The following is a 136,424-nucleotide window of genomic DNA, read 5'->3' as shown; positions in this document are numbered from 1 at the left end:
TTCCTTTCATTTTGTTTTCTTTCTATTTTTCCCTCTTGAAACTTTAAAAAGTAAATTATGAGAATGTCCTCAAATAATGTCTAATTGTCACTTTCAGCCATGCAAGTTTTTGCTAGTAACTAAGGATGTTTAATAGTCATATAAGAAAAGTTTCTAACCATTTTAAGGATGTTTGGTTCTAAAGTAGGAATGACAATGAAAACATAAACCTGCTGGTAAACTTGAAAATGGACATGTGGTGGTTGATTATTGGTTACTAAAAAGGCTGGCTGACCATTAAATAAGTTACGAACCGAAGGTATTAGACCAGGAGTAGTGGGGCGTTTTGCCCACCCAAAACGCTCGGGAACACAACCTCCAAGATGCTTTGGGTTGAATTTGGTGATTTTTCAGCGCTGTGTGGGAAGCGCCACATTTGGGGGGTTGGGGGGTTGATGTGATTGGTGGGTTTTTATTTGTATTTTTTCTTGATAATAATAATAATAAGGTAATGATTGGTTAGGATTACATTCATCCCTATGGTGACGTGATGCCACATGACGCAAAACGCCTTCAAAGAGGCTCCATCCACTACACACGGTCTTAGCATTGACATTTCTTTAATATCAAGTGTGATAATAGACATTCTTGAGATTTTCCGTCCATTTAACAAAATAGGAATGTATATATGCTTTACATGATGAAAACGATTGTACGCGTGTTTAGTTGGAGCTACACACATTGACAGATGCGTAGGTTTGACAATCCACCACACTTTAGCTATAAACAACAAAAATAATTGTATAATTGTTTTTTGTAAAATAAGAAATTATCACTTATCTCATTCTACAAAACACGTTATGGAAGTATATATATATTATGGATATACATTAGTTTCGAAGCATTTTTTAAAATTAATTACGTAGTAGTATTTATCTTTAGTTTTGTTGGTATGCCATTTGGTGTTTTCTTGCATGCATGTGATTGATGAAGCCAATGACCCACTTCTATTTCTTATAAAGGGCATCCAAGAATCTAGGGGTCAAGAAGAGGATATGATCCACATGTTTGATTAATGATCATAAATATAAATAAATAATAAATTAATTAATCAAAGTACTTTAATATAAATGTGTTGTATCTAATAAATAGCATAGACAATTATAGACTAACGACAGATAGACGGGCAACAAGTTGCGCCGCTACCTCCTTCTGAATAGCAAATCTTACCCTACTAAACACAACGTCCCCCTTAGCACGAGTGGAGTTACTGCTGACCACATGCTGAACCCGCTTAAGGAACTGAACCGCGTCAGGGCCGAGAGCGCCAAAGGTGTCAAAAGCAAACGGTACGAACACGTGCTGATTCTCAAGACAAGCTTTCTCATGCTTAGCTACTTTACCCGCCTCTGCCTTGTTTATCGCATGACCCACCACAAACCCGTGGTCCCGTAGCCCAACGAGGGGGGACACACCTGTCAAATCAACGCACGCGTGCTTACCTCCTTCCCATCCAAAAACAAGAATGTCAGCGGGTCGTAGGGTTGATCTCCCATCTAAAGGGTCGGTCAAGAAGTTCACTGGGGCTTCCTTTTTTGTCGAGATCCCGGCCCGCTTAAGGACGTCGTAAAGCACATCTCGAACTAGATCATGTCGATATTTAAAGCCCGGTAATTCTGCAACGGTCTGCATGCTCCCCAAAAGAATCCAAACACGCCTTCCGACATACGAGACACGGGTCATCAACCGGGAAAAGGGGTACCATCAGTCGGTATTTGAGGATAGCCCGATATTCCACTGCCGACATACGTTTCCCTAAACCTTCAATGGGAACAACTGACAGGAAATCCTGAGCATGAGGGGCAGGTAAACACTCAAACACAGCTCGCTGCCGCGGGGACAAAGTGAACTTCTCTTCAACTGTCTTGACGATTTCACCATATAAGGCATTCGCCAAAATTTTCTGGGCTTTAGGAGGGGCGGTGTCTTTAATGTAGAAACCGCCAAGATCAAGATCAGGAAGAGAACTATGCAGGGTATCCAACGCACCCTTATAATCAGAGTCAAGCAACCCACCCCACACTCCCGAAGGATGTGGTCTTGAAGAACCCAAGATTGGGCCCTTGAAGCCACAAAAGCGTAGGAAGAGGCATCCTCAGCCGAGCCAATCCCAAGACCCCCAAAACGGGTTGGGAGGGAAGCTAACCTCCATTGGAGGTCCCCAAACAAGGCACCCCCACAAATAGGGCTGTTCACGAGCCGAGCCGAACTGAGCGAAGGCTTGCTCGTTGCTTGGCTCGTTGACAAACCGAACCGAACCGAACGGCTGAAATTCGAACAGAGCGAAAACCGAAACGAGCCAAAATCGAATCGAGCATTTTTCGATCAAACATCGAGCGATTTCGAGCATTATTTATTTCTTTTTCATTTTAAAATTTTCAATAAGAAACAAATTTGAAGGTTGTAAATAATACATTTTATAAATAAATTAGTAGTTTTTAGACAAACGTGTAATAAATTGTAATTTTTTATAAAAAAATAAGTTTGAAATGTGATATAATGATAATTTAAATAGACTCCTAGTATTCTAAAAACTTGAAGCGAACAAATAAAACTATAAAATTGACGGAATATGAAAAATTTAAAGAAGTAAAAATAATTGTAAGCTTATATTTATGTGTTTTGTCTATATATTTATATATTTATTCATATATAATTATATATAAGATAAATAAAAAATATTCGAGCCAAACCGAACCGAGCAGACCTTTGCTCGTTGTTTGGCTCGTTTACAAACCGAACCGAGCAGAGCGGCTCGTTTTCAATCGAGTGAAAAAACGAGCGAGCATTTTCATAGCAATTTTCGAGTGAGCGGCGAGCGAGTTCGAGCGACGAGCGGTTTGGACGGCCCTACCCACAAACCACAATGTCCTCGATCGCTTTCCGAAGACCCGTGTCAAAAACAGAGACGGCTCCTCCGACATAGGGAGGCTGACACGTCCTAAGTCCAAACCGTAGTTTAGCGACCCCCATGCACGAACGAAGTAGGAGGAGTTCGCTTTGAGGGTCACGAAGGCCTTTGAGGCATTCCATCAGCTCAACCGCACGTTTTGCTTTTTTGAGGGCCAAACCACTAATAAACTCCCCGTTTCTACTGACAGCACCACTGAAAAGTTTCACACCATGCACCAGCCTACCAATCTCCCGCGGAAATAAACCCTCTTGAGTCTTCACCCCGTCACATGTAGGCCAAAAAACTTCAGTTTTTTTGATGTTGAGAAGGAGACCCAAAGAGGGGCCCTCCACTCTAATGATGTCTAAAGCCTTGGCAACCTGAGTAGCATCTCCAATAAGGGTCCCATCATCTAGGTACCAGGCGTGAAAAAGAAGCTTACATCGATCTCTGATCCGGTGGACAAGGGGGTGTAAAACAAGGGCAAACAGGAGAGGCCTCAAGGGATCCCCTTGCTGAACCCTTGTGGAAGACCAAATATTATCATTTCTCACATAAAGCCTAGCTGGCTGCCCGTATAAAAAATCAACCCAAGCGGAGATGGATGGACACATTTTCCTTACATCATTTAAAAGAGCAGTTCTATCCACAAGGTTAAAGGCATTCGAGAAATCGATGGTAAGCATAGCCAACGACCCGTCCCGGTGGTGCGCATTTACAAACCTATTCGCACTATGAAGAACTGCCTCAACCCCGTTTGGAACCCCAACCCCAAACTGAAATTCGCCAAGATATTTGGCCATATCCTTCCCCACCCCCTTCATAGCCACCTTGGAGACTACTCTCCTCCAGATCGAACCCACTTCAATAGGTCTAATCCCATTATCGGGCTTGAGAAGAGGCGTAAGGGGAGCAGATGCAACGAACTCCGCCAAACTCCTTGGGCACCCACCCCTCAAACATAAGTTAACCATAGTTGCAGTCGCCCTGAGCAGACTAGCCGCGATCACGGACCCTTCCCCACAAAGGGCGTCCAAAAGGTGTTGAGCCTCAAACCATCTCTCCGACATGACGTCCCTTTAGGGAAGGATTTGATACACACTGGTACACTGTCAGTCTCTACTACAATGGGAGGCTCTGCTGGTAAGAAAGCGGGCATGATAGGGGGAGGCATACACAGGTGTTTATCCTCAAGAGCCTTCAAAGTTTTCTTATCAAGTGGTGCGACCCCAGAAGAACATAGAACCTTAACTGCAACGGTAAAATGACCATCGGCAACCTTACGTAAACACTGCTTGACGTTAGAACCCGAATCCTCGCTTTTTTTATCAGACCCTTTCTTAAAACCGTTTGGGCCCTTCATCGCAGGTTGAGCAAACAAAGAATGAATGGGAGTGCCAAACCCCTCACGGTCACCCCATTGGGCCAGCGCCCGCTGTATACTGAGGCGTTGACCGGTTTTCCTGTTGCCCGACCTCTTATCCTAGCGGCTGACTAGCGTAAACACACGCAACGTACACCGAGGTAAAAGTAACAGTCGAATCCATGCATCAACCGAATCAAGCATAGCCACCACGTTATCCAAAGCTGTGGTCAAGTCTTGGGCAAACTCCATGCGACAACTAAATGGGATGCTCTTAACAGTTTTAATAGGAAGAGAAAAAACCCGGTCAAGAAGAGCAACATCCACACATACCTCTCCAGACGAGGAAGCCCCCATTGTGACACACGGTCTAGGGACTCCCACAATAAAATCCTCCTCATCCCCTTCCCTTGGCATAAACTGAATAACCCGATCTTCATGGTGATACGCCCGACGGTAGGAATGAAGACGCATGCACTCCCAACACAACCATTGTTCAGACAACCTAAGTGCTTCGCAAACAGAGGTAAAAAGATAAGGGTCTTCAGCAATAGCATGCCTCAAAGTATATTTTCTATCATCCGAACCAAAATGGTGACTTTTAATATGAGGCATAAGCCTTCGGATCCCCTTAGACCCAGCAACACCATCGGGACAACAATGGAACCCCTTAAAGGGGCAAAACCAAAAACCATTAGACATGGCCTAAAAAACACCGAATTGTGAACAACTTCAACCAAGACATTTAGGCAATGTCTCCATCTCAAAACGAGAAGGAAAAAAAAGAAAGAAAAGAAACAATAGCTAACACCCGACGGTTCAAAAGCTTTTTAAACCCAAGCTCATTGAAAAACTTACACCGAGCATTTCATCGAACACCTTATGGGCGCGGCGCTACAGAAACTGACACAACTGAGCAGATGGAAAGAAGTGCAGACATGACGGATGGACTTAATTAAAGTTTTCTAAAGGTTAAGCAGAAAACTAATGAACTTAATTTTATTTTTCACATGACTTCTCTAATTTTATCTTAAGTCTTTGCTATTTGATTGATAAACTTAAGTGGACTCTCTTTTCGTTTTTTTTTTTCAACTAATAAAAACAAGTGAGTTTTCCAAATAGTTATTTTTTTGTCTATTTTTTCTGAGTGGATTTTTGATATAACGAACTAGGATAAGCTAAGAAAAGAAGAACACACAACTATTTGCATTCAAAAAAGAGGATATAATCAACTAGGTACAACTTACACTACATTTTTATCAACGAAAGCGAATAAGTAAGAATAGAAGCAAAAATGAGTTCTTTTCTTCTATCTTTGCCTGAGAAGTAAAAACATTATATTCCGAGTACACCAAAGACCTACCACACATGAATAAAATTTCTCTTGTTGCTCATAACCGAAGGTGTATCAATCCAAATCAAGGAAAAAAAATACAACGGAGGCATAAAGACATAATTTACCTTAACTTTAGAAATTAAAAAGTAAACTCTCATAAAATAAATAACTAATAACAAAAGAAAATTATATAGATCAAAAATCAAATTTACTTGTGATAAAAACGACAACAAAAAGCCCATATCATATCAAATTCAAATATACATGCATGTTCATTAGACCAATAGACCATACAGAAATGAGTTGTGGCTATGGGTCCATTATATTGGTAAAGTAGGGGGTCGAGTGCAATTAATTAAAGAAATATAAAAGAGAGAGGATGTTGGTGTGTTTCATAATTATGTGACTTTTAGACCACATGACTCGTTTAATTATGACCAAAACCACGTTATTTACCCTCAACATCATGCTTTCGGTCTTCATGGATGTCTACTTATGAAACTATCATGGATGTTTAATAGTTTTATATCTTGATTTAATTGTAAATGTTTGATAAAAAGTTCCTAATGTTTTAAAGGAATGGAAATTGTTTTGATAAGAGTAATAAAAGTGGTAAGATGTTTGGTTGGTAAATTTATGTAAGAAGTTAAAATGTAAAAAAAGTTCGACCCTAATAAATGGAAGCGGGTTTAGAAAGCAGCCATCCCTAGGGAGTCTTGATGTAGTTGAACAAAGAGGGCTAAACACGGGCTGTGAGAAAGATTGACGGTTTATGTGTTTCGACTTTTTTAAATTGTCCATCCTGTTTTAGATGGTTCTAACGAAGATCAATTGTGCCAGTGTTTGTTTCTTATTGGGATCGGTGGATGGTGGTGTAGTGTCATTTGTCTTTGACTTTATTAGGTTTCATCTTGAACGAATGGTGTGTGATTCTTGACATTCGTCGATCGATTCATGGTTCACGGTCTTCTTGTTCTCCGGTTGATTGGTTTATGGGTTTAGGGAGTGTTTGAGATTCCATATTTTTACATCCTTATAACTTATTTTTAGGATAAGTTATAAGTTAGAGCATTCCCATCTCCGATTCCCCTCCACCGTCTCTAAATCTAAAATTACACTAAAAAACACTATATTTTCTATCTCCCTTTTAAAAAATGAATACTTTTTTTATATATTTATTATTACATTTTCTCTCTTTTTCACTCACAATCACTATCAAAAAAATATTTAAAAACTTATAGGGTTCTACAAGTACTTTTCAAATATACATAAAATCATTGCATATTCTCTCTCATCTACTTAAAGCACCCTAAACCATTCATTAAATTATAAAAACTCCACTTCCAAAATTTAATGGTTAAAATGTTAATGCTCATACAATATATTGTAACTTATCAGCTTATCATCACACATTTAAAACAATCACAAACACCTTAATAACTCTCCGATAACTTATAAGTTGGTTAAAGCAAGCAATCCCAAACACCCCCTTAGATTGGAGTTGGAATCGAGGTTATACAAAGGTTCTTCTTCAATCATATGTCGTCTTCTTCATCGGACACAGTACTCATTGTAATGTTCTAAGGCTATGTGTAGTGGAGAGGCTACAAAATGGACGTTTTCTGATATGTGGCGTCCAATTAGCAAATGGTGGGTTTTTGTTTTATGGGTGTAATGGTGGTGTAGCCCATATACACGCACAACAATAAAAATAATTATATTTCAAACCAAATCAGGCGACAAATAACAGTCGCCCCTCCACCATATCGCCCCTATTATCACCCGGGGGGGGGGGGGGGGTGTTTCTCAAATTTGTAGCCCTCGCCCCCTTTTTGTAGCCCCATTACGCATAGTTGAACATGTAGGGTGTCGGAGGGTTGATGGTACTTTGTAATGTTCAAACGCTCCAGCACTAACATGATGGAAAGTTAATGTTAAATCTCAAGATGGTAATCTGCAACAATCGGTGACTTGAACACGACGGTTTGAACAAACTGTTCGACTCTTTCTTTTTATTAAAGTGGAAAAACAACGACTACTACTTGAAACAAAGAACTAATGGGTTTATATATAGGTACCCTTACATTTAGTCTTCTACTCAAACTCAAACTAGAAATAAGAATATAACTCAAATTTAAAACAAGATACTGGATAAACAAAACAATTAAAAATAATCTGATAATGATAATAATTAATTTAATTATTATCTTCATCTCCACCAAGCCACCCCATGAGATCGTAACCGAACCGCCCTATATTATCGAGTGTTGTTTACGTTTCACACTCCCTCTCAACACTCGACTTCTTCATTCCAATGCCATCACGAAACTTGATCAACTTTACTCCGGTCAACGGTTTAGTAAACATATCCGCTACCTGATCTTCTGTATCTACATGCTTCAGATCGATCTCACCTTTCAACACTTTCTCCCGTATAAAATGATAATGCTCTTCGATATGTTTAGTACGCGCATAAAAGGTCGGGTTCTCTGATAAAGCTATAGCAGGCATGTTATCACAATATATTGTCACTTTTTGATCAACTTCTTGGTTAAGCTCTTGCATTAGTTGTCTTAACCACACACACTCTTGAGCTGCCATTGCGGCTGCTCGATACTCCGCTTCGGTAGTAGATAGTGACACAGTAGGTTTCCGTTTACTACACCATGACACCACACCCGATCCTACCATAAACACATAACCCGTTGTCGACCTTCGGGTATCCCGGTCTCGCGCATAATCTGCATCACAGTAACCAACCAACTCAGCCCGAGACTCCCTCTCAAACTTTATTCCATGTTTTGGTGTTGCCTTCAAATATCGTAGTACTCGTCTAACCGCCTCCAAGTGCGGCTTCCTCGGGTCTTGCATGAAGCGACTTAGAACACCAACCGCATACGAGATATCGGGCCGTGTTAGTGTCAAATAAATTAAACTTCCCACTACCTTTCGGTACATAGTAGGATCTTGTAATTCTTTGCCTTCGGTTGACCGAAACTGATCGCTTAGCTCCATCGGATTCATTGCCGGTTTGCAACATTCTAAACCATATTTCACTAACATATCAACAATGTACTTATGTTGATGTAACAACAATCCAGTAGCTCTATACTCCAACTCTAATCCAAGAAAATATTTTAATTTCCCAAGATCTTTCATCTTGAATCTAGTACATAAATTTTCTTTAAGTTGTTTGATTTCTTCTAGCATATCTTCAGTGATAATTAGATCATCAACATATACCAACACAACTGCCACTTTTTCGCCTTTAATTCTAACAAATAAACTTGTATCTGCTGTTGTTGGTGTGAACCCATTATGCTCTAGGAACTCTCCTATTTTTCCGAACCAAGCCCGAGGAGACTGCTTTAATCCATACAGAGCTTTCTTTAGTTTACACACATACCCAGGTCGTCTCGAGCACACGAACCCTTCCGGTTGATCCATATAAATTACGTGATCTAAATCTCCGTATAAGAAAGCATTACTCACATCCATTTGCCACAAACTCCACTTCTTAATTGCTGCAATGGCTAGAATTACCCGGACTGTTGTGAGTTTAACTACTGGACTGAACGTTTCTTCATAGTCGACACCGTACTGTTGCGAGAAACCTCTCGCGACCAATCGGGATTTATATCTATCGATTGAGCCATCGGTCTTTCGTTTAATTTTATGTACCCATTTACATGAAATCGGCTTTGTATCTCTTGGTTTCAGTACAAGCTCCCAAGTTTGGTTCTTTAATAAGGCATCTACTTCTTCTTTCATGGCGATTTGCCACGTCGGTTCTTTACTTGCCTGACCAAAACTTTCTGGTTCAGTTTCTTCTTCAGTTTGTGCAACAACCACATTTGCATACCGCAAATTCGGTTTTCGAGTTCGGTTTGATCTTCTGGCTCCATCTATTTCGTGTGCATCCTTGCCCGTCTCAGTTCTTAACGGTTGTGCACTGTTGACACCGGTTTCCCAAGGGTTATTCCTTGGCAGTGAGTTACTCAGGTCCGTTTCTTCTTCATCTTCCATCACAGTGTCAACCCCGTCAAACTTTAACACGGTATATGATTCTAATTCATCTTTTAGTTCGTTTGAATCAGGCAATGATTCTTGGTTTATTGACCACCAAGCCGACGCCTCATCGAAAATTACATGTCTTGACACGTAACACTTCCTTGTCGAAGGATCACAACACTTCCAACCTTTTCGTTCGTTATCGTATCCAACAAAAATACACCGAGTTGCTTTCTTCTCCATTTTATGTCTCAAATGACTCGGTATAAAGACATAACATACACAGCCAAACACACAAAAATAACTAACATTCGGCTTCTGATTAAACAACTTTTCAAATGGCGATACATAATGCATATTTTGTTGTGGGAGACGGTTACTTACATACGCTGCCGTCTTCATTGCTTCAGCCTAAAACGCCCCGGCACGTTTTTGCTATGTATCATACTTCCTGAAACTCCTGAAGATATCGGTTGTTGCGTTCCGAAACACCATTTTGCTGCGGGGTATTTGAACATGTGAGTTGTCTCTTGATCTTGAATTCTTTAAGATAGTTGTTAAACTCTCTTGATGTGTATTCTCCTCCATTATCCGATCTTAAACATTGAATCGAATTCTTGACATCTCGTTCTGACTCGTACTTAAATTCCTTAAACTTTGTGAACGCCTCTGATTTCTCTTTCAGAAAGTATACCCACAAGTACCTAGAAAAATCATATATAAATGTTATCATGTATTTCATACCTGATAACGAAGCCTGCTTAACGGGCCCGAACACCTCCGAATGCACCAATTCTAGTGGCATTGATGATTTGTGATTCGAGCTTTCACATGGTTGCTAAGTGGCCTTGCCATATTGGCATCCTCCACACAATACATCTTTATGTATACTTAACTTTGGCAACCCGACCGCTAGGCTTCTATTCATCATTATTTCGAGTCGATCATATCCCACATAACTTTACCTTTGATGCCACAGATCTGGATTTTGATTCGATTTCGTCTTTTCAACATAGGCCGTTCCGGCCGATAAAACATATACCGTTTCAGCCCTTCTTCCTTGTACTACGGGTTTAGGCGAAGTTTCAAACTTGTCATAAATTTTTACATGATTCGGTCCAAATAAAACGTACCTCCCTGATGCGGTAATTTGAGGTACTGATAAGAGATTCTTCTTCATCCCCGGTACATGAAACACATTATTTAACATCAGTTCTTGCTTTCCTTCCGGGCACAATCGTGTATCGCCTACATGAGCAATATTATGACGGGAATTGTCGGCGATCACCACAACTTGGTTTCCTTCATACTTCACCGTGTTCTTCAATTGACTCTTCTCACCCGTCATGTGGTTCGAACATCCCGAATCAACAATCCACTCAACCTTTTCCTTGTTTTTATCAACGGTTGTAGCATTATGGGCCAACACGGTTTCAACAGTAGCACAATTTGCTTCAACATCCCATGCAACTTCTTCTTGGGCAGCCGCAACATTACCCTCTTCAGTCGAGGGTGACCTGCAATATTTTGCCATGTGACCTCGTTGTCCGCACTTATGGCAATTAAACGGGAACTGTTTCCATGGCTTCTTGTTTCGCTTATCAGAACCCCGATCATTCGATTCCTTTTCTTGACTATGATTCGGTTTTCGCCACTCTTGTCTCTTGGCCCGTTCGCCATAATTCTTCTGACGAGACCATTTGTTTGTCCGGAATTTACCTTTACCACGATCAGCATAAAGAGCCGTGTCCTCGACTTTTGCCGAACTTTCAATAGACGTATTTGCCATCTGCTTGGCTAAGGACTCCTGCCCTGCCAGCAGGTTTTCAAACTCAACTAGGGATGGTTGAGTTGGCCACCCTTGGATGGCTGCAACAAACGTCCGGTACTCAGGTTTTAAACCGTTTATGATGATTCGCTTCATTCTCGGTTCCCCGATTCTTGCCTCCGGATCCAACTCCCCGATTTCTCTACACAAGGTTTTCACCTTATGAAAATATTGCTGTATCGTCAATTCTTTTTGGCTTACGGACAACAATTCATTCTCAAGAAGTTGCAATTTTGCATCATTCTTCTTGGAAAACAAAGCTACCAAGGCATCCCATGCCTGTTTAGGTGTTTGAAGGTCTCGTATGTGTTCTAACAACTCCTCTTCAATCGTAGTCTTGAGAACGTAAAACGCCTTACCCGCCTTGATTCTCCACTTTCCGATTGCCCCTTTCACATCGTTTCTAGGTAGGACGGTATCCGAACCATTAACAACTTCCCATAGATCTTGTCCTTGTAGATACGACATCATACAGGTAGACCATGTGTTGTAGTTCGTCTGATTAAGTTTCCTTATCCCCGGTAACCTGAAGATTTGCCATAGTATCTCCCAATCGAACCGTAGTCTTCTTCTAATCTGCTACTACTCCGATTGCTTCTTCCGGACCTGAACGGATTCTGCTACGAGCCCTTAAACGTGGCTCTGATACCACTTGTTAAATCTCAAGATGGTAATCTGCAACAATCGGTGACTTGAACACGAGGGTTTGAACAAACTGTTCGACTCTTTCTTTTTATTAAACTGGAAAAACAACGACTACTACTTAAAACAAAGAACTAATGGGTTTATATATAGGTACCCTTACATTTAGTCTCCTACTCAAACTCAAACTAGAAATCAGAATATAACTCAAATTTAAAACAAGATACTGGATCAACAAAACAATTAAAAATAATCTGATAATGATAATAATTAATTTAATTATTATCTTGATCTCCACCAAGCCACCCCATGAAATCGTAACCGAACCGCCCTATATTATCGAGTGTTGTTTACGGTTTACAGTTAACACATTTGATTAATCAGTGACTTAATGGAAAGTTAAACTCTTTGGATGGGTCTTTGGGTAAGGGGTTGTCTATGAAGAATGAGAGGGGTTAAATAAGTAAATTAACTTGAATTAAGAGGCACGTTTGAGAGGCATGATGCAAGCAACTCTAATGGGCAATTATGTCAAGTAATTTACCGAAAATCAATGCAAAATGAGCTTATTATTATTATTTTTGTTGTTTTTAGAATGACAACTTTCTTGTATTTAGGCTGTTGCAATCTCCAAATTGAGAGAGTTTCAATGCTCCACTCTGGCCAGACTATGTTGTCTTAACCGGGCTCACGCTGGCTTCAGAGTTTGGCTTGGACATTCTACCAGAAAACCATACAATCGGCTACCACTTGACAGTCGTTGTGCCGCCACAAGAGCAGGACTCTCTGGCGTAACACACGGTGGGACGAAAATCTGGGTTAGCTCGGCATCCGAACTGACAACCTTCTCCAAGGCCTAGCTCAAATCCTTCATTATCAATATTCATCCAAAATGACACAAATGAGAATCGAACTTGGGTGTCCACTAGAGAACTCAAGCTTTCCTACCACTAGGTCACAAGTGAGAGATTGTTAAATGAGCTTAATTGGTTGGTTAAAGCAAATTAAAGTTAGAAATGATGATTTACCTATATATGTTTGTTAGATTGTTTTTTACAGTGATTCATCCCTACACCCATATGTCATTTGAACCGGCTTAAATATGAATCGAACATGCATCCCCACATAGGGTGGACAAGCCTTTACCACTAAACCAAATTCTCAGCACATATCAGTTGTAGTGAAATCACATGCACTTGTACCCATATATATTGATTTCCCATATAAACATAAGTGCATTAGCAATAGGCTTTAAATCCCGAGGTCCGATTTGACGTGGCAGTGACGAACTCTATCTTCACGGACTAACCTGCGTTGTGGGAGTAAAGTCTGGTTCCAAAGTTTGCAGTGCCAAACAAGTCCCGGACAAAGGTGGCCCCCACAACGCCTCCTTTATAATAAAAAAGAAAAATAATATAAATCTAACGACTACTTGTAATAGATCATTTTCATCGGCCAACTTTGGCTACCGAAAAACGAGTTGATGCCATAACTTTGGTCTCGGTGTGTTTTTGGTGTGTTAATACAAGTGGTGCCGCAACAAAATTGTGAGATTACCTTATTTTCATTGTATAGAATTCGGTCATTCTAGTGCAGAAACACAATAATCCCTTGATTAGCAAAGTGTGTAGTTTGAAGAAAAATAACTGCAACAATCTCAAATTCTAGGGTTATAACAACTAAAATTTTGAGTTTTTGTTTGGATTTTAAGATAACCCAGGAGTTAATGCCATAATTTTGGTCCATGTGCCTTTTATTTTAAAAATATATATTCTAATAATATTTAAATATAAAGTTATTTCATTAAATATAAAATTTAATTTATTTTAGGAGTTAGTGTTGTGAAAGAAAGTAAGAGCTTTTAGAAAAGTTTAGGATGACAATTTGTTGTTAAAGATCCTTTACAATGAATCGTGTTTTTTTGATAGATCTATCCTTAGAAAAAGGTGAAGTCCATAGTTAGTTCTCAGCCACTCATCAATCATCACTCAACTCAAGATCATCAAACAAAGAAACAACAGATGCAACGGAACAAGAGGCCAAACGAGGGGTTTTTCTTAGCCGCCACCACCACCACCAGCAGTCCCCCATCATGTAGCTTCTCGCTTTTGGATAATCGGATTTTTAAAGTTTTATATAAAAAGTGAACAATGGTGTTCGTTTATATTCGTTTGTTTAAAATCTAAACGAACAAAACCAAGCATAGGTAAAGTGTAAACAAACATAAACGAACATAAATGCAAACAGTTAAAGGAACATAGATTAACAAATATAAAACCTTTAAATAGATGACTTATTCAAATAATATTTAATTATTTTATATTAATACATAAACGAATGTTGGTGAACATAAATGAACGAACAGAACATGTCTTCTTGTTTGTTCTTTTAACTAAACGAACAAATTTTTTTGTTCATGTCCGTTCGTTTATTTAATAAACAAACATAAACATACTTCCCGCCGAACGTTCGATTCGTTTACAGGCCTACCGGTTGCACATTTGTAAGTAAGCGCGCTCTGCGCGTACAGACATTGGGTACGCGTTTGATGTTCACTACTTACGTGTGTACTGCTGCATTACACACATACCGTTATTGGGTAAACGACTGGTGTAGCGTTACGTGCATACCAACACCGTTACGCGTTTGATACCGCATTATGCACCTACGAAAACCGGGTGGGTTGTGCGTCTCACGGTGCATAGTTAGGCTAGTGAGTCAAATTGCTAGGCATAGACTTATATTTTCATGTTCAATGCTTACTGTACTCTGTTTATTTGTTCTTAAACTTCAAGTTCAATTCTGTTGAGTGATCATGACAGCTTCATCATCGTCTGCAGGTGGTTCTAGTTCCACTGTGTTCCCTTCTTTTCGGTCGTTGACTTACGACGTGTTCTTAAGTTTTCGTGGCAAAGATACCCGCAAGATTTTTGTGGACCATCTCTACACGTATCTTGTACAGCTCGGAATTCACACTTATAGGGACGATAAAACACTTCACAAGGGAGAATGTATTCATCCGTCTCTTATGAAGGCCATTGCAGAATCTCAAATTGCCGTCATTGTTTTCTCGGAAAATTATGGTGATTCTTCATCATGTTTGCGAGAACTTGAATATATTATGAAATGCAAGGATGAGGGAAAGCTAATTGTTATTCCCATATTCTATGGTGTGGTTCCTGCGGACGTTAGAGAGCAGACCGGGAAGTTTGGCGAAGGATTCGCCAAACAAGTGAAGGAAAACTCCGTCGACATTGAATCGTGTAGAAAAGCATTGGAGGCCGCGGGTTTGATTTCCGGGTTGAAACCCAAGCACATGGCTAGCGGGTAAATTTCTTGTTTGTATTTTAGACTTCATTTCTTGTTCTTAAAACATTTGTACTCTGTTATGATTTTCAACGAGCTATGCTATAGAAAGGCCACCTGTCGTATCATACGAACCTTATTTAGTAGTACGAGTCATATGATGTCAAATCAATTATACACACCAAGTATATCACATCATATGGGCCGTATGATAGGGAAAAAACGGTATATGGCCCATACGGCCCAGGCCCATATGGCCATTTCGCCCTGTTATACGGCCCATATGATCATTTTTCCGTGTCAGACGACCGTATGGGACATACATGATACAACAATAGCATGTAAGTGGTGTTTATTTAGCTATGCACTTTTTCAACACGCCTGACCAAACTAAAGTTTTACGGATAAATACACCAAATAAGAGCTATTCATGTACCACACTATATATATATATATATATTATCCTCACCTTACATAAATCTCCTGGATGTTAATATCTTTTTGTGGACTTAACTTTTGTGGATATATATTTTTAAATATTCTAAAATATCATCCTGGATGTTAATATTATCCCTCTTGTAGAGTTGTAGTGAAATCATACTTGTTCCTCTAGACATAATTAAGGGGGTGTTTCAGATTCCTTATTTCAACCTCCTTATAACTTTTGGTAATAAGTTATAAGTTACAAAAGTGTAACTTATGACTTCTCCCCTCACAACTTTTAACTTCTCCCTTAAGCAATCCCAACACACCCCCTAAATAGCATATATGCCTGTTTAACTGAGCACTTCGTGTAACATCCTACTTTCGGTTATTATAATAAAAATAAATTTCGTTATTTCATAGTGGGTCGTTATCGGTTTAGATAAATAGAATACGAGTTGGACCAGTGCTGGGTAAATGAATATGTGTTATGGACTTGGGTTAGGAAAGAAAGAAGGAAAGACCATGGGCTTAAGCCCATGATCCATAAATATATAAACCCTTAATATCCATTTAATCCTCATTCACACATATTCCATACACCACCCAAAACACACACTTAAGATTTCTCTCTAGTTCCTCCTTATCTCTAGCCGAAATCAAGAAGGAAACCGAGCACCGACCCGAGGTAACGATAGTTTAATATTGTATGAGCTTAACCCGTTAGATAAAGTTGCGAAACGACGAGCCGACACCGTTAAACCGTTTAAATCACGAGATCCGGGTGGAATCGGGTATAAACCGAATCTATGATGAGCTTAGGGATCACCCTAGCTCAGATCTGGATCGAACGGGGCGAAAAACGGTGAAAAACGAGTTAAAAATCGTTTTTCCGGTGAGTTCGCGTTTTTCCGGCGGCTTTCCGGCAATGACGGCGCTGGAAAGGCGGCGCCGGAAAAGTAATACGAGGTTAAGGGTATGTCAGGGAATGTTTTGACATTCCCTGACCTAACCCTAGTTCGCTAACGGAATTTAGCGAATTAAGGGTGATTCGTTAAGTAGATTCGTTGAGGAAAGATAACGAACTAGCCTTAGTTCGTGTCCTGATTCGTTAAGGAAAAGATAACGAATTAACCCCCCCCCATTCGTTATAGCCATTCGTTAAAGGAGATAACGAATTAGAAGGTCCAATTCGTTACTTGAACTGATTCGCTATGTGGACTGGTTCGTACAAGGACGGATTCGTCAGAGGTCCAGTTCGCTAGAGGGTTCAGTTCGTTACAAATGACCAGTTCGCTAAGATAAGTCAATTCGTTAAAGACTGAATAACGAACTAGAAAGTTTAATAAAATGACAGACAGTCCCTGGACTTAGAAAAAGAATGAATTAATTACAATTCACCCCTTGAACTTTTGAGTTAGCAAATTAATTAATGATTCGAAATTATAATGGAAAATGTGTTACGACAGTTAATGGAAATAAAATTTTTCCAAGCTCGACCCCAGCCAGGGGCTCTGCCCCTTGGACCCTGCTAGGGGCTGCCGCCCCTAGACCCCGCTGCCAGGGGCGCTGCCCCCGGGTCTCGTTGTGGGTAGTAGCTAAGACTAGAAAGATGATATGAGTAGTGATAGTTAATTGATACATGTAAATATTATACAGTTATCCGTGCACAGCTCAAGAAGGGAATAACGATTAACGGAGAGCGTAACAGGATCCAGGTGAGTTTCTAGCCCCAATTATGTGTCATGTTTTCGGGGCTGTGTGCATACTCAATATGTTTGTTAATACGCTTATCCTAAGAGATAAGTGTATGCCTTATGTGAATAATGTGAAATGTATGAATGATTGCTTGATGGTACGTGAACGATCTTCGGATATTGCACGTACTGTGAGGTTGTAACGCTATGTATAAGGTAAGTATGATACGTATGCTTATGTGTATGAACGTGATAAAGTTAATAAAAGAAGGAAAGGATGGTTGTATGGTTGTATGGCTACGAAAAGGGTACCGAGCCCTAATAATACTCGAGGTATGATGTATGGTTGTATGGTAACGAAGAGGGAATCGAACCCTACTAATATTCGAGAACTAGGGAACCGAACCCTACTAATATTCGAGGAAAGAGAGTACCGAGCCCTAATAATACTCGAGGAAGGAGGGTACCGAGCCCTAATAATACTCGAGGAATGTAGGGCGTAATACTCTTTATAACGTAAGATATGAAAGTAAGTTAGTACAAAAGAAAGTATGAAAGTATGAATGAAAGAATATAAGTTTGTGTGTATTGTATAATGTATGATTAACTAGAACTCACTCAGCGTAGCTGACTTTTAGTATGCACGCATGTGAGTAGGATGAGGCAGCTCGCTTGAGGAGACACGTGGCACTGAATAAGAGGCTGGCATCGGAAGACTCAAGACGTTTAAGTTTAATGTTTGTTTATTTTGAAAGACAAGATGACGCTTTAAGACAAATGTGTTTTGTTATGAAATGTTTTATGAAAGCTTTTATATTCCACGAATGTTTTAATTAACTCTGATATTTAGAACTGCGTTTATGAGTAAATCCAACACGAAAGTAGGGCTACCGGTTACGGGGCCTTACACTTCGCTCCTAATGGCCCTTTGTTGCTCTTCTTAGAGGCACTGCCATACCGTGATAGTTATGTGTCTTAGATTGCATATATTTCTGGAATGCAGGAAACACCATTATCGGTAATGAAATGGTACATGTTCAAATGGTCCAGCCTAAAAACAATAGACTTAACCAAAGTGAATAGATTTATATTTAGGCTTTTTCAGTTATTTGTATGATAAAACCATCTACTGATTTAATTTTCAAGTGAGGAGCTACAAACACTACTATTTTTGCTTCTTTTTTTTAAAATTTTTTTTTATAACTTAGAGCCTCTACCACCTTTTTTTATCTAAACTTTTGGTTGGAATTTAGAGCTTTTATCCTCGTTTATCAGCGCCGCGCATGACAAACATGACCAGACACAACATATTTCATATTATATACGGACAATAGTTAATTCTTTCCCTTTTAATTGTCAATTTTATTTTCATTCTTTTTTACTAAATGTTTGTGTAGCGAAATCTCCGGAAATAGTATGGAATGCTTGTAAAAGGATCTCAGAGTGGGCTGTCTCCTGATGAGTTTATACAAGAAATTGCTTTCCATAACAAAACTTATAAAATAATGCATTTATGTTCTCCATGGATCGGTCCTTATATATCACTGATGCTAGTTATCCTTATATATCCATTGTATAGGCATGAATCGGTTGTCACCAGCGAAATAGCTAACACAATTTTTCATGGTTTGCGGCTCACTTCAAGTGCTAATGAAGGTCCTGTTGGAATTGATACTCGCATGCAAGATTTTGAATCATGTTTAAAAGTTGGGTCAAGTGATGTACGCATGGTCGGAATATGGGGGCTTGGGGGTGGTGGTAAGACTACTATTGCATCTTACGTTTATAAGGAAATATCTGAAAATTTTGATGGTTGTTCCTTTGTTCGAAATATTCGAGAGGCATCTAATAAGTATGGATTGGAGAAATTACAAGAAAAAGTTCTTTTTGATATCTTGAAAATAAAAGTGACAACATGGTCTGTTGAAGAAGGAATGTTAATGATAAGAAGTAGGTTTCGGCACAAGAAAGTTTTAATTGTTCTTGATGATGTGGCGTGCCATGAACACCAAGACGCGTTAGCAGGATCTCATGACTGGTTTGGCGAGGGAAGCCTAATAATAATCACAACTACAGATATACACTTGCTAAATGCTCATAAAGTAGATGCAACATACAATATATCCTTATTAGATGACAAAGAGGCTCTCCAGCTTTTTCATAGGCATACACAGTGTTCTAGGCCGGAAGAAGATCATGAGAAACTGTCTGGCCTTTCCCAAAATGTGGTTTCATATGCTAAAGGTCTTCCTTTAGCACTTAAAGTTTTGGGTCTATTTCTATGCGACAAAGATGCGTGTGAGTGGTCAAGTGCCTTGACTAGGTTAGTAGATATCCCGGGTGAAGATTTTGTGAAAAGGCTCAAAATTAGCTACGATAGCCTTAAACCGGTGGAGCAAGAGTTGTTCCTTGACATTGCATGTATCTTTCGTCATTGGCCGAAATTAGACGAGGCAATGATGATACTTGATGCATGTGGTTTTTACCCGGTTGTAGGGGTAAAGGTGTTATTACAAAAGGCTCTCATAAGTATTAGAGATGGAATGCTTGACATGCATGATGTCATACAAGAAATGGGATACCACATCGTAAGAGGGAAATATACTAACAATCCTGAAAAATTAAGCAGAGTTTGGCAATATGAGGATATTGTAAACATGTGTACTTCAAGTGCAACACTGGTAAAGGTTTAGTTTGCTTTATAAGCTCCACACACACATAGGAGTGGGATCATCTTCGAGTTCTCGAAGAAACTCGTTTAACAATTTTCTTTTCAATACGTATTTTATGCAGGTTACCTTACCAGAAACTAAGTTTTTTTTTACACGAATCGACTATTGAAATAGATGTAACGAGCTGTAACAATACAATGTGTATCGTGAAAATTTACGTAATGTAACAACTCATTATGCCTATTTCAATAGTCATGGATTCATGCATTTTAATTTTAAAAAATGTATATTCTAGTAAATGGAACCAAGAAATAATACATATGAAAGAAAAAAATTGTTAAATGAAGTTCTTTCGAGGAGTTCTCAAATTACACACACATACACCTAGATTTATTCTTATGCTTCTCAATTATCTAGCCCATATATATGGGATTAAGAGAATACTCCTCTTAAATAGAAAAATTTGAAAACTCTTAGGGGGTGTTTGGTAGAGGGATTTGATTGGGGAGAAATGGAATTAGAAATATTTCTTTTGTTTGTTTTCCACTTTTTATTTCTATTTCTCTTTCTATTTCTCTAAAACTAGAGAATTCCATTTCTCTTTAAAACAAAGAGAAATCCATTTCTCAGCAGCCTCCTCATAGCATGTCACCACCTCGTCTCCGGCCACCACCTCGTCTCCGGCCACCACCCCGTCTCCAAGTCTGCAACCGCCACCTCGTCTCCAAGTCTGCAACCACCACCCCGTCTCCGCCGTTCGCAGTGGTGAACACAGATATGGTAACCGGTTGTAGGTTGCAGGTGGTACGGGTGAATGGAGATTAGGGTTTCAAGTGGTGGTTCGTGGTAGGTTAGGGTTTTCAGATGGTCGGGTGATTGTGGTCGCAGGTGGGTGACAGTGGTGGTGGAAATCGGCGGTGGTCGCAGGTGGCTTCTGATTATCATCATCATCATCGCCACCACAACCACCACCACAAAATCTCCAAAGAGGCAGTGATGACAGATCTGAGCCTCCTTTTTCTATATCTTATGTTCCAAAAATTTGAATCTTTTTAATTTCTTGTGTACTGTGGTTGAAGAAGGGGATTTGGTGGCGGCAGCCGGTGGTGGTGGGCTGTGGTTGAAGAAAGGGCTGTGGTGGTGGTGCTGGTGGTGTGGGGCTGTGGTGGTGGGGCTGGTGGTGGTGGTGGGGCTGTGGTGGTGGTGCTGTGGTGGTGGTGCTGGTGGTGGTGGGGCTGCGGTGGTGAGTGGTGTCAGATTGGGTGGAGGTGGGGTTGGGTATGGAAGAGTTCTCTGTTTATTTTCTCGTGTACCAAATAAGAGAAATGATTCTCATTCTCCATACCAATTCTCTTTCTCTACAATTCCATTTCCATTTATATTTTCTATCCTTTTCCATTCTCTGTACCAAACACCCCCTTAAAGAATTATTTGTAACTTTTTTAAGAAAATATTTTATAATTTTTTTTCCTTTCATTCTTCTTATATGTTAGTATTGTTAAAAAAAAGAAGAAAAATAACTCGTCGGTATAGTGTATATGTGTAATAGTGTGTATTGTATATATGTGAGAGTGTTGTATTGCACATAATACAAAACTATTGTACATATTTGATACACACTATTGTATATATATGCAAATATAAGACTGTTGCACATATCGAATACACACTATTGCATATATATGTAATACTAAGACTAATACACATATGCACTACATCACTTTTATTTATTCTTTTATATTTTCATATATAATACAACACTATTGCACATATATAATACACACAATTGCACATATGCAATAAAAAAAGGTCGATGTCATAGTCACATAAATCGCTGAGACACCCACGATTTTCGTATTGGTACGTGATGTACCCAATCGGAATTCGTCATCGTTCCGGTCACCGGAGAAATCGCGTTCCCAATTTCCGGTACGTTCGATCCAATTAAACCTTAATTCATGATTCAATTTCTGATGGCCGTCGCTCCAATTGATGATGAATTCGCGAATCACTCTGAAAATCACCCCTAATTCGCGATTTGCGATTCAATTAAACCCTAATTCGCGTTTTTTATTTGGGCGGGAATATTGGAACGGCGCTCCAACCCAATCAGCAACTGGGTCTCTTCGATTTCCTACACCAATTAAAGTCTGTAACATGCAGATTTTAACATCCAATAGGATGTATAAAATCCCACCAGTGTCATCTCTAATTTGAGTAATTTCACTCTAAAAAAACAAACGGTTCTAAACTTCTAGTGTATTACAATAGGCATAAGATTATATAAGACATATATCGAACTGGAATACTTGGTACATCGTACCGGTTCGTACCGAAATGAACCTACCCCTCTCCGTACTGAATTCGTCTAGCCTAGCGAACCGCGTACCCGTACCGGAGTGTACCGCGATTTATGTGACTATGGTCGATGTATTGTATATGTGCGCTATAACGAGTTTTTTAATAATTTTTTTATTTTTTTCTGGTGAAGAATAACAATATATAAGAAGGATGAAAGAAAAAATAATTTTAAGTATATTTTCTTAATTAAATTATAAATTATTTATTTATTAGTTATCTACCTCTCTTTCTCCAAAGAGATCTCTCTTTAGCTTCTCCCTATATAAAGAAACAATCACTTAATTAGCCATGCCACCATTTTCCTGATTAATTTGTAGTAGGAAAATAGCAAGATTCAAGTATTGCATTCCCCTGACCATGATGCTCCAGCAAATCTTTTCCAAGTTGTAGCAAACATGAAGAAACTTTGATTGATAAACGTGCGCCAAAATGTCAAAACACTTGTTGAGGAGCCTCTGTCTCTTTCGAATGGGTTGCGTTGGATATCTTGGGAAGGATATCCAGCACGTTGGTTACCAACAAATTTTCAGCCAACAAAGCTTGTTGGTCTGAAATTAAAAAACGGCTTACAAGAGAAACTTTGGACTGAATTTAAGGTATTTTTTTATCATTTACTTAACATATATACCAAACAAGGTGGATTCTAAGTTATACCTCATATAGATATTTATGAAGTCTGGTTTAAGAACTATTGGCACACCTGCTTTAGTTGGTAGACATATACTCTTCCAACAGTATAAGAATTATGTTTTGGAACAAATGCAGTGCATTGATCATACATTCATACAATTACATGTCATGAACAACACATGATATCATTTTAGTTCTTACATAGTTTAGTACCACTTATTTGAGTTAATACACAAAGAGTGGTTGAGAAGCCGTAAATAAAAAAAAGGGAAAATTCCCAAAATAAGTGTTTATGAAAACGTTTTTCAGATTTTAGGTGTCATTTGCAAGAAATTCTCAAAATAGGTATTATAAAATGATACTCACGTCACGTCACGTCAGGTGTTCAAATTTCCATTACTGTTTAATTGCTTATTATTTCTTTATGCACATACCTTTATGGCTTTATGTATGCTCTGGATTCCGAAATGATATTCTTTATGCACATACCTTATTATTTCTTTACTTGTGATTACTCGTATACGACAGTATATACCAAGCTTGAAAGTGCTCGACCTCCATGGTTCAGATAACCTTATTACGACACCTGATTTCAGTGGACTCCCGAATCTTGAAACATTGGTGCTATCTGGTTGTAAAAGCTTACGAGAGATACACTCATCAATAGGAAGTCATATGAAGCTTGTTTACTTGGATTTAGATGCTTGCAAAGAGCTTGAAGTGTTTCCACCCATAATCACAATGCAAAAATTAGAGACTTTTGTGCTCTCTGGTTGCTCCCAACTTGTAAACTTCCCAGATATCCAACACACCATGGATAACCTAAAACATCTTAATATGGATTATACTGGGATAAATGTTGTACCCTCGTCAATAACACGATATTGCACAAATCTTAAGTCCGTAAGTTTGATTGGCTTCACAAAGCTTGATTCGATGCATTTGGATTTACGTAGTTTGAAGAGTATCCGAGGCCAATCTAATGGCGTTGGTCATTCTGTGTTGGTGGAGGTAAATAAATGTTAATTTATATTGAAGATTGCAACACTTTGATGATTTGTCTCTTAAGTTGCTTGACGATATTGTGCATTTCTCTTTTCTTTAGTCAGGTAGTAAAAGTCGAAATTGTTAAATTTCGAGAATAGAGTGGTTTCAAAACCTTTATTTATACATGTAATTTTTTTCATTTCCTAGCTCGATAGGTTTTTTTCGTTATTAAATTCTGCCTCTCAATAAAAAAAATATGTAATATAATTTTTTGAAAATCTGTATAGTTTTTATCAAGTTTGGCACTCCATCCGAATCTCTATATATATATATATATATATATATATATATATATATATATATATGGAATGGTTATCCTAAAAATAAGTAGTTTCCTAAGAAGACTAGGAATAAATCATAACCATTGGATCATGTTAATCAATGGTTGAAGAGTATCCGAGGCCAATCTAATGGCATACTGTCATTCTGTGTTGGTGGAGGTAAATAAATGTTAATTTATATTGAAGATTGCAACACTTTGATGATTTGTCTCTTAAGTTGCTTGACGATATTGTGCATTTCTCTTTTCTTTAGTCAGGTAGTAGAAGTCGAAATTGTTAAATTTCGAGAATAGAGTGGTCTCAAAACCTTTATTTATACGTGTAATTTTTTTCATTTCCTAGCTCGATAGGTTTTTTTCGTTATTAAATTCTGCCTCTCAATAAAAAAAATATGTAATTAACCATATAAGTTTTTGAAAAACTGTATAGGTTTTATCAAATTTGGCACTCCATCCGAATCTCTAATATATATGTTGTTAGTGCACAGAAATTTGATACTGTGGATATGTTATCCTGACATATGTTTTGGATCTGTTATCCTTAGCGTGTGTTCCAGATCCCGTCAGGATCAAGGATACATAGTACTTATTATTTACTAACAGTTGTTCTCAGGTGTAGTCTTATATTTAGTAGGTTTAACGATTAGAAGACTCAGTCTATGTACTAACTTGCAGTCAAGAAGATATTGACGTGTTTGAATCAATTATCCAGAGCTATGTCAGGATCCTGGATCCTCGGTATTTGATGCTATTAACGATTATTTCTTATATGAAAGCTGATATTTATCAAGTGTAACGGCTCTAAGACCTGGTCATCCCCCTAATTCGCAGCCTGAGTGATGGAGCATGTGGTCAAAGTGGCAGTTACAAGTATATTCAAGATAAAGGTGGTTTTTTAGGAAAATTAGTTTATAGCCTTTATTATCAATAACTCCATTGAGTTATTATCTATTATATATAATTGAGATTGTGATCAGTTATAGGACACATTGTATACACACACACCTTAGTATTCTCTCTATCATAGCTCACACACTTAGAATTATTGTACCATTGATCATAATCTCCACAATTGTAACACCCTTTTTTTGATTAATAAAGTGGTGATAGACGATTTGTCATCACCCGGGGTTTTTGTGCTGGCGATCCGAACCAGATCAAGGGCTTTTCCCCGTAACAAATCCGTGTGTTTGTGTTTGCAATCGATACATACTTGTTTTCATCACTATAGCACTAATCCTCACTAAACGAATTTGGATACATTATCCTTGAGTGATTTTTATCCGAAACAATTTGGCGCCCACCTTGGGGAAATTGGTGCTATAATCCATATTATTCTCATCAAGCTTCATATTTCCATACCCTGAACACTCACAATGGCCTCTCAATCCACCTCTGCTTCATCAACAATGCCGTCTTCGGTTTCTCTCTCATCAAGATCTTTGCCGCCGACGCCTTCTCCAATTACGGGAGCACCAAGGACCACCGCGGCTGGAAACAAGACACAAATTCCAGTCTTCCAGAGCTCAAAAACCACTGCTGCCACTTCGGTGGTCAAATCTAACAATGATGTTTCTGCTATGTTTTCACAAGTTAAGGAATACATGGAGAAGCATAACAAAATCAACTAGAGGATCTTACGTGAAATTGAAGATCTCAAGAAAAGAAAGAGGCCAGCGGAGGATCAGACTCTCTTGATGCCTAGGGTGTTGGATTTCACTACTCCAGGATCCGTGGTTCAACATACTCAAGGATCCTCGATCCTTCAGCAAGGATCATCCATCCTTCAACCAGGGTCCATGGGTCAACAAACTCAAGGATCCTCGTTCTTTCATCCAGGATCATCCATCCTTCAACCAGGGTCCGTGGGTCAACAAACTCAAGGATCCTCGTTCTTTCAACCAGGATCATCTATCCTTCAACAAGGGTCCGTGGGTCAACAACTCAAGGATCCTCGTTCGTTCAGCCAGGATCATATATCCTTCAACAAGGGTCCATGGGTCAACAAACTCAAGGATCCTCGTTCCTTCTACAAGGATCATCCATTCTTCAACCATCATCCATCTTTCAACCAGGATCCACTGGGTTGTATCCTCAAGGATCCTTCAGCTCTCAACCTCAAGGATCCTTCTGGCAGAATCAAGGATCCTCAAGAATTCAACATCAGCGATCCTCTGAGGTCTATGAAAGAGATATAATCCCCATGCAGACCATTGCCTCTGGTGGACCTGCTACTGTAGTAGATGCCTCTCATCTTAACTACACTTCTGGGATGCCAACGTTCGACCAACCAAGAGGTAACACTTATAATCACATATCCTCAGACACTAACCTTGGCTCTATGCAGGATACAAGTTTCAATCAGGCTATGGATAGGGAACTTCAGAAGCTTAAGGATATGATATCCAGCGTGCCAGGAGTGGTCCGTCCAATTCCTAAAATACCAGAAGGGAGCCACAAGCTGTCCAGATTTGCTCCACCGATATGCGATGCGGAGATCCCGAAACGCTTTCAAACCCCCAACATGAAGGTGTATGATGGGACCACTGATCCGGAAGAACACGTGGCTCAGTATAGGGAAAGGATGGAGATCAAACCAATTCCTGAAAGACTCAAGGAAGCTTGTCTATGCAAGGGTTTCGGATCCACACTAACAGGATCTGCACTTAAATGTTTGCAAATTCTTCCTCCTTATTCTGTTACATCTTTTTCACATTTAGTTAACTTGTTCAACAGCCAGTTTTCTTGTAGTAGGAAATTTTAGAAGTTAACTAGTGATTTATATAGAGTTGTCCAACCTTATGATGAATCCTTAAGGGATTTTGTTACAAGGTTTGGCAGGGAGGCCCTAGAAATACCTAATCTTGATATGGCTACGGCTGTTGAAGCATTCAAGATGGGACTTCAAAGGGGCTCCCCATTTTATGACGATCTTGTGATGACTCCGTGCAGGACCTTAGATGAAGTCAGGAACAGGGCGTTAAGATTCATCCGACTAGAAGACGATAAAAGGATCCAGGATCGTCTTGGGGGACAAACGAAACAAGAATTCCCCGACAAGAATAAAGGATCCTCATACAGGAACAACAATTCGAAGCCGTACACCAAGTTCAACAATCAAAACGTACGAGCAGTCGAAGAAGGAGATGACGATGAAGACTATCCTTGCATCTCTGACTATTGTTTCTCTGTGGACACTCATGGCTTGATCTGTGCCATGAAGGACCTAGGGGAAAAAGCAAGGTGGCCCCGAAAAAACAAGAAGACAACCGCGTTCAAGGACAAGTCTAAGTGGTGTGCTTTTCACGAAGATTTTGGCCACGTGACAGACAAGTGCATCAGCTTAAGAAGGGAAATTGGATACCTCTTGAGCAAGGGTCACTTTAAAGAACTCTTGGGAATGAAGAAATCCAAGATCCAAGATCCTGAAGACCTTCCACAGAAAGCGACACCACCACCACAAGATGCTCATGTAATCAACTTCGTCGCCAGAGATTATGACATATTTCAAACCTATTGTTCTGTAGAAGTAGAACCTGTGGAAGACTTCAAGTTGGACGATGAAAGAAGGCCGCTCATCCACATTACTCGAATAACTGATCAGAGAGTCTTCTTCGATTCAAGTATCCAGGATCCTCATCAGGATGAAATGGATGTGCGAATGGTCAATTTCATCTCTGGAGGATCAGACATATGTGGAACTTCCTTCTCAGTAGCAAAGAGGCTCGCTAAAGAAATCAAGTTGGATAACGGAGAACGACCAATAGTATCTACCACTTTGACAACAGATAAAAGGATCTTCTTCGATGAGGAAGATAAACTAAACATCCAGGATCCTCACCATGACGGTTTGATTATTACTTTATTTATCGCTAACCATTATGTACGCATGATCCTAGTTGACGGTGGGAGCTCGGTCAACATCATCTAGCATGATGTCCTTAAGAAGATGAACATACCAGATTCAGAGATCATCCCTAGAACATCAGTACTAGTCGGTTTCAGTGGAGAAACTAAGAAGACATTGGGGGACATCAACCTCCCAATTTACATTGAAGGGTTAAATTCTTATCAAAAATTTTGTGTTATAGATAACCTTTCTTGTTGCAATGTTATTTTAGGTAGGCCTTGGATACATGGAATGAAGGCTGTAGCCTCTACTTACCATCAGTGCATCAAACTACCAACTCCTTGGGTAGTAGTAAGGATAGATGGTGACCAAGTGGAGGCCAAGAATTATTATTCTTCATCCATGAAGCCGACAGCTAAACAGACGATAACATAGCAATTACAAAAAAATCCTTGGAATGTACTGGAAGCTCGAGAGCAGGACCTAAAAGAAGTATCCTTAGATCCCGAGGATCCAGATGTGAAAGTTTTCCTAGGATCTAGTATCCCAAATGAAATCGAGGAGGATATAGTATCCTTCCTAAAGCGCCGAAAATCTACATTTGCCTTCAGACATTCAGACATGACAGGGGCAACATATCAAAGACTAGTGAACATGATGTTCAAGGATCAGTTGCGCAAGACTATGGAAGTATACATTGATGACATGGTGGTAAAGTCAAAGAAAGCTGAGGATCACCTTAAAGACCTCGAAGAAGCATTCAATATCCTTGACCAATATAACATGAAATTGAATCCATCAAAATGCCATTTTGGTGTTAAGGCTGGAAAATTTCTGGGATATATGGTGACTAAAAGAGGAATTGAAGCAAGCCCCGAGCAGATCGAAGCCATCCTTAATTTGAAGTCTCATGCAAATGCCAAGGATGTCCAAAGGCTCACCGGAAGGATAGCCGCTCTCAACAGGTTCATCTCAAGATCCTCCGAGAAGTGCAAAGACTTCTATGACATTCTGAGAAAGAATAAGAAGTTTGAGTGGACGGAAAAGCATGAGGCTGCACTCAAAGCCTTGAAGGATTACTTATCCTCAGCTCCAGCTCTGATGAAGCCTGTGGATGGAGAATCCTTATACCTATACCTAGCTGTCTCAGGAAACGATGTAAGTGCTGTCCTTGTGAAGGATCATGAAGGTGAACAACATCCCGTATATTATGTAAGTAAAAGTCTTTTAGATGTAGAAGCCAGGTATTCTCATTTAGAAAAATTAATTCTTGCACTTATTATGGCTTCTACTAAATTGAGACATTACTTTGAAACACATACTATTATTTTGAGAACTAACTATCCTGTTAAGAATGTTCTTAGAAAGCCAGAATTGCCAGGAAGGATGGCCAAGTGGGCTGTGAAACTAAGTGCATATGATATTCAGTATGAGCCTAGAACAGCCATCAAGTCACAAGCACTCGCAGACTTTGTGGCTGATTTCAGTAGCGACATGCAGAAAGAAGCTGATTTGGAGGTTCAACAACTAGAAGAGAGCAAGGATCCTTGGATACTCTTCACTGATGGAGCTTCCAACGTAAGAGGAACAGGATTAGGTATCCTACTGAAATCGCCACAGGGGGACATATTACCCCAGTCTTTAGCCTATGAGTTCCAAGCAACGAATAATGAGGCAGAGTATGAAGCTCTGATCGCAGGTTTGCAATTAGCTAAGTGCATGAGGATCAGGTATCTTCAAGTATATATAGATTCATTATTGATTGCTAACCACTTTAATGGCTCATATGCTGTTAAAGGAGAAAAACTAATCAAATATCTAGATGTTGTGAAGGAATTAGCAAAATCCTTCGAATTGTTTATCACTGTACAGGTACCAAGGGAAGAGAATGCTGGGGCAGATGCCTTGGCAAATTTAGCCTCATCTTTGAAGATTCCAGAAGACACGAAGATCCCAATCATTCATATACTCTCGCCAGCAATAGGAGAACAAGAAGTTGGAGAGATAACAACTGACAAAAAAATCGTACTTTGGGATCCATCATCCTCAAACAACCAAGGATCCTGGATCCTCCCAATCAAAAAATACATTCAAGATGGAGAAATTATAGTCAAGGAGAATCCGAAGCCTTTCAAACTCAAGGTATCAAAATACATTTTATTACATGATGTGTTGTATAGGAAATCTCTTGCAGGTCCATACTTGAGGTGCATAGAGGATCCTGAAGTTCAAGAGGTGCTCAAAGATTTTCACGAAGGTGATTGTGGTAATCACACTGGAGGTAGAGCTTTGTTTTCTAGGATTCTAAGAACATGATACTTCTGACCAACAATGAAGAGAGATGACATGGAATACTCAAAGAATTGTGATGCTTGCCAAAGGCATGGAAACATCCTACATCAACCAGTAGAACCTATGTATCCTATATCCTCATCATGGCCTTTCATGAAATGGGGAATGGATATTGTAGGCAAGCTAGCAAAGGCACCAGGCGGAAAGGTCTTTATGCTTGCTATGACAGACTACTTCTCTAAATGGATTGAAACAGAAGCATTCGTAAAAGTCCAAAAGGAAGTTATATCCTTTATTAAAAGAAATATTATAAGCTAGGATCCAAGAAAGGCAAGTGGGCTGAGGAACTTCCTTATGTTCTTTGGGCCGATAGAACAACACCTAAGAATGCAACAGGTCAAACACCCTTCTCATTGGTGTTTGGATCAGAAGCTGTAATCCCTACAGAAATGGTGGTTCCTACTGCTAGAAAAAGCATCCGTGATCCTGAGGCCAATAATGAAATCCTTCTCCAAGATCTAGATATTGTTGATGAGCTCAGAGACCTAGCTAAGATCAGAATGGCAGCATATCAACAAAGGGTAGTTGGGGCATACAACAAAAATATAAGGATCAGAAGATTTCAAGAAGGAGATTTGGTATTGAGAAAAGCCTTCCAAAACACAACCAATCCGGCAGATGGGAAACTAGCACCCAAGTGGGAAGGTCCTTATCTGATCGAGTCGGAAGCAGGGAAGGGGGCATATCATTTGCTCACAATGGAAGGCAACAGGTTTCCAAGAGCATGGAATGCTATCCATCTCAAGAAGTATTTTTTCTAGTCAGGATCTAGTATCCTTCGAAAATCAAGCATCCATCTAGGATCAAGGATCCTAAAATTGGTAATATCTATCTGATCACTTATTCATTTCATATTCTTGTTATTTTAAGGATAATGTATTCTTAACATTTATCTTTTCCAAGTTTTTAAGTAATAATGCAGATTTCAAAAAGAGATTCAATGTCTAAGAGGTTGGCCACCTCTCCCTCATGCTTAAGGTACATTGCTATTTTCCTTGGCCTAGCCCACGATTGGATATGACCCCTGATGGTCATATCCTCCAAGGTTTAAAGGTTTTCACCTTTCTTATAAATTAGAGTTTCTACACTCTCGCCTGGAGCGCACGCTATCCAACGTATAGTCTGGGGCAGCGGGACCAGTACACGCTTAGTGGTTGACAATTTTGTTGTCTTCGGCTATATGGAGGATCCTACGATTTATGGTAGACGTACCATACCACCGGTTTATAATGTTTTCACGTTATCTCAAGACAAAGGTTTCTAACATTTTCATGTTAGCTAAGGTTTTGGCGTTTTCACGTCACTCATGTTTGGGCTAAATCCCGGTTTGGGCGAGTCCCCAGTTAACATCCGTATCCTTGGGCTTGTCCCCAGTTTGGGCTTGTCCCTAGTTTTTGGGCTTGTCCCCAGATTACACGGGCTTGTCCCCAGTTGCACGGGCTTGTCCCCAGTTCACGGGCTTGTCCCCAGATTACACGGGCTTGTCCCCAGTTGCATGGGCTTGTCCCCAGTTTATTTTATGGGCTTGTCCCCGGTTTATTGGGTTTAATCCCAGTTAATATCATAAGTTATTTGCATCAGGTATCATAAATTAGATTCTGAGGATCACCAAAGGATCAATACTTATGGATTCAGAATCCTTTAATTCAGTTTTATAAGGATTGCAAAAGGATCAATACTTATGGTAACTTAGGTCTAACCAGACCTTACGGTATGATTTCTATTTATCGGTTTACACTTATTTGATTTCAGTTTATATCTTCATAGATATAAGGATTCGTTATTCTCAATCTATTTTTATAAGGATTTAAGATCCTGGTTTATTTTTGCAAGGATATTTTATCCTAAAAACTTTTTACTAAAGAATATTATTTCTTAAAACTTTCAATGAGACTTAAGCCATATCAAACAAACTTTCAAAATAACAAGTAACAAGCGAATAGTCAAAAGTTTTACATAAGTCACCTGGACTTATCCAAAATCCTTAATCCGGATTTCACCATACGAAAGATGGACCATCCACCCGGGTTAATCAGGTGTTACTAGTTGTTCATGATTTGCAGGGAGAAGGATATACAGCCGGAAGGGAAGTTCCCATGGAAACTCCATTGATATGTGTCAATTATATCCAGATTGTCAAATCTCATATGTTTTTGCAGGAAGTTTGAATTCAAAGGCAAAATGACAGCTGTGATCTTATCACAACAACCATTTTGGGGGCAATTGTTAGTGCACAGAAATTTGACACTGTGGATATGTTATCCTGGCATATGTTTTGGATATGTTATCCTTAGCGTGTGTTCCAGATCCCGTCAGGATCAAGGATACACAGTACTTATTATTTACTAACGGTTGTTCTCAAGTGTAGTCTTATATTTAGCAGGTGTAACGATTAGAAAACTCAGTCTATGTACTAACTTGCAGTCAAGAATATATTGACGTGTTTGAATCAATTATCCTTCTGAAGAGTTCCAGAGCCATGTCAGGATCCTGGATCCTCGGTATTTGATGCTATTAACTATTATTTCTTATATGAAGGCTGATATTTATCAAGTGTAACGGCTCCAAGACCTGGTCCTCCCCCTAATTCGCAGCCTGAGTGATGAAGCATGTGGTCAAAGTGGCTGTTACGAGTATATTCAAGATAAAGGCGGTTTTTTAGGAAAATTAGTTAATAGACTTTATTATCAATAACTCCATTGAGTTATTATCTATTATATATAATTGAGATTGTGATCAGTTATAGTACACATTGTATACACACACACCTGAGTATTCTCTCTATCACAGCTCACACACTTAGAATTATTGTACCATTGATCATAATCTCCATAATTGTAACACCCTTTTTTGATTAATAAAGTGGTGATAGACGATTTGTCATCACCCGGGGTTTTTGTGTCGGCGATCCGAACCAGATCAAGGGCTTTTCCCCGTAACAAATCCGTGTGTTTGTGTTTGCAATCGATACATTCTTGTTTTCATCACCATAGCGAAGTTCGCCTAACTCAGCGAAGTTCTCTTCAAGTTCGCCTACTTCCTAAGTTCGCTCACCCTAAGCGAAGTTATTCTCAACTTCGCCCAGTCACGCGAATTTAAGAAAGATCCTGCGAAGTTATTACTTAAGCGAAGTTATTCTTAACTTCGCCTACAGTACTGATCAGAGGAAATTTTTTTTTAACTTCGCCTATTCAGAATTTTTCGGGTTTCTTAGTCTTCAAGAAGGATGTCGTCGATCAACATCTCGGAGCTTGTAAAGATGGAAGTTGAAGCGGGGTCAGCTACAAAGGCCCCAAGGTTGCTGAAGGGAACCGATTTTGTCGCATGGAAGGATCGGTTCATCCAATATGTAAAGTACCAGGATGCGAAAATGTGGGTGTGCATCCAAGATGGCTATATTCCACCTGTAATGGAGTACGAAGGTCGGGACCAGATCAAAAAGTACAGTAAGATGGAAGAGGAAGAGAAGAAGATGTATGAGGCCGAGAGCAAGGCCCATGCTGCAATCACAATGGCTCTTCCACAGGAGATCCTCCATACATTCAGAAAATACACATCAGCTAGAGAGCTTTGGGAAGCTCTTGAGAACAGATTTGAAGGGAATGTAGGAATTCGAGCTTCAAAAATCAAATTGCTCAAAACTCAGTTTTCCGTCTTCAAATATTTGAAGAACGAATCTCTAGATGATATTATCACCCGATATTATCATCTAATGACTGAGCTGAGCAACTATTCTATTTCCTACCGAGAAGAAGAAATAGTTGAGAAGCTTCTCGATGCCCTCCCACCAAAATGGGAGATGTATACTGTACTGATGAGGGAAGACAAGGACTTCCCTACTTATGATCTTGAAACCACTGTCAACAAGCTCAGAACTTTTGAGCTTAATATGGTAAGAAAAGAAACATCTATGGATCAGGTTCAAGATCCAGGCATGTACGGTGCTAAAGTAAACTCCAGTTCAATTTCAAAGACTGATTCTGCCGCCTACTACTCGAAGGGCGAGTCGGGTGCCAAGTCTTCACAGGAGGGGCATGTGTCAGTAAACTCAAATGGGGATGTTTGCTTTGTAGCCGGTGGATCAAGTGGTACTAAACAGAAAGCAAGCCAGAGTAGTGGCTCTTCAAGCTCTTCAAGCAATAACTACTCTAAGATGCCAATGAGCGTCAAATCTGCTGAAGAGCAGTTTGGCCTCTATGCTTCGTTTATTGCTTCATATGAGAACTATATCCAAGGGAAGGTTGTTGATCCAGCGATGCTGGATGAAGACTATGACCAAATAGATGCTGATGATATGGAAGAGATGGATTTACAATGGCAGATGGCCATGATAGTGAGGAGAGTGAAGAGGTTTATGAGGAAGACGGGGAGAAAGTTTGTTGGTGGCAGGCCTGGGTTCGACAAGACTAAGGTGAGGTGCTATAACTGTCAACAAAACGGCCACTTTGCTAAAGAGTGCAGAAACGAGAGAGTTGAACGTGGTCAAGGCAGGTCTGCACAGTACAATGGGAGTAGTAAAGATTTCAGTGCCATGATGTCTAGAGAAGCAGGTGAATACAACTGGAACCTGCATTCGGATGAAACTTTTGAGCAGGCAAATATGGCTAAGGTTGAGAATGAAGAATGTGAGAAGGTCACCAGAGAAGAGAAAGCTACTGGAGAGGAAAAAGCTTTCATGGCAGATGTCAAGGACCAGTCCTCCGAGGTATGTTCTAAACCTATATGTACTAAATGTGAGAACTTGTCTGAGCAACTTGCTACCATAACTGATCAGTATGTTCGTTTAGATGCTGAATTTAAAACTCTTAAAGAAGATCATCACTTTATGAAAGCAAGAGAGAACAGTTACAAAGTTAAAATAAAAGCGTGTGAAAAAGATGTTAAAAGCTTAAAAACAAAACTTGCTGAAAAAATTGAAGTGATAGATCTAAGTTATGAGGTTTTGGAAGAAAAGACCAAACTTATTGCTGAACGAGAAAAACAGATTGCTGACCACCAGGTGAAAGTGGTGGAACTGAACCGAAAACTTGAGCAGTTCAGAAATTCCTCAGCTATTCTTGATCACCTTGTTAGTGATCAAGGTACCTCTGCGAAGAGGGGAGGAATTGGTTATCACGAGGTTCCACCACCTTATAACCACAATTATACTTATAACCCTAGTGTTCAGAAATCTGTTGATTTTGAAGTTCCTCAGACAGTTCCAATCAAGGTTTCGAGTAAAGAACCAATTGTTAGTAAAGGCGAAACAAGTTCGCCTGTTTCAAGTGTGAAAATTTCTGTTGCAAGTCCAGTCTCATTAGATTCGGAGAAGTCGTCCGAATCAGGTAAGACAAAAGAGGAGAAAGTGTTACCCAATGGTGAAGAAAAAGATAAAACTAATAAGAAGAGTACTCCACTAAACCCGTACGTCCCACCTTATGTGAGACGAACGGCCGGTAACACAGCCTCAACATTCAAAACAACCTTTGAAAAGAAAGTGGAGCATAGGTGTTGTTTTAGGTGTAATAAATTAGGACATCTTGTTGCAGATTGCCCTCTGAAGCCGCGATTCAGAGGTGTGAGGCCTAATAAAACTGAGAATAAGCCTAATACTATTAAAAATGAAAACCATTCAAAATTTCGAAATATAACTAATTCAGGTTTTCACAAAAACAAACCTCAGTTTTACAATGCAAATAACCAAACCACAAGATATAATTCTTTCAATTCACATAGGTTTGGGAGGTCCCACACTCAATCTCCAAGGTGGTTTCCTAATAGGGCTTACAGAAATTATGCAAATACTAATTTTGGAAAGCCAAAGTTCGGGATGTATAGATCCAAGACCAATTGGTCTTGGGTCCCTAGATTCTAATCTTTTGCTTTATTGTGCAGGAACAGTTGAACAGGGCTGCCCACAATCTTTGGGTTGTAGATAGCGGCTGTTCCCGGCACATGACGGGTAACAAATACTTGTTACACGATTTAAAACCTGTTCAAGGAGGGAGAGTTAGTTTTGCCGGTGAAAGTGGTGGCAAAATTACTGGAAGAGGAACGGTGTCGAATGGAAAGATGACTCTTGAGAATGTGAACTTTGTAGAAGAGAGGAGACAGGAATAATCAATGAATGCCTGTACACCTGCTTTATAAGCCGGATTGAACCGAAGAATTATCAAATGGCTTTAAAGGACAGCTCGTGGGTCGAAGCCATGCAAGAAGAGTTGGCTCAATTCGAGAAGATGGAAGTTTGGACTTTGGTTGAAAAACCAAAGAATGTGCATGCTATAGGCACAAAATGGGTGTTTAAGTGCAAGAGAGATGATAAGGGGATCATTATAAGAAATAAGGCGAGGCTAGTCGTTAAAGGTTTTAATCAACAAGAGGGGATTGATTATAATGAAGTGTTCGCTCATGTCGCCAGGTTGGAAGCCATAAGATTGTTTTTGGCGTTTGCTGCTTATGAAAAGATGAAAGTATTTCAGCTAGATGTGAAGAGTGCGTTTTTGAATGGGAAAGTTGATGAGGTTGTGTATGTTGAGCAACCTCCGGGTTTTCCTGACCCAGACTTTCCAGATCACGTGTACAAATTGAGCAAGGCGTTGTATGGATTACATCAGGCACCTCGTGCCTGGTATTCAACTTTATCAGATTACTTGCTCGAAAATGGTTTTGAAAGAGGGAAAATTGATAGCACGTTGTTCTTCAAAAGAGATGGAAGCGACTTCCTGCTGGTGCAAGTCTACGTGGATGACATTATATTTGCTGCATCAAAAGTCTCCATGTGTCAAGATTTTGAGGCCGTCATGAAGAAAAGGTTTGAAATGAGTGCTATGGGTGAACTAACTTTCTTTCTAGGATTGCAGGTTGATCAGAAGAAGGACGGGATGTTCATTCATCAGACGAAGTATGTTCATGATGTGCTCAAACGCTTCAAGATAGAGGACAGTTCTCCATATGACACTCCAATCTGCGTCAATCACAAATTGGGTGCTGAATCAGACGGTGATGCAGATGTGGACCCAACTCAATATCAGGCTATAATAGGTTCTTTAATGTACTTAACTGCTTCTAGGCTTGATATAATGTTTGCTGTTTGTCTTTGTGCACGCTTTCAGGCAAATCCAAAAGAATCTCATTTGAAAGGTGCAAAGAGGATACTGCGGTATCTCAAGGGCAAGCTGAAGCTGGGGTTGTGGTACCCGAGAGGAGGAGACTTGGAGTTAGTCGCTTACACGGATTCTGATTATGGAGGGTGCAATCAGAGTCGGAAATCAACAACAGGTGGATGTCAGTTTCTTGGTGGCAGATTGGTGTCGTGGCAATGCAAGAAGCAGACTTCAGTCGCAATTTCAACCTGTGAGGCAGAATACATGGCAGCATCCAACTGCTGCTCCCAGGTTCTTTGGATTCAACAACAATTGCGCGACTATGGTCTGAATTTCTTACTTACTCCTATTTGCATTGATAACACAGCTGCTATCTCAGTAACTAACAATCCCGTGAAACACAGTAAAACTAAACATATTGACATACGTCATCATTTTATACGGGATTGTGCTGAGAAGAAACTGATTGTTCTTGAAAAGGTGGATACGCTTGATAATTTCGCTGATTTATATACTAAAGCGTTTGACAAATCCAGATTTCAAAACCTTATTGAACTAAATGGGATGATCAATCCCGAGTAACCATGATTTTTGTGCATATATAAAAAAAAAAAAAAACGTCACTATCGCTTAAAATTATGTCGGTTACCTCAGTTGAAGGACATGTCTTAGGATATGTTTGGTCCTTATTTCTACTTGTAGAATATGAGGATAACCATTAACCAGATGACTGAAAGTGACCGGGGCAGTTATGATGAGTTTTCATTCTTTCGCTTAAAATTAGTCGATCATACTTAGTTAGAAGGACACATACTAGTATGTGGTCGGTCCAGCTGATCCTTTGGATCTTCGGGATAGCCGTTTACCTGAAGACTTTGAACTGATCGGGGCGATTGAAGTCAAAAAAAATTTTTTTAAAGGGAAATGAAATTATTTTTCAAGTCTACTACTTCGTAAGAAGTTCGTTTGCTATGTTTAACAGAAAATTGATCCAACCTTGGAAAATGATACATATACTGATTCTGTGTGCTTAACTAGTGAAGTTATTAGGCTTAAAAGGCTTTAGAAAAGTCATTGTTTGTCATGGTAACTTTTTATGGTGCGTAAAAGTAGATGTGATACAAACTAAAACTACTCGATTTTACTTGGAAACTCCTTAAGAGTTTTGCATGTCTTCATATATATCTTTCCGAATGATAGGCAGAAAAGCGATTACCCAGTCATACACGAGCCCATAAGTGTTCTGATTCCCGTGAAGATAGCGTTTCAAGAAACTGCAGTGATCCAGATTCGGGACTTGCAGTTGTTTACTACTCGGAAGTCTACAAGAATGTTTGATAAAAAAAAAAAATTATTATTATCAGTTATTGAGACATTCTAGAGTTAAAGATATCAAGACTTCTTAATCATGGAATAAGAAAGAGAACGGGAAGCAGATGAAGAGTAATTACAAACTTAATCAGACACTAAGGGTCGAAGTCAATTCGAGGTGACTTGGGGAAAGCCAAATACGCTTTGAGAAAAGATAGGAGGCATCAAAATCTCTGAGTTGTTGCCCACTTAAAGTTTGAGGCTTAATTGAACTTAACTCGTATCACAGAAACGATGAAACCCATCTTAAGTTATTTACCTGCCTACAACCTGTTTCCTACTGTCATAATACAGCTAAACACGGATCTATGTGACAGTCACGTAGTTAGTATGATTCCTGTTCGGATCTTTTCTAAAACGTAGTAGTCCCTATCGAGACAGAAATTTGATCCCTTGTACTTTAGTTTTTTTAAAGTTTTTCGTACTTAGGTAGTTTATGATTTTATAACTGGTTACTTGGACTTGATCGTGTTATTTAATTCTTAAAGGGAAATTTTAAAAGTAAATTGCAAAATGTTCAAATTTTAAGGGTTGATTTTGTAAATATAGGCGATGTTGTTAAACAGGCGAACTTGTGAATAACTTCGCCTAGGCGAAGTTATCCGTAACTTCGCCTGTATAACTTCGCCCCTATATAAGGATTTTCAAGAGTCACAACAGTTCATTATTTGAAATATCAGCGAACTTATTCCGGCGAACTTACCATTTTCCGGCGAACTTATTGTTATTCCGATTCTTTGTTGTTTTTCCAGATTTCATTATCGATTCAAGGTTCGATACGTTGATCTATCATATAATACATGCTCAGTGATGTTTATCAATGGTCGTTTCGACCAGTTTCGAAACCTCGACACGTCGGACCTTGTTACCGGAATTTTCAAAACTTGTTGTTACGTGTTAATAACCATACTGATCGTCAACATGTCCTTAAAAGCTTGAGTTTAAGAGTCCTTAATCGTCTAAACTAGCCGAAACATCAGATTTTCGATGTTTGCATTAACCTTACTGTCGCCGATTCAGTTTCAGGCGAAGTTAAGGTTTAGGCGAAGTTATCCGTAACTTCGCCTGATGCTCAACTTCGCCTGATGCTAAACTTCGCCTGAGGCGATGTTGTGGAGAGGCGAAGTTGTCATTAACTTCGCCTGGACCTGTTAAATTTAAAATTATTAGACGAACTTAAAGATGAAGCGAAGTTGTTCCCAACTTCGCCTCAACTTTAACTTCGCCTATACAGATTATCACAACTTCGCTCATGGTAACAAAGCGAACTTGTGCTATGTCTTTACGTTTATCTAACTTGGTTCGTTTGTTGCAGATATGGCTGCAGTAGTTGGTGCTGGAGGTGCAGGAGGAGACGATGGTGATAACCAACGGCAATTCTTCCCGGGTCACAATATGTACATTACCTTAGACCCGGAGGCGAGCGGTGTGGAAGATTACCGCGAGATCATAACTTTCCTCATACGCTCGAGGATATTTCATGCTATCACGACGACTCTGCCGATATCCTTACCGAATATCGAGGATTTCTGGCAGACGGTAGAATACGATTGTCGTGTTGAGCCCCCGGTCATGCGAGCGACTGTGAACAATCAAGAGGTTCAGTTCAATTCTGAACAGATCCGGGTGGCGTTACGGTTTGGAGAAGAGACGAGGGACGACCCAACTGAGTTTGTGGCTCCGTTTCGTGATGGAGCGTTTCTCCGAATGGGCTATTCTGGTCCATTAGGCGATACACAGAGACGGAAGGGTTTTCTACTTGATCAGTGGCGCTTCCTTATGCACGTCATGATAGTTTGCATGTCAGGAAGGAAGGCGGGCACTGACGGAATGGGTGCGACCATGCAGTCAGCGATGACTGCTCTGACTTATAACAAACGTTATAGTTTTAGTCAGATGGTCTTTTATGAGATCGACAGACAGAGGAGGGCGATGGCTCGTGAGCGGTTCATAATGTATCCAAGATTCATCCAGATGATCTTGAACCATGTGGCTCCGAATTTGCCTCAACGACGCCCTATAAGATACGTGGAGTCTGTGAGCAAGCGTATCTTCGCTCAATGCCGCACTTCGAGTGCGAGGAGCAAGCCTGAGCTGCGTCCAAGGCATACTCCACTGTTTGGGTTTTTAATCAACCCAGAGTATGTTCCTGCTGCTGGGGACGAGTTCAGAGATCCTCAACCACGACAGGCAAGAGCAACTCAAGCTGCACCTGCTGTGCCTGTGGTGTCGGCTGCAGAGGATATAGATCTTGATGCTGTCTTTGGAGGTCAAGATTATTTCGATATGGATCAAGTTGATACACATGAAGAGGTGCAGGTCTCTGCTGCACAAGGTTCGGGTGTGAGTGTTACTAGAGCAGCTACGTCGATGGCTGACTCAGATTTGGATGAGATCATGGATGAGGGGAGACGGTTGATGGTGTCTCGAGAGAGAACTTTTGGGAAAAGAAAGAGGACAGAGGATGATGATGAGTCAGAAGAGGAAGAAGATATACATAAGCTGATAAGACGTTCAAGACGTGAAAGGACAGGTGCAGGTATGGGAGCTGGAGAGACTTCAAGAATGGTACGTTTCGCTCCGGCTGCACTGTCTGGTATGTCTATCGTTCCTACTTCTGTACAGGTTACAAGTATAAGCACTGCGGATGTTCCCGTGGTGGTTACATCATCTGCTGGCATTCCATCTACCACTCCTATCCAGATTTCGACTCCGGAGATTGTGTCTCTACCACCTCCAACGCTTACTCAGTCGGTGGTTGCTGCACGATTTGTAGAGTCAACGGTCGTCACTACTGCAGGGTTATCAGGTATGGTACCACCTGCGGTTACGCCTGCTTCTGATGTCTCGCCTACGCCTACTTCAGACTCAGAGAGAATAGCTTCACTAGAGCGGATCGTGGCAGAGCAATCTAAGACTATTCAACGCCTAGTAGAAGCAAATCAACTACAGTCATCCCTCCTGGTTGAGCATGGGAAAATTATAGATGCCTTGAAGGAGTTCTTGGCATCTCAGGGGGAGATGAGCTGTAAAGGCGACGAGCTAAGGACGAAAAGAAGGAATGACAAAGACGATGATCCTAATGCATCGAAAGATGCAGGTGGTGAGTTGCTAAGAACTACTCAAGCTCTTGGTACTTCTACAGCTCAGGGGGAGTCTGCCGACGCGGCTGGTGGTTCTGGTGGTGATGATGTGGTGTTGGTTGATGATGAGAATATAGGTGATGACGTGACTGATGCGTTGAAAGAACTAGATGATGATATGTTCAGCGATGATGTATTGTTTGATGAGGATGTGCTACCGAGTGATGTGATTGAGAAGATCGGTGAGCAGATTGAGATTGATAATGAGATTGAGGAAGGCGAGATAGTAGAGGAAAATGTCGAACATGACATTCCAGAGGTTGAGAAGGCTGATATGAGTGATCAGACGGCAGTTGAAGATACTGAATGGGAAGAGCAGCCGAGGTGGAAGGAAGGATACGCTCAATGGTTCGTCAAAACGAAGAAACCGGCAGTCCCTACAATGTTCAAAAAGAGTTACAATATTAAGGGCTATGCTGAAGCAAAGAAAGGGATTATATGCTGGATTTATGATGAGCAGTTGCGGCTCTTCGTGATTAAACGATATGATGGAGTTCAGTACCTTAGAAGAATGTTGAGATCGTTAAACACACTGCCTGAATGTGAGGTTAAAGACTTAGCCAGATTGGGGTTGATCAATCGAAGTGACGATAATATGGCTAGAGTCATAGGGAAAATCGTAAGGAAAGAGAGCATAAATGAAAAGAAGTTTGAGCTGTTGAAACCACAGAAAGGGAAACTTGTTGAAGACAAGGATAGAGGTTTGAGAGCTGATGGAAAGCCTTGGATGGTTATGAAGTATAAACCAATCCGGTGCCTTAAAGAAGTACCGATGAAGCTTATGCCCAAGGATGTGCTCAAAGACCTAAAGTGGTGGTTCGTTGATTGTGAGACAGCGGAGGCAGTGATGGAAGATGGGGATGAACAAGAGATTCTTAGAGTTTACGATCCGATGCATCTTGTTAACTTATCGCAAGCTGATCTGAAGGTGCTTAACGAGAAGAAAATCTTTTATATTCCAGCTTGGAAGGACGAAGCAAGAAAGTATCAACGAGTTGTGTCGGTGTGTGTTAGAGAAGGAGTGCACGCGTGAAGATACAGGATTACAAGACAGATGCTGAAAGATCAAGATATGAAGCTACTGCCAAGGGGGAGTCTGTTGGTGCATAAATGTCAGTAGTTCATAGTCTAGTGTCTGTGATCGAGTCTGTAATGTTATTTATGTTTTTGTTCAAGCGAAGTTGTCAACAAGTTCACCTAGGCGAACTTGTTGAACAAGCGAAGTTATGGACAACTTCGCCTGAGGCGAAGTTGTCGTGTATAAATATAAGCTACGGCTTAGTTAAGAGTTAGTTGTTCGAGTGTTCGGTTGTTTGGTTATTCAGCTGTAACGTGTCTGTAACTGTGATATTCATCACGTGCGTTTGAGTTAATATATAACGTGTGTTTGATTCGTATTCGGGTGTTCGTGTAATTTGTGTTCTACGTCCGTAACGATCTACACAGGGATTCCGCACCTGTGTATATCGAGATATCTCGTGAGATCCGTCCAGGAAACCTACAACTAATCCTCACTAAACGAATTTGGATACATTATCCTAGAGTGATTTTTATCCGGAACACATATATATATATATATGGAAGGATTATCCTAAAAATAAGTAGTTTTCTAAGAAGACTATGAATAAATCATAGCCATTGGATCATGTTAATCAATGGTTGAGATTTAAAATTACCAATAACCGACATAGTTTCCTAGAATTGTCTTTCACCATAATTTGTAATGCTAAATGTCAAAAATTTATTGGTTCTTACCATTTCCAGGAAACTACTTATTCTTATTTATTTGAACGTTTTTCTATATATATATATATGGATTACTATTCACTCTATATATTCATTCCATATATTCTTTGTGAGAGGAAGGAAGATGAAGTATGTTAGGCCACGATTTTTATACTGAGGATCCTTTATCCTTAACTGTCTTATGGATAGTTTATCCTTGAAATATATGTCAGGATATAAAGGATCGACGATCCTCGGTATTGTTTGTTTACTAATGATTGCATTTAGTATAGTGATGTGTTAGACAGGTGTATCAACTTGGAGACGCATTTGCATCAATTATCCATATGGAACACCCTATAGCTGGAACATGGATATAGGATCCTAATTCAACACAGCTGGTTATGGACGAACTCTCTAGAAGATCGAAGTTTAAATATCACCAACGGCTGTGTGACTCGTTCTTCTGCTTATCTCGCTACTGAACGACTATACGCACGTGGTCAAAGTCATGGAGCGGCTAGTGGAGGACTTCCGTGTAATTAGGAGATATTGTTATTATTGTTATATTATTTAAACGGGTAATGATCGAAGAGGAAACACACTTGTATTCTCACACACACTAGAGAAGATTCAATAATTCTCTCTATACACTAGCTTACATTGTAATTTCGATCATATACTCCACAAACATTTGTAACCACTTTTCGTTGATTAATAAACTTGACGGTGATAGTTTTCACCGTCCGGGAATTTTTTGTGCCGGAGACCGAGACAACCATATACTCGTAGACCAAAGGTTACCTTGTTGATTATTGGCTAAGATACTTCGACCAAAGATTATCCTATTAATCCTTGACCGGAGCTATTTTACCAACGATTACCTCGATAAGTTTTGACCAAATTAAGACTATCTTGGTTAAGGGCTTTTTCCCTCGTGATCAAATCATCGTGTTCATCAATATCACGCTCATACATTAGTCATTATTGTGTTAGCACCTTACCTCACATCTACAAATTTGGATACTTGATCCTTAGCAGATTTTTGTCCAAAACAATTTGGCGCTCACCGTGGGGCAATTGGTGCTATAATCCATATTATTCTCATCAAGCTTCATTTTTCCATACCCTGAACACTCACAATGGCCTCTCAATCTACCTCTGCTTCGTCAACCATGCCCTCATCAATTCCTCTCTCATCGAGGACCGTGCCACCAATGCCTCCGCCAATCACGGCAGCACAACGAACTACTACTACTGGAAGCAGAACGCAACTACCAATCTTCCAGAGCTCGAAAACCACTGCTGCTACCCCGGAGGTTAATACTAATAGTGACGTTTCGTCTATGTTTTCGCAGGTTAAAGCATATATGGAGCAACAGAACAAGACTAACCAGAGGATCCTTCGTGAGATAGAAGATCTTAGGAAGAACAAGAGGCCAGCAAAAGATCTCACTCCCCTAGTGCCCAGGATGCTGGATTTTACCAGTCCGGGATCCTTGGCTCAGCCTTCGCAAGAATCTTCACTGTTTCAGCCAGGATCCTCTATCCTGCAACCAGGGTCCATGGGTCAACCGGCTCAGGGATCCTCAATGTTTCAGCCAGGATCCTCTATCCTGCAACCAGGGTCCATGGGTCAAACGGCTTAGGGATCCTCAATGTTTCAGCTAGGATCCTCTATCCTGCAACCAGGGTCCATGGGTCTGCAGGCTCAAGGATCCTCACTCTTTCAGTCAGGATCACATATCCTTCAACAAGGGTATGTGGGTCTACAGGCTCAAGGATCCTCGCAATCTCAGCAGGGGTCATCAATGATACCGCCGGGATCATCTGGGTGGTATGCTCAAGGCCCTTATGGTTACCAACCTCAAGGATCCTTTGTTCAGGATCAAGGATCTTCAAGAATGCAGCATATACAGTCTTCCGAAGTCCATGTTGGAGACATAATTCCCATGCAAACCATAGCTTCAGGAGGACCCACTCCTATTGCCGAATCCTCTTTTCCAAGATACTCGTCTGGAGTACCAAACACCACCCAGCAGAGAGGTAACTGGTACGATCCTATATCTTTAGATACTAACCATGTTCCCATGCAGGATTCAGGTATCAACCAGACCATGGCTAGGGAATTACAAAAGCTAAAGGATATGATATCCAGTGTCCCGGGAGTGATACGTCCAATTCCTGAGATACCGGAGGGGAGTCACAAGTTATCCAGATTCGCTCCGCCCATATGTGATGCTGAAATTCCGAAGCGATTCCAAACTCCCAACATGAAGACATATGATGGGAGCACCGACCCCGAGGAACATGTTGCCCAATATAGGGAAATGATGGAAATTAATCCAACTGAAAGACTCAAGGAGGCTTGCCTTTGTAAAGGATTTGGAGCCACGCTAACGGGAGCTGCACTGAAATGGCTGCTAAGTCTTCCACCTTTTTCGGTTACATCTTTCTCTCATTTAGTCAATTTGTTTAACACTCAATTTTCCTGTAGTCGGAAATTTGAGAGGTTAACTAGTGATTTATATCGCGTTATCCAACCTAGTAATGAATCCCTTAGGGATTTCGTTACAAGGTTCGGTAAGGAAGCTCTAGAAATCCCAAACCTTGATATGACTACTGCTGTTGAAGCATTCAAGATGGGAATTCAAAAGAGCTCCCCTTTTTTATGATGATTTAGTGATGACTCCATGCAGGATATTAGATGAAGTCAGAAACAGGGCATTAAGGTACATCCGCTTGGAAGAAGATAAAAAGATCCAGGATCGTCTCGGGGGACAAACAAAACAAGAAACACCCGAGAAGAATAAAGGATCCTGGAATAGGAACAACAATACAAAGCTATACGCCAAGTTCAACAATCAGAACGTGCGGGCAGTTGAAGAAGGAGATGACGATGAAGATTACCCTTGCATCTCCGACTATTGTTTCTCTGTAGATACTCATGGCTTGATTTGTGCCATGAAGGATCTGGGAGAAAAAGCAAGGTGGCCCCGGAAGAATGAGAAGGTCGTTGGCTTCAAGGACAAGTCTAAGTGGTGTGCCTTCCATGAAGACTTTGTCCATGTGACAGACGAGTGAATTGGCTTGAGGAAATAAATTGGGTACTTCCTGAGCAAGGGCCACTTTAAAGAACTCTTGGGAAGGGAGAAATACAAAACCCAAGATCCTGAAGACCTCCCACAGAAAGCAACACCACCACCACCAGATGCACATGTGATCAACTTTGTCTCCAGGGACTACGAATTATTTCGAGATTCCTGTACCATAGAAGAAAATCCCGTAGAAGAATTCGAATTGGATGATGAGAGAAGACCGCTCATCCCTGCTACTCGGGTGCCTGATCAGAGAGTCTTTTTTAACTCAAGGATCCTGGATCCTCAGCAGAACAAGTCCGATGTGCCAGCAGTTAATTTTATCTCAGGAGGTTCAGACATATGTGGAATTTCTTTCTCTGCAGCCAAAAGATTAGCCAAGGAGATCAAGATGGACAACGGAGATCATCCAATAGTCTCAACCACATTAACAACCGACAAGAGAATCTTCTTCGATGAGGAAGACAAGCTGAACATCCAAGATCCTCACCATGACGGTTTGATTATTACATTATTTATCTCGAACCATTATGTACGTAGGATCCTAGTGGACGGGGGCAGCTCGGTCAACATTATCCAGCATGAAGTCCTCAAAAAAATGAACATCCCGGATTCAAAAATCATTCCTAGAACATCGGTGCTAGTCAGTTTCAGTGGTGAAACCAAGAAGACATAGGGGGACATCAACCTCCCAATTTATATCAAAGGGTTAAATACTTACCAAAAATTTTGTGTTATAGATAACCTTTCCCGTTGCAATGTTATTTTAGGTAGGCCTTGGCTCCATGGAATGAAGGCCGTAGCTTCAACTTATCACCAATGCATCAAGCTACCAACTCCTTGGGGAGTTGTAAAGATAGTAGGTGACCAAGCGGAGGCTAAGAACTACTATTCATCGTCAATGAAGCCAACAACTAAGCAAACTATAGCATAGCAACTACAGCAACATCCTAGGGACGTGCTGGAAGCTCGGGAGAAAGACCTCAAAGAAGTATCATTGGACCCCGAAGATCCAGAGATAAAAGTGTTCCTAGGATCCAGTATCCCCAGCAAAATAGAGGAGGATATAATATCCTTCCTAGCGCAAAGGAGATCAACTTTTGCCTTCAAACACTCAGACATGACAGGTATTTTGAAAGAGGTAATTACTCATAAACTCGGCCTTGATTTATCTTTTAAACCCGTCCATCAGAAGCGAAGAAAATTCGCTCCTGAGAGGAACAAGATCATACAAGAAGAAGTTGAAAAACTTCTTAAAGCCGGTATGATCAGAGAGGTTCAGTATCCTCGATGGCTAGCTAATGTGGTCGTTGTTTAAAAAAAAATGGAAAGTGGAGGGTATGTGTCGATTTTACAGATTTAAATAAGGCATGTCACAAGGATCCTTTCCCATTACCACATATAGATGCCATGGTGGACGCGACGGCTGGATATGAAATGCTCACCTTTATGGATGCTTCCTCTGGATTCCAACAAATTCAGATGGAACCATCTGATCAAGAGGACATAGTGTTCATGACTCCAACCGGCATATATTGTTATACTGCTATGCCGTTCGGACTAAGAAATGCAGGAGCGACGTACCAAAGACTAGTAAACATGATGTTCAAAGACCAATTGGGCAAGACTATGGAGGTATACATAGATGATTGTTAGTGCACAGAAATTTGACACTGTGGATATGTTATCCTGGCATATGTTTTGGATCAGTTATCCTTAGCGTGTGTTCCAGATCCCGTCAGGATCAAGGATCCACAGTACTTATTATTTATTAACGGTTGTTCGCATGTGTAGTCTTATATTTAGCAGGTTTAACGGTTAGAAGACTCAGTCTATCTACCAACTTGCAGTCAAGAAGATATTGACGTATCTGGATCAATTATCCTTCTGAAGAGTTCCAGAGCTACGTCAGGATCAGTGATCCTCAGTACTTATTGCTTATTAACGATTTTCCTTTGTTATGTTGATATTTTTGGCAGGTATAACGGCTAATGACCAGGTCAAAGCTATAATCTCGCAATATAATTAATATACCGCGTGGATAATGAAGGAAACAATCACAATTAAGGAATGGCTTGATTGGCGGCTTAAATTAGGGATATTTGTTATTCTTTTCTTGTATATAATGAAGATATGATCGGCTAGGTTAAACACATGTATTCTCACACACACTAGAGCAGAACCATATACTCTCTCTACACACTAGTTTACTTTGTAATCTCGATCATAAACTCCGTAACACTTGTAATCAACTTTTATTTTCAATATAATCGACGGTGATAGTTTTCACCGTCCTGGGGTTTTTTGTGCCGGAGATCGCGATAATCACATACTCATCGACCAAAGGTTACCTTGTTGATCCTTGACTGAAGTGATTCGACCAAAGATTATCTTATTAATCCTTGACCGAAGTCATTTTACCAAAGATTACCTTGATAAGTTTTGACTGGAGTAAGACTATCTTAGTTAAGGGCTTTTTCCCTCGTGATCAAACCTTTGTGTTCACCAATATTACGCTTATACACTTGTCATTATCGAGTCAGAACCTTACCTCACATAACAGATTTGGATACTTGATCCTTAGCAGATTTTTGTCCAAAACAATTTGGCGCCCACTGTGAGGCAATTGGTGCTATAATCCAGAAAATACCTTATCAACATTCAACCTTTCTTACCCATATTACTATCAATGGCCTCTCAATCAACCTCTGCTTCATCAACCATGCCATCTTCGGTTTCTCTCTCATCAAGGAATTTGCCGCCGATGCCTCCTTCAATCACGGGAGCATCACGGGCTGCTGTTGCTGGAAATAAGACACAAATTCCAGTCTTCCAGAGCTCAAAGACCACTGCTGTCACATCGGTGGTTAACTCTAATAATGATATTTCTGCAATGTTTTCACAGGTTAAGGCATACATGGAGCAGCAGAACAAAACCAACCAGATGATCCTACATGAAATTGAAGATCTCAAGAAAAGAAAGAGGCCAGCGGAGGATCAGACTCCCTTGATGCCTAGGGTACCGGATTTCACTACTCCATGATCCGTGGCTCAACATACTCAAGGATACTCGTTCTTTCAGCCAAGATCATCTATCCTTCAACAAGGGTCTATGGGTCAGCAACTTCAAGGATCCTCGATCCTTCAGCAAAGATCATCCATCCTTCAACCAGGGTCCGTGGGTCAACAAACTCAAGGATCCTCGTTCCTTCAACAAGGATCATCAATCCTTCAACCATGATCCTTTGGGTTGTATCCTCAAGGATCCTTCAGCTCCCAACTTCAAGGATCCTTTTGGCCGAATCAAGGATCCTCAGGAATTCACCATCAAAGGTTTTCTGAGGTCCATGAAGGGGACATCATCCCCATGCAGACCATTGCCTCTGGTGGACCTGCTACTGTAGCAGATGCCTCTTATCTTAACTACACTTCTGGGATGCCAACGTTCAACCAACCAAGAGGTAACGCCTATAATAATATATCCTCAGACATTAACCTTGGCTTTATGCAGGATACAGGTATCAACCAGGCTATGGCTAAGGAACTTCAGAAGCTTAAGGATATGATATCCAGCGTGCCAGGAGTGGTCCGTCCGATTCCTGAAATACCAGAAGGAAGCCACAAGTTATCCAGATTTGCTCCACCTATTTATGATGCTGAAGTCCCAAAACGATTTCAGACCCCCAATATGAAGGTGTATGATGGGACAACTGATCCGGAAGAGCACGTGGCTCAATATAGGGAGAGGATGGAGATCAAACCAATTCCTGAAAGACTCAAGGAAGCATGTATATGCAAGGGTTTCGGATCCACACTAACAGGATCTGCACTTAAATGGCTGCTAAGTCTTCCTCCCTATTCTGTTACTTCTTTTTCGCATTTAGTTAACTTGTTCAACAGCCAATTTTCTTGTAGTAGGAAATTTGAGAAGTTAACTAGTGATTTGTATAGAGTTGTCCAACCTTATAATGAATCCCTTAGGGATTTTGTTACAAGGTTTGGCAGGGAGGCCCTAGAGATCCCTAGTCTTGATATGGCTACGGCTGTTGAAGCATTCAAGATGGGACTTCAAAAGGGCTCCCCATTTTATGACGATCTTGTGATGACTCCATGCAGGACTTTAGATGAAGTCAGAAATAGGGCACTCAGATTTATAAGACTAGAAGATGACAAGAAGATCCAAGAACGGTTAGGAGCTCCAACGAAACAAGAGTCACCTAACCAGAAACAAGGATCCTCATTCAGGAACAACGACTCAAAGCCGTACTCAAAATCCAACAATCAAAATGTCCGGGCAGTTGAAGAAGGAGAAGATGATGAGGACTACCCAAGTATTTCCGAGTATTGCTTCTCTGTTGATACCAATGGTTTGATTTATGCCATGAAGGATCTTGGAGAGAAAGCAAGGTGGCCTCGAAAAAATAAGAAAACAACATCCTTCAAAGACAAGTCCAAGTGGTGTGCATTCCATGAAGACTTTGGCCATCAGACAGAAGGTTGTATTGGTTTAAGGAGGGAAATTGGATACCTCCTGAGCAAGGGTCATTTCGAAGAGCTATTGGGAAGAAAAAAGTCTAAGATCCAGGATCCTGAAGATGTACCACAAAAAGCAACTCCGCCCCCACCAGATGCAAAAGTAATCAACTTCATCTCCGGTGGCTCACAAGAAGTACTTCTTTCTCCTCAGCAAAAAGACTCGCCAAAGAAACAAAGTTGGAGAACGGAGACCGACCAGTCATATCCACTACTTTGACGACTGACAAAAGAATCTTCTTTGACGAAGAAGATAAGACAAGCATCCAGGATCCTCACCACGATGGTTTGGTTATAACTTTATTTATTGCTAACCATTGTGTACGCAGGATCCTAGTCGACGGTGGAAGCTCGGTCAACATCATCCAACATGACGTACTACAGAAAATGAATATCCCGGACTCAGAAATCATCCCAAGAACGTTGGTGTTAGTGGGTTTCAGTGGTGAAATCAAGAAAACATTGGGGGACATCAAACTCCCAATATACATTGAAGGGTTAAACTCTTACCAAAAGTTTTGTGTTATTGACAGTCTTTCTTGTTGCAACGTTATTCTTGGCAGGCCTTGGATACATGGAATGAAGGCTGTAGCCTCTACTTACCATCAGTGTATCAAAATACCAACTCCTTGGGGAGTAGTAAGGATAGATGGTGACCAAGTGGAAGCCAAGAATTATTATTCTTCATCAATGAAGCCGACAGCTAAACAAACGATAGCATAGCAATTACAGCAACATCCTAGGGACGTGCTGGAAGCTCGGGAGCGAGATGTGAAAGAAGTATCCTGTAGATCCTGAATATCCAGACATGAAAGTGTTCCTAGGATCCTGTATCCCTGACGAGATCGAGGAGGATATAGTATCCTTCCTAAAGCAACGAAAATCCACGTTTGCCTTCAGACATTCAGACATGACAGGTATTTCTAAGGAGGTAATTACTCATAAGTTAGGCCTTGATTATTCTATTAAACCCGTCAATCAGAAGCGAAGGAAATTCGCTCCTGAGAGGAACGCGATCATACAAGAGGAAGTTGAAAAACTTCTTAAGGCCGGTATGATCAGAGAGGTTAAGTATCCTCGATGGTTGGCTAATGTGGTTGTTGTTTCTAAAAAGAATGGAAAGTGGAGAGTGTGTGTCGATTTTATTGATTTAAACAAGGCATGCCCCAAGGATCCTTTCCCGTTACCACATATAGACTCCATGGTGGATGCAACGGCAGGGCAAGAAATGCTTACCTTTATGGATGCTTCCTCTGGATTTCAAAAAATTCAGATGGAACCATCTGATCAAGAGGATACAGCATTCATGACTCCTACCGGCATATATTGTTATATTGCTATGCCGTTCGGACTAAGAAATGCAGGGGAAACATATCAAAGATTGGTCAAGATGATGTTCAAGGATCAGTTAGGCAAAACCATGGCAGTCTACATAGATGACATGGTAGTGAAGTCGAAAAGGGCTGAGGATCACCTTAAAGACCTCAAAGAAGCATTCAATATCCTCGACCAATATAACATGAAATTGAATACGTCAAAATGACACTTTGGTGTTAAGGCTGGAAAGTTTCTGGGATATATGGTGACTAAAAGAGGAATTGAAGCAAGCCCCGAGTAGATTGAAGCCATCATCAACTTGAAATCTTCTGCAAATGCCAAGGATGTCCAAAGGCTCACGGGAAGAATAGCCGCTCTCAACAGGTTCATCTCAAGATCCTCTGAGAAGTGCAAAGACTTCTATGACATTCTGAGAAAGAATAAGAAGTTCGAGTGGACGGAAAAGCATGAGGCTGCACTCAAAGCCTTGAAGGATTACTTATCCTCAGCTCTAGCTCTGATGAAGCCTGTGGATGAAGAATCCTTATACCTGTACCTAGTTATCTCAGGAAACACTATAAGTGCTGTCCTTGTGAAGGATCATGAAGATGAACAACATCCCGTTTATTATGTAAGTAAAAGTCTTTTAAATGCAGAAGCCAGGTATTCTCATTTAGAAAAATTAATGGCTTCTACTAAATTGAGACATTACTTTGAAACACATACTATTATTTTGAGAACTAACTATCCTGTTAAGAATGTTCTTAGAAAGCCAAAATTATCAGGTCGAATGGCCAAGTGGGCTGTGAAGCTGAGTGCATATGATATTCAGTATGAGCCTAGAACAACCATTAAATCACAAGCGCTTGCAGACTTTGTGGCTGATTTCAGTAGTGACATGCAAAATGAAGCTGATCTAGAGGTCCAACAACTTGAAGAAACCAAGGATCCTTGGATCCTCTTCACAGATGGAGCGTCCAATGTAAGAGGAACAGGTTTGGGTATACTACTAAAATCGCCACAGAGGGACATAATACCCCAGTCCATTGCATGTGCATTCCAAGCCACCAATAATGAAGCGGAATACGAAGCTCTAATCACAGGTTTGCAATTAGCTAAACACATGAGGATCAGGTATCTTCAAGTATATGTAGATTCATTATTGATGACTAACCACTTTAATGGCTCATATGCTGTTAAAGGTGAAAAACTAATCAAATATCTAGATGTTGTGAAGGAACTATCAAAGTTCTTCAATTCTTTTAGTATTATTACAGGTACCAAGAGAAGAGAATGCTGGGGCAGATGCCTTAGAAAATTTAGCTTCATCATTAAAGATTCCAGAAGATATGAAGATCCCAATTATCCATGTACTCTCACCAGCAATAGGAGAACAAGAAGTTGGGGAGATAACAACTGACAAAGATATTGTGTCTTTGGATCTATTATCCTCAAGTAATCAAGGATTATGGATCCTCCCGATCAAGAAGTTCATTCAAAATGGAGAGATTCCAGCCACAGAGAAACCTAAGTCCTTCAAACTTAAGGTATCACAATATATTTTATTAAATAATATTCTGTATAGGAAATCTCTTGCAGGTCCATACTTAAGATGTATCGAAGATCCTGAAATTCAAGAGGTGCTCAAAGACTTTCACGAAGGAGATTGCGGTAATCATACCGAAGGGAGAGCCCTATTCTATAGGATTCTGAAAACAGGATACTTTTGGCCTACCATGAAGAGAGACGTCATGGAGTACTCAAAGAAGTGTAATTCATGTCAAAGACATGGCAATATTCTGCGTCAGCCAGCAGAGCCTATGTATCCTATATCTTCATCATGGCCTTTCATGAAGTGGGGTATGGATATCGTGGGTAAGCTACCTAAAACGCCAGGAGGAAAAGTATTCATGCTTGCAATGACTAATTACTTTTCAAAGTGGATAGAAGCAGAAGCTTTCTTTCAATTCCGTGAAAAAGAGGTGATATCCTTCATTAAAAGAAATATTATTACTAGATTTGGTATCCCTTCAGAAATTATTTGTGACAATGGTTCCCAGTTTATCGGGAAAAGAACCACTAACTTTTGTGACAGTTGGGGCATTAAGATGATTACATTCACACCAATTCATCCTCAAGCTAATGGTCAAGCAGAATCAAGTAACAAGATTATTATCAACAACTTGAAGAAGAAACTAGGATCCAAGAAAGGCAAGTGGGCCGAAGAGCTACCATATGTTCTTTGGGCTGATAGAACAACACCAAAGAATGCAACATGTCAAACACCCTTCTCATTGGTGTTTGGCTCAGAAGTTGTAATCCCTACGGAGATGGTGGTTCCTACTGCCAGAACAAGCATCCGTGATCCTCAAACCAACAACGAAATCCTTCTCCAAGATCTGGATACTGTTAATGAGCTCAAAGACCTAGCTAAAATCAGAATGGCAGCATATCAACAAAGGGTAGCTGGGGCATACAACAAGATTATCAGGATTCGAAGATTTCAAGAAGGAGATCTAGTTTTGAGGAAAGCTTTCCAAAACACAACTAATCCAGCAGATGGAAAGCTAGCACCCAAGTGGGAAGGCCCCTACTTGATCGAGTCAGAAGCCGGAAAGGGGGCATATCACCTGCTGACTATGGAAGGCAACAGGTTACCTAGAGCATGGAATGCTATTCATCTCAAGAAATACTTTTTCTAATCAGGATCAAGTATCCTCAGAAGGATCAAGGATCCTGAAATTGGTAATATCTATCCGATCAGTTATTCATTTCAGATTCTTATTAATTTAAGGATAATATATTTTTAATGTTTGTCTTTTTCCAAGTTTTAAATAACAATGCAGATTTCAATAAGAGGTTCAATGTCTAAGAGGTTGGCCACCTCTCCCTCACACTTAAGGTACTTTACTATTTCCTTGGCCTAGCCCACGATTGGATATGACCCACGATGGTCATATCCCCTAAGGTTTAAAGGTTTTCACCTTTCTTATAAATTAGAGTTTCTACACTCTCGCCTGGAGCGCACGCTATCCAACGTATAGTCTGGGGCAGCGGGACCAGTACACGTTTAGTGGCTGACAATTTCGTTGTCTTCGGCTATATGGAGGATCCTACGATTTATGGTAGACGTACCATACCACCGGTTTATAACGTTTTCACGTTATCTCACGTTTGGGCTAAATCCCGGTTTGGGCGAGTCCCCAGTTAACATCCGTATCTTTGGGCCAGTCCCCATTTTGGCTTGTCCCCAGTTTTTTGGGCTTGTCCCCAGTTTGGGCTTGTCCCCAGTTTATTTGGGCTTGTCCCCAGTTTGTTGGGTTTAATCCCAGTTAATATCATAAGTTATTTGCATCAGGCCTAAATTCAATTACGAGGATCACAAAAGGATCAATACTTATGGTAAAAGGATATACAGCCGGAAGGGAAGTTCCCAAGGAAACTCCATGATGACAATTATATCCAGCTTGTCAAATCTCATCTGTTTTGCAGGAAGTTTGATTTCAAAGCCAAAATGACAGCTGTGATCTTATCACAACCGCCATTTTGGGGGAAATTGTTAGTGCACAGAAATTTGACAATGTGGATATATTATCCTGACATATGTTTTGGATCAGTTATCCTTAGCGTGTGTTCCAGATCCCGTCAGGATCAAGGATCCATAGTACTTATTATTTATTAATGGTTGTTCTCATGTGTAGTCTTATATTTAGCAGATTTAAGGTTAGAAGACTCAGTCTATCTACTAACTTGCAGTCAAGAATATATTGACGTATCTGGATCAATTATCCTTCTGAAGAGTTCCAGAGCTACGTCAGGATCAGTGATCCTCAGTACTTATTGCTTATTAACGATTTTCCTTTGTTATGTTGATATTTTTGGCAGGTATAACGGCTAATGACCAGGTCAAAGCTATAATCTCGCAATATAATTAATATACCGCGTGGATAATGAAGGAAACAATCACAATTAAGGAATGGCTTGATTGGCGGCTTAAATTAGGGATATTTGTTATTCTTTTCTTGTATATAATGAAGATATGATCGGCTAGGTTAAACACATGTATTCTCACACACACTAGAGCAGAACCATATACTCTCTCTACACACTAGTTTACTTTGTAATCTCGATCATAAACTCCGTAACACTTGTAATCAACTTTTATTTTCAATATAATCGACGGTGATAGTTTTCACCGTCCGGGTGTTTTTTGTGTCGGAGATCACGATAATCACATACCCATCGACCAAAGGTTACCTTGTTGACCCTTGACTGAAGTGATTCGACCAAAGATTATCTTATTAATCCTTGACCGAAGTCATTTTACCAAAGATTACCTTGATAAGTTTTGACCGGAGTAAGACTATCTTGGTTAAGGGCTTTTTCCCTCGTGATCAAACCTTTGTGTTCACCAATATTACGCTTATACACTTGTCATTATCGAGTTAGCACCTTACCTTTACATAACATATTTGGATACTTGATCCTTAGTAGATTTTTGTCCAAAACAATGATATGGTGGTAAAGTCGAAGAAGGCAGAGGACCACCTTAAAGACCTCGAGGAAGCATTCAATATCCTTGACCAATATAACATGAAGCTAAATCCGTCCAAATGCCACTTCGGTGTTAAGGCTGGAAAGTTTCTGGGATATATGGTTACAAAAAGAGGAATTGAAGCAAGGCTGGAACAGATCGAAGCTATTGTCAATCTCAAATCTCATGCAAATGCCCAGGACGTCCAGAGATTTACCGGAAGAATAGCAGCCTTGAATAGGTTCATCTCAAGATCCTCCGAGAAGTGTAAAGACTTCTATGATATCCTTAGAAAGAACAAGAAGTTTGAGTGGACTGAAAAACATGAAGCTGCTCTCACAGCCTTGAAGGATTACTTATCCTCAGCTCCGGCTCTGATGAATCCTGTGGATGGAGAATCCTTGTATCTATATCTTGCTGTTTCAGGAAATGCAGTGAGTGCGGTCTTGATAAAGGATCATGAAGGTGAACAACATCCCGTATACTATGTAAGTAAAAGTCTTTTAGATGCGGAGTCCAGGTATTCTCATTTAGAAAAGCTAATTCTTGCACTTATTATGGCTTCTACTAAACTGATACATTATTTTGAAACTCACCCTATTATTTTAAGAACTAACTATCATGTAAAGAATTTTCTTAGAAAACCAGAGTTATCAGGTAGAATGGCTAAGTGGGCTGTAAAGTTAAGTGCATATGATATACAATACGAGCCAAGAACAGCGATCAAGTCTCAAGCATTTGCGGACTTTGTGGCTGATTTCACTAGTGATCTACAAAAAGAAGCTGACTTGGAAGTGCAACAACTAGAAAAGACCAAGGATCCTTGGATACTCTTCACTGATGGAGCATCTAACGTGAGAGGAACAAGATTGGGGATCCTACTGAAATCGCCACAGGGGGACATATTACCCCAGTCTATAGCTTGTGAGTTCCAGGCGACAAACAATGAAGCAGAGTACGAAGCTTTAATCGCAGGTTTGCAATTAGCCAAAAATATGAGGATCAGGTATCTTCAAGTTTATGTAGATTCTTTATTGATAACTAACCACTTTAGCGGCTCCTACGCTGTTAAAGGTGAGAAACTAATGAAATATTTAGATGTTGTGAAGGAATTGTCGAAATCCTTTGAAATATTTAGTATTACACATGTACCGAGGGAAGAAAACGTTGGGGCAGATGCCTTAGCAAACTTAGCCTCATCTTTGAAGATTCCTGAGGATTTGAAAATCCTAATAATCCAAATTCTCACACCAGCAATAGGAGAACAGGAAATTGGGGAGATAACAAAAGATAAAGAAATCGTGCTTTGGGATCCTTTATCCTCCAATAATAAAGGATCATGGATCCATCCTATCAAGAACTATATTCAGACTCGAGAAATTCCAACCACAGAAAATCCCAAGTCCTTCAAGCTCAAGGTATCCCAATATATTTTATTAGATGATATGGTATATAGAAAATCTCTTGCAGGTCCATATCTGAGATGCATCGAGGATCCTGAGATCCAAGAGGTACTTAAGGATTTTCACGAAGGAGATTGCGGCAATCACACAGGTGGAAGAGCGTTATTTTCCAGGATACTCAGAACCGGATACTTCTGGCCAAAAATGAAAAAAGATGCAGTGGAGTATTCAAAGAAGTGTGATGCTTGCCAAAGACACGCAAACATCATTCATCAACCAGCGGAACCTCTATATCCTATATCCTCCTCATGGCCTTTTATGAAATGGGGTATGGATATTGTAGGCAAACTACCAAAAGCACCAGGTGGAAAAGTCTTTATGCTTGCCATGACTGACTACTTCTCCAAATGGATTGAGGCAGAGGCATTTGTACAAGTCCGAGAAAGGGAAGTAATATCTTTTATTAAACGAAATATTATAACTAGATTTGGTATTCCCGCTGAAATTGTTTGTGACAATGGTTCCCAGTTTATTGGGAAGAGAACTACTAACTTTTGTGACAGTTGGGGCATCAAAATGATTACTTCGACTCCAATTCACCCTCAAGCCAATGGCCAAGCAGAATCTAGCAACAAGATTATCATCAACAATCTAAAGAAGAAGCTAGGATCCAAGAAGGGAAAATGGGCTGAAGAACTTCCTTATGTTCTTTGGGCAGATAGAACTACACCCAAAAATGTGACAGGTCAGACACCCTTCTTCTTGGTGTTCGGAGCAGAAGCAGTAATTCCTACAGAAATGGTGGTCCCTACTGCTAGAACTAGCATCCGTGATCCTGAAGCTAATAGAGAAGTTCTCATTGAAGACTTGGATACTATAGAAGAACTCAGAGACCTAGCAAAAATCAGAATGGCAGCGTATCAACAAAGGGTAGTTGGGGCATATAACAAAAGTATCAGAATCAGAAGATTTCAAGAAGGAGATCTAGTACTAAGAAAAGCCTTCCAAAACACCACAAATCCGGCTGATGGAAAGTTAGCACCCAAATGGGAAGGACCTTATTAGATTGAGTCTGAAGCAGGAAATGGGGCATATCATTTGCGCACAATGGAAGGCAACAAGTTACCAAGATCTTGGAATGCCATTCACCTCAAGAAATATTTTTTCTGATCAGGATCCGTTATCCTGAGAAGATATATTATCCGGTAAAAGGATCAAGGATCCTTAAAGCGGTAACATCTTTCTAATCTATTATTCTATTCGAATTATTATTATTAATTTAAAGATAATATATTCTTAACCTTTTATCTTTTCCAAGTCTTGAATAACCATGCAGGATTGTAACGGGACATTTGATGTTCAAGAGGTTGGCCACCTCTCCGTTGCATTTAAGGTACTTTATTATTTCCCTTGGCCTTGCCCACGTTTGGATATGACCCCCGATGGTTATATCCCCTAAGGTTTAAAGGTTTTCACCTTTCTCACGATCGCCAGTTGCGCACACTATCCAACATATAGTTCGGGGCAGCGGGACCAGTACACGCTTAATGGCTGACAATTTCGTTGTCTCCGGCTACCTCCGGTTTATAACGTTTTCACGTTATCTCACGTTTGGGCTAAATCCCGGTTCGGGCGAGACCCCAGTTAACATCTGTATATTTGGGCCAGTCCCCAGTTTGGGCTTGTCCCTAGTTTTTTGGGCTTGTCCCCAGTTTATTTTATGGGCTCGTCCCCAGTATGTTGGGCTTGTCCCCAGTTACACGGGCTTGTCCCCAGATTACACGGGCTTGTCCCCAGTTGCACGGGATTGTCCCCGGAATATTTGTTGGGCTTGTCCCCAGTTTAACGGGTTTAACCCCAATTAATAACATGAATTGTTTGCAGCGAATTTTCTATGTTCTTACTAAAGATCAAGAAACTAAGGATCACGGGTCCTTGAGCTACTCTTGTAAGGAACACTAGAAGTTCGATACTTCTGGTAACCTAAGTCTATTTGGACCTTCTGGTATGATCTTTATTGATTAACTTAAGTTTGATATTTATTATAACTTTGGATATTCCGGCTAGAAAGGCTAATCTTCTAAAAATAGTTATTTAATACTGAAGTCTTTAACTAATTTCGGGATATTTTATCCTAAAATTTTCCTTATATAAATTTATTGATTACTTAAGGATATTCTATTCTGAAAAATTTTTAAAGATCTTATATCCTAAAAATATAATATTCGAAGATTATTTACCAAACTCTAAACAATGCTTAAACTTATATACAACAAGTTTTTGAAAATAAGTAACAAGCAAATAGTCAAAAGATTTATGTTAATTAAAGTAAATAAGCCACAAGGACTTATCCAAAATTTCTTAACCCGGACTTCACCATACGAAAAGATGGACCATCCATCCGGGTTAAGTAAGAGTTACTAATAGTTCATAAAGTGCAGGAAAATAAAAAAAAACAGGGGCAACAAAGGCTTCATCCCCACAAACAGAGGATCCATCCACCTTTGTCACACAGACCGCAGTACTTATTAATAAAAACATCATAAAAGCAAAATAAAACAGGCTCGGGCCTTATCTTTTGTATCCTTCATCGCCTGTCGTTGCCTCGTTTCTACCTTCAGCTCCATCCAAACCCTTCACCCCGCTAGTTCCTGCTTCGCCCACGTCAACCATCACAACCTCAGTCTCCTCCTCGCCTCCACCTAAGTCAATCAAGGCCTGCTTCCATTCTTTGATTTCCCATGAAGACTTATCAAAGGACGGATCGTTGGCTTCGGTAACTAGCTTGATTCTGGCCTCTAAGATTGACTTGGTTGCCCATACCTTCGCCTCTTCGGCTACCCGGTTGATTTCATCCTGCATCTGAACGGCCAGGGCAGCAGCATGCGCCTTTATTTCCCTTTTCTCTTTGGTCATCTTAGCGAGGGCCTTCTCATTAGCAGCAGCTATTGATCTCAGCATGGCAAGGGTCTTATCATGTTCTGCAACAGTCTTCTCATAATGATGTCGGGCAGAGTCAATGGCCTATAAATGAAAGCAGAAGAAGTCAAGGAAAAAGTTTGAGATAATGGAAGTTGGTGAAGATAAAGGGTCCTTACAGAAGAAAGCATATCCAAGATCTGTTTTTCGGCGTCAAATGGGTTCTCTGTCTTTGAGCTTTTCTTCCTCTTAGATCCAGACTTTGTTCGGGTTGTAATTGGACGAGGTTTGGATGTTGGAGTCGGGTTCGAAGTCCTTTTCTTGTTAAGCATGCAATCAATATCCTTGAGGGAGAACTTGGAAGCAGATTTTCCAGACTTTGGGGTACCTATAAATAGCAGATAGCAGATAAGTTTTCAAATTTTAACGCTTTTTACTAAAAATTATCATCCTTACTTGACATGATTGATTCTGGCCTTGGTCTTTGAAAAGCTTCAACAGATTTTTCCTGAAAAGTCCTAATTGCAGGATCCAAGGATAAAAACCTCATTACTCTATCTTCAACTCCTGGAAGATCGATTAGCAGATCGAAGTTTTCAACTGCACAAATAATGGAAGTGGTTAGCGAAAGAATAAAATATCATACTTATGTTATCTACGGATCCCGGATCCTACCCTTTGGTATCCACTTTTTGGGAAGATTAGTTCCGCTTGGGATAGAATCTCGTCTCACAAAGAAGAATTGATTTTTCCAGAGGGTATTCTTAAGGGTGACTTTAAAGATGGGGTTCTCTTGATTAGGCTTCGATTTAAAAACGAACCGTTTGGAACCATGGGTAACAAGGTTGTACAGGTATGCTAATTCCGCTAGGCCAAACTCGATTCCCTCCTCCACGGTAATCCTTTCTATGGTATGAAGGACTCTCCACAACATTGGCATGCTCTGAATATAAAAAATTCCCGCCAAACTGAAGAACCTTTGAGTGAAGTTGGGGAATGGATACTTATAACCTATGAAGAACGATTGTGCCGGAAAGCAAACCCAGGTTTTCGAGATGCTGTCACTACGGGCTGTGGAATCGAAGGGTCGAAAGATCGTGTTGATCGGAAAGCATGATCGAATTTCATCGATTTCTTTGTATGTGAATTTACAGACTTCGGCAGAAGGTGATTGAAGAATGTTTTGAGAATACAGTTCGTCGTGAAGAATAAAGGAAGAAGAAGAAGATGTAGAAGCAGTCGACATATCGAATAAAAATAAATAAGAAGATGAAAGGATACCTGAGAGACGATTAAAGTGTGTGATTATAAAAGAATTACAATGATCACTTATATAGGCGGCTTGTAACTATGGTTTGTGAATATCAACCGCCTGACACACGTCTAATCATCTACTATTTTGCAGAATTTTGAATTTCAAAATGACAGTTGTGTTCCACTGTCACCCGCCATTTTGGGGGCAATTGTTAGGCCACGATTTTTATACTGAGGATCCTTTATCCTTAACTGTCTTATGGATAGTTTATCCTTGAAATATATGTCAGGATATAAAGGATCGACGATCCTCGGTATTGCTTGTTTACTAATGATTGCATTTAGTATATTGATGTGTTAGACATGTGTATCAACTTGGAGACACATTTGCATCAATTATCCACATGGAACACCCTATAGCTGGAACATGGATATAGGATCCTAATTCAACACAGCTGGTTATGGACGAACTCTCTAGAAGATCGAAGTTTAAATATCACCAACGGCTGTGTGACTCGTTCTTCTGCTTATCTCGCTACTGAACGACTATACGCACGTGGTCAAAGTCATGGAGCGGCTAGTGGAGGACTTCCGTGTAATTAGGAGATATTGTTATTATTGTTATATTATTTAAACGGGTAATGATCGAAGAGGAAACACACTTGTATTCTCACACACACTAGAGCAGATTCAATAATTCTCTCTATACACTAGCTTACATTGTAATTTCGATCATATACTCCACAAACATTTGTAACCACTTTTCGTTGATTAATAAACTTGACGGTGATAGTTTTCACCGTCCGGGGGTTTTTTGTGCCGGAGACCGAGACAACCATATACTCGTAGACCAAAGGTTACCTTGTTGATTATTGACTAAGATACTTCGACCAAAGATTATCCTATTAATTCTTGACCGGAGCTATTTTACCAACGATTACCTCGATAAGTTTTGACCAAAGTAATACTATCTTGGTTAAGGGCTTTTTCCCTCGTCATCAAATCATCGTGTTCATCAATATCACGCTCATACATTAGTCATTATTGTGTTAGCACCTTACCTCACATTTACAAATTTGGATACTCGATCCTTAGCAGATTTTTGTCCAAAACAAAGTATATGATAAACAATTAATAAATAATTATTATTTAATTGAACACAGATAAATATGAGGAATCAAATGTAGAATATTTACAAAATATTAACAAATTTTATGAATAAAGTTGTTTTTAGTTGAATTATATGGACGAAAAAAAATAAGGTTTTCAATGTGAATGATCTAAGTTAGTATACTTCCTCGTCAATATAAGTTGGTGTTTAATTTGTTCAGTGTTGATCAGTTCTTTATGTAGGAAATAGAAAAAATGATAAATATTAAATTTATGAGCCTGTTACAGCAGTGAGACTAGTAACTGCAACAGAGAAGGATGTAGACGACATGGTTGTCAATTTGGTTGAGTTCCCTTTTAGGATGTATAGTTAAGGATGTAGATTATGGTTTTTGAGAGGAAACCGGTTTAGGAGAGAAGATGAACATGTATTTCTTATGCGTGTGTGATTAAGGTATGATGTTAATTTATTCTCTCTATATATACACTCAAAGGAAAACCATTTATTAGCTAGTAAGGGTAATATTGTTCATCAACAATTACCAAACTGATATATAATAAGTTATATTAATAAATTTTATCTATTATAATATAAATGATTATAATGGCCATATATAAATATCTATAATTATATATTTATTCTTACATTCTCTCATTTGGCCGAGTAATAATTTATTATGAGTATTAGATAAGTCTGACCAGGAGATAATGCTCATTTTAGCTTTAAACTAAAACTGGAGCAGAGAAATAAAGTTATTGAATTGAACATCAGCTCAAGACACCCATTAATCATACACTGCAGTCCTAATTTAAAACCTATATAGTTATGATCAAAATTTTCAAGTAAGCCATTCAGAATATTTGATTTGTATATTAATTCGTCTATATATCATTATGCATGCAGAACATATTAAGAGACATACAAAAACAAAACTGAGGAAGATTAATAAATAATAATTCATTGTACGATATGCAATTATACATGGTCATTAGTAATCATGTCTTAATTCTTAAGCGCTTACATAAGACTTATGGGCGATATAATTTTAGTTATCAGATCCTTAAGCATATCATGAATGTATTCTATACGAAAATTTAGATTCCTCAATTCGTTTATAAACAAATAATTAATTTCATACCGAAATTTAATGCAGCACCTCTCAAACTGTTAGGCCAAGTGTAGTGGGCGGCAATTCTGGGCGAAATGGGGCGATTGTTTTTGGGGGGGGGGATGTATTTCTCGCCCTAGTTTATTATTATATTGAGGCTATGTGATATATATATATATATATATATAGGATGAGTATACTTACAGAACTGTAAATTTCTTTAAGAACTTGAAGGAACCCTTGAAAACTAACGTTTTTTTATAAAATTCTTTGTATGCCAATGTTATTTGAGTTTAGTTTTATCATTTTTCTATATCTATATTTCCAATTACAATTTTGAAAAATTAGTTTTTATACATATCTATGTTTTGTTTTACACCTATGTAAATTTTTAGTACAAAAATTTTACACATATGTAAACTTGTGATTAATATATGTAATCAAAAAAAATTTATATAAAATATGATAAAAACTACTATTAAATAATGTTAATACATAAAAAAAAATTTAAAAATGTTTGGTTGTTTAGAGTTCTTAATTTTTTTAGAGTTCTTAAATGATACCAACCCTATATATATATATATATATAGGATTATGTTCATTTCAGAAGTGTTTCTTATTGCGAGAAGTGCGAGAAATGATTCTAACCAATCATATTATTTCTTTTTAATTTTTGATTTTTTAAATTCAAGGTTATAATAGTAAAATACGATTTAATGTCTTTTTGGTAACTAATAGTAATTAAATTTTATGTAAGTTACAATTCATTAACATGTGTTTGAATTCAAAAATATATTATTTGATCTTTAATTCTAGTTTCTTCTTTATCGATCAATCCACTTTACTTAAGATATTGATGTAAATTTGAACACGTTATCCATTGAGTTCGAAATTAATAGTTTGATCAAATATTCTCAATATTATTATCGCATTAGTCTAACATTTGTGTATACCCATTTTTGTATTTTATACAAATTAAATCTATCATAGATCCCATTTGATATTCAGAATCTGTTATGACACCATTAATGCAATTTTTTTGCATTTAAATACAATAAACAATCTACACATAAACAAACTTCATACTAAGATTATAAATTCATCATGATAAACAAAAACGCTTGAGTACAAACTTTATCCAACCTTCATAAACGGGTTATAAACACTTGACCAACTAGTTTAGCTCTTAATCAAAAACAAAATGTGAATAAAAAATGGATTAAACTACCAAAACACTTGATCGACCAGTATCTTAGTATCTTATGCTACTCTTGGATCTGCCAAGCATTCATTAAGATTCTAAAACTTCCAAAATATGTGAGCTTTTCATCTTTATGTCTGAAAGCATAATCATGTTCAAGAAAGATTTATTAAGTATGACATGCGGAAAAAATTCACACTTAACAGGTGAAACCGTGGTAAAAAACAAAACATGTATAGCAAATTCAACAATGAAAAATGCCTATTCAGAATCTTTAAACTAACAATCAATGTTAAGCGTAAACATAGTTTACCAAAATCGATCTCGTGTTATTATCATCATAAAGATCTGGGCTCATCTAAAAAGAGTTCCAACTTCAATAAACATATGAGGTGGCAATTTAATAACTAACCATGTGGTAATTACTAATTACTAAACTAGAAGATTGAATTCAAATGATATATTTTAAACAATTTGATCTCATTTTTTGTGTTGAGGCATAATTTGGCAAATTTTATGTAGGTAATAAAAAGCTAATAAACCTGACAAAATGCACGACTGGCCAGTTTTAAATCAATGGGTACTGATATGTACCTGCTTAGTTGGGTTGGCCTATCGGGCTGGACCAAGACTGCTAGGCTGCTCAAATCATGATAATTCACGAAAAACCTGGTTAAATTTGCACCAGATATTAATACTGTTACATATCTCCCAGCGATATTTACTATTAGATAATTGCATAGCGCATTTTTAATTAACATATAACACAAATTCCCTACACATAAACCCCTGCATAACATACATCTTCAATTAACATATAACTAGATTCACATCTCTCTCATCTTCCACATAAACATATTCCCTAAATGTAACCTCCATAGTAAACTACATGTACAACAATCGTAGTTCCTACAACATACATCATAATAACCTAAACTAAAATAAGGCAGTATTATCCTTTAGTATATATATATATATATATATATATATATATATATATATATATGATATCAGCACATCTTTAATACTAAATAATTAATTACATACAAAGAACATATAAAAAGACAATAACAATTTCTCATCAAAACTAAACATTGTAGTTACATACACCCATGAAATTTTATCCCAACAATATCCCACATAGTTGATTCATTAAGTGTCTACATCATTCTATATCGTACCTACATACCCACACATGAATTGAGCATACAAATCTAACATCATACCTACACATTAATTGAGTATAATAATCTATCATCATACATACACATGAATCGAGCATACGTACACAAGAATTGAGCATGCCTACACAAGAATAAGCATTTCTACACAGGAATAAAGCATATAAATATAGCATCATACCTTCACATGGATCAAGCATACTAATCTATCATCATACCTACATATGAATCGAGCATGCGTACACAAGAATCAAGCATATCTACACAAGAATCGAACATGCCTACACATGAATCGAGCATATCTACACAGATTTCGCGCACTAACCTAACATCATACCCACATGTGAATCGAGCATACTAATCCATCCTCATACCTACACATGAATCGAGCATACCTACACAGGAATCAAGCATATCTATACGGGAATCAAGCATACTAATCTATCATCATACCTACCTACACATGAATCGAGCATACCTACGCAGAAATCGAGCATATCTACACACGAATCAAGCATACGTATCTATCATCATAACTTCCTACACATGAATCGAGCAAGCCTACACATGAATCGAGCATACCTACACAGGAATCGAGCATGTCTACATAGAAATCAAGCATGCATAAACATTAATTGAACATACAATATGTTGTAAAATAAGGACTTTCAATTGTATCCAAATCATTAAATTAAAATTTTGATTATTCAATTCAGAAAATGAATCTCTGATCACTATAACAATTAAAAAAACCTAATTATGGTTCTTTGTTAGCTTATATGTTACTGTGATTAAAAAAATACCACCAAATTATCCTACATACCTTGATTTCGTGCCTAGGGTTTGGTCGTTGTAGCAGTTAAAAAAACCCCAATTATGCTTCAAAACTATACCAATCACTAACATCGAATGGACGATTGCTTCTCATACACAAGTAATAAGAATCAATCTGGTTTAAATTCATCGATTTTATGTATCAAATTCATATGCAATGGAGAGGGATTTGGGAGTGAAAGAAGGGATTTAGGCGTTACTTATTTAAACCCTACACCATACAGACTAATTTTCCCTTTTAATCATAATACATCAAATCAAATGTTCAAACTATTTACAAAAATGCCATCTTGTATTTTGAACCATTGATTAGTGTATTCAATGGTTGAGATTAACTTCTCGCGCTTCTCGCTCTAATATCACTTCTCGCAAGAACCATCCCCTATATATATATATATATATATATAAGGCTACAACACCATTACGTCCCAAAAACAAAAACCTACTCTTTGCTGATTGGGTGTCACATGGCGCAAAACGTCCCATTTTGTAGCTCCTCCACTACATATAGCCTTACTGTTTGAGAAAACATGGTAGCTGACTTTATCACAGTAAGTCTTCAATATATAACTTATATGAAACTTATGAGTCCACTGATAAATTTCCAACAACATTTATTAGTCTCCACATTGTACTATTTCGTACATAATTTATAGAGATCTCATTTATATTTGATACCAGTGTTTCTTCTCGAACTTTGTATTACTTGTCCGAGGGATTTTCATTTATTCTAGAATCGCATTAGTCTCTTTTGAGACAACTTCCTCTTCTAAGGTCTCATTATATTCCAGAAATGAAATAATCTCTTATGAGATATTGACCTCTTATGGGGTCTTATCAATAACATCTTCGAGATGTTTTGTATGTTACCTCTTGTATGATTTTATATTAATATGTCATCTAAACATGTCAAACAACCCTTAAAATCATTTAAAACGGCTAAAAATGTACATGTTATCATAATCCAATTTGCTTCCTATTTATTTCAACACTAGGATAGAGCCGTGTGATACACGGGTGGTTATAAAACAAGAAACAAATTAATTTTAATAATATATATGATAACATAGTTTATGGATTCATAAGATATAAATAATGATAAATAAAATCTTGCAATTCATAAATTTCTAAATACCTTTTTGAATACAACTTTTGGATTATGACTTAAATGTTTATTAATTTGTTAATATTAATAATAAGTGAATTAACAATATATCATTTATAAATCAAGAAATTCAACACAATCACCGCTTAAGTGAAGTTGGTAAACATATTTAGCTTGAAATATGTGGTCTTGGGTTTAAAATTTGTATCATACAATAATTTATTTTTCTAAATTTTACGAAGTTATTTAATTTTTAAAATTTTACAAAGTTTTACTACCATATAGAGGTCTCGGGTTTAAGACTTGTATCACATGATAATTTATTTTTCTAAAATTTACAAAGTTTTACTATCATATAAAGATGGATGTGTTGGAGGATAGTTAAGGGGGTGTTTGGGATTCCTTATTTTGCATCCTTATAACTTTTCATTAAGTTAATAAGTTACAAAAGTGTAACTTGTGGAACTTTTCCTCTCACAATATAAGCAATCTCAAATACCTTATTACTTTTCAAAAATTTAAGTTGATGGAAAGAAGCAATGCCAAACACCCCCTTAATAGGGTCATTGTTCTAACATGAAAACCAGGTCATGAGTTATAACATAACTACATGAGTTCTCGTCCCATATTGTAGAGGCACAAAAGATTAAAGTGTCATTTTCGTCCTTGTGGTTTGACAAATAATGCGAATTTAGTCCAAAAAATTTATTTTGTATATGGACCCTCCAGGATTCCCAATCCTTGCCAATTACATCCAAATCACTAACCCCGTTTAATTTAATTGTTAAGTCAAGGGTATACATGTATTTTCACTCTTTCTTGATTATAATACTTATATTAGTGAACTGCGATTTTCGTCTTATGGTTTGTCCAAATATGCGGTTTTAGTCCAATAGTTTCAAGTTTGAAATTTTCGTCCCTATCAAATTTGAGATTTTCATCCTTGTAGTTTTATTTCACTTGTAATTAAACCCGAATTTATTAACTCCGTTAAGTCTGGTCATTATAAACCATATGCTTGCCCCTCGCGTGACGACCAATTTTGTCATTTTTCTCCCAAAATAAACCTCAGTTCTAATTCGCAAGCCCCCTCACGTGAGGGGTTGAAGTGTATTTGAGAAAAATGAAAAAAAAAAACAAAACAAAACTGCCCCTCACGTGAAGGGCACACTAATGGGTTTAACGATCAGACTTAACGAGATTAGTGAATTCAGGTTTACTTGTAAGTAAAATGAAACCATAGAGACGAAAATTGCAAAATTTAAAATTACTGGACTAAAACCGCAGTTCACTGAAATAAGTATTATAATAAACAAAGAGTGAAAATACATGTTTACCCTTAACTTAACGATTAAATTTAACGGGGTTAGTGATTTGGATGTAATTGACAAGAATTGAGAAACCATGAGGGTCCATATGCAAAAAAAAAAAAAAAGAAATGGACCACAAGAAAAAAAATAACATTTTACTCGTAATTTAGAGATTTAAAGTCATAATGGGACCCATATCAAATGGTACTTTAATCTATGATAAAAGAAAAAGAAATGGAAAACAGGAAAAGTCAGTCGTTTTGGATAATGGATTTACTTTTAAAATTGGTGAAGAGCGAATTCAATCTTATTATTATTATTATTTGATACTTTCTAATCCAGTCGCCTGAGTCACTTGAAGATCTGACGGAATAGGAATTCTTGAGTCTTCGTTTAGTATAATATATACTATACGATGGATATGATGTCGTCAGGTGAGACTTTGATTCCGATTTTTATTTCCCAAGTTAAAGTTAGTTAGTTAGTTGACGTGTTTTTACGACAATTTTACCCCTCTTAACCCTTTTTAGCATCTTTCAAATGAGATTGGAGGCTATTTAGTTTTTGAAGCACCTAATTTAACACCAAAAAATGTGTCGGTGGGAATACTTAAAAGTTAAAACTTTAGATATTCGAAAAATTAAACTGATAAAAAATAACCGAAAAGAATCTGAGGGACGACCAAAACGAAACATAAAAAAACAAAATCGAACCGAAACGAATCCGATCAAAACGAAACAAAAAACTGAAAAAATCAAAACCGAAACAAAAAAATGACCAAAATGAATGAAAAAACGAAAAATTCGAAACCAAACTGAAAAGAAACCGAAAGAACCTATCAAAACGAAACATAAAGATCGAAACCGAACCAATACCGACTAAAATGAAACAAAAAACAACAACCGAGCTTAAATGAAACCAAAAAACCGACCAAAACGAAAATAATCGAAAGCAAACTGAAACAAAACTCAAAAACCGATAAAAACGAAACATAAAGATCGAAACCAAAACAAAAAAAAAAGAAAAATAAACAACCGAACTAAAACGAAACCGAAAAATTGACCAAAACAAAACTAGAAAACTGAAACTGAAAATACCTTTCAACTTATAAAAATAAACCATTGAAACTGTAAATGTGGTCGTTGAAAAACTATTTTGTTGATGACGAAATTTAAATGTTAAAGTTAGAAATATGAAAATTAAAAATTTTAATAAAATATGGGTAGAATGGTCATTTTTTGAGTTGTTTTAAATGAAAAGAACATATTTGATATTTTAACTAGTTTATAGGATATATGATATTTAAAGTCTTGATTGGATATACTCACAATTTGTAGGAATATATACGAAATTGTCCCTTGAAATTCTATATCCTTTCTCTTGATGTGTTTGTGTTTGTTTTGGTTCACAAATGAATATTATAACTGAAATTTGAATTTAATTGTACCAAATTTCTATGCTTCCAACATGTGAATGGATTTCACCCAAATTAAATGGTTATGTATCTGGCTCTGGTTTCGCTTTTGGTGTCCGTTTCATGTTTGACGCTGGTTACGCCTCCTGCTCAGGTTACTTGTTAATTTATCTAAATATTAAACACCAGGTTAGTGACCCGTGTAATACACGGGTTGAATAATATATATTATTAAGTCTTAAAGTATGAATTATATTTATTATGTTAAGTGCCCTCACATTTTTAGTCATTATAACAATCATGTTTAAGGGATTAGTGTAAGTTAGGCTCTTAGCTAGGCAAATTCATTTGGCTCTCAAGCTCGATATAAGACTAGGGGCAGACCTAGTATGTGGAGAAGGGGGGCGGCCGCCCACCTTAATTTAATCTTCTTTAAGTATATATGTGATTTATTGATACCGCCTCCCATGAATTTTGACACCGCCCTCCATAAAACGGGACTACTAGAGGATCTGGGTTAAAACTGAAGGCAAAAATATAACATTTTAATTTTTTTCCGGCCGGTTAATGTCTACAATAAGGGCCTGCAAGTTCTGTTTGGTGAACATAAGAAAGAGATGAAAAAGAAAGATGAAGTTGATTTATTACTTTTATTTTATTTTCATTTAATAAATGTACATTCTGAATCCTATTACTAAAGGTTTGAAAAACACATTAAGGTCCTTTAGTTTTTATAGTTTACACTTTATAACCATTAAAATGGTAAGATTTAAAACTTATGGTTCTGTTTAACTTTTGATTTATTTATATATTCATATGTTAATTTAATTCAATAATTTTTGGTTTATAAAGTATCTGGCTCTGGTTTCGCTTTTGGTGTCCGTTTCATGTTTGACGCTGGTTACGCCTCCTGCTCAGGTTACTTGTTAATTTATCTAAATATTAAACACCAGGTTAGTGACCCGTGTAATACACGGGTTGAATAATATATATTATTAAGTCTTAAAGTATGAATTATATTTATTATGTTAAGTGCCCTCACATTTTTAGTCATTATAACAATCATGTTTAAGGGATTAGTGTAAGTTAGGCTCTTAGCTAGGCAAATTCATTTGGCTCTCAAGCTCGATATAAGACTAGGGGCAGACCTAGTATGTGGAGAAGGGGGGCGGCCGCCCACCTTAATTTAATCTTCTTTAAGTATATATGTGATTTATTGATACCGCCTCCCATGAATTTTGACACCGCCCTCCATAAAACGGGACTACTAGAGGATCTGGGTTAAAACTGAAGGCAAAAATATAACATTTTAATTTTTTTCCGGCCGGTTAATGTCTACAATAAGGGCCTGCAAGTTCTGTTTGGTGAACATAAGAAAGAGATGAAAAAGAAAGATGAAGTTGATTTATTACTTTTATTTTATTTTCATTTAATAAATGTACATTCTGAATCCTATTACTAAAGGTTTGAAAAACACATTAAGGTCCTTTAGTTTTTATAGTTTACACTTTATAACCATTAAAATGGTAAGATTTAAAACTTATGGTTCTGTTTAACTTTTGATTTATTTATATATTCATATGTTAATTTAATTCAATAATTTTTGGTTTATAAAGTTAAATGTTCATATGTTAATTTAATTCAATAATTTTTGGTTTATAAAGTTGTATCTTACTGAATTAATTTGCAGCTTTATTTAATATATAACTTTGTAGTTTATAAAGTTAAATGTTATAAATATTTTATTCAATTTTATTATTTCATTTGAAAAGGTATATCTTAAGAAAAACCAAGACAATTTAAACAAATTAATATTCAACTTACATGTGTTGGTGTGTATTTGTTGAGTAATAATTTATAGAATTAGTTGTATATACGTGTTAAGAGTAATGTACGGATATTGTATTTTTGTTATTGATATCTAATGACGGTTGATATAGTTTTGTAATAAAATTGAAATTTAGTTTAGCTTTATTATTTTAAAAAATTACTTGATCCGACCCGACTCGAAATTGGCTTGCCATTATGCAATAAGCAACCGGCTCTGGAAAAAATCCCGCCCCTCATAAAATAAATTTCTAGGTCCGCCACTGTATACGATATGAAACTGAAATTGAGATAGTTAACTTTCATACTCTTTTTAGTTTTTACAAGAATTTTACCAAGCTGAACGACGATTTGAATCTAACTGCTACATATTTGCAAGCAACAAAGAAGCTAAACCCAAAAACCTGAATCAGACTGCAAAATAGGCTATCCTGGATTGTGTACCTCATCCAAACCTTTAGGACTGTTAGGTTGTTAATGTCTCATGTGCATGTGCAGAAAATGCAATTGACTTTGGTCCAGGATACAACAACTGATGTGTGTGCATAAGCGTTACAGTTTTATGTGCCACAAGTATCTTGTAACAACATTAATTTTGTCATTCCAGTGTGGGCTCTGTATCATTAAACCTAGAGTCTATTAATATCCCAAGTCTAAACATCTTCTGTCTAATATTCCACTGCAAGCTAAGGCTGGGAAACGACCTGTAGCTTGGACTGTAGCACGGAAACGTGAAAGACAGTGGAGTCCCCATCCCGGGGACGGCGTGAGGACGGGTACGCCGGGAAAATGTCACCAAAACGTTTCCCGACCGCTTCTGAAAATGAAACGTTTCCTTAAAATTAGGGATTTTTGATTAATTTTTCAAATTCCTAAAATAGTTTATAAATAAATGATAATGATAATATTAGACGGTGACGGCAGGGATTAAAGTAAAAAGAACCGTCCATACTCCATATATCTTCTCATTACTAATTCTCAAATTCACGATTAGATCAGTCCATACTCCATAATCTTCTCATTATCAATTCTGGAAGTAATTCTTTGTTTATCAATATTCAATTATTAATCACTTCATCATTTGTTAATCACTCCCCGTACGTATTCTGGTCCCGTACCCGTTCCCGTGCTACTTAGGTGCTGTTGTGGTGATTGTTGTAGCAATGGTGGCTGTTGCGGTGGCGTAAAGAAGAAGATTTCCGACGGAAAGCTGTAAAGAAAGGATAAAAGAAACCTGTAAAGAAGAGATGTTTGGACGAAGCGGCATCCGCTATGTCTTGGTGGTTGTTTGTATATATGAATTATGAGTTACAAGGATATATATAAATAACATAATCATTAAACTTGGAGTTTATGCATATCATCACGAGTCTAATCATATTCTGTCTATTATTTTTTGTTTCACTTCTCAGGGTATAACATCAAAGATCTTATTCAAGAAGCACAAATTCGGTGGTTGAGGCCCGGAGAGGTATTCTTCATACTGCAGAATTACGAGGAAACACAGCTTTGCCATGAGCTTCCACAAAAGCCACCTAGTAAAACTCTTTATTTTTACCTTATTTTTACAAAGATGTACATCTATTACAATAGTTTTCTGATTTCTATGTTATCATTTTGATTGAATGCTTTTACAGGTGGTTCTTTGTTTCTGTTTAACAAGAGGGTCCTTAGGTATTTTCGTAAAGATGGGCATAATTGGAGGAGAAAAAAGGATGGAAGAACCGTTGTGGAAGCGCATGAACGTCTAAAGGTTTTTCCATTCTTCTGTTTGATGCATGGTTATTATTCTTTTGACCAGAAGTCAAATGTAGGTTTATTGGAGAATTGAGATTTGAATCTTTCTCAAGCTCTAAATTTATAGTCCCCAACTTTGTTGAAGTATATTTAACATGCTAGATCTGTTTTTGTGGGAAAAAAATCAACTTTTATAAGAAACTTGGTGCCATTTGGTCTCAGTGCACCTATAAAGCTACATCTGTGTATATCATACAGGATTTGATTAAAACATAATGACATGATGTGTAATTTGGCCATTTTACATTTGCTTTGGCATAGGTTGGAAATGCTGAAGCTTTAAATTGTTATTATGCACACGGTGAGCAAAATCCAAGCTTCCAAAGGCGTTGTTACTGGATGTTGGATCAGTGAGTGTCTTTCATCTCTTTGTGGGATTGCTTGTATTACATCTGGCAACTTAGTTTTACAAACAGTTTCGTCCTCATTGTTCGATCTTAATATATTGGTGACAGGGGAATGGATCATATTGTACTTGTCCATTACAGAGATATAGGCATACGCATGGCAAGTGGGCATAGTTCTGGATCCATTTCAACATTCTCTTCAGGGTCTTCTACTATTACTCAGGGTTCAAACTCTGATGCTTCTCAGTTTACTCAATCTGCTGCTGCTTTTAGTCAATTTCCGGAACTTTGTGACAGCAAATTGAGTTCCAGTTATACAGAAGTTAGTTCAAATGTAGTTGCTAGGTCTTATGTGGCAGGTCCTTTGGGTTTAACACAAGAATTTGAGAAAATTGGCGGTTCGCCTGATCTTGAAATTAATCAAGCATCGAGAAGAATGAAAGAAGAGTTGTATATAAATGAGGATAGCTTGAAAGATACTAGTGCATTTGATATATTTGATATAGATTTGTCTCAAAGTATACAGGACTTTTACTCGACTCTAGAATCACGTTCTAGTTTACAAGAGCAGGAGTTCTTCCTGAAACTATCTAAGGTAATATTCATTGAAACTATCTAAGGATTTCTTCCTGAGTTACCTTTGGTTCCCTTGATTATAAACCAACCCTTTTAGATTAGGGAGGCACTGTGGCAGGGAGCTCAGATTAAGCATATTAGACTGAATATGAAAAGGCTTGAAATATGAACATGCACGGGATATGAATAGAGTTTCATGATTATGTTATCTATATATATATATATATCCTGTAACTCTCATATTGAGATAATACAAAACAATATACAATTACCAAGTTTAACTAAGCATTTTGTAAATTTATATGGATGGAGGGTAAAATAGGGTAATCGATTTTGCATTACAAAATCACATCTATAAAAAAAGGAAACCCGCATATTTCTTTCATCTCTCTCCTATCTATTAGTTTTTTTTTTTATAAAATCAAATCTTTTCAGTCACAAGTTTTTTTCTTTGAATTCTTCCATGGTTAAAAACCTGATTTTTATGTAACTCATTGGTGAACAAGAAGAACTTGAACATCTGTGGAACATTTACATATACACGGGAAACACTTTATCTCAACTCTCACCAAATTAACTTTCTTATACATAGATTCCTTTTTCACATGTCCCAAACATATCTAAGAGATTAGTGGCATCTTCATCGCCCTATTCCCAATCAATGCAGGTCTCTTCTCATTCGCGGGATTATGATGTTTTACTTAGTTATAGAGGACAAGATACTAGGAGGACTTTGGTAGGCCATCTCTACACGGCTCTTCAACAACTAGGTATATCTACATACCTTGATATTGATGACCATGTATCCTCTTCGGAGGTCATCGAACAATCAGAAATTGCTGTCATCGTGTTCTCCAAAAACTATGCTGATTCATTAAGGTGCTTGGATCAACTTGCATATATTATGAAATGCAGAGAAGAGAGAGGGCAAACTAATCTGTCTGTATTCTATGACGTGGATCCATCTGAAGTGATAGATCAAGGACGAAAATACAAAGAAGCATTTCAAATACGTGAATTAGAGAACGAAAAAATAGTTGAATCTTGGAGAAAATCACTTACGGATGCTGCTTGCATTTCTGGATGGCAAGTCGATTGTCAACCTTTCGATGGGTGAGTTAATTGTTTGGCTTTATAGTTTTTATGTTTAAGATGCTTGTTCCTACATCACATGTATTATTGTTTGATACAAGCTTCTAAAGGAAAACTATACATGTATAATAATGCATACAACTATACTTGTGCTTAATGAAAATCCAATACAGTAATTAAATCTATATAATTTGGGAAGATCAAGAACAATTTGAAACGAAAACGGAAAAAAAATCTACTAGCTAATTGGAGAACACTAGTTCTATCTGAGTGAAGGGCTCTTTTTCGTATGTTAATACCTCTTTTGTCCATGGGAGCGTATGTTAAAAATTCTTTTGATTTCAATATTCAGGCAGGAGTCAAGGTGCATAGAAGAAATTGTTGACACAATTTCACGTAAGTTGCATCCGGTACTTTCAAGTTCCAATGAAGATCTGATCCTAACAGAGATTCACACACAAGATCAGAAATCATCCTCTTCCCAACCAGTCCGGGCCTCGTCTTCTCATTCTTGGGATTATGATGCTATTAGTTTTAGAGGAGAATAAACTCAAGTGACATTTGAAGACTATCTATATACAGCTGCTAAACAAGAAAGTAACTATGCATACAAGTATGATGCAACACTGAAGCACAGCACATCAATCATTTCATTACTTTTCAACGCAATTGAAGAATCAAAAATTGCTGTCATTGTGTTCTCCAATAACGATACTGACGCATTTCGTGATTGCAACATACCTAAAAATGATTATAAGCTGCTTTTTAAAGGGTATAAGGTAATATTGTTCCTTTGATTAACATATAAAAGTAGTGGATCCTGAGTTACAAATGTGACTAACTTACCCCGTTTCTTTATTATAGACACGGCATTAAATATTGCTATAGATTTACAATTTTCAAACTGTAGTTAACGGTGGACTAAACTCAGTTTCTACATACCATAAAACTGTTGCTTAATCAGTTTCTACTTTTTAATAAGTTACATATCAATCCAGCAAAGTTCAGCAAGCAATCTGTTAGTTACAAGTTATCTTTATTAATTGATCATAATTTCCCAAATGAAACTACATCCATTTGGATCGAACAGCCCAATGTACATCGGACAGTCTTTTAAAACTAATGTTCTAACAAATTTGTAACATGTAACTTATGGAAAAGCGCACTCTCTCAGTCTCAATTTTTGTCCTGAATTTAGGTGTATATTAGGTGTAACTAGTTAAGTTATTCCATTTACCTATATCATGCTTCTCATAAACTAATATTAATTAATATCGTGGTAATTTGATGTTTGTATGGTTGTATGCATCAGTACTTATTGCATTTGAGCTGCATTGACCTCAGCTATGTGCATGGCATGGTCACTACACCTGATTTTGGTGGACTCCCTTGTGTTCAAGTGTTGAAACTCCATTATTGTAGCAGTTTGGAAGACATTCACCCATCACTTGGACATCATGCAAGTCTTGTGTACCTATCTGTACATCATTGTCATAAGCTTAAGATGATTCCAACCGTCACAGGGATGAAAAAGCTGAAGACTCTTGAAATCTTGGATTGTGATGCACTTCATGAGTTCCCAGAGATTCATGCAATTATTGATAGGTTTGCAAACATGTTTGCGATAGGGGTTAGTTGGATTAAAGTTATGCCATCATAAATCATACAATATTTTGTGCCAACTTCAAACTAGGGATGAGATCGGTTCCACACCCATACCCCATACAGGTACTGAAAGTACCCCCATTGAAAATCAGTAAAACTAGGTACCGAGTACCGTACCAAATTTTATGGTACGAGTACGCGTATGGGTATGGCTACTGATATTATTTCCGTAAGGTCCTACTTTGGTACCACATTTTTTTTCAAATCTCTACTGAACTTGTTATCGGTACTGGTACGAGTAACAAATAAGATGAATTGGCCAGTCCGGTTACCAATACGGGTAACAATATGCGACTAGTACCAAATTGGCTAAATTGGTACGGTTACTACAGTACTACTGGTATGGTATTGGCATACAATAAACTATAATACCAAAGCCGTAATACAACCGGAAGTAAAAGCAATAAACCATAACGTCAAACGGGTACTGAGTACTGAAATACTTGCTTGAAGATACGCACGGGTTGACCTTTCCAATAAAACTCTACATATTAAAAAAGCGGTTACCAAGTACCGAAATACCAGTAAGTACCAATTACCGAATTTCCAAAACCTTGGTGCCGATACCGGTACCGATACCGAATATGCGGGTACATGTAGGGGCATGTGTTCGGGTATGGGTATTCGGGGGGGGGGGGGGGAATCTCATCCCTACTTCAAGCATTTTCAAGATCTTGAATTTCATGGTTGTACATGACTTGAAAAGCTTCTAAAAGGTCTCTTTTATGTAGAATGCTGTTTAGAAGCGATTTCTTTACCTTACATGTTAAAACCATCTGTTGTTGGACATATTGTGGACTTTCCCTGTTTGTAACATGGATCAGGATATATAAAGTTGTGGACTGAAAGACGTCTTGCCTCCTATATTGTGAGTTGTATAACATACAAGATGCCACTTCTTTTGGTATTAATTTGTGCATTTGTAAGTCATATAACTCACAAGGTACTAGCTAGGGACTCATCTTATTTCATGACACGTGCCACGTCTTGTGTCAATTTGCGCATTTGCTAATTATTGTTGGTTTGTTGTATGTCCAACATATACAGGCATTGGTCAATATTTACTGCAGACACCATTGCCGAATTTTCACCTGGATCGTCATCATGGACCTCTTCTTACTCTCTTCCTGCCGTTTATTCTCAGTGGTGGAATCATGATGTATTCCTTAGTTTGATAGGAGAATATGATTCCAAGGCATTTGTGGATCATCTTTACTCAACTTTTATACAACAAGGAATCCATGTTTACAAGCCTGATAAAACACCCTCTCCTGGTGATTCGATTGGTATGTCTTTCAAGAATGCCATTGAAGAATCACAAATTGTCATCATCATATTCACAACAAACTATGCTGGATCTTCACGGTGCTTGGATGAACTTACATATATTATGAGATGCATTGATATGAGAGGCTTAAATGTTATGCCCATATTCTATGACGTGTCTTCATCAGATGTACAGAAACAAAGCGGGGCATTCGGGAAAGAATTTGACAAACAAGAGTTAGAGAACATGGCCAAAGTTGAATCATGGAGAAAAGCACTAAATGGCGTATGTAAACATTCTGGATGGTCCCTTAAGCACATTGCCAACAGGTAGTTTTCTACATCATATAATTAATATCCTATGCTTGGCATACATTAATTTGTACCCTGTAGAACATTGAACATGAGCTAAAGCGTTATGATAAACACATGTTTTTCAAAAAGCGGTGAAGTACAATTCTTTTTCTACCTCTTGTGTTTATATATGTAATTTTTTTTTGTTTGCATGTTAAACGCACAAAAAATTTGTTGTATTTTGTTAATTTGCACTTGTGAATATAATAGATAACTGCATAATATCATACGTGAGAGTTTGTGGAATCTAAAAGATAGTAAAATTGTTAAATGTGAATTGCGGTTTCATGTGAATGTAAGCATAAGCTAATTATCATCATGCATGTGATGTCCAGGAATGAGAGCAGATACATCAAAGATATTGTTGCTACAGTTTCACATAGATTGTTCTTCTTAAATTCAAAGGTCAGGAAAGACTTCATTGGAATAGGGCCTCGTTTAGAAAGTTTGACCTCAGAACTAGCAATTGGGCCAGATGATGTGCGTATGGTTGTAGTAGGGGGGATAGGGGGTTCCGGCAAGACTACTATTGCATCTTGTGTTTACATGGAGATCTCTCGTCAATTCGAAGGTTGTTGCTTTGTTGAAAATGTTCGGGACGAATCAAGCAAGTATGGTATCAAAAAGCTGCAACAAAAACTTTTATCAACAATCTTGAAGAAAGAAGTGGACGTGCGAAGTGATGAAGAAGGAAAACACATGATACAAAGCATGTTATGCCATAGAAAGGTTTTAATTGTCCTTGATGATGTCAATGACCCTCGCCAGCTAGAGTTGTTAGCTGGGTCACATGAATGGTTTGGTGAAGGTAGCCGAATCATAATCACTAGCAGAGAAGGAAATGTGTTGTTGTCTAAGGTTGACGCGATCTATGATGTGAGTTTATTATCAAACGACGAAGCTATTAAGCTCTTTCGTAGACATGCATATCCGGAATATAATCTTGTAGACGAAGGTAAATGGAGGCCATCAAGCTCCTTTGTAGAAGCTTATGATACACTTTCACAAGATGTGATTTCTTTTGCATATGGGCTTCCATTAACACTAAAAGTTTTGGGTTCTTTTCTATATGAGAAAGGCAAAGATGAATGGGAAGGTACATTAGCCAAATTAAGAGATGTCTCAAATCCAAGAATAATTGATAAGCTAAAGATAAGTTATGATGGACTTCAACCCGATGAGAAAGAATTATTCTTGGATATCGCATGTTTCTTCAAGGGTGCATTTGTTGATTCATTAAGGACATTGCTTAATGCTTTTCATTTTCACCCTTTTAAAAGGGTGAATGTGTTGGTAAAAAGGGGTCTTATAAGTATTACAAATGGTATGTTTGATATGCATGACTTGATAGAAGAAATGGCTCACCACATTGTTAGAGAGGGACACCCTACTCATCCTCAAAAGCATAGTAGAGTTTGGCAGTGGATTGATGTTGCAAACATTTGTGCTACCGACACAAAAGAGGTAATTCTATTGCTTCAAAGTAATCTTAACTCAATCTTCGATTCTTCACATAACTCGGTTTCTTTTGTTCCTAGATACTTAATAGATCTTGCATATCTATTGGAATACGATTTAGTGGCCAAAATGCACTCTGATTCATTATTTTCGTTTATTGCAGGAATTTAACAAGATTCAAGCACTATATGCTCCCAATTATGATGCTCCATCAAATCTTCTCAAAGTTGTTGCAAACATGAAGCATCTTCAGTTGCTTAGTGTGCGTCAACATGTCAAAGAAGTAGTAGAAGAGCCTCTATTTCTTTCAAATGAGCTGCGATGGATATCTTGGGAAAATTATCCTGCAAGTTCGTTTCCAACAAGTTTTCAACCAGAACTGCTTTTCAGTCTGATATTGAGAAATGGATTGCAAAGAGTACTTTGGAAGAGCTTTAAGGTAATTTTTAATTTATGCAATAGGTAAATTCTAGTTATATATATATATATATATGATATCATTTTACAAAGTATATAGCCCAAATGTTTTTCGTTTATACAACTGCTTTGGTTGGTCTTTTACATAACATATATATAATAATTCCAAGCACAAATTCCTAGTTTGACTACATTGTTTTAAGTTTTTACTCTCATATCTTATTTTCCTTTTTAACAAATCCGAAATCATGATTTATATAGAAAAAATCTTCTTATATTAGTTAGTATGTGTGTATGCTCTACTTTCCCGTCTCCCATGAACTGTGCCGTTTATTTGTTTACCAAATTGACTTGCGATTACTTGAATGTTACAGCATTTACCAAGATTAAAAGTGCTCGACCTCCATGGTTCAAAAAACCTAGACACAACACCTGATTTCGGTGGACTCCCAAATCTTGAAAGATTAGTACTATCTGGTTGTAGCAGTTTAAAAGAAATTGACCGATCGACCGGATACCATGAAAGGCTTGTTTACTTGAATTTGGACAGTTGTGAAAAGCTTGAGACGTTTCCACCGGTTCTTTGGATGCCAAAGTTAGAAACTCTTATACTCTCCAAGTGCTCTAGTCTTTTAAAGTTCCCAGAGATCAAACGGACCATGAACGGATTGAAATATCTTTATATGGATTATAGTGGGATAGATGTTTTACCCTCAACAGTTGGACGGTATTGCATCAATCTAGTTTTCATAAATCTGATTGGTTGTGATAAGCTAGAGAGAATTGAAGGCAACTTTCAACTATTTAAACAAAGATGTGTGATATTGGTTAATGCACATAACATGAAGAACTAGCATATGATTGATTTTGTTCCGAATGTTGTTTACAAGAACTAGTATATGATCTATGTGGTGTATAGCATATGGTTAAATCCTAAGTAGTATAAAAATAATTTGACATTGTTACATTCTAGTCTCTTGCAACTCTGATACGTTGAGTGTCACATACTTAAATTGGTGATCTTCAAATTATCGGGTTTAAATTATACGTTAGCCGCCATCAAGTGCTGTGTAATCATATAGGAACTGAACTCGAACGATTATGTAACAGAACCACCTACCACCATTTTCACGATTGCGGTATGAAGCCATGTTTAGTCAAACTCGAAATTAGAACGTAAATACAATATGATCAGTTAATTTTGACATGTCGACCTTAGGAGTGTTTAAAAACCGTTGAAGCCGAGTGGACCATCCATATCGATTCAAGTCGGTTGGTTTGAGGTCCAAACCGTTCATTTTTCGTTGCTTAACGCTTTAATGGTTTGGTTCGGTTTGAAACTTGAAATCAGATATGTAAAACAGAAACGACCACTTATCCTTCGGGTACAACCGCTACCTTCTATAAGCTTGATATCCGATGTGTATATTAGGCCTAGTATGAAACACGATTTTACAACCGGGTATGAGAGTGAAATTACAAATACTTGGTGTCCTGATCCGAACTTGTTCCATTACCGTCTTTATTCAATGGTGCTAACCATCTTGTTCCATTACAAATGTTAATTTATAATTTAAAATTAAATGAAATTAGTTGGAGGGAGAAAAGAAAAGAGAAAACTAATATATTTGGGAGATTGTTAGGTCGTTTATGTTTTTTCAAAGAGGTACCTGTACTACAAATTTACGTACCAAATGTGGCCCAGTAAGCGACCATTTCACATTTTTACTCATTGCCGGCCATTTCGATACTCTTCTCAATTTGTCGGTAAAATAATCCTTTAGTAAAGTGCTAAAATAATCCTTTAGTAAAGTTCCTTAAAAAAAAACTCTCTTGATCAGTATATACATCCACATTCAATAAATAACACCTACAATTTATAAATATTCTTTCTTTTACTACATATTATTGTTTTGATCTAACTTGGGGTACTCAATGTCACTATGTCAAATGTTGGTGGGCCTAAAAATATAACTAAAGCTCCTCACCATAAGAAAACTATATTCATAACTAAAGCTCCTCACCATAAGAAACTATATTATTTAATTTTTCAAATATGAATATATACTTTACAAATCTTTTATTAAAAAAAAACTAGTGTGTGATGCAATGTATTAAGACACCTTGAGTGGACACATATAGGTCAGTTTCAATTCTCTATAACCTCTCTACTCTTCTCTCTATTCTATTTTTTTAACAGTCAAATATATATTTACAAACCACCACCACTATTGAGGATCGAACCCCTGACCACCATTTTTGAAACTAAACCACATTTGTCACCACACCAAATGGTGTGAGTTCCTTCTCTATATTCTATTAATCCTCTCTCCACAATCGTGTATGTCGTCAGTGACAGATCTTGAGCAAATAATCTGGATGGACCGAAGAATCTTGAATAAATAATCCGGAAAGACCTAGTAACAGAACCATAACATTCTAATTGTAGAATATAAAATTGTAACTATAACTCTAAAACACATATAGTACTTAGCTAATAATCTTAATATATTTATAAATAGCTTTAAAGATTATTCCATAATATACAACTAATATGTCTCTAAATAACAAAAGCTATTCCTTGTTTATATATTTTGTTAGAACGTAGAAAACAATTTAGAAAATTGATAGGAAAACTTTGGGGAAAATCAAATCAAATAATACTAATACGGACTACCTAAAAAAATAAATAATCTAATTATAAAAAAGAAGCAAAAGTTAAGTAAAATAAGAAAGTTGATAGATGGAGCGTAAAAACTAATTATGGCTCCAAACAGGTCCAGCCCATATGGTGGGTAGGGAGGGCAACAGCCCAATGCCTATCATCTTTTAAGGCCCATAAAATATATTTTTTTTCACGTTATCTACCTATATAAGAGTGGATTCTCAACAACCATTCTTTTTTTACTTTTAATCAGATCTCTTTAAATTTACACATGTCAATTTGACCCATAATAACCCATTTAGAGAATGTGTTTCCAAGTTTGTTCCCCCAAATTCAAGTTTCCAATTTTGTCCCTTTAGTGTCTCGTCTCCGACGGCATGTTTGTAAATGTTTATATTATCATTTATTTATCGTTTTTGTTTTATTATTATCCTGTGTACTACATGTATTTTTTTATTATATATGTTTTACTAACCCGTGTATCACGCGGGTTCTAACCTAGTATATAATATACAAACAAATCAATATACAAGTTTAAATTTTGAATTTGGTTCAACTGGTAGGATGCCTTTCTATCGCATTGCCTTCTCAAGTTTGATTCTTGCACCTGAGAGTTTCTATGAATTTATTTCTTTAAGAAGCACTTATCTCACTTAAATTTGAGGCCTTGATTATGAAGGCTTGTTAGTTAGTTTTATATGCCCCCTTTTATATCTAGTCATTGTCTTATATTTTGTTAATGTTTTTTTTATCATATTATTTCATTTTTTGTATTTAAATACCAAAATGATTTTTCATTTAAAAAAATGTTAGAAGCGACTCATGATTTGTTTAAGTATACAAGTTATAATTAGATCATTGTTACGATAACTATATTTTGTTAATTGTTATCATAAGTATCGTTGTAATATTGACTTTTTACTAAATTTTTATTTTCATACCAAAATGATTTTTCATTTAAGATAAATACCTTATAAGAGACTCATAATTATACAAGTTATAATTAGATAAATGTTACTGTAACTTTATTTTGTTAATTTTATCATAAATATCGTTGTAATATTGACCTTGTAGATACAAGTTATTAAGTTTTTATTTTCAGGGCCCATTTTAATACTTGCCCCAAGCCTTTGAATTCATAAGGATTTTCGGGGACGGCCATGACTCCAAATGTCTAAAACGATAGAATAAATAAAATGTCTAGCTATGTCCGCTCATAGTCATAAGTTGTCATAAACCTACTTAGCATTACTTTAATGAAAGTACATCTTTCTTCATCAAATGACCAAGTTTCCATAACTAGTGTTCTAGCTTCATGTCGCCTCCGGTCAACGAAAAATTCTAAAATGTTTCCTTTATTTCTCTTTCTCAATTCCATTACTCCGCCATCATGGGCCGGATTGATTACATAATTTATTTTTTAAAAAGTGAAAAAGCTGGGTGGGCCGAAACCCAGCTTGGCCAAGCTAAGATCCACCACTGTATGTCATAAATCTCAAAATTATTTCAGTTTTAATCCTAACATATCAGCAAACATAATATCAGTTATTTAACCCATTTTCTTTGGAAATAAAACCCAAATCAACCAAACATAATATAACATATTTGACCCCTGATCAATATATAAAAAAGCTCACAAAACCAACACTAATGCCAATTCATTACTACAGTCTACATTTGAGCAAAAGGTTCGTACCTGGTTATGATTTACAAGTGGTTTGAAATCGCTTGAAGCAATGGATCTGAAAAATACGGGATATGCAATTACAAGCTCATCCTCTTCATACAGATCCTAAGCAATATACAAAAAAATAAAAATAAAAATACAAACTCGCAAAACCAACAGTATTGCCAATTCATTTGACCAAAAGATTCGTACCGGGTTGACAAATTCACGTGGGTCACCAGCATTTGGTGCAAACGGTGTGCTAAATGCTGGCCATGCATATGACAAAAGCTCCCGATAAAGGTAAAAATATCACATCTTTGCATTTTATCACCATATTTTTTCATTAGTTGAGAGTAGACATTTTCATCAATAAGTTGAAGTTCATTAGGACAAAGTAAGAGACAGATTGCTAGTAGAGCATACATATGCTCAATCTTGTTTAGTATTTGTGGTGATTCCTGCTGAGGCTGCTTGAAAATGTAGACAAGAATGTTGTTGAATTCGCGTATGACGTCTACATACCTGCATATGCATTAATTATGCTCTCTATTTAAATATAATACTCCCTCCGTCCCGGTAAAAGTGTCTTAGTTTGAAAAACACAAAGTTTATGGTAGATTAAATTATTGTTTTCTTTGCTTACCAAATGACAATAATGCTCTTAAAAATTGGGTCCTTCTATATTGTTTATTAATGTTAGTTGTGTGTGTTTAAGGCAGTGTTGTAAAAATCGCTAGTCGCTAGTCGGGCGGTGGGGACTAGCGATTAATCGGGATTAGTCGAGATTAATCGGATCGGACTTTAATGTGTAATTTTCAGTTTTATATATACATGCACACATTTTTATATGTAGTTTCCAGTTTATAATATACAGACATATTTTGGTTGGAATGTCGCTTGAAACCGGGGGTTTTGCTGAAATCTCCTGCGGAAAACGGCCAATTTTGGTCGGAATTTCACCGGAAGCCGTTGTTTTTAGTCGGAATCTTGCCGGAAGCCGCCAATTTTGGCATGATTTGACCGAAAACCGCCGATTTTGGCCGGATTTTACCATTGACCGATTAATTGGCCGACTAGCCCGAAATTAATCAGTGAAGTGGGGACTAGCGATCAATCGGGGACTAGTCGGGATTTTTGCAACACTGGTTTAAGGGTATACTTGAAAATTGGCTAATAAAATTTTGAAAGTTGACACTTTTAATGTAACAAATAAAAAAAATTGTGGACATTTTTAACGGGAAGGAGGGAGTAAAAAACAGTTAAGCTGATGGAAATACCTCCCCAACATAAGATTAGCAAAACCATAATGAAAGATAATTGTGATGTGAGTGGCAATAAGACTGGTGTAAAAGCCTGCTTGCTGACTTATGTCAATAGGACGCAGGTAGTTGAGTCCAACTTCATAATTTCCCAATAAACAATGGACTCGTAACAAACCAACCATGCTGAAGTAGCCGATGACTTTCAACGCATTACTAATCCCGTCTTCTGTTGCTGTCAATAGTTGAAGCCCTCCATCTTTTGACTGCTCTAGAATCTTAGACTTTTCCATCAATCTTTGCAAAAGATTGACTGCATCATACACATTCCAAGCCTGCCAACATTATCATCATAAACTGGAATGCAACTCCTGTAACATAATAATTAATGCTTACTAACCCTGTAATATTTTCTTAGTAGAGCGGTATCCTGCTCATTTTTGTTTTCCGAGGCCCGATACACGCAAAAGGACTGAAGTTGATTCACAAACTCATCCACCATGTCCCACAACCATTGGTAAGGCAACCGGATACACAACACGCTAGGAAACAGAAACTGTAAAAACAAAATTATCCCACTTCACATATGCCAAGAAGAAGAAAGGAATTAAGCGTAAATGTAAATCGATCGCACCATTCAATTCTGCTTAGGAGAAAAGATATTCAAAGGTAACCAACGCTGCGTTTTCCTTTCAAAAATTATGAAACATCAAACAAATCCTACATGTTTCCCATTTATTGTAATTCTTAAATAAACACCGTACCATTGTTTTACCTAATCGGCCTCAACTAGAATTAGGGGTGAGCCTAAAACTGAATTAATCGAACCGAAGCATTAATCAATGGTTAAATTTTTTAATAACCGATTTTTCGATTTGGTTTCGGTTAATCGCTTTTTAATAACTGAACCGAACCGATTAACCAATACTTTTATCCATAGCAATCATCATCTTCTAATGATATTATGTTCCAATACTTCAACACGATATTTATCCAACTTTCTTTGATCATTGTATTCTTGATCTTGGATATTTCATTCCATAACATATATATTAATTCGTTTTGAATGACAATGACTTCAAATTGCTATTATTCTTCAAATTGATATTATTTCATTTATGTATATTTTGGAACTAATGCGTATAACCTAATTGCTTATAATGTTCATGGTTTTGATTTTAGTAAAACTTTTTAGAAAGATCTAACACTTAAAAATTTAGTACGTGTTAAAAGTTTGTGTTTAGATGGTCATTAACCGAACCGACGGTTAATAACCTATTCATTCAAACATAAAATGCATGCACAATCAAACACTTGTAAAACTAATTACCAACAAACAAACAAACCTACAAACCTCAAAGAGGTTGCCTTAGTTAGACCAAGAATCAATCCTATGGTTAAGTGTTGGAGATGAGAGTTGGCGATACCACATCTCTCGGTACAGCAAGCTAAAGACATGGTCGTCCTTATCCAAGTACTCAACAACGTCCTCCCAAGGCAGGCTTAATACCGTCGACTCATACATCTTGCCGATCTCATCCACGTTGCCCTCACGGATATGGCGGTGCAACTTCACCACCACGCTCTTCATCATTAGATTTTGATTAGGGTTTAGACAAGAGAAACACAAAACAAAGTATATAATAATATACAAGAAAAGAAGTGGGAATCGTTAAAAATACACTTTGCCACCCCCATTTCAAATTTTGCCAACCATCTTCTCTTAAACTTAAAAAAAAAGTTTCTTATCTAAAGTCGTCAAATCACTTCGTCTGATAAAAGTGCGATAACCGAATGTTAGTACCAAAGATTATTTTTCCTTCAATGATACAGTTACCCGAACTTATTATTTAAAGTATGGTTCAAAGCATAGTACAACAAAAGATGTCAAAAGTACAATATTAGAAGCAATAAAGAGTTGCAAATTGATATATATGATAATTAGTTGGAGAGATAAAAGAAAAGAGAAAACTAATATATTTGGTAGATTGTCCGTACCCGTTTATGTTTTTTCAGAAAGATACATGTGTCACAAGTTTGAGTACCCAATGTCGCCCAGTAAGCGACCATTTCACATTTTTACTCATTGCCGGCCATTTCGATATTCTTCTCATTTTGTCATTAAAAGAATCTCTATCGGGTCAAGTTCTAAGTCGATCATTATAATATAAAATTTGTTCATTTTCTAAAAAAAATAAAAATAAACTATATATGCATTTTTTAACAATCATTTTATTGCATGTAAAATAAACAAACTAACCTATCAAGAGACTCAAGAGACTAGACAAGAAAACAACATGCAATACACCCGACTACATATCCCGAGTACACAAAATTTCAAAACGAGAAAGAGCATCAGTTTTCCCATTCCAACCTTTTAATGTCCTCCTTGATTCTACTAACCAAAGCCCGTTTATTCTCAAATAAAGCCTCATTTCTTGTTTTACATAGGCATCAACACGTCTTGAGGAACACCGCTTGTATAGCTTTGCTTCTTAACTTCTCTTGATTATTAGTGTGGTGAATCTTGAGAAGATCATGGACTTCAAAGGGATACATCGGGTTGATACCACACCAACTACTTATAAATTGCCAAATAACCGAGACAATATAACACGAAATGAGTATGTGCTCTGTTGATTCCTTTTTACCTTCACACAATGGACACCAATTTATTTCATCAATCGAGTTTCTCTTGAGTAGTGTGCCCGTGGTTGCGATTTCTCCTTTTTCCGCTCTCCAATTGAAAAGTTTCTCTTTTGATGTGCCCCCATTTATTCCATTCCAATATGAAATTAGTAGAGACCGAATCATAACTTTTTTTCACCTTGTCAAACCGATTTGGTGGTGAACGTCCCATTCTTTTCTAGTTTCCACACCCACCTATCCTTCCTCTCGTGCAGTATAGTGCCCGGTAATAACATTAAACAATCCCAAACTTCTTGAACTTCTATTGGTGAGACCGGTTCCTCCCACCCACCCCTATATACAGTGGCGGATCTCGAAAATCTTACCAGTGGGTGCAAAAAAAAGTTCAACCTAGAACTCCTCAAATTAAACTAAAACAAGTCAAACCAAAATGGGTCGGGTCAAACCGAAACAGGTCGAGTAAAAATACATTAAACAAACTACGTATAGAAATATAAACAAAATTTCATTAAAGATAAACAAAATACATATTACAATTGGCCTCTACGTGATTTCATTTTATGAAAAACGATCAATTACAGCTTCATTCGTAATACTTAAAAGTGCTTCTTTTTCAACACTACAAATTACCTATACTCTAACCAATTACTGTATTTATCATACCAACCCGTGCTGAAATGTCGTTCTGTAGACCCTATCTTTCTATATGGAAAGACATGACCATGTCCACCTGGTTGGTAAGGTCCATTAAGCCAATACTTTCTTCGTATCTCCTCTCTTTGATTAGGGTGGCAATCTAAATTTTTTTTTCTATCGACATGATCCCAAGGAAGATTAACAAGATCAACTAAACTGGGTCCGGCAGATGGTGTTTGTCGTTTCAATAGCAAAAACCTTTTCATAGTTGTCATAGCTAAAAGCTCTTACTGTACAAATAAAATGGATTACAAAGTTAAATAGTGTAGAACACTAAAAAATAACAATAATAATAAAGTACACTCATACAATGAATAAATTAGAAAGCTAGAAACCATATAATCATTCACCATATGACAACAAAGATCACCATAATCTGTTCGTCTTTTGAATTTCAAGAAAAGGGCATTATTTTTTTTAAACAAAAGATCGAAACCTGGTTACCGCCTTGTAGTTGTAGAATTCAAATACGAAAGAAATAAATTAACAAGGGATGAACCATGAATCATGAATGTTTGTTTTATATTAGAATAAAATCAAGAATTTGGAATCACAATTTATAAAATAAATCTAACCTTAGATGCCACATGTGAAGTCGTCATCAACCTAATTTGTTTGTCTCCCACTAATTCCAAATTTTCAATTAAAGTGGTTGAGTAATTAAACTAATATGAGCTTAATCTTATTATTCATAACAAAATTACATTTGGGCTTAAAATTTAAAAAGTTAAGTTTGAGGCACTGAAAAATTCATGAATGAGTCACTATTTTTTTTTGGATGGGTCACTTGAGTCTTTAGACCTAATATATTACAAATTTAAAAAGAAAACTATAGATTTCAGTGGGTGCAAACGCTCACCTGGCCAAACACTGGATCCGCCCCTGCCTATATACATCTATATTCAATAAATAAAACTCACAATTTATAAATATTCTTTATTTTATACTACTCGTTATTTTATTTGATTAGTCAATGTCATTATGTCAATGCTGGTAGGCTTGAAAATACACCTAAAGAAATACACCTAAAGCTCTATCACCTCTCTACTCTTCTCTCTATTCTATTAATCCTCTCACGGAAAGTCAACTCTTCTTTTTCATATATAAGATCGATCCGATCTTACCGTCAACTTGGTTTACTTTGATTATTCCTGTAGAAAAAAAAACTCAACAAATCAATGGCATCTTCAAGATCACCTCCCGTTTCTTCTACGAAAATGTGGAATTACGATGTTTTTATATGTTTTCGAGGGGAAGACACCCGCACCAATTTTGCAGATCATCTCTACACCGCACTTCACCAACGAGGAATCGACACATTCAACGACACAGAAACCCCTTCCACATGGCTTACCGATTGGTGAAACACTCTTCAACGCTATCAAAGAATCACGAATTACCATCGTCGTGTTCTCGAAAAACTTTGTTAGTTCTTCATGGTGCTTGACCGAACTTGAGTATATGATACGTTGTAGGGATGAGATGGGGCAAATCATTCTGCCCATATTCTATCATGTTTGATCCCTTGGAAGTGCAAAGACAACAAGGGGCATTTGATATGTGTGAGTGGAATCCGAAATTAGAGGATTACAACAAAGTTGAATCATGGAGAAAGGCATTAGCGGAAGCAAGTAACGTATCTGGATGGACAATCGATTACAACCATGGCATGTAAGTTTACTTCTTGTTTTTATTTTTCGTTTCTAATATTTATATATTTTTTATTTTAATTTTATTTATCATAAGAAAGTTAATAATATATTTAGAGTTTGATGATGAAATGGTTTCACAACTAAATAAGATGTTATAATATGTTTAAAAGCTATCTAGGTTTGGTGCGACTAATGACTCGCTTATTTTCATTGTAACTTTTTTTCTTAATTATAAATAATATAATTTTTTGAAAAAAATAGATATTAATTTTTAGTACATCCATATTTAATAGAATTTCATATCAAATATTTGGTGAGATGAATCTCTAATATAATGGGATGTTATAGCATGTTTAAGGGTTATCTGGGTTTGGTAAGACTCATCAGTGGTGGATCCAGAAATTTTTTCCAGTGGGTTCACTGTTCGGATCGGACGAACGGTTCACTGTTTGGGTCGATTCGATTGTTCGGGTCGGTTAAAGTTTATCACATTATAAAAGTATGATGCAATCACAAAAACAAACATCATGCTTAGAAACTAAAAAACATATAATATGAATATGATGGTCTTTTCGAATAAAAAAAAAATCCTATAGTTGTTTTCTAAGAGTTTTAATCTTTTGAATACCTAGCATTGCATCTTTGACCGAAACTTGTTGAATGAACTTCCTTTCAACGTAACAAATGTGAAAAAACATTCAAGTATCCATCACTCATGATAGGAAGACGGTGTCCTGTGTTACAACTAAAACAACCATAACCTTTTCAAGTTAGGCTATCAAAATTTAAAATCTTTTTTACTATATTTTAAGTGTACTAATTTAGCAATTTGATTACTCTCGGTATCTCCTTACACAAACTTATTTCGTTAATATTTAGAATTTATGTTAGTTTAGTTTTGTATGATAAAATAGTTATATTGGATTTTTAATTTTTAGTTTATTAATAAGGTTAAAAACTTAAAATGATGAAGATTCTATATATATTTTTAAATTCAGTGAGTTTTCCTTTTGTTATGTTATAATTTTGATAACTAATCAAGTGTTTCAAGAATCCTCTTTTAACCCTTCTGCTTGTATACGTTCACAACCAGTAAAAATAATCCGTTGAAGTAGGGAATCGAACCAGGGCTCTTATAACAAAATAGAAGCATCTTTACCACCAAACCATTAATCCAATTTGTGTATGGGTTCACTCATAATTTATATATGGGTTCACTCTCATATTTTGTATACGCATTTTATATAAAATCCGAAACTCAGTGGGTTCCCGTAAACCCGCACCCATGTACATAGATCCGCCTCTGAGACTCATACCCATGAATTCGGGTCAAATGTATGAGAAGCCTCAATTTATAAATAAAACCAATTTGGTGGCTTGAGAGGATGTATGAAGCAAATAGAGAGCTTTTAAAGATTTCTTTTATATATATAAGATTTTATCTTTTAAAAATGTTTTTGATGCTTATAGTTTATGTATTCTACAACTTAATTCAACTCGTATCGATCTTGTAAGCGTAAAGGCATATTGTTGCATTAGACCAAAATGGCACTCTACTTCCGGTTGGGGATAAGCTCGACTAGTCACTAGCCTATAAAGACGACGACATGTTAGTCTCACCGTAGGTGGTGTATCCAGCGATCAGCCTCGAGAAAAATAGTAAGTAAAGATAGAGAGAGGAAGTGTGTAATGCATTAAATGTGTACACTTGATCTGATGGAGTATTTAAGGGACCTTGGGTCTTAACCCTAGCCAAGAGTATGAAAGAATAGTGAATAGTAGGGACTAATCAGACTATTCAAATATACATATACCAAATTTTATATAGAAAACTTTCAAATTTTGTCTGACTATGACCAAGCAGGGATTAGTCGGTGACTAGTCAGTGAAGTACCAACTCACGAATATTTGGGGATTAAATGATGCCTAAGCATGATTTGTACAACCACATAAAGATCCGTTCTCTTCCATTTCGAGGGGCCAGAGAACAAGCTTTCCTACAACAATGGCATTTGTTCTACCAATAGTATTAAGAGGAAGGCGGTGCTCCTTCCTTTTGGGCCGGTATGTTAAACTTTTGTCTTTGCTATATATTTAGTCGTTTATTCAAGAATCAAGAGTTGGTTCTTGGGGCCAGGTGGATCTTCCTCGGTTCATTTCATGTCCTATATAACCGGTCATTAGATCTATTATTTCCTTTCACACATCTTTAGCATGTATAACACGTCAAAAGGGAGGGAAAAGAATGTGTACGTCCTTACCCGCTATCACATATATAAAAATTAAAAACCATAGTGATAAAACACAATTTTTATCGCCTAACGTGGATATGAGCTTTAGTATAACGTGAATTGAATAATATCTTAATCTTATGAACATAAGAAGGTGAACCCTCAATATATATATATAGACAGGAACCATAGACGACGTCTATACTCAAGCCTGCGTGTTGTTTCGTATTCTTCCAAGGTATTTAAAAAAAAACAAACACACCATACCTAGTGGTAGACCATTCAGCATGGGTATGTTTCACTATTATAGGTGAAGGCATGCCATGCATCCTATTATTATTATCAGCCCAATGGGCTTTTGTTATGGCCTCGAGCCCAAACATACATAAACATAACGAAAGCTAACAAAATACATTCGTGATATAAACTAACAAATACAAGAGACTTAATACACAAAATGAGCTCTACACCATGTAAAGAGAACCGAATAATATCCTAATTGCACTAACATAGGAAAGTGAAGCGACAATATATAGTGGTAGAAACCATATAGACGTGTATGCTCGGCCCAACCATAGATTAGTAAATGAGAAATATACAACTAATAGGCTAAATATACCTGTATCTAATCATGTGCAGTCCTGAAGCGATATGTATCAAACAAGTCGTTGACACAATTTCGAATAGACTGTTTCCCTACAAAGACATCAATGAAATAGGGACTGTCTCACAAGACCTGAAATTGAGGGGTGGTGGTAAGTAATTCCATTAATTTGATCAATTTGATCCTGAATACACATAATTTCGGATCTCTTTGTGTTTACAATTTTATTCGGGTCCTTTTTTACGCAACCCACATGTACTTTTTGAACACAGATTCGGACTATGATGTGATTCTGAGTTTTCATGAAGACACTCGCTTCAACTTTGTGGAACACCTATACGTAGCTCTTAACAAACACGAAATTCTCACGTACATGGATACCGAGAATTTTTTCTTTGATCCATCAAATTCACACTTTAAGACTATAGAAAAATCACGAATTGCTATCATCATATTCTCCAAAAACTATGCAAGCTCTTCCTTAAGCATGGAAGAACTTGTATATATAATGAAATGCAGGGATGAGAGGGGACTAATGATTATCCCGATATATTTTGATGTCAAGCCATGGGAGGTACGCAGACAGAAGGGGGATTATGAGGAAGTATTCTCCAAACATGATTTGATGAATCCCAACAAATGTGAATTATGGAGAAAAGCGCTAACAGACGCAAGCAACCTTAACGGATGGGAAATCAAGCACATTGCGAACGGGTAGTTTTCTTTGTTAGTTTCTTCAAATTTCAATGCTTTAAATGTATTTACACCAGAACTCTTTAACTACAATAAAGATATATACGGAGTAATATTTTTTTAGAAATTTCACAACTTACTAGCGCGTCTATCTTGATGTACATACAGTTCTTTGAAATAATTATGTATTTTTGAAATATTCTTAGCAATTTATATTCATACAGTTGCTTACTACATTTGTAGGCCAATGGTGGTCATCATAAATCTTGATTTGACTTTCATGTATAGTGTTATGTTACCTTCGATACATTTGGCGCTGCATTCAATATTTGTGGGGTTAATTATCCGATGTACATGCAGGTATGAAGCAAGCGGTATCCAACTAATTGTCAAGAAAATTTCAAATATATTGTATCCCGATAAAGATCATATAGGATTACAGACTCGTTTGGTAGATATAAAATATGGAGGGAGTGGTATGAATACCATTCCCTTTCCACCATCTTCTCATGAAGACTTGGAGCACTTGAGAGTCCCTCTCCAGGAAATATCATCGGCAACGAACAATTTTTCTAAAAATAACATCATCGCGGTGGGTGGGTTTGGGAAGGTGTACCAAGGCCTATCCGAACAACATGGCACCATTGCTGTAAAGCAATTAGATCGTAGGCACGGGCAAGGAGAACATGAATTCATGATGGAGATTGCATTGCTTTCCGTTTATAAGCATGAAAACATTGTCTCACTTGATGGCTTTTGTGACCAAGATGGGGAGAAGATACTTGTTATGAAGTATGAAGTCAACGGAAGTCTTGACAAACATATACATGGCAAGGATTTAACATGGATCCAACGGCTTCGGATTTGTTTAGATGTTGCCAATGGGTTAAAGTACTTGCATGAAGATGTTGGGGCTCAACAGAGAATACTTCACCGTGACATCAAGAGCTCCAACATCCTATTGGATGAGAACTGGAAGGCCAAGATTTCAGATTTTGGTTTGTCAAAAGTAGCTCTTGCAAATGTGCCGTGTAGTGTTATTATTTCTCGTGTTTGCGGCACAATGGGGTATGTTGATCCAGAGTACCATGGTCATAACATTCTCACACAAAAGTCTGATGTTTACTCTTTCGGGGTTGTACTATTTGAAGTTTTGTGTAGTAGGTCGGTAAATGCCCGACAATATCATTTTTCAGCCCAATTGGCCCAAAATCATTACGAGAAGGAAACATTGGATGAAATAATTGATTCAGGTCTAAGAAGTCAAATGAATTTGGACTCCTTGAGTACTTACTCAACCATTGCTTATCAATGCATAAAGAAACGAAGAGATGAACGACCAACGATGGGCTTTGCTGTGGATCAACTCGAGAAAGCATTAGACTATCAGCAAGTAAGTTATCACAAGTGTTATAGCTTTTATCCATCACTTATACCTGACATCATATTTAATACGTACCATTATTTAAAAACAAACTAATTTGTACGCCTGATAATTAGAATCCTTTCATTTATTGTGTTTCAATAGGGATTATATGGATCTTGGCATGATGTATACATTAGTTTTAGACACCGAGACACTGAGTGCCATATTGTTAATGATATATGTGCTAATCTTCACAAAGGAAATGTTTCCACTTACAAAGATGAGGTGACACTATCCCGTAATGAGGCGATACTTTTAAAGGCCATTGAACGTTCACGATTATTTGTCATTGTTTTCACCAAAAAGTTTGCTATTAATTCTTGGTATTTGGATGAAGTTGCCATGATTATTGAAAGCATGAAAGAAAACAGACAGCTTCTTTTGCCTTTATTCCTCAATGTGAGTCGTTCTGACGTGCGAATACAAAAAGGGTATTTCGGGGAAATGATGTCCGAATATGATAGACACCCAAGGATTGAAGTTTGGCGGAATGCTCTAGTTGAAGCAACTAATCCACCTGGCCTGGAGTACTCCAACTTTTGGTGATTTCCTAATCTTTATTCCAAAATTAATCTCAACTTGTGAATTCATTTCTTAAACTTTACGGGTTAGTTATAGTTAATGCTCCATTGCATATGTGGAAGTGATATGACATTAATTTTAATTAACTATCTTCCACAACACGTAGTCTAATGTTATGTTGAACTACACTTGCAGGTCTAGTGCAGATTTTGTTAGAAAAGTAGTTGAAGAAATAAAAGTTGCTTTATCTGCGGAACTAAAGGATGTTCAGGTGGCTGATAATGATGGGGATAAAAAATAATGGATTAGATGTTAGAAAAGTAACATTATTGCAAGAATAATAAAAATGGCTTGTAACATGTGAAATAAAAGTAACTTAAACTAATTTAAAAATGGGTAGATGTACTAAAATATAATGAACTCCGCCAAAAAGAAAAGTATCAAAAAATTTTAACACTCATTGTTTAATATAACGAATTTAGTGTAAAAACATTTACTAATACATAAAAAATTTAACACTCATTTCCTTTTTCGCTTTTCACAAAGTTTATTTGTTAGAAACATAATGTACACTTGTATTATCTTACATAACACGATATTGGCGGACTCGAGTAGAGCAATTTGTCAAGGCGAGTACAACGATGAGCCAAAGCCGATCTCAACACTAAATGATGATTAGAAACTTGCTAATTTATTAAGAACACGAAAAAGGAAAACGAATCACAGTCTTCGATTGGATTTGGTTGAACATTTTTGGAAGAACAAGCAAAATAATGGAGACGACTAATTTATATGGTTTATTAACGTTTTGCTGAAGATAGAAATTTGAGGTCAAAAGTTTTCAAATAAAACATTCATGGCTCCATTAAACGTTTACAAAGAAGTCGGCTTTTATAATTGGGCTAAAAGTAAATTATAAAAACCCATATAACTGAAAAAACAATTAGGGCCTGCTTCCGTCTCTTTCACTTTCATCCTTATATTCCAAGTAAATGATATCGCCACAAACCACCACTACACAAGCCCAAAAATTTCCAGTCATGCTATCTTCTTTCTTTTACTTTTCTTTCGTCACCCATCAAATTTCGAAATTTCATAAGGGTCGGTGTCAAAATTTTACAAGAGCCGATGAGGATTTTGACACAATAGTAGTACTATTTATTTTTTTTTCCACAGGGGTCGGCTGATCCTTGTCGTGTAGAAGTAGGCCCGCCCCTGTGTACCCATCTGAAGAGGTATGTACCCGCCTCAACACCAATCAAGGCGGGTCAACCCGCAAGATAAAGACATTATGAAGGCACAAAGCCAAAACCCAGGCGCATGGCGCATACAAAACATGCTCAGGCATCATATGCTCGCGCATCACATATGCGCGCGGCGCATATCGCATGCTCTTGCACATCACATATGCTCGCGCGTCACATATGCGCGTGGCGCACCAGCGCGCGGCGCGTATCACACGCTCGTGCATATCACACCTGCGCATGAAATATCTGCGCGTGAGAATAAAAAGAAGACTTCGCGCATCCTCAGGATGGGCGCATATCACACGTGCACATAATCAACCTCGTCCTTATCCAAATCAGGGTTAGGGCAACCTTGATTGTGCACGTCAGACAATCTTCTAGAAGGCATCTTTTTAAGGAGTAAGAATATGCTGATGTTGACAGCTGCCAAATGAAAGGTCGACAACTCAGCATGACACATGTGCTACCACATGATTACAACCAACGAGAAAGCGCCAGGTGTCCCAGAGGACACATGGCGCAGTGCGGTTGGAGGAGGCCAACGAGGCTGAGCCCAACCAGTGGAAACCCTAGCACTATAAATACAGCATCAACTCCACTTTGATGAGACATTCATTCACACTCAATCATTTGACAGTTACAAGCAGTGATATCACATTCAATCATATTGAATTATATTCACTCACAGTCAGTTACAGAGAAAACACAGAGTCACACAAATCAAGAGTATTCGGCGATTCAGCAATACTCTTGAGATTCACTTGCATACAACATTATTATCTTCTCCAAAAGATACTGATTCTCACGCCGGAGGGTTACCCCAAAGAGGACCCCTCTGTCCCTTTCTGAGGGGTAAGTAACGGCGCTGTTCATTTTGTAGGTGGAAGAACTCGGATCCAGAAGAACCATCGGTGAAATAGTTTAATCACACCCGAGGAAAGTAGATCTGCTACCAGTGAGTAGATCCACGTTTCTTCATTGGCGCCATCCGTGGGACAAACGGCAATCAGATCTCATCCAGATCTAAAAAATTCAATCACCATGGTTTCTGGAGTTCGTAACGTTGATCAAGCTCTGGAGGATATTGAACGTGAGGGTGTTAACGACGGACAGCAGGTTCTGAGGGTTCCGCGTGATTCTACGCGTACCACCAGCAACCGTCCCTTCGTCACAACCCCTCACGGCCAGACTGAAACTCCTCCAGACGATCGCACGTTACAAAATATGGCCGGCGCGAAGCTGAAGGGACCAATGGGTCCAGAAGATGAAGCAGACGATCCGAATGAATGGCTCATAAATGAGCAACGGCGTCTGATGGAAAAGTACACTGAAATGATCAAACAGAAGAAGCTAGCCGACCAAACACAAAGGCAAGCGATGGAGAAGCAGCCCACAAAAAGGCCGCGCGCGCCGGAAGAAGGGCATTCTGTTCACACTGCACACACAGAGTTCAGTGATGAAGAGGTGCATAGCATGAGAAAGACAAGGGATACTCATGCAGGAGGCTCGCAGCTCCGCGCGCCTGTGAACATGGCGCCAGGAGCCAGAGCAGATCCGGATCTGCACATGCCATACAGCCCACCGGTCAGAGGGCAAGTGGACGTAACCACACCCTACAGACCAGCCATCCTGGTAAAACACTCAAAGTTTACTGCGCGCATCGCGCAGGCTCCCATCCAGCATAAGACCAAGATGCCAAGTGGTCTGGGGAAATATGATGGCACGACAGATCCAGATGACTTTTTGCAAGGTTTCTATAACACGGGAAACCTAGAGAGCTGGACGATGCCAACATGGTGTCATATGTTTGCCCGCTGCCTCACGGGCGCAGCGCGAGTATGGTTCGAGAGCTTGCCGACAGGGCAAATTGATGGGTTCGAGGAACTATTAGAAAAGTTCCAGGCCCACTTCGTACAGCAGCGCAGGCACACGCGCGATCCTGATGACATCATGCACTGCATCCGCAGGAATGATGAAACGATTGAAGATTACATCACTCGTTTCAATCAGGAGTCCCTGGCAATCGGGGGCATAACTGAGCAGCTCCTGCGCGTGGCCTTTATACAAGGCGCGCGCAGTGATCAGTTACGACGAGCTCTCGTAAGCAAAGATGGTATGCCCACCACGTGGGCCAAGTTAATGGAGGCATCGCGAGTTTTCGCGAGAAATGAGAAACAGATTGCCCAAGATAGGGCAAGAGAAAGAGCGCATCAGGCTGAATCACCGCGCAGCAAAGAGAAGAGGGCCAAACAGAACTCTGTATGGTCCAGGTTGCAGCCAACAAGTTTTTCTTCCGCGGAAAAACAAGCGCAACCAAGCTCACCCCAGCCCCAAAAGGATGCTCGTAAACACGGGGAGGGTGACAAGAGGGAGGGCGGCAGAGATCCTAGCAGACCTCTGCCAAGAATATGGACTCCTCTCACTAAAACACCTTCACAGGTGTTAAGTACTGAGAATGTCCAATTCAAGCCTCCCAAGCAACTACACTACAAGGGGCCGCAAAACAGTGGTAAATATTGTGAATTTCACAGGTCCCCGGGCCACAACACCGACGCATGCCATCATTTAAAGGATGCGATCGAGAAGGATGTAAAGTCTGGCAGGCTGGCTCACTTGGTGAAAAACCAAAGAATAGAAGATGAGCAACCGGAGGGAGCCTCTGCCAGCAAGAAGTACAAAAGAATCTGTGTGGCTGAGGGGGGACGACAAGGGCAGACGTCAAGAAAGAGAAGCGCGCAAATTCACGGAGATTGGCGCGAGCAGCAAGTCATCTTCCCAAGAATCAGGGGAGGCCCTTCAATAAGCAGTCCTCTCGTTATTACCACACACATTGCTCATTACGAAGTGTCAAAGGTCCTGGTGGACACTGGAAGCGAATCTGACATTATGTATGAGCAGTGTTTCAGAAAGTTAGACCCGGCAGACCAAGCTCGGCTCGAAATTGTGAACGCACCAATCTGTGGTGTCTCAAATGAAATCATACATCCCCTAGGCCAGATTCAATTTGAACTAACTATGGGGGATGATGAGCACAAGCGAGCCGAAGTTGTTAACTTCTTGGTCTTGCCCACCACGTCATGCCACAATATGATCCTGGGTAGGGGAACAATTGCCCAATTTAATGCTGTACCATCGCCAGCGCACGGCGCATTGGGGATCCCTACACCAACAGGCGTAGCATTTGTTTACCGCGATCATTTGTGCGCAGTTACAACCACGCCGCGGGAAGGGAGAATGAAACTTCCAACGGCGGACAATGCGCCAGAGAAGTGGATTTTAAACCCAAAATTCCCCGACCAAACGGTCACAATTGGCGCTACCATTTCAGACGACACGAGATTGAGAGTGAAAAGGTTGCTCACAAAATACATGTCGGTCTTCGCGTGGCAACACTCCGATATGACGGGGGTCCCGCGAGACTTGGCGCAACACTCTCTTAACACGTTCAAGTCGGTGGAGCCAATTGCTCAGAAGAAGAGAATCATGGGGGATGAAAAGGCGAAGGCCATGAATGAGCAAGTTGAGGACTTGTTGCGCGCAAACATTATCCGCCCGATCCGATACCAGACGTGGGTAGCCAATCCTGTGATGGTAAAGAAAAGCAACGGGTCATGGAGGATGTGTATTGACTTCAAGGACCTCAACAAAGCATGTCCGAAAGACTGTTACCCACTACCAAACATCGACGCAAAGGTGGACTCCGTGGCGCCATTCAAACTCAAATGTTTCTTGGATGCCTACAAAGGCTATCACCAGATTCAAATGGCACCACAGGATGAAGACAAGACGGCCTTCAGAACCGACAAGGGTGTTTTTTGTTACACAAAAATGCCCTTTGGTTTAAAGAATGCGGGCGCCACCTATCAGAGACTTATGGATTCGGTTTTCAGTGAAAAAATCGGAAGAAATCTAGAAGTCTACGTCGATGATTTGGTGATCAAGAGCAGGGAGGAGAGACAAATGCTCAACGACATCGAGGAAACTCTTCAGCGCCTAACGGAAGTTAACATGAAGCTCAACCCGAGCAAATGTACTTTTGGCGCGGAAGAGGGGAAATTTCTTGGTGTAATGGTCACTAAGGAGGGTTTCAAGGTGAATCCTGAGAAGGTGGAAGCCATCCTTGACATGCCTTCACCATCCACCATGAAAGAGGTTCAGAAGCTGAATGGTAGATTGGTGTCAATCAACAGGTTCCTAGCGAACCACGCCAGCAAATCTACTCCATTCGTTAACACCTTGAGGAACTGTTTGAAGAAGAGCCAATTCAAGTGGACGCCTGAGGCTGAGCAAGCTTTCAATGAGATAAAAGAATGTCTCATAAAGCTGCCCGCGCTCACAGCCCCACTTCCTGGCGAAACCCTTACATTGTACTTGTCAGCTGGAGATCGCGCCATTGGCGCAGTATTATTGGTGGATCGCAAGGGGATCCAAACGCCAATATACTATGTGAGTCGAGTGCTCACAGACCCTGAGACGCGCTATTCCATCATGGAAAAGTTAGTTTTGTCACTAACACACGCGTCGCGCAAGCTACATAGATATTTCAATGGTCATCCTATTGAAGTACTGACTGGTTACAACATCCAGCAAGTCTTGCGACGTCCCGCGCTCTCCGGAAGGCTGACAAAGTGGGCGCTGGAATTAGGTGAACACACGATCACTTATAAGCCCCGTCCAGCAATAAAGGGTCAAGTTTTGGCGGATTTCATCACGGAAATCCCAGAGGGAAAGATTGAAGAAGCTCAGCGCGAGGTAGACCCTCCGCGACCAAATGATGAAGAAGATGTTTGGAGGCTATTCACTGATGGAGCCTCCAACAGCGAAGGGTCTGGCGCAGGTCTCAAACTGGTGGACCCTGATAATCATGAATATACTTATGCTATCAGGTTGGACTTCAAGAGTACCAACAATGAGGCTGAGTATGAAGCCCTGCTGGCTGGTCTGCGCATCGCGCGCAAGTTTGGGGTTAAAAGACTAGAGGCGCATGTTGATTCTTACTTGGTAGCTGCTCAGGTCAACGGCCTATATGACGCCAAGGAGAACACAATGCCTCTGTATCTAGAGCAGGCAAAAAAGCTCGTTGAGCAGTTTGACTTCTTCAGAATCATACACATCTCGCGAAGCGAAAACAAGTCCGCAGACGCGTTGAGTAAAATGGCATCAACTAATTTTGATCACTTTGGCAAAGATGTCAGGGTGGAAATAATGAGCAGCCCGTCAGTGCAAACGCAATCGGTCCTGGTAATTCATACAACTCCTTCATCCTGGATAACTCCAATAATGGAATTCCTGAAAGAGGGGAAGTTACCGGATGATCGCGCACAGGCGAGAAAGATAAGACACAAGGCGCAGAACTATGAACTACTTGATGGTACAGTGTATCGGCGCTCTTATCTTGGACCGCTCATGAAATGCCTGGATGCGGAAGAAGCAAGCTATGTGATTAGGGAGATTCATGAAGGAATCTGTGGAATTCACGCTGGTCCGCGCATGGTGGTTACCAAGGCGATGAGCTCGGGCTACTATTGGCCAGGCATGTACTTGGATGCGCTAAAAGAAATCCAAAAATGCAAGGCATGTCAGAGCTACGCGCCAAACACCATGCGTCCAAAAAACAACTTGATTCCAGTCACCTCAGCATGGCCTTTCCACAAATGGGCCATTGATATTGTGGGGCCCCTGCCGCAAGCGCAAGGGCGGGTGAAATTTTTGGTAGTGGCGATAGACTATTTCACAAAATGGGTTGAAGCCAAGCCACTAGCAAAAATCACAGCTGAGGCGATGAAGCAATTCATCTGGAGCCACATCATTTGTCGTTTTGGCCTTCCTCTGGAAATTGTGAGCGACAATGGCAAACAATTCACTGACAGGAAGATATCAAGCTGGCTCAAAGAATTGCACATCAACCAAATCTTCACGTCCGTCTACCATCCTCAAGGGAATGGCCAAGTGGAGCGCGCGAATCAAAGTTTGCTAAATGGGCTGAAGAAAAGATTGGAGGGAGAATCCCATTCTTGGGTCGAAGAGTTACCTAATGTCCTGTGGGCGCACAGGACATTAAGCAAAACTAGCAATGGCGAATCCCCGTTCAGCCTAACCTATGGGACAGAGGCTATGATCCCAGCGGAAATTGGATGCCCATCCCATAGGGTACTCATGATGGGCAAAACTGATAACGACCGCGATAGAAGGTTGGACCTTAACTTGCTTGAAGGGCGCAGAGAAGCGGCTATCATTAATGAAGCCAGATACAAGAAAAAGCTGGAAAAATATTATAATCAGCGCGTTAAAGAGTGCCACTTCAAGAAAAATGATTTTGTCCTTCGAAACAATGAAGCTAGTCGCGCAATACCCCCAGGAAAAATGTCCCCCAATTGGGAGGGACCTTATCAAATTTCAGAAGATCTGGGGAAAGGCGCGTACGCTTTAAAAGATTTGAACGGAAAAAAGATACCGCGCGCGTGGAACGCGGCACAACTTAGAAAATGCTTCATGTAAAAAGTTCAAATTTGTAATCAAGGCTTTTAAGCCATCATCAATGATGATTCGCGCTATCTTTCAATATTTGTCGCGCTATCTTTCAATATTGGTTCTCTTACCTTTGCATACATGTTTCACACTTCCTTTATTAAATTGGAACAATATGACAACACTATATTGACTTCAAAACAAAATAAAGCGAAGTAAAACATACATGCGCGAGCCTTAGCTCAAACGAGTTAACGAGTCTTAACTCTAAAACGTCAGGGCCTTAGCCCAAAATTACGAGCCTTAGCTCAAACACGTTAATGAGTCTTAACTCTAAAATCGTCAGGGCCTTAGCCCAAAACAAAGAGCCTTAGCTCAAAACACTCACATACATCCATCTTACACCCCGCGCAGCCTGATCATAAAAATCCTTAAACAAAACTAAGGCAAAGTACATGCCATATCATGTTAAGGTCTCAGGTCGAGGCCGCGCGCGGAACCATAGTGGATATCTGAGTAACACAAGCTGACATGTAATGGCTAAACTCATACTTCCATACCGCGTGACACCAACGCGCGAAAAAGAAATAACGAAAAATTAGCGTGCATGTCAGCATGAGCGAGATACTGCGAGAGCCACAAACAAAATAGAACAGAGGTTAAGTGAATAATTTCCTTACAACCTTGTTCTTATTTTAACGTTCAAGCATATCTTATATCTATACAACCAAACATGAAGAGATGAATGGAAATGCGCAAGATACGAAAAGGAGATAACAAGTTTCATTTCATTGGATCGAAATTTACAAGTATGATGAGTTACAAACTACAAGTATAAAAGATAAATATACAAAATTTGATGAAGGGCTTCTCAAGTCTCCACGTCGACGTCAGCCGCTTCATCATCCTCATCATCTCGCGCAGCATCTGGCGCGGTCTGCTCTTCATCTCCGAACTGACCATAGTCAAGTTCTTCCTCCTCATTGGAGTCTTCGATCACAACGGTGTCACGAGCAGATTCTTTCGCCGCGCCAGAGCCGCTGGCAGGGGCAACATCCCCCGCGCCACCATCATCGCCACCAGCCCTCTCGCAATCATCAAGCAACTTCTTTAGTGCGCCGAGGTCGGGCTGGTCAGCAAGCGCAGCTATCTGTAAATCATTAGAAAAGTAATGAGTACAAACGCTTAGAAAAGTTAGTAAAGTAAAACTCATTAAGATCAAGATACCTGCATAAGGATGGGGATGGGAGTATTCATATACTTTTCCCCCACCGCGGCCATGTCCGCGCAGGCCGCATCGAACTTGTAAGGGTACTCGGATGGGTTCTTCCTCAACATGCCATACTCATACCCATCCGTAAACCCTTCAGCTCGGCCCACCAAACGCGCGGCGGCATTGCAGTCCATCACAAGGGCTTGAAACTCGGCGGAATATTTCATCGCCAAAGCGCAGCGAGCCATGCCCTGTGACACCAGCCATTGGCGATCCTGCGCGAGGCCAGCAACAGACGTCTCGAGGGCAGGAACCTGAGAGTTTAATAACTCAACAGTTTCCTTAGCCTTTTTTAGTTCCTCCTTGTCAGACGCTGCTGCCGCCAAAATTTTTTCTTTCTCCGCCTGCGCAGCACCAAGTGCTTCCTGGCTGGACGCCGCCGTGGCCAAGGCCTCATCTCTATCGGCCTGCGCGGCCGCCAAATCCCTTTTCAGGCGCGCAACCTCGCTCTCCAACGATGATTTCTCAGTAATACTCTTGATGATAGCTTGGTCACGCGCCTCGGCCTGCTGTTCCAAGACACGCACTCTGCGCGCGTACTTGGCAACTTCGGCCTCCGCCAACTGCTGCTTCTCCCGCGCAGCCTGGAGCTCATGCCCGCGCTTGATGTATGCGGTGTTGGCACTTGCTCGGTTTTCACTGAGCTCCGCCTGGAGTTTCTCAGCTCGCGCGCGAGCATCAGACAGGTTCCAGGCGGCCACCTTAGCCTCTCGCTGGGCTTCCACAAGAGCGTCGCGTACTTTAATATAATCACGACGAAGCTCTTGGGAAGCAGCGAAAAAAGCCGACCCAGCGAAAACATGGTCATTCAGCAAGTCCGCGCGAGTGCGCTCCTCTTGATACCTCCTTTCAGTAGGAGGCACGGCATGAGCCCAGAAGTCCTCGCATACGCCCATGGATTGAAAGGAACTTTCTTCATTAATATTCCATCTCGGGCGGTAAACGTGGTCACCTTCCTGCAAAAATGTAAGAAAAGTTCTAAGTCATAAAACATACTTATAGGGAGATACGCGCAGCGGACCAACAAATCAATACATACCTGCGGGGATGAAGCAGGAAAGTCAGCGCCAGCCCCACCAGAGGTCTGCGCTGCGAACACTTGCGGCATCGCAGGGCTGGCGCGATCTCCTAAGGAGTCTTCACCTTGAACCCCCTCGTCCTCCTCGTCTCCTTCAACAGGCCTCTTCTGCTGCGACCTGGAAGGCTCCAAACCAGCCTCGCGGGGAGGGCTACGTGCAGGAGGAGGCGAAGGAGGTCTCGACGCCGCCAGTTCGGCGCGCAACACCGTTTCCTGCTCCTTGGTTATCCCAACAAGGGGAGACTCAGCACTAGCAGGAGCAGGACCAGAACCAGCGGCGCCGGCAGCTGCGCCAGGAGTATCATCAGCAACTGTTGTACCAGCTACAACTCCTATGAACAAATAAACAAGGAAGGGTTTATGACTAAGTCCAAAAGGAAAAATTCAGAAGACAAATGTGCAACACTTACCTTGGCGCAACTCTGTTCGCGCGTCGAACATCGCCATAAAATTCATCCTACCCTTTTCAGAGGGTAGAACAGGGGACTTCGATGGAGTCCCCGGCGCAGCCGTAGCACCTTGTGGCGCCTGCGGCTGATCTGTTACCGTCGCCGGCTCTGCAATCATTCAAATAACCAACGGTTTAATAATAACTCAGTCAGATGAAGATAAGCAAAGTATACCTGTTGCAGGCGCGGCGCGGCTTCTCTCTTCAGCAGCGCGAACGGAGGAGGCGACGGCACCATACCTCAAGTGGACAGGAGGTCTGCCCACTCTCACAGGCAGAGAACTTAAAGAAACCTTTGTGGTTTCCTTAGGTCTTTTCGTTTGAGCATGGGGATGAGCGACAGGGGTGTCCTCTTTCTTCTGTTTCTTACTGGCCCCTGCGCCAGATTTCCCCTTAGCTTTGCGCTTTAGTAGAGGCACCTCCTCTTCCTCCTCCTCCTCTTCCGCGAGCTCTAGCTCGTAGTTTTCAAGCGCATCTACAAAAACAAGCGACAGAACTGTTAATAAACTTGGGTATTCTAAAGGAATGAGCAGGATTGCGAAGGCTTACCAGGCGCGTCACCGTCAAAGTCAAAATCCAGATCCACTGGGATGAACATGTCATCGAAGCGATCCGGGAAACCAACCTCCCCAACGCCAAGTTCGACGGAGCCGCCCTCCACATGTTCATCATAAGCGGCAAGGATGTAATCCTTGGTGACTGCGCAAAGACAAGTTAAATGATATCAGCAAAAGAACGATGTTCGCGCAACAACAAAAAACAAAAAAAATAATAACAAAAACACTTACACAACCCGTCGACTTGGATAACGGGCTCAAGCGCGCTGTCGGCCCAGAGCCTGCTCATCCCGACCCCAACCAGCGCCTCCTCGCAAATTTTCTTCGCGGGGGATGGTTCGGCGGTCAGCTTTTTAACCCATGCGCCAGTTGGGTTCTTGAGGACATCCTCATCCGCAGGCGCAGAAGTGATAGAGCGCATGGTCATACGGATGGGGATCACACCGGCCTTAATGTAAAAAAACCTCTCAGACCAGTCATGAAGGCTCTTGAATGAAACAGTGGAGCACTTCACCTTCTGACTGCGAGGAATAAAAGAGATCCAATTGTCTTGGATCTTGGCCTTATAAAAATATTGAAAGCGCCGAGGAGTGGGTTCCTCGCGCTGGGATTTGCACATGAACTCAAAGTGAGTCACGCGCACGAGTCCAAACGGATGGACTTGGGATATGTGAATCCCATAGAACTTCAACAGTGCACCCACAAACCTTGTCATCGGGAGACGAAGGTTGCAGTGGGTGAAAAAGTGGCTATATAGGGATATATAGCCGGCAGGCGGGTCCGCCGCCGTTTGCCCGGACCTAGGCAACATGCAGCCAAACAGGGTGGGAAACCCCTGAGAGGCGATGAGGTTGTCGAGATCGGCCTGCTTCAATTTGCAGGGGATTTCATTCCACCTTTTGGTGGCCTTGGTCCTCCCTACTTCCTCCGATGTGGTTTCAACAACCTTCTTCCCCTTTCCTTTTTGCTTCAATGTCGACATCACCACAGATTTCACACGGCGTCTTCGAGAGGCAACGGAGGTGATTGAAGGGCTAGACGAGTATGAACTATCAGACATACAACTGTAATAGCCGATAATCGAGGATTCCAATCGATGTAAACACTCAAATCAGAATTTGAAAGCAGAAATTTGAATTTTAGAAACAATGAAGATGAAGATAAAAATTTCCTAAGGGCCTGCTTTTATAGGACCAGGAGAGAGAAAAGTGGCAGCTGATCGGATTCCACGCGCCCCCACTCGCAGGGGCAACCCAAGGAAGGCGCGACACGTGTCCCTAACAGCTGTGTGAGGGGACAGAAAGATGTAACCGACCTGCCACGGCACAGTGACGCGCCCCCACTCGCAGGTACTAACCAATGCGAGTGCAACACGTGTTCAGGACAGCTGTGAGGGGACGTGAAAGCCAACTGTAGCACCTCGAGCACACGAAACCTCTGACACGTTTACGGCGCACGTCACCACCAACCAACCACGTGTTTGGACCTTTGGTTTTCAACAAAGTGGATAGAACTTCGCGCGATGATGGAAACAACCAGGAAAACGACAAAACCCCCTGTAAAAGGACAATTCAGTGAGTCTAATATCTATCTCACCACGCTCGCGCGAGATAAGACACACATTAGACTGGGGGGGCTTGAAGAGGTATGTACCCGCCTCAACACCAATCAAGGCGGGTCAACCCGCAAGATAAAGACATTATGAAGGCACAAAGCCAAAACCCAGGCGCATGGCGCATACAAAACATGCTCAGGCATCATATGCTCGCGCATCACATATGCGCGCGGCGCATATCGCATGCTCTTGCACATCACATATGCTCGCGCGTCACATATGCGCGTGGCGCACCAGCGCGCGGCGCGTATCACACGCTCGTGCATATCACACCTGCGCATGAAATATCTGCGCGTGAGAATAAAAAGAAGACTTCGCGCATCCTCAGGATGGGCGCATATCACACGTGCACATAATCAACCTCGTCCTTATCCAAATCAGGGTTAGGGCAACCTTGATTGTGCACGTCAGACAATCTTCTAGAAGGCATCTTTTTAAGGAGTAAGAATATGCTGATGTTGACAGCTGCCAAATGAAAGGTCGACAACTCAGCATGACACATGTGCTACCACATGATTACAACCAACGAGAAAGCGCCAGGTGTCCCAGAGGACACATGGCGCAGTGCGGTTGGAGGAGGCCAACGAGGCTGAGCCCAACCAGTGGAAACCCTAGCACTATAAATACAGCATCAACTCCACTTTGATGAGACATTCATTCACACTCAATCATTTGACAGTTACAAGCAGTGATATCACATTCAATCATATTGAATTATATTCACTCACAGTCAGTTACAGAGAAAACACAGAGTCACACAAATCAAGAGTATTCGGCGATTCAGCAATACTCTTGAGATTCACTTGCATACAACATTATTATCTTCTCCAAAAGATACTGATTCTCACGCCGGAGGGTTACCCCAAAGAGGACCCCTCTGTCCCTTTCTGAGGGGTAAGTAACGGCGCTTTTCATTTTGTAGGTGGAAGAACTCGGATCCAGAAGAACCATCGGTGAAATAGTTTAATCACACCCGAGGAAAGTAGATCTGCTAGGCCAACGAGGCTGAGCCCAACCAGTGGAAACCCTAGCACTATAAATACAGCATCAACTCCACTTTGATGAGACATTCATTCACACTCAATCATTTGACAGTTACAAGCAGTGATATCACATTCAATCATATTGAATTATATTCACTCACAGTCAGTTACAGAGAAAACACAGAGTCACACAAATCAAGAGTATTCGGCGATTCAGCAATACTCTTGAGATTCACTTGCATACAACATTATTATCTTCTCCAAAAGATACTGATTCTCACGCCGGAGGGTTACCCCAAAGAGGACCCCTCTGTCCCTTTCTGAGGGGTAAGTAACGGCGCTGTTCATTTTGTAGGTGGAAGAACTCGGATCCAGAAGAACCATCGGTGAAATAGTTTAATCACACCCGAGGAAAGTAGATCTGCTACCAGTGAGTAGATCCACGTTTCTTCACCATCGTATTGCAACGGTGCACTAATATGGTTTCGATTGGTACTGTAATTAAACCAAAAAAACTAAATTTGTAGAAATAAAAACCTTAACATGTAAAAAATTAAAATACTTAAAAACAACATTTATTCGGTTATGTTTGTTACGGTACGGTATAAACAACATTGGTGAAACACAAGCGTTATAACACATAGAATAAATTATTCAAATTAACATTTAAAAATTTGAATTTAAAACGAAGTTTATTCGGTCGGTAAAACCCGAACATTGGTAAAACTGAGCGTTGTGGCGGTGAGTCAACACAAATTCAGTTGGTTTATGTTACATTTTTTATGGTACCAGAACTAAAAAAAGGTCGGTAAAATATGAACGTTGTTGGTACCGAGAGGTGCGTCAATAAAACCTGAAGGTTTGCCGGTCTTAGACGTCGTGGCGGTTAGTCAACGCAAATTTGGTTGATCTCGGTTACGTTCATTACAGTACCAGAACTAAAACAAAATGTCCGATAAAATCTAAGCATTGTCGGTCCGCGATTTGCGGTGGTGAGTCGACTCAAATTCGGTCGGTCTCGATTACGATACTTATGGTCCCACTGTCCCCATTCTCTCTCCAGTCTCCACGTTCCGCAATACCACCCGCCGGTCGTCCTAGTCAATCTCACAGATCGTATGCTCATTTTCACTTCATCCAATTATTATTATTATTATTATTATTTATTATTATTATTACTTACTGTAGTTTGTTCATTTTCACTCCGATTTCAACTTTAATTTTGCAGGATCACGTTTTAGGGTAATGATATTGTGACGATCGGAGGATTGAGATGTCGTATTCGGCAGTAGTGCATGAAGGATGGATGGTGAGGCATGGGAGGACGATAATTGGGAGATCTTTTATACATATGAGGTATTTCGTTCTCAAGTCGAGGCTGCTTGCTTATTACAAGAAGAGTCCTGGAGTTATGTGGTAATTGTTGGTTGTTATGTTCAGTGTTATATTAATTAGTGATTAGTTTACCTCTGTCATTTTGTGTTTGAATTTGTGAGGATTTTAGTTGGTGTATGTGTATTAATGTATTCTTTGTTTTCGGTTAGGCTCCAGTTAATTCTTTGGTCATTGATGGCAACTGTAGAGTTGAGGACAGAGGATTAACGACTCATCAAGGACATGTGAGTCTCTTTTTATTCAGTTTTATTACTTGCTTTATAATTCATATGGTGTTTGGAACTTGAAAGTGTATGATGTGAGTTCTTAATAATGTACTTATTTACGTCGTCTGCTTATTTAGACATATGGAGAATAAATGATTTGTGAAGAAAATCAAACCGTATGAAGTTAAAAAACTGATATTAATGAAAGTGGTTTTGGTTGATATTCATGAACTAAAGGTCATCAGATATCTTTTTGGTTTTCTTGTTTAATTCGGTACGCAGAGTTTTGATGCATACATTGTGATATCTGCATGTTCTGAAAAGCCAAAAGTATAAACAAAAACAATTGTGGGCAACATCTTTGGTCATCAAGGTTAAGCATACATAAACAGACACACACATGTGTGCATCACTTATACCCTCTCGTTAAGTCCACTTGATATTGTTATATATATATAGAGAGAGAAAAGATCCAATACACTAATGCTTATCGTACAAATACGTACGCGAATTCCGTTTTTCACGAATCGATCCATGAAATCACATCCAAACATCTCGGAATTGTCAATACATATCCAATCAATCATTGCTTCACCGAAAAAACAGTTTTGGATGGTTAATCGATCAATTTTTCACTTTTTTCACAAAGACGGTTTTTGAGTGTTTAATGAGCGTTTAAGGCTTTGTGAGCGTTTTCTGAGCGTTTTAGGTTTTTGCCTTTGAGCGTCTCGCGTACCTACCGTATGTTAAGCATTAGCGTACAGTAACTGCACCCTATAATATTTTAAGGGTTCTGTAATGATACTTATCCTATATATATATATATATATATATATATATATATATATATATATGTTTTCTTATGAAGTTTGCTATATTCTTAGTATAATCTGATTACAATCCATGGTTTTTCACTCTCTTTAATTGATGGTACATGCAAAACTTTCTTTCTGTTTTATTGGCATGTAATATTGGTGTTGCTTAACATACTATTTTTTGCAACAGATGATTTATGTTTTATCGATTTACAGCAATAGGAACAAATACCAGCGGATTACGGTACATGAACTCTACTTGCCTTTTCAATGAAGTATTTATCTTACAACTAGTGTTTTGTTGGTTTTAGAGTTATATTAAAAATGGATGCAGCTTAGATTTTGTTTCTGTTCAAAGTTACGTGAATAACTGTTGTTCCTGTTCTAGATGGCAGCTTTTAACATCAAGGAAGCATTAATCTGGAAAGAAAAAATTGAGTCAGTTATTTATCAGGTATATCTTACAAATTAATATTATTTGCAGCACACAATTTTCCCATCTTGTGTCAAATGTTTGTAACTTTTTACCTATATTCTCGTGAAAGCTAATGTCTTCTCAAATCTCAACAATTTTCAGCATCAAGAGTCACTAGTTTCCAGTGGGAGTACATTCCTTTCTTTCGAATACAAGTCTAGGATGGATAATGGAAGTAATGCTTCTTCATCAGATCAAGAAAGCGAGTAAGTAACATTTTTATATAGTTTGCACCTTATAACTTAGGCTATTTTAAATATGTTATGTATTATTTCTGGTTTATTATCTTCACACTATTAGGATATGTAGGCTTAAACCCGGTCTGTGGCCGTTTTAGGAGAGGCACGGCCCTAGCCCTCGCGGGCCAGTTGGGCTTAACTTGTTGGTTACGTTACCAAGGGTATAACCCTATTTAGGTTGTCTGTTCATATCTCATTATGTACTTGTAAACTTTTATCACTCAATAATATGAAACCCTAGATGCCTTTGGTGGATGTAGGTCAGTCTAGACTAAACCGCTCTAAATTCTCGTGTTCTTTATTCGCTTTGGTATTCATTGTTTATGTTCAGTTTGTGTGTGTTATTCCTAAGAACTGGTATCAAAGCTTTGGCTCTTAATCTGGGATCACATTAGAACCTTTCATCATGAGTCTTGTTCGCCGCCGCAAGGGTTATGGTTATCGATGCCACCGAATCTCTGTCGCTGCTGGAGTTTCCACCGCCGTCATCGAGAGGATTGATTATCGATTAGTGTTTGCGTACCAATAATCATTGATCGTGTTTTTTTTATATGTTCGAAAGCTTGAAAGCCGCATCAGTCATGCCGCCTTCATGGTCTGTAGATGTTGAAGCTCCACAGACCGTGCGTTTGCATCAGAAGTTAGAATCTCAGATCAGTTGATCAGTTTGATCAAGATAAGTCTGGGGTTGATTGGGTGCAAGGTATATTCAGTTTCCGTTTAAGCAAGAACAAGCCACAAATAGAATCGGATCCTACATTGTTGAAGAACAGTTGTCAAATCAGAAGAAACCCCAAAGAAACCTAGAACCAGTTCCAACCGCGTTTGTCATATTTTATTGTTTCCATTTAAAGTTTCTGTTCTTGAGTTACAAGTTCGTTTTTCCGCTGCTTTGAAATAGGTTGGTTGTTCAGTTTTGGCTCCCGTTATTGCTGTGTCTGTTTTGATCTGTTGCTTGTTTAGTCATTGTTATGGTAGAAGACGGAAAAATCATGATACAGAAGTTTGATTGATGGAAGATGCAGCTGAGGTTTTGTTTTTTCATAAAGCTTTAGATGTATTGGCAAGGGTGAAAATTAGAGAATTACAATTAATCAGATGTTCACGGAAATCTAGCAATGATGAGAGTTTCAGGGATTCAAGAACAAATCAAGTAATTCTGAGAAAGTTTGGTTCTATAGATCCAACTGTGATTAGGAGACTCGAGTGTAATCACGGGATCAGAACGTTGAGATGTGGTCTTTTGGGAAGTCTTGCTTCTGGTTCATTGAAATTTATTGACCGAAGAAAGTTGCTTTTGTAAGAGGAGCATCCTAAGCTAAAGTGAAGATTTAGAATGAACGAGCATGGACAAGTTTAGGAAAACTAGTCGAAAGATATCACGGCAATGGTAACACAAGTGGGAGATTGTAAGGATATGCAGGCTTAAACCCGGTTTTGGGGAGACGCAGGATAGGGGTTAGCCGGCCCTGGTGTTCGAGGTTTTTATTCTTTCGACAAAATAGGCATTTATATTTAGCATTTAATTAATAACGATACGAAAAAACAACCAGTTAATTAGGAAACACCAAATAAGCAAAGACGGCTAAGGAAACTAGTTTTCAGCCGATATAACGTTAAAAAGTACAACGAATCCAAAAAAAAAACAATCTAATAATTCCAACCTGCTTAATAACATTAAAAAGTTAAAAAATACAATGGCTGATTGGTTAATTTTGATTATTCTAATTTTAAGAAGTATAAAAATCAGTGCATATTTGTTCAATTCTTGGGGTCAAAATTGCCTAATTTTAATGAATTTATAATAAAATTTAAAATTTGAGTTATCAGCAATTAATTAATTTTTGTGTCACCAATTTTATTTTGACTGCACTAGCTAGTATAGCTCACATTTTAAATTCTAGGTTAAGAGATTGGTAACCTCAAAATAGAGTTCTTTATTTTAATTATCATACGTTTTAAAACAATTTTTAAAACTAGTGTAAACTAATGATATATATTTGGTTCTGGATTACATCTTTTTGGGGCTAATTCCCTCCTGTGTGAATATGTGCACATGCTTATCTTCCTTGACAATCCAATGTGCAGACATGAGGCAAAAGGTATCCAGCTAATTGTCAATAAAAGCTCCAACATACTGAATCCCAATAAAGACCTTTTAGGATCAAAAACTCACTTGGGAGATATGAGATATGGAGGCGGTGGTATGATTACTACCCCTTCATCTTTCCATGAAAACTTGAGGATTCCTTTCCACGAAATATCATTGGCAACCGATAACTTTTCTGTAAATAACTTCATCGCGAAGGGTGGGTTTGGGAATGTGTACCGAGGCCAATCTGAAAAGCTTGGCATGGTTGCTGTAAAGAAATTAGATCGTAGGGCAGAAGCGGGGCAAGGAGACCACCAATTCATGATGGAGATTGAAGTGCTTTCAACTCATAAACATGAAAACATTGTCTCTCTTGTTGGCTTTTGTGACCAAGATGGGGAGAGGATACTTGTTTTAAAGTATGAATTCAACGGAAGTCTCGAAAAGCATTTACGTAATGAGGATCTAACCTGGACCCAACGCCTTCGGATTTGTTTGGATGTCGCCAATGCGTTGAAGTACTTGAATGAAGATGTTGAAAGTCAACATAGAATAATTCACCGTGACGTAAAGAGCTCCAACATCCTGTTGGATGAAAACTGGAGGGCCAAGATTTCAGATTTTGGTTTGTCCAGAATTGCTCTAGCGAGGGTGCCGTGCAGCGTTATTTATACTGAGGCTTGTGGCACGCACGGGTATGTTGATCCAGAGTACGATGAACATAAAACTCTCGCACAAAAATCCGATGTTTACTCTTTTGGTGTTGTACTGTTTGAAGTAATGTGTAGTAGGTTAGCAAGTGTAAAGAATTACGACGATAGGTGTAAATTTTCAGCCAAATTGGCCCAAAACCATTACGAAAAGGAAACACTGAATGAAATTATTGTTTCAAGTCTAAGAAGTCAAATGAGTTCAGATTGCTTGTGTACATATTCAACCATTGCCTATCAATGCTTGAAGAAACGAAATGAACGACCAACGATGGACGTGGTTGTGGATCAACTCGAGAAAGCATTAGAATATCAGCAAGTAAGTTGCTGCAAGTGTATAGCTCTTTTATCCGTCACCTATTCTTTAGATTATTAATGCATATACTTTCCATCAAATTTTATACCTGTTATTTTTAAAAAAAACGTACCAATTTGTATGATGATTCTTAGAATCCTTCACTAATTGTTGTTTTCCAATAGGGATCAAGAGGATCTTGGCATGATGTATACATTTGTTTTAGACACCGAGACCCTGAATGCCACGTTGTTGATGATATTTGTGCTGCTCTTCACCAAGGAGATGTTTCCATTTACAAGGATGACGTGACACTAACCCATAATGAGTCAGTACTTTTAAAGGCCATTAAGCGTTCACGCTTATTTGTCATTATTTTCACCAAAAAGTTCGCGGTTAATTCTTGGTACTTGGATGAAGTTGCCAAGATTATTGAGTGCATGAAAGAAAAAAGAAAGTTAGTTTTGCCTATATTCCTCAATGTGAGTCGTTCTGATGTGCAGACACAAAAAGGGTATTTCGGGGAAGTGATGTGCGAATATGATAGACACCCAAGGATTGAAATTTGGCGGAATGCTCTTGTTGAAGCAACTAATGCACCTGGCCTGGAATACTCAAAATTTCGGTGATTTCTTAATCTTTATTCCATAATTAATCTGAACTTGTGAATTTGTTTTCTTAAACTATATGGGTGGGTTAGCTAGTTAATGGCCCATTGCGTATGTGGAAATGATGTGACATCACGTTTTATTAACTAATCATCATCCAAATTCCACGACACATAGTCTAATGTTATGTTGAACTACACTTGCAGGTCTAGTGCAGGTTTTGTCAGGAAAGTAGTTGAAGACATACAAGTTGCTTTATCTGCTTAACACTTCTCAACTTACATGTGTAATGGGCAATCAGTTTAAGTTGTCTTTTTTTTTATAACGTATTGTGAAGTTGTAAGTTTGTAACAGTTAAAGGCCCAATGTTCAGGTGTCTGATAAATTTTAGGGATAAAAATTAATGGATTAAATGTTAAAACTTGCTTGTAACATGTGAAATAATAAAAATTGCTTGTAACATGTGAAATAAAAGGAGCTTAAACTAATTTAAAAATGGGTAGATGTACTAAAATATAATGAACTCCGCCAGAAAGACAAAAGTATTAAAAACTTTTAACACTCTCATTGTTTAATATAACGTATTTAGTGTAAAAATTTACTGAAACTTAAAAAATTTAACACTCAATTCCTTTTTCGTTTTTCACAACGTTTATTTGTTAGAATTTTTTCTTTTATTTACCAGCAACCAATCCTTTCATCTTGCTTTGTTCCCTGTATTTCCCATAGAAAATCCTAGAAAATTCCAACTGGTGGTGGGCTGAAGGAAGAATAATAGATGACGGACATGGTTGGTCGGACGAGCCACAGTTTTGTCTTCTCAAGAGATGCACCTTAATTCTATCTAGAGTTAATGTTTTCCCGCCCTGTTGTTCGTTTCCCTATACCAAACTGGATCCTCTTCTTCTTTCCCAACAAACAAGTTTTACAAAATCCAAAATCCAACATCATGGATTTAAACCAGTTATTAATTGTTTTCTTAACTCTACAAGACATCGGCTACTCAAATGGCCAAAGCTCTTGTGCCGTAGCAATGCACTATATATCTTTGTTAAAACAACAAACGTAGTGCGACAACACTACCATCTAACAAATATGTGTGTGCCCTTCTTTGCACCAGATAACACAACAAATTAATGACCCTTTAAGTCTTTAACCACCCTTGCTTTACCATATTTAAGACTCTGGCATGATACCCGTCACTTTCAAATGATCCCAAAGTAGCTTAAATTGTTTTTTAGACAATGGGTAAATAATACTAAAATATAATGAACTTCACCAAAAAGACAAAAGTAATAAAAACTTTAACACTTAATATTGTTTGATATATATATATAATCAATTGCGGCAAAAGGGGCAATTATTATATGGGTAAAGGAGGCCGGGTCTCGAATGCCATAAATCAAATCAAAGGAATATAAAAGGAGAGGGGGATGGTGTGCTTCATAATTATAATATTGCTAGTTTTTATCCCCCGTATTACGGGAGTTGTGTGTCTTTTTCGTGTCTAATATTTATATTTTTTGGATTTTAATTTTTTTATTGTAAGAAAGTTAATAATATACTTAGAGTTTGATGATAAAAAAAGTTTCACAAATAAATGAGATGTTATAACCCGTTTAAAAACTATGAGTTTGGTAAGACCCATGACCCGCTTATTATTATTATTTTTTACTATAAAACTGTTACTTAATATAAATAATATCTTTTTCTTAGACAAATTGGATATTAATTTTCAGTATATCCCTATTTTATATGATTTTCATATCAAGGTGAGATTATTTTTTTAATATAATGAGATGTTATAACGCGTTTAAGGTTATATGGGTTTAGTGAGTCCCATAACCGTGAATTCGGGTCAAATGCATGAGAAACCTTCATTTACAAATAAAACAATCTGGTGGCTTGAGAGAATGTAAGAAGCAACCATAGAGTTTTTAAGGATTTTATTTACATATATTTAAAAATTAAAATTCTTTGTTCTATAGTTTTTCTTTCATTTTCCTTTTTCTTTTGCGCGCAACATATTTTATGGTGAAAAAAATAAGTGGGTCACAGGTCACACTAAACCCATATAACTTTTAAACCGGGTATAAGATCTCATTTATTTTTGAAACCCTTTTATCATTAAATCATAAATATATCATTAACTTTCTTACAATAAATAAAACTCATTTATTTGCGAAACCCTTTTATCATCAAATCCTAAGTATATTATTAACTTTCTTACAATAAATAAAATTAAAATCTAAAAAAATGTTTCTTAATTATAAATATATGTATATTTTAAAATGGATATTAGTTTTTAGTTCCCTATTTTATAGAATTTTTCATATCAAATATTTGATGAGATTAATTTTAATATAATAAGATGTTATAACCCGTTTAAGGGCTGTATGGATTTGGTGAGACCCATACCCATGAATTCGGGTCAAATGAATGAGAAACCTTCATTTAAGAATAAAACAATCTGGTGGCTTGAGAGAATTTAGAGAGTTTTCGTGTATATATGTTTAATACTAGTTTTTATCCCCCGTATTACGGGGGTTGTGTTTCTTTTTTGTGTCTAATATTCATATTTTTTTGCATTTTAATTTTATGTATTATAAAAAAGTTAATAATATACTTAGGGTTTTATGATGAAATAGTTTTACAAATAAATGACATGCTATAATCTGTTTAAAAGCTATGGGTTTGGTGAGACACATGACCCGCTTATCTTTTTTATTATAAAATTGTTTCTTATTATAAATAATATATTTTTCTTAAAAAAATTGGATATTAATATTTAGTATATCCCTACTTTATAAGATTTGCATATCAAATACTTGGTGAGATTTATTTTTAAAACAGTGAGATGTTATAACTCGTTTAAGGTTATCTAGGCATGGTGAGACCCATACCGTGAATTCGGGTCAAATGCACTTGAAGTCTTCATTTACAAATAAAACAATATGGTGGCTTGAGTAAATGTAAGAAACAATAATAAAGCTTTTAAATGTTTCGTTTATTTACGGGGGTTGTTTTATATTATTTGTTTCTAAAATTTTTTTATGTTTTGAATTTTTATTTTTTTATTGTATGAAAGTTAATAATATACTTATGGTTTGATGATAAATTGTTTCACAAATAAATGAGATGTTATAAACTGGTTTAAAAGCTATATGGTTTGATGAGACTAAAGACCCATTTATTTTTTTACTATAAAATTGGTTTTTTAATTATAAATAATACATATGTTTTTTAAATAAATAATATATTAATTTTTAGTATATCCTTACTTTATAGGATTTTTTATCAAATATTTGGTGGGATTAGTTTTTAATTTAATGAGATGTTATAACCCGTTTAAGAAATATATGGGTTTGATTAGACTCATACCCATAAATTCGGGTCAAATGCATGAGAAGTCTCCATTTAAAAATAAAGGTAATCTGGTGACTTCAAAAAAAGGGGGAGCGACCACATCGCGACACCTAGGATATTATTGTTTTCGTTTATATATATTATAGATAGATAGATAGATATGACTTATGACCACATGACTCGTTTAATTATGACCAAAATCACGTTATTTTAATAGATTCATACTTATGAAACTATCATGAATATTTAACAATTTTATATTTTTATATCTTAAGGTGTTTTAATTGTAAATATAGCTTATGCAAAAATGTTTAACTGATTGTTATGGGATGGACCTCACACACCACCTCGATTTGGTGAAGATAGTGTAACATGCTTATTATGTCTTGACCTTTGGCGCCCCTCTATCTTGCGTGACACGGTCTAGCAAGTGTTAACGTGCCCATGTGGCACTGGCTTGGCGCCCCTAATTAGCCTACAACTTGCAGTCTATTTAAACCCACCGTCTAATTTGTTTGACTGGTCAAGAAATTTAGTATAAATAAAAAACACATGAAATTATACTTGATGTCCATTTTACTTGTGGCATGTACAATCATATGAGTTAATAGTAATGAGTTAAGAGCAACTTCATATGACTCAATAGCAATGACTTAAGAGCAACCTCAACGTTGAGTTACACTTGACAGTCGTCCAAATCCATGTGAGGCGGACTTTGGTGATGTTGGCGTAGTTTCTTCAAAGCGGTCTGAAGATAGCGTCCGACAATTACGTGAAGCAAACCTCATTTACATTTATTAGATATCTATACTATATATAATGCATGAAACAAGATAAAATTATACATAATTTAATGCATAAGTTACATGTACAAAAAAAGGATAAATTTGTCTTTTAAACAACTCACACCGTGAACTCTCAGTTTTTTCAAAAAGTATTTACAATTTTTCACCCATAATTTTAACCAACTTTGGTAAGAATAACACATACACACACACACATAAGTTGAAGAAAGTTAACATACAAATGAAATTAACGTGTTATTAGTGATAATCAAGTAGAGTAATTATATATATATATGGTAGAGTTAATGTAAAAAACAATATTTTTGTGAGAAGAATAAGAATAGATCTAGGCCCTTGGATCCATGATCTAGTGGTTAAGATTGGTAGTTTCTAAATAATTGTATTGTTTCATATTTACATTGTATAGTGTCATATTTAGGTGGTTTGTTTTATTTTAAAACTCTTCTCACACTTCTCACAAAACACTTGTTTTTTATTTGAACTCTTTTCTATATATATATATATATATATAGATAGATAAAGGATCCAATACAATAATCCCTAATCGTACATTACGTACGCGACTCGCATCCCCGTCGATTTCGAATAACACGCGGTGGCAATATTGTAATTTTCATCAAATCGTTGCTCCCATCGATTTCGTCCACCTTCAACATGACCGTTCAGCAATCCGTCACCATTCAACGATCCTATCCACCGTCCACCATCCAATGATTCCGTCCACCGTACACCATCTTCCTCCGTCACGACCTGTTGATAAAAGTGACCAGTTAAAATTGAAATTGTTGAACTAATTAAACTTTGAAAGTGACCAATTAAACTTTGAAATTGGTCCCATTAATCATCAATTTGAAGTTTCAATTGATCAATTTTGAGTTTTGAGTGATGGGTTTTAACTGAGCGTTTAAAGTTTTAAGCGCCATTTACGGAAACCCAGTTGTAGACGTTCATATTTTGTTCATATGATCGAATCGATGATCAAATTGATGGTCGATTGATAATTGTTTGATGATTACGAGATTATATGGAGTGAATTGAGTGTTCAATTTCATGTTACAGATGTTTAATTTTTTTGTTAGTTTAGAAGTTCTGATAAAGTTTAGAAGTTCTGTTTAGAAGTTCAGAACTTCTAAACTTTTTTGAACACCCAGAACTTCTAAACTTTATCAGAACTTCTAAACTTTTTTTAACAACCTGAACTTCTTAGAAAGTATTAGAACGTTTAAAGATGTTCATTGTTTTTGAACACCCAGAACTTCAATGAACGTATTAGAACGTTTGAAGATACTCTTTTTTGGTCAGAACGTTTAAAGGTCTTCAGATTTATTTCAGAACGTTTAAACATAATATTTTGAACCCTCTTTATCAAAACTTCTAAACTTTTTTTTAACAACCTGAACTTCTTAGAAAGTATTAGAACGTTTAAAGATGTTCATTGTTTTTTGAACACCCAAAATTTCATTGAACGTATTAGAACGTTTAAAGATACTCTTTTTTGGTCAGAACGTTTAAAGGTCTTCAGTTTTGTTTCAGAACGTTTAAACATAATATTTTGAACCCTCTTTATCAGAACTTCTAAACTTTTTTTAACAACCTGAACTTCTTAGAAAGTATTAGAACGTTTAAAGATGTTCATTGTTTTTTGAACACCCAGAACTTCATTGAACGTATTAGAACGTTTAAAGATGCTCTTTTTTGGTCAAAACGTTTAAAGGTCTTCAGTTTTGTTTCAGAACGTTTAAACATAATATTTTGAACCCTAATCAGAGCTCGATTGAGTGTGTTATTTCTGCAATTCCATAATCGATTGATGATTTTAAAGCCTCTTACACATCAATTCGATTGACTAAATCATCAATTATGGTGTTTATTTTGGTCAGAACGTTTAAACATGAACCCTAATCATAGCTCAATTAAGTGTGTTAATTTGTATTTTCATAATCGATTGATGATTCTAAAGCCACTTACACATCAATTCGATTGATTAAATCATCAATTTGAAGATTTTTAATGTTCAGGGACGTTCTATTTCAATTTTGGTTTTTGACTTTAGAAATTTCATACTTTAAGCTGTGATTAGAGTTTAGAAATTGGATTAGATTGAGCGACAAGTTCCGAATTTGGATCAGAGTTGATTTGTAATCGACGAATTTTGATCGCGAACTATTGTTGGGTTATTTACGAAATTGCCACCGCGCGTTTTTTAATCAAACGCTCTGGAATGTCGCGTACCTAATGTATGATAAGCCATTATTGTACGTTAACCCACCCCTATATATATATATATATATATATATATAAGTAGAGTATTTATGTGATTACTATATGATGTAATTACATTATTATTCTACTTGTATATATAATTACTTTACATGATTATCACTTTAACACGTTAATTTTATTTGTATTTGATCCAAACTCTATATAAGTTTACTCCACATCTTTATCCATATATTATTTTTAGTTTCAATTTTAAACCAACTTCTCTCTTACAATTTTTAAATGAATATAACATTTTCATACGTTAATATTTTTTCAAAAAAATTGCACCATAAAAACAAGCATTTCATTCTCTTTGATTCGAGTATGGTATTGCTATAGGCTTTCAACTAAAAAAATAATATGTTACGTATGGGTATGGTCGGTTTTGACTGTTTTATGTTAAGCATGTGAGCTCAACCGTTGCTAACAATTTGTTTGTTATCAAAACCAAAACTAAACCGTTAAAAATTGAAACCGAAAGATTACTAATAGCCTGATTCCTATTTGGTTAATACATTTACAATGTTTTAAGTCGAACTGTAAACACTCATAATTGTTATGTGATTACGAGGGGTCTGTGTTCAAATACTCGATGAATCGCACGAACACCCATTTAGTATAATATAATGAAAAAATCAGGCAAGTGGAGGACGAGCGGTTTAAATTATTCTTTTAATCTAAATTCTTTAATCTAATTTATAAATTAATTTTATGGGAAATGGCCTTTTTTTTCAATGAGGCAAGTAGCTAGTTTCTTGATAAACAAAATGAAAATAATGAATAACTTAAAGAAAACTTGTTCGTGTCGTGTTATAAATACAATAATATTAAATTAATTATATATTAAATTTATTAATCTAATTTAAAGTACGAAATATTAAAAAAGTTGTTTTAAAAATAGGGTTGTGAACAAACACGAATAAGGCATTGTTCATATTCGTTTATTAAGAAAACAATGTGTTCACGAACACTTACCGAACGAGATTTATGTTCGTGTTCATTCATTAAGGAAATGAATTTGTTCATGAACATATAATCGAATACATATTTATAATCATGTTCGTTTATTTAAAAAATGAATATTTGTATTTGTTATGAACAACGAACATAAATGAACATATATGAACAAATGTAAAAGAACATAAACAAATTTTGAACTAATTCTCCAAGTAATCGATATGTTTCCATATCAATTTCTGTTTCCGCGATGATTGATTTGTGCATTAATCATTAGAATGGTAAACGGCATGCTAGCCTTTTAAAGTTGATCCATGAAATCACATCACATAACATGATCTAGAAAATATCAATCTATATCTAGTTAATAATCAATTTATCCAAACAAACACATCTGGATCTTCAATTGAATTAACTTTTTACTTGAACATAACCTTGAAAGTATAAGGTTTTAACCTCTAAGCGTAACCTATTTAATTCCAAAGCCTAACTCTAAAATTAGCCTATCTCGATCCAAAGCATCATAACCATGCATGCATGTATATAAATTCTAAATGAATATAACAAACTTTCTTTCAATAAATAAAAATTTAAATCCAAAAAACAATATTCACAATGATAGAAACGACAAATTTAAAAAAACTCGCGTATCACACGGGCTGCCCAAATATTAATAGATATAATTAATGTAACAAACTAATCAGTGGCGGACCCAGGATTTTTTGTCAATGGGGTCCCAATTTTTTCGGTTTACAAAATTTTTCGGGTCGGTCGTTATTCGGGTCGGGTCGAGGCGAGGAACATAATAAAACACGGAACTATGGTGTCATTGGAAACGAGTAAGTAGAAAGAATCTAAATTAGAAACTAGATGAAACATACACTTTTAATTCATACCCGAAAAACATGAACGTAATCTATATATATGGTCTTACATAATTGACCAAAACATGAAAAAATAACTCTAACACAAATAAATGATTAATTATAATATACATACACAAGGTAAATAATAAAAGAATATGCAAAATCCATGTTAACATTATATATGTTGCATGGTGATAATGACTATATGAGAGAAACTAACAAAAAGCACAAATACCCTAACTGAATAACTAAGACTAGGATATTAAAAAAACAACAAAAAAGGAGTATGGTGGGGCTTGAACCTACAACCTCTCACAAGTAAAACAAGGGACTTTCCACTGTACCAGTTCAATCCTAATAGTATGTGTTCCAAGTATTAATTTTTATGGGGTCCTTACAAAATTTAATATACCGTCTCTAAGTAATTTTTAAAAAACATCGGTGTCCCGGGACCCCGATCGGACCTATGTGGGTCCGCCCCTGAAACTAATGCATATGTAATCAAAACAAAACTCAGTTAAAAAATAAAATAATTAATCAGCAAAACATATTGTAAAATATTTAAAAACAAAAATCTAAATAAACTCTCGTGTCAAGCGGGATAAAAACTAGTGATGTATATTGTATGATAATACTACAAATAGCAAAATAAATAATGATGTCAATGATTTAGAACATCGTCAACCACACATACTAGAAGTCTAGAACAGCTGCTACTCACTTATCTGAATCGATCGGAGCTATTGGCTGAAGTTTAGATCTTCGATCGTGGAGCTAGCCCTTGTAATCTTCTAACCATCGATCGTAGGTTCACTTCTTGTTATATTAATTTATGGCTTCAATTCTGTCATTGACTTCTTGTTATATTGTATTCGTATTATTAGTCCAAAACACTCAACAGATCAATGGCATCATCGCCGGCGTCTTCAAGCTCCACTCCTGCTTCTTCTAGTCATCAGTGGAATTACAATTACGATGTTTATATATCTTTTCGAGGTGAAGACACCTGTACGCAGCACTTCACAAACGAGGAATCATCACTTACCTTGACACGGTAACACTTCAACATGGTGAACCGATTAAACAGGCACTCTACAAAGCTATGAAAGAATCATGGATCACCATCATCGTGTTCTCGGAAAACTTTGCCTGTTCTTCATGGTGCTTAGACGAAGTTGAATTTGTCTTAGAATGTAAGAAAGTGACGGGGCAAATTGTTATGCCCATATTCTATCATGTTGAGCCCAGTGACGTGCGGCATCAAAGAGGTACATTCGGGGATGGGATCGCTGGACAAGAATGGAAGAATCCCATGAAGATTCAATTTTGGAGAGAAGCACTAAAGGAAGCTGGCAGCCTTGAAGGATTCAAAATAAGGGACATTGGGTACGTAGTTTTCTTTATTACCTTGTATTATAACTATCTTTATACATGTTTCAACCCCGGTTTTCTAAAAGAATAAAGTTAAAACTTAACCAAAATGTTCACCCAAAAAAAACTTACAAAAATAACTTGAAATTAACATATATAAAATAAGTCATTTCAATTAAAATCAACTTCGACAACATGAAAAGGGTTAGGCTAAACATGCCCCCTTATTACACTAGAATGTTAAACTTTTAGCGGGTTAATCAAGAACACGAACACGAGATTTGTAGAACTCTCTACCACTCTTCTATTAAGAAAACGACAAACGTGAAAAACTTAATAATTACTGATACAATGCATGGCTTATATAGAGCCCATACATGACTAATCATATACTAACTCAAATACACAATTTGAATCTAAAACAAATATGATTAAATAAAATAAGACTAACTTATCTTATAATAATAAATTAATTATTATTTTAAATATTCTCCGAGATATTAGGAGCCTTCAATTTAATTTGGTGTTGGACACGTTTAACATAGAACAATTATTATGACTTTAATTTAAGATAGTATTAACGTAATAATAATTTACTCAAGTGTTTACATAATTAATCTATTGTTCTCACGCTTAAAACCGACTTCTGATGTTCGAAACTGTTTGTATATGATAGTAGCACTTAAAACTATCGTATAATCTTTGATATATTTGGTTCTCGGTTACATAATTGTAGGGCTAATTCCTACCTGTGTGAATATGTGCATATGCTTATTTTCCTTACTATCCGAGTGCAGATATGAGGCAAAAGTTATACAACTAACTGTCAAGCGTATATCAAATATATTGTTTCCCAATAAAGAGATCACCGAAAAGGAGATTTACTTACAAAATTATAATTTAATGGATGGTGGTAAGAAGTTTCATCTAGCAGTTGTTGTTGTTGTTGTTATTGTTGTTGTTGTTGTATCTGAGATTTTGTCATTTATGATCATGTTGGAAAACCCATAATCTAATTCACATATCTTTATATATTTTAGATGTGGATTCGGGTTATGATAATTCCAATCAAATCAACACATCAGTGATATCTTCATTTTTGAAAACTCACCCTTCTAAATTGGCAAATCACGATGTGTTTTTGAGTTTTCGAGGAGAAGACACTAGTCGTAACTTTGTGGATCATCTATACTCAGCTCTTGAGGAACATGAGATTCTCACTTATAAGGACGACGAGGGAATCAAAATCATCCGCGGAATTCCATTTCTTGATTCAAACACGATCAAGGCTATTGAAGAACCACGAATTTCCATCGTGATATTCTCCAAAAATTATGCAAGCTCTTTCATATGTATGGAAGAGCTTGTATATATAATGAAATGTATGAATGAGAGAGGACATGTAGTTATCCCCTTATTCTATCATGTCGATCCATCAGAAGTACGATACCAAAGAAAGCATTACGAGAACGCATTCTCCAAACATGAGTCGATGTATCCCTCCAAAGCTGAACAATGGAGAAACGCACTAACGGAGGCAAGCTACCTTAGTGGCTGGGATATCCGGAGGCTTGCTGACGGGTAGTTTTCTTTGTTACTTTTTTTTCCCTAACTTTATTGCTTTAAGTGTTTGTACGATAGAACTCAACTATAGTGGCCTTACCAAGAAACAATATAAAATTTTAGAACTAAGACCGTTTTTTAATTAACAGTATTGGGAATATAATCACACTTCAACCAAGAAATTAACAAAATAGGCCTGTACTTTTAGCATTTCAAAACTAGACGTATTCTTCTTCCAATTTGTCGAGCTCGTTCAGTTTATTACTAAAAATAGGTGACGGTATTCTGCCTAAATAGTAGACACAGGTAACTAATAATAAAATACTAAAGATACCAGCCATCTTTTTTTTTAATTCTGACTTTTTAAATTCTGACACAGGGTATTTATTAGATCGAATGTAGTTACGAATAGAAAACCAACAATCAAAAAAGCAACAAATAAGGAAAATCGACTAAAACTAGTTTTTCAGCCGCCAGTAAAAAATACGGCCGGTATATGTAAGTGGGCGGTTACCAACTACATTTTAATAGGCGGCCAAATTCTACAGTTAAATTTAACCGTTTAGTAGCCTGATAAGATATAACTGGCATTGTTAGCCATTGGCTAAGACATAGCCTCCACTCTACATGCACATGTATTGATTTTGTTGGTTTGTTTTGTGGATCTGTGTTATTTTGTAGGTTATTTGTCCTCTTTGACTGGTTGATTTTTTGTTTGACTTGTTTTAAAAAGTACAAAAGTGCTATTTGTTTTATTTTGGGCCACATATAGTCCATTTTGGTAAGTAATTTCGTTTCTAACTCAAGGCAAGAATTTATATAGGAGCTTTGGGAGCATTTGTCGTTAGAATTATAAAAAGTTGTTGATGACTGGAGTAGCTATTATAGCTTTTCACTTAAGAGATCTGTAATATATAAACAAAGATTTTCTTTTTTTATATACTTTAAAACAAATTTCAAAACCGGTGTATAATCATCGATATATTTGGTTCGGGATTACATTTTTATGAATTCTAGAGCTAATTCCCTGCTTTATGAATAACTGAATACGTGGATATGCTTATTTGTTAAGTCAAGAAATTGACATAAGGGGGAGATTGTTGAGTCAAAGATTTGACCTAAATGAAGTACATGGAAGATTGGAATCTTCTCAACCTCCTCTTATTTCGCTAAGTAATGGATCCGAGCACACCTTAGACATCCGAGCAAGCTTTTACTTAGCCGGGTACGATATTTTGCCTACCAGGCAAGGTTTACTTCAAGTAGTCTTCTTTAGTGGATATCCGAGCAGGGTTTGCAAATTAGTGCATTGCCGGGTAAGGTACACTAGTTTATGTAAATCCGGGCAAGGTTCACTTTATCAAGCAAGTCTGTTCTTCAGAACCAAGTATTTTACTCTTCCGAGTAAGGTTTGGTTGACCAAGTCCAAGAAGTCAAGTGATTGGAAGTCCGGGCAAGGTATTCATTAATAAGTATGATCCAAGTATGCTTGATAATCTAAAGGAATATCTCTAAGTAATATCGGGCAAGGTTCAGCTCAAGCAAGGAACAATACTCCCGAGTACACTTTGCTAATAAGTTATTTATAGCAAAGAGCTGAAATGGATCATTGAAGAACAAGGTTGCTCGTAAGGAGTTGTCGGGCAAAGTCTGGCAAAGTCAAGAAGACTGAAGTCTACTCGGTGAGTATTTTACTTGGTGAAATACTCTTCAAGCAAAGTCTACCCGGAAACTGATTCCGAGCACACTTCTATGTTACCAAGTTATGAAGGATGGTAGAGTACACAGCGTACTCGGAAAATGAAGATTTATGAAAAGCCTACCCGGAAGACTTGTTTTACACTTAGTTTATTTTGAATATGTAATTTGAATATGTATGATTGTATTTAGGGTTTCTAGAAGGAATGACAGTTGTCCTAGGTTGGCAGGCCTATAAATAGAATGTTTAGGGCACGCCGCCAAGACAGAGAGAGGACACGGATTTTGAGTCTTTACACTTTTCGGATAAGAAAGAATATTTCTTGAAAGTGACGGCTGTCCTAGGATTCCTAGAACCCTAAATCGATTATCCACTTTGTATGATGAAAATTATATAAATGGAAATCTTTTGAGTGAATCCTGTGTGTGTTTTCTACCTTTGATTATTCTTTGCAACCGTATGTTTGTTATTGATTCCGCCTTTAACATCTTTCTAAATATAGCAACCCGTCATTAACTCTCTTGTCAACACATTAATCTGTGTGAGTTATGACATGATTAATTAAGATCCAGCTGAAGTCGAGGGGGCCTGACAAGTGGTATCAGAGCTTGTTACTACTATTTTTGAAAGATTGTTGCTGATTGAAGATTTGAAGAAGAATGACGTAAGCAGACCACTGTTCGATTGATTTGTGATGTCAGCAACCCTGTTTTTCATTTTTCTTCCAGATCTACAATCTACCGGTGTTTTCTCTTCCTTATTTCAATTAAAGTTCTAATCTTTATATCTGAATCTGGTTCTAATCACATCAGATCTGAGCATTCTGTTTTCAGATCTGATTATTTTGAAACTCTGTGTTTACAAAGAAACTAATTTTTGATTTCTCAAAATGTCTGGGTATGAGGAACAAGAGGTGTCTACTAACAAGATACCAAGGTTGTATGTACAGGAAAACTTTATCAAATGGAAAGTACTCTTTGAAGCAGTCGTATGCTACAATGATATTGATATGTGGAACTCCATCAAGAATAGTCCACAAACTGCTGTTGAAGAAGGTGCAAATGCAGCTGCAACTGTTGCTGTAAGAGAAAGAATGAGAAAGGTGGATGACAAAGCCTTAGCTATGATTAAGCTAGGTTTGTCTTGGGAGATTCTGACCAAGGTGGCACATCACACAACTGCCAAGCAAATGTATGATGCCATGCTTGAGATGTATGAAGGGTATACTGAACTAAAGAACATAAAGAAGCAAAGACTGAAGCAACAGTTGGAAAGGTTCAAGTATAAGGAAGGAGAGAGGTTGAAAACAATACTAGAACGTTTTCTAAGTATTATGAATGAGTTGATGCCAACTGATTATGTAATGACTGACTTTGATTTGAATACAAAGTTACTCAACTCAATGCCAAAAGAATGGTATACTGCTTGCAAGTTCATCCTTCAGAAGCATAATTTCAATGAATTGAAATTGGATGATGTAGTATGCTTTCTTCAGGCTGCAGAACTTGAAATGATAGAGAATGAGATTATTAAGGAAGATAGACCCTGCTTCAATGTTTCAAATGCATTGATTGCACCCATGGGAAATCTGTCTACCAAGAATCAACAGCAAATTCCCATTATTGAAGAACCAGCTGAACATAATGTTGTTACTCCAAAATCTTTCATTGGAGGTAGCACAAGTAATCAAGGAAATCAACAGAGGTTCAATGTGCAACTGATTGATGATACTGAAACTACCTCAATGGCAAGTGGGAATGTGCATCACTCTAGTGGTGTAAATGGTCAAAACAATGAAACAAATGCATTGTTGTCTATCTTTACTGAGTCATATAATGCATTTGTTGCAAAGAACCTAATTCACACAAGTGTGGTACAAAATGATTTAGAGCAAATTGATGCAGATGACTTGGAAGACATGGATATGAAGTGGCAAGCTGCCATGTTGGGTTTGAGAAGTAAAAGGCTGTATAACAGAACTGGTAGGTCTCTGGTTTCTGGTCCTAATGACAGGATTGGATTTGACAAGTCAAAAGCAATCTGTTACAATTGTCAGCAACATGGTCATTTTGCAAGAGAATACAATCAACCAAGAAACTTTCAAATGAATCAATTCCAGAATCAACAACCAGGAGGTCAGCAGCAATATCAACAAAATCAACCAAGAGGTCAGCAGCATTACCAACAAAATCAGCTATGATTCAACAACAACAACAATCAAATGAACAACTTCAACAACTTCAATCCCAACAACAATTACAACCCCAACTTCAACAATTTTCAGCCTCAAATGAATAATCAACAACAAAGTGTGCAACAAACTCAAGGTTTTCAAATGAATAACAATCAAAACCTTCAAGCAGCTCAAAATGTTCCAAACAACACTGTTCCAGCAAATCATAATCAGATCAGAAATCAAGAAAATGTGGCAGTGACTACACAGCATGAAGGAAATTTTGATTGGAGCAATCATGAAGAGGACATTGCAGATGATATCAGGAAAGCAAATGTGGCATTCTTGGCCATAATTGAGAAAGAAAAAAGGATCATCATCTCAGGTACACTCTGCTCCTACTGTTGATTTAAATGAACTTATCATTGAATTGAGAACAAAAGTAGGCAAGCTGGAAAGTGAGTGTTTTAGAAAACAAAGTATCATCAATGAGTATGAGGCAAGTGAGATGATCAGTGAAGAAAAGATTAAAAGCCTTGAAGATGATTGCATGATCAATTACAGAACTCAAACCAGATACATCACTGAGATTGATGGATTAAAGAAGATGTTGGTTAAAGAAAATGTGCAAAGCACAAGACTGAAGGTTGAAACTGAATTTCTGAAGAATTTGGTCTCAACAGGCAACATATGTGGTATGTTGAACCAGGTGAAGGACCAAGACAAATACAAAGCAGTTCCACCTCCATTCAACAACAACTTCATGCCAAAAGTTGACAAAGAGAAAAGAGATGCATACTTGCAACAATTCAGAGATGTCTTTCAAGACAAGGAAGAATTTGTTGATTTTTACAAAAAGGTAGAAGTGAATGAAGAAGGAGAGTTTGTGATTAAGAAAGTGGTAAAAGAGGATAAGTCAATTGGAGTTCAAGTCTCTGAGGATGACTTTGATTCAGTTGAATTGGATCAAGATGACTTCAGTGATTTGAGTGATCAAATTACTGAAAAGGAAATCAAAGCTGTTGAAAGAGGAAGAAAATACAAGAAACCGGAATCTGTTGATAAACTTCCAAAGTATCCACCAGTCCCATCAAGATTGAAGAAACAGAATGATAAAATGAAAAGAAAACATGTTTCTTTTGACATTTGTGAAAGGAGGAAAATAAACTACAATGCAGTCAGACCACCAAGCAAGGCTGTATTGGGTAGGATAAATCAGAACAACAAAAAAAGGATGGTGACTGAAAAAATTGATACAGAAAATTTTATCCTAGTTTATCCAATCTTTTCTAGTCATGAGGTGTTGGATGTTGGAGAAGTGGAAACTATGGAAGAGTATGAGAAAAGACAGTCAAGGGTTAGAGAAAGCAGTGATGAAGAACCTGTGACTATTGAAAAAATTGTCTTTGTCAAAAGCAAACTTGAAAGACAATACATTAAGATTGAGGAGTTTGTGCCATTCTCAATTAACTTTGATAGCTTAAAGAATCAGAAGACTCTAGGAGTCAAGTCACCTAAGCCAAGTGAAAGATTCAAGAAACCAAAAGAACATGAAATATTCAAAGGCAAGGTTTGGTGCAAAAGGTGTGATGAACATGGTCACCAAACAGATTCAT

The 136,424-nt window shown here is 38.1% G+C and overlaps 5 protein-coding genes and 2 pseudogenes across 5 annotated transcripts; 6 read left to right on the top strand and 1 right to left on the bottom strand.

Annotated features, from left to right (window-relative positions):
- Nucleotides 1-14,927: 14,927 nt before the first annotated feature.
- On the top strand, nucleotides 14,928-20,231 carry LOC143627501 (disease resistance protein RUN1 pseudogene; annotated as a pseudogene).
- Nucleotides 20,232-71,325: 51,094 nt separating this feature from the next.
- Nucleotides 71,326-76,966, top strand: LOC143627499 (uncharacterized). The gene is made up of 5 exons (XM_077097297.1): nucleotides 71,326-71,396; nucleotides 75,616-75,741; nucleotides 75,841-75,956; nucleotides 76,262-76,350; nucleotides 76,456-76,966. Exons 1-5 carry the CDS (start codon nucleotides 71,378-71,380, stop codon nucleotides 76,964-76,966), a joined length of 861 nt encoding a protein of 286 aa, XP_076953412.1. The 5' UTR covers nucleotides 71,326-71,377.
- A 540-nt stretch (nucleotides 76,967-77,506) lies between these two features.
- LOC143627630 (TMV resistance protein N-like) lies at nucleotides 77,507-78,570 on the top strand. Its single transcript, XM_077097410.1, has 2 exons — nucleotides 77,507-78,036; nucleotides 78,368-78,570. The coding sequence occupies exons 1-2, from the start codon at nucleotides 77,585-77,587 to the stop codon at nucleotides 78,561-78,563; spliced, it is 648 nt and encodes a 215-aa protein (XP_076953525.1). The 5' UTR covers nucleotides 77,507-77,584; the 3' UTR covers nucleotides 78,564-78,570.
- On the top strand, nucleotides 78,570-84,220 carry LOC143627629 (disease resistance protein Roq1-like). Its single transcript, XM_077097408.1, has 6 exons — nucleotides 78,570-78,794; nucleotides 79,328-79,620; nucleotides 80,728-81,276; nucleotides 81,636-82,764; nucleotides 82,922-83,197; nucleotides 83,550-84,220. Exons 2-6 carry the CDS (start codon nucleotides 79,373-79,375, stop codon nucleotides 84,027-84,029), a joined length of 2,682 nt encoding a protein of 893 aa, XP_076953523.1. The 5' UTR covers nucleotides 78,570-78,794; nucleotides 79,328-79,372; the 3' UTR covers nucleotides 84,030-84,220.
- Nucleotides 84,221-87,389: 3,169 nt separating this feature from the next.
- On the bottom strand, nucleotides 87,390-90,359 carry LOC143627498 (uncharacterized; annotated as a pseudogene).
- Nucleotides 90,360-93,626: 3,267 nt separating this feature from the next.
- LOC143627497 (putative receptor-like protein kinase At5g38990) lies at nucleotides 93,627-98,773 on the top strand. The gene is made up of 2 exons (XM_077097296.1): nucleotides 93,627-93,784; nucleotides 97,654-98,773. The coding sequence occupies exons 1-2, from the start codon at nucleotides 93,627-93,629 to the stop codon at nucleotides 98,771-98,773; spliced, it is 1,278 nt and encodes a 425-aa protein (XP_076953411.1).
- Nucleotides 98,774-114,385: 15,612 nt separating this feature from the next.
- Nucleotides 114,386-119,766, top strand: LOC143627604 (cold-responsive protein kinase 1-like). Its single transcript, XM_077097384.1, has 6 exons — nucleotides 114,386-114,529; nucleotides 115,517-115,570; nucleotides 115,715-115,780; nucleotides 115,904-116,007; nucleotides 118,231-119,161; nucleotides 119,323-119,766. Exons 2-6 carry the CDS (start codon nucleotides 115,517-115,519, stop codon nucleotides 119,764-119,766), a joined length of 1,599 nt encoding a protein of 532 aa, XP_076953499.1. The 5' UTR covers nucleotides 114,386-114,529.
- Nucleotides 119,767-136,424: the final 16,658 nt, after the last annotated feature.

This window comes from Bidens hawaiensis, unplaced genomic scaffold (genome assembly GCF_021521415.1).
Source record: "Bidens hawaiensis isolate Kalapana, Puna unplaced genomic scaffold, B.hawaiensis_p1.1 tig00004685_1, whole genome shotgun sequence".
NCBI lineage: Eukaryota > Viridiplantae > Streptophyta > Magnoliopsida > Asterales > Asteraceae > Bidens > Bidens hawaiensis.
The sequence above is the reverse complement of the archived record's forward strand: the minus strand, read 5'-3'. Positions and strand labels throughout refer to the sequence as shown.

What these genes read in the sequence shown, in the direction of transcription:
- LOC143627499 (XM_077097297.1), top strand. An exon ending in GCTTCCACAAAAGCCACCTA is followed by an intron (nt 75,742 to 75,840) that starts GTAAAACTCTTT and finishes ATGCTTTTACAG; the next exon opens with GTGGTTCTTTGTTTCTGTTT. An exon ending in TGTTACTGGATGTTGGATCA is followed by an intron (nt 76,351 to 76,455) that starts GTGAGTGTCTTT and finishes TATTGGTGACAG; the next exon opens with GGGAATGGATCATATTGTAC.
- LOC143627630 (XM_077097410.1), top strand. Translation starts at nt 77,585, where the DNA reads ATGCAGGTCTCTTCTCATTCGCGGGATTATGATGTTTTACTTAGTTAT. An exon ending in GATTGTCAACCTTTCGATGG is followed by an intron (nt 78,037 to 78,367) that starts GTGAGTTAATTG and finishes TTCAATATTCAG; the next exon opens with GCAGGAGTCAAGGTGCATAG.
- LOC143627629 (XM_077097408.1), top strand. Translation starts at nt 79,373, where the DNA reads ATGGTCACTACACCTGATTTTGGTGGACTCCCTTGTGTTCAAGTGTTG. An exon ending in ATTCATGCAATTATTGATAG is followed by an intron (nt 79,621 to 80,727) that starts GTTTGCAAACAT and finishes CAACATATACAG; the next exon opens with GCATTGGTCAATATTTACTG. An exon ending in TACTTTGGAAGAGCTTTAAG is followed by an intron (nt 83,198 to 83,549) that starts GTAATTTTTAAT and finishes TGAATGTTACAG; the next exon opens with CATTTACCAAGATTAAAAGT.
- LOC143627497 (XM_077097296.1), top strand. Translation starts at nt 93,627, where the DNA reads ATGTTTGATCCCTTGGAAGTGCAAAGACAACAAGGGGCATTTGATATG. An exon ending in ATCGATTACAACCATGGCAT is followed by an intron (nt 93,785 to 97,653) that starts GTAAGTTTACTT and finishes ATGTACATGCAG; the next exon opens with GTATGAAGCAAGCGGTATCC.
- LOC143627604 (XM_077097384.1), top strand. Translation starts at nt 115,517, where the DNA reads ATGATTTATGTTTTATCGATTTACAGCAATAGGAACAAATACCAGCGG. An exon ending in TTGAGTCAGTTATTTATCAG is followed by an intron (nt 115,781 to 115,903) that starts GTATATCTTACA and finishes AACAATTTTCAG; the next exon opens with CATCAAGAGTCACTAGTTTC. An exon ending in TCATCAGATCAAGAAAGCGA is followed by an intron (nt 116,008 to 118,230) that starts GTAAGTAACATT and finishes GGGAGATATGAG; the next exon opens with ATATGGAGGCGGTGGTATGA.